This window comes from Choloepus didactylus, chromosome X (genome assembly GCF_015220235.1).
Source record: "Choloepus didactylus isolate mChoDid1 chromosome X, mChoDid1.pri, whole genome shotgun sequence".
NCBI lineage: Eukaryota > Metazoa > Chordata > Mammalia > Pilosa > Megalonychidae > Choloepus > Choloepus didactylus.
Window position 1 is genome coordinate 50,951,446 of NC_051334.1, and position 144,179 is coordinate 51,095,624.

At 39.6% G+C, this 144,179-nt stretch overlaps 2 pseudogenes; one reads left to right on the top strand and one right to left on the bottom strand.

Moving 5' to 3' along the window:
* Positions 1–27,530: 27,530 nt before the first annotated feature.
* Positions 27,531–39,020, bottom strand: LOC119522132 (annotated as a pseudogene).
* A 136-nt stretch (positions 39,021–39,156) lies between these two features.
* LOC119522133 lies at positions 39,157–104,909 on the top strand (annotated as a pseudogene).
* Positions 104,910–144,179: the final 39,270 nt, after the last annotated feature.

Below are 144,179 nucleotides of genomic sequence, written 5' to 3' on the forward strand. Positions count from 1 at the left end.
ATATTTTTCAAGGTTTTAGTCTGAGGTGTTGTAGTCTTTGTTTAACGTGTGACGTCTCTGAACTCTTTCAGAGTCTGTGTCCTACATTTGGGATCAAGGTATTTAGTGACTCAGTTCAGGATATGAGACCTTTGGCTTTTTGGACATTCTGTGTTCCAGTGTTTGAGGATTATAAATTCTTTGATGGTTTGTGTTCTGAGGTTTGAGTCAGAGATATTGGGGAGTATGTGATGAGGGGCTCAGGATATCTGAAATCTTTGAAACTCTGTGTACCAAGGTTTGTGTCTGAGATATTTAAAGGTCTATGCTCAGTCTGAGGGGACTCTGAAAATTTTGAGGACTTGTCATCAGGTTTGAATCTGAACTAACTGGGTTCTGAGTTTCAGGAGTTAGGACTTTGAACTCATTGAGGGTCTGTGTTATAAAGTTTTAGCTTGAGGTATTTGGGGTTCTATGCTCAGGTTGTGAGATTTCTTAATTATGTGAAGGTCCTTATTCCAAGGTTTGAGTCTGAGGTACTTGGAAGTCTTTGTGTGAGGTATGAGGTCATGAACAGTTTGAAGTCTGTGTCCCAAGGCTTGAATATGAGGCATTTGTCAATGTTCCTGGTAGGTGATATTTCTAATTTAAATGGGTCTGTGTCCCAAGGTTTGAATGTGAGATATTTGGGGTCTGTGTTGAGGGTATGAGATCTCTGAATACTTTGGGATGTATGTCTCTAGTTTTTGTCTGAAATATTTGGCAGTCTGTGCTTACAGTATGAATTCTTTGAAGTTTTAGAGTCTGCATCCAAGGTTTGAGTGTGAGGTATTGGGAGGTCTATATTTATGGCATGAAGTCTCTGAAATCTTTGAAAGTCAGGGTTCTAAGGTTTCAGTGTGAGGTTCTTTGGGTCTGTGTTTGGTGTGTAAGCACTCACAAGTCATTTAAAGTCTGTGTTTTACTGTTTGAATGTGAGCTATATGGGTTCTGTGTTCAGGGTGTGATGTGTCTGTACTCAATGAGGTTCTGTCACTCAAAGTTTAAGACCGAGATATATGTGGTCTGTGTAAACGTTGTGAGGTATTTCAATTCTTGCAGGGTTTCTGTCACAGGGTTTGATTCTGAGGTATTTGGAAGTTTGTGTTCTGGGAGTGAGGTCTAGCAACTCTTTCAGGGTCTGTATTGCCAAGTTGGAGTCTGAGGTATTGGGGTTTTGTGTTCAAAGTGTGAGATCTCTGATTCTTTAAAGGATATTAGAACTGAGTCTGAGGCATTTGGGAGTCTGTGTTTAGAATGTGCAATCTTTAAAGTCTTTGAGGGCCTGTGTTCCAAGGTTCATGTTAGAAGTACTTTGAGTCTTTGTTCAGGGTTTGTGCAATAAAACATCTTCTAGGGTCTGTGTTTTAATGTTGAAATGTGATGTATTTGGATTCTCTATTCAGAGCATGAGTTCTCTGATATTGTTGAAGATCTGTGACCCAAAGTTTGCTTGTATTTGAGGATCTGTGCTCATGTTTGGAGATCCTCAACTCTTTTTAGGGGCTGTTTTCCAAGATTTGAGTCTATGATATTTGGGAACTTATATTCAGGGTGTGAGTTTCTGCCTTCTCTGAGGGCTTGCGTTCCAAGATTTGAAAGGGAGGCATTTGGGATCTGTGGTCAGGGTATGAGGTCTTTGATCTCTTTGAGGCTGTTTGTCACAAGGTTTGAGTCTGATGTAATGAGGTTGAGTTCAGGGTTTGAGGTTGCTAAACACTGAGGATCCACAGATTTCAATTCTTCCAATGTTTACGTCTGAGGTAACAAGGACAGTGTGTGTTCAATGCAGTAGATGTCTGAACTTGTTGAGCATCAAATTTTCAGAGTTTTAGTTTGAAATGTTGAGAGTCAGTATTCAGGATGTGAGGCTTCTGGTCTTTCGGAAGGACTATGTCCTATGTATGAGTCTCAGGTATTTGGTGTCTGAGTTCAGTTTGGGAGGTTCTTGATCATTTTCAAGTTCTGTGCTCCAAGGTTTGAGATCTGAGTTATTTGGCAGTTTGTATTTAGCATGTGAGATCTCTGATTGCATTGAGGGTATTTGTTCCAAAATTTGAATCTGAGGTAACAAGGAGGTCTGTGTTCAGAGAATTAGGTTTCTGAACTATTGAGAGTCTATTTTTCAAGAGTTTATTCTGAGTTGTTGAGGGTCAGTGTTCAAGGTGTGAGGTCTGACCTCATGAGGATCTTTGTCCCATGTTTGGGTCAGGAGTATTTCATGTGAGTTCAGGGTGGGAGTTCTGTGTTTAGGGTGTGAGGCCTCTGAAATCTCTGAGGGTCTCTGTTCCAAGTTTTGAGTCTCAGGTTCCTGGGATATGTGTTCAGGTTGTTCACATTCTCAAATTTTAGTTCCTGTGTTTTAATATTTGAATACAAGGTTTATGGATTGTATGTTCAGGGTGTGAGGTCTCTGAACTGATTGAGGTTTTGCAACCCAAAGTTTGAGTCTGAGTATTTTCAGCCTGAAAAACGTTGTAAGGCTTCTGAATTCGTTCAGGCGTTGTGTGACCAAGTTCGAGTCCTAGGTGTTTGGAAGTTTTTGTTCTGAGTGTGTACTCTTTGAGTATCTGCATTGCAAATTTGGAAACCACAGTTTTTGGTGGTCTGTGTTCATGGTGTCAGGTCTCTGACTCTTTAAAAATAATTCTTCTTAGGATTGAGGCTGACTTATTTAGGGATCTTTGTTTTTGGTGTGAGATCTTTGAATTATTTGAATTCAAGGAAGGGTTGTGCATTAGGATTTAAGGGTGATGTATTTGTGTGTATTTGTTTAGTGTGTGAAGCTTCTGAAATCTTTGAGAGTCTGGGTTCCAAGGTTTGAGTCTGAGGTACTTTGGGTCTCTATGTTCTGGGTGTGAGCACTTCTTTTCCATTCTGTGTTTTAATGTTTGAATTTGAGTTATTTGGGTTCTATGTTCAGGGGTGAGCTTATCTGAACTTGCTGAAGATCTGTGATCTCAAAATTGAGTCTGAGGTGTTATGGTGTCTGTGTTCATTGTGTGAGGACTTCTAATTGTTTGAAGGGTTGTGTCATAACGTATGAGTCTGAGGTGTTTGAAAGTTTGTGTACTGGATGTGAGGTCTATGAACTCTCTGAAGGTCTGGGTTCCAAATATTGGTTCTCAATATTTGGATGTCTGTGCTATGGTTGTGAGGTCACGAGGTCTTTCAGGATCTGTGTTTATGTGTTTGAATCTGAAATTCTTTGTGTCTATGATGAGAATGTGTGGTCTCTGAACTTTTTGAGGGTCTTAGTACCAGGATTTGAGTCTGTGGTTGTTGGGGATTTGTGTTCAGGGTGGGATGTCTCTAAATTCTTTGAGATCTTGTATTCCTAGAATTGAATCTGAGGTTCTTTGTGTCTGTGATCAAACAGTGTGCACTCACAAACCTTTTCTTTCTGTTTTTTAATGTTTGAATATGAGCTATATGGGGTCTGTGAGATCTCTGAACTTGTTAAGATTCTGTGACACAAATTTAAGTCTGAAATATTTTCAATCTGTTTTAAGATTGTGAGGTCTCTTAATTCTTTCAGGATTTGTGCCATAAATTTAAGTCTGGGGCTCTTGGAAGTTCTTGTTCAGGTTGTTAAGTCTCTGAAACCTTTGAGGGTCTGTTTTCCAAGGTCTGAGTCTGAGATATTTTGGGTCTGTGTTCAGGATTTGGACACTCACAAATCACTTAGGGACTCCATTTTAATGTTAAAGTGTGGTATTTGGGTTCAGTGATTAGGGTGCAAGGTCCCTGAACTTGTTGAAGATCTATGTCCCAAATTTTGATTCTTAAGTGTTTGGCGTTCTGTCTTCATGGTGTATCATTCTTGATATCTTTAAGGGATTGTGTAACAAGATTTGAATTAAGATGTTGGAAGTTAGTGTTCTAGGTGTGAGATCTTTTAACTCTTTAAAGGTCTTGGTTCCAAATATTGATTTTGAGGTAATTGGACGTCTGTGTACATGTTGTGAGATCATGGATTATTTGGCAGCCTGTGATCCAAGGTTGGAGTTTGAAGTGTTTTGTATCTGTGTCCAGAATATGAGGTCTGTGAACTCTTTGAGGGTCTGTGCTCCAAGATTTAAGTCTGTAGTATTGGGGGATTTGTGTTCAATGTGAAGTTTATTAATTCTTTGCAAGCCTTAATTCTGTGATTTGAATTAGAGATATTGAGTATGTCAGTGTGAACTTTTAGGGGTCAGTTTCCAAAAGTTCAGCATGTAAGATCTTTGAAATTTTAGAGGGCCTGTGTCACAAGGTTTGTGTGTGACATATTAAGGATTTGTTTTCATGTGTGAAATCTCTGAAATCTTTGAGGATCTGTATTCCAAATTTGAATATGAAGTGTTTGGGGTTTTGAATTCAAGGTGTGAAGTCTCTGATCTCAATAAGGTTCATTTTCCCAATGTTTGAGTCTGAAGTATTTCAGATGTGTTTGGAAATTCATGTTCTGGGTGTGAAATTTATGAACTCTCAAGGGTCTAGGTTCCAACTACTGAGTGTGAAGTGTTTATTTTTTTTTTTAAGTTGATATATAAATATTTTCATTGTTAGGTTTAAATGGTTGCAAATGATATAACTTTCAGCATTTTAATATATTGATATATTTTTTAATCTTCATTTTATTGAGATATATTCACATACCACGCAGTCATACAAAACAAATCGTACATTCAGTTGTTCACAGTACCATTACATAGTTGTACATTCATCACCTAAATCAATCCCTGACACCTTCATTAGCACACACCCAAAAATAACAAGAATAATAATTAAAGTGAAAAAGAGCAATTGAAGTAAAACAGAACACTGGGTACCTTTGTCTGTTTGTTTGTTTGTTTCCTTCCCCTATTTTTCTACTCATCCATCCATAAACTAGACAAAGTGGAGTGTGGTCCTTATGGCTTTCCCAATCCCATTGTCACCCCTCATAAGCTACATTTTTATACAATTGTCTTTGAGATTCATGGGTTCTGGGTTGTAGTTTGATAGTTTCAGGTATCCACCACCAACTACCCCAATTCTTTAGAACCTAAAAAGGGTTGTCTAAATTGTGCGTAAGAGTGCCCACTAGAGTGACCTCTCGGCTCCTTTTGGAATCTCTCTGCCACTGAAGCTTATTTCATTTCCTTTCACATCCCCCTTTTGGTCAAGAAGATGTTCTCCGTCCCACGATGCCAGGTCTACATTCCTCCCCGGGAGTCATATTCCACGTTGCCAGGGAGATTCACTCCCCTGGGTGTCTGATCCCACGTAGTGGGGAGGGCAGTGATTTCACCTTTCAAGTTGGCTTAGGTAGAGAGAGAGGGCCACATCTGAGAAACAAAGAGGCATTCGGGAGGAGGCTCTTAGGCACAATTATAGGGAGGCCTAGCCTCTCCTTTGCAGCAACCGTCTTCCCAAGGGTAAATCCTATGGTAGAGGGCTCAACCCATCAAACCACCAGTCCCCTATGTCTGTGGTCATGTTAGCAACCATCGAGGTGGGGTAGGCCAATACCCCTGCATTCTCCACAGGCTCCTCAAGGGGGCTCTACATATTTTTTTCCTTGTTTTTTTTTAATTTTTTTAACTTTTTTCCCTTTTTAAAATCAACTGTATGAAAAAAAAAATTAAAAAAAAAAACATACAATAAAAGAGCATTTCAAAGAGACCATAACAAGGGAGTAAGAAAAAGACAACTAACCTAAGATAACTGCTTTACTTCCAACATGTTCCTACTTTACCCCAAGAAAGTTACCTAATATAGCAACATTGAGTGTGAAGTGTTTAAAGGTCTGTGTTCAGGGTTTGAGGTCACAGAACTCTTTCAGGGTCTGTGTTTCACGGTTGGGGTCAGAGGGGTTTAGGGTCTGTGCTTAGGGTGTGAGGACTGTAAATTCATGTAGATCTCTGTCTCAAGCTTGGATTCTGATGTATTGGGGTATGAGTTCAGGTTTTGAGGTTTCTAAACACTGTGATGATCTGTGTTCCGAGATTTGAATCTGAGTTAATGGGGGTTTATGTTCAGTTTGTAATGTCTCTGAATTCACTGAAGGTCTACTTTTCAAATTTTGTGTCTGAATGTGTTTGTGGTAAATGTTCAAGGTTGGGGTCTCCAAACACTTTGAGGGTTTGTTTTCTAAGTTGAGTCAGAGGTATTTGGTGTCTGAGACAAGAGGTGAGGTTCATGATCTTTTTGAGTCTGAGGTATTTGTGACTCTGTGTTTAGAGTGTGAGTTCTCTGAACCCTTTGACATTCTGTGTCCAAAGTTGGAGTCAGGGGAATATGGGATCTTTGTTTTGGTGCGAAAGTTCTGAAATCTTTGAGTGTTTGTTTCCAATTTTTATTTTATTATTTATTAGATAAGTTGTAGGTTTGCAGAAAAACCGTGCATAAAATACAGTTCCCATATACTACCCCATTATTAACACCTTGCATTAGTGTGGTACATTTGTTACAATTCAAGAAAGAACTTTTTATAATTATACTAGTAACTGTAGTCCATCATTTACAATAGGGTTCACTGTTTGTGGTTTCTAAATTTTAATCTGAGTTATTTTGTGGTTTTGTTTTCAGGGTGTGAATTCCCCGAACTCATTGAGACTCAGTCTTCCAATATTTGAGTCTGAATCATTTCGGGGTCTGTGTTCAGGGCTTGAGGTCTGAAAACTTGAGTGTATTTTCCCCAAAGATTGAATCTGATGCATTTGGAGTCCCAATTTAGTATTTGAGGTTTCCAAATGCTTGGATGATGTGTTTCATCTTTGGGTCTGAGGTCACAGAAGGGTTATATTCAGAGCATCTGAACTTTTCTAGCTTTTAATATGAGGTGTTTGGGGTCAGTGTTCAAGGTGTGTGGTCTTTGAACTCTTTAAGGGTCTGTGTCTTAAGGTTTTTTTTTTTTCTGTATTTATGTAATTTTATTGAGATATATTTATATACCATACAATCATCCAAAGTGTACAATCAGTTGTTCACAGTATCATCATATAGTTGTATGTTCATCACCACAATCAATTTTTGAACATTTTCATTACTTCAAAAAATAAAAATAAGAATAAAAATAAAAGTAAAAAAGAACACCCAAAACATTCCAAAGCCGCCCCCCCCCATTATTCATTTACTTTTTGTCCCCATTTTCCTACCCATCTGTCCATATGCTGAATAAAGGACATTTGAGCCACAGGGTTTAAGGTTTTAATTGATGTATATGGGATCTGTGTTTCAGCTGTAAGATCCCTTAAATCTTTGAGGATTTTTGTTGAAAATTTTGAATTTGAGGTTTTGGGTTGTCTATGTTTAGAATGTGAGGCATGTGAGGCATTTTTCTCAGGACTGAAACTGAGATATATAAGGATCTGTGTTAGAATATGTGGTATATGAAATGTATGAGCATCTGTGTTCCAAGTTTTGAGTCAGTATAATTCATGGAATTGTGTTCAAGATGTGACTTTTTTCTGAATTCTCTGATGGCCTATATCCCAAGGTTTAAATTGCAGGAGTTTGAGTTCTGTGATCAGGGTGTGAGGTCTCTGATTTGTTTGAGGGTGTGTCTTCCAAGATTTGTGTTTGTGATATATGGGAATTTGTGTTCAAGATGTGATGTCTATGAATTCTAGAGGTCCTGTCTTCCAAGATTTGAATCAGAGGCATTTGAGGTCTGAATTCAGTGTGAAGTCTCTGATGTTTTTGAGGGTGTTTGTACCAAAGTGTAAGGCTGATGTATTGGCGCTGAGTTTAGGGTTTGATGTGTCTAAACATGTTGAGAATCTGTATTTCAACATTTGAGTCTGAGGTTACGAGGGGTGTCATTTTTCAATGCATTAGGTGTCTGAACTGATTGATAGTTTCTTTTTAAGGGTTTAGTCTGAGGTGTAAGGGGACAGTTTTTAAAGTATGAGGTCTCTGAATTCTTTGAGGGTCTCTGCCCTATATTTCAGTGTGATGTATTTGGTGCCTGAGTTCAGGGTTGGAGATCCTTGACTTTTCTGAGGTTCTATGTTCCCAGGTTTGAGGCTGAGGTATTGAGGTCTATGTTTTGAGCATTAGGTCTCTGAACTTTTAGAGAGTCTGCATCCCAGTGTTTGAGAAAGGGGTATTTCAAGATCTGTGTTTAAGGCGTGTGGTTTCTGAAAGTTTTGAGAGTCTGGGTTTGAATTTTTGGTCTGAGATTCTTTGGGTTTGTGATCAGGGTGTGAGCACTTCCAAATCTTTTAGGGTCTGTGTTTTAATGTTTGAATATCAAGTATATGGTTTCTGTGTTGTGAGATCTTTGAACTCATTGAGGTTCTGTGACCCAAAGTTTAAGACTGAGATATGAGTGGTCTGTGTAAAGTTGTGAGGTCTTGCAATTCTTGCAGGGATTGTGTCACAAGGTTTGAGTATGAGGGCTTTGGAAGTTCATGTTCTGGGAGTGAGAGCTAGTAACTCCTGCAAAGTTGGAGTCTGAAGTATTGGGTATTCTGTCTTTAGGATGTGAGGTCTTGAACTTGTTGAACTTTTGTGTTCCAAGATTTGAGTCTGGTATTTGGGAATTTGTGTTGAGGGTGTGGGTCTTTGAATTCTTTGAGGAATTATGTTCCAAGGTTTGATAGGGTATCATTTTGGATCTGTCTTCAGGGTGTGAAGTCTCTGATCTCTTTGAGGCTGTTTGTCACAAGGTTTGAGTCTGATGTATAAGGGTTGAGATCAGGGTTTGAGGTTGCTAAACACTGAGGATCTGTGTTCCATTTTGCGTCTGAGGTAACCAGGACAACGTGTGTCCATGCAGTTGGTGCTTAAACTCATTGAGTGTATATTTTTTAAGGTTTTAGTTTGAAGTGTTGGGAATCAGTGTTCAAAGTGTGAGGTTTTTCATCTTTCTGAGGGTTAATGCCCTGTGTTTGTGCCTGAGATATTTGGTGTCCAAGTTCAGGGTGGGAAATCCTTGATCTTTTTGAAGTTCTGTGTCCCAAGGCTTGAGATATGAATTATCAGCAATCTATATTTATTGTGTGAGATCTCTGATTGCATTGAGGGTGTATGTTTCAAGTTTTGAGTGAAGTTTTAAGGGGTTGGTGGTGGTCTATATTCAGTTTGTTAGGTTTTTGAAATGATTGAGGGTTAACTTCTTAAGGTTTTAATTTGAGGTGTTAGGGGTCAGTGTTCAAAGTATGAGGTCTCTGAGCTCTTTGAGGATCTATGTCCTATGTTTGGGTGTGAGGTATTTCAATTTCAAGTTCATGATGGTAGCCCCTTGGTCTTTTGGAGGTTCTTTGTTCCAAGACTTGAGGGCTGAAGTATGTGAGGTCTGTGAGTGAGAAGTCTCTGAACTTTCAGAGGGTCTATTTCAAAAGGTGTGAGAGTGAATTATTTGGGGTTCTGTGTTTAGGGTGTGAGGTCTCTGAAGTCTTTGAGGGTCTCTGTTCCAAGTTTTGAGTCTGAGGTTCCTTGGGTCTGCATTCAGATTGTTAGCATTCTCAAATTTTTAGTTCCTGTGTTCTAATACTTGATATAATTTATGGGTTGTGTGGTCAGGGTGTGAGATCTCTGAACTGATTGAGGTTTGGAGACCTAAAGTTTGAGTCTGTGGTATTTGCATTCTGTGTAAATTCATTCAGGGTGTGTATCACAAGATTTGCTTCCATTCTGAGATGTTTGGAAGTTCACATTTGGGGTGTGAGGTCTATGAATGATAGTATGAGTACCAGATATTGAGTCTGGTTCAGGGGGTCTGTGTTCAGGTTGTGAGTTCAGGGTACTCTTTTAGGGTCTGTGTTCCAAGGTTGGAGTCTTAGGTATTTGGGACTGAGTCTGTGTTTAGAAACTGAGGTCCCTGAAATCCCTGAGTGTCTCTGTCCTAAATATTGAGTCTGTAGTACTTGGAAATCCATGTACTGAGTGTGAGTTCTAAGAATTCTTTGAGGGTCTGTGTGGCTGCTTTGACTTGGAGATATTTGTGTGTCAGTGTCAAGCTGTGAGGTATCTGAAATTTTATAGTATCTGTTTCCCAAAGTTTATGTCTAAGATATTTGGAAATCTGTGTTCAGCATGTGAGGTCTCTGAAAGTTTAGAAGTTCCGAGTCCCGAGGTTTGAGTGTGACATAGAAGTTCCGAGTCCTGAGGTTTGAGTGTGACATATTAAGAGTCTGTGTTCAGGCTATGATGTCCCTGAAATCTTTGAATGTCTGTGTTCCATGTTTGAGTCTGAAGTGTTTCAGAGTCGCTGTTCAGGGTGCAATGTTTCTAAACTGGTTGGGTTGGTTGCAAAATTTGAATCTGACATATTTGGGTCTGTGTTCATGGGGTGAGGTCCCTGATTTCTTTGAAGGCTTGTGTTACAAGGTTTGAATCTGAGGTATTTGGAAATTTGTGTTGGGGTTATGAGATTTATGAACTCTTTAGGGTCCGAGTTCCAAATATTGACTCTGAGGTATTTGGAAGTTTGTATTCAGATGTTGATGGCCAGAACTCTTTGAGGGTCTGTGTTCCAAGGTTGGAGGTGGAAGTGTTGGCATCTGTGTTCAGGGTATGAGGTCATTGGACTCTCTGATGACTTTTTCCCCAAGTTTTTAGTCTGATGTATTGGGGTGTTTGTTCAGGGTTTGAGGGTTCTAAACATGTTGATGATGATCTATGTTACAAGGTTTAAGTCTGAGGTAATTGGGGTTTATGTTAAGTGTATTAGGTCTCTAAACTCATTAAGGGTCTACTTATCCAGGTTTTTGTCTGATGTGTTTGTGGTAAGTGTTCAAGGTTGGGGTCTCTAAACCCTTTGAGAGTTTGTTTTTTAAGTTGGGGTGAGATATTTGGTGACTGATCCACAATGTGAGGTCCTAGTTCTTTTTTTATGTTTTTTTAATCTTCATTTTATTGAGATATATTCACATACCACGCAGTCATACAAAACAAATCGTACTTTCGATTGTTTACAGTACCATTACATAGTTGTACATTCATCACCTAAATCAATCCCTGACACCTTCATTAGCACACACACAAAAATAACAAGAATAATAATTAGAATGAAAAAGAGCAATTGAAGTAAAAAAGAACACTGGGTACCTTTGTCTGTTTGTTTCCTTCCCCTATTTTTCTACTCATCCATCCATAAACTAGACAAAGTGGAGTATGGTCCTTATGGCTTTCCCAATCCCATTGTCACTCCTCATAAGCTACATTTTTATACAACTGTCTTCGAGATTCATGGGTTCTGGGTTGTAGTTTGATAGTTTCAGGTATCCACCACCAGCTACCCCAATTCTTTAGAACCTAAAAAGGGTTGTCTAAAGTGTGCGTAAGAGTGCCCACCAGAGTGACCTCTCGGCTCCTTTTGGAATCTCTCTGCCACTGAAGCTTATTTCATTTCCTTTCATATCCCCCTTTTGGTCAAGAAGATGTTCTCCGTCCCACGATGCCGGGTCTACATTCCTCCCCGGGAGTCATATTCCACGTTGCCAGGGAGATTCACTCCCCTGGGTGTCTGATCCCACGTAGTGGGGAGGGCAGTGATTTCACCTTTCAAGTTGGCTTAGCCAGAGAGAGAGGGCCACATCTGAGCAACAAAGAGGCATTCGGGAGGAGGCTCTTAGGCCTAGTTCTTTTTTAATCTGAGTCCCCAGGTTTGAATCTGAGGTATCTGGGAGTCTATGTTTAAATTGTGAGGTCTCTGAATTTTTGAGGTTCTGTGTTCCAAGGTTTGAGTCTGTGGAATGTATGTTCATTATGTGAAGTTTCTGAATTTTTGGAGGGCATCTGTCCCCAGGTTTGATTTGGTAGAATTTGAGGTTGCTAATTAGGGTGTGAGGTCTCTGGTCCTTTTTTTTTTTTTTTTTTTTTGTCTTGTTTATTTTATTTTTATTTTTATTTTTTTTTAATCTTCATTTTATTGAGATATATTCACATACCACGCAGTCATGCAAAACAAATCGTACTTTCGATTGTTTACAGTACCATTACATAGTGGTACATTCATCACCCAAATCAATCCCTGACACCTTAATTAGCACACACACAAAAATAACAAGAATAATAATTAGAGTGAAAAAGAGCAATTGAAGTAAAAAAGAACACTGGGTACCTTTGTCTGTTTGTTTCCTTCCCCTATTTTTCTACTCATCCATCCATAAACTAGACAAAGTGGAGTGTGGTCCTTATGGCTTTCCCAATCCCATTGTCACCCCTCATAAGCTACATTTTTATACAACTGTCTTCGAGATTCATGGGTTCTGGGTTGTAGTTTGATAGTTTCAGGTATCCACCACCAGCTACCCCAATTCTTTAGAACCTAAAAAGGGTTGTCTAAAGTGTGCGTAAGAGTGCCCACCAGAGTGACCTCTTGGCTCCTTTTGGAATCTCTCTGCCACTGAAGCTTATTTCATTTCCTTTCACATCCCCCTTTTGGTCAAGAAGATGTTCTCCGTCCCACGATGCCAGGTCTACATTCCTCCCCGGGAGTCATATTCCACGTTGCCAGGGAGATTCACTCCCCTGGGTGTCTGATCCCACGTAGGGGGGAGGGCAGTGATTTCACCTTTCAAGTTGGCTTAGCCAGAGAGAGAGGGCCACATCTGAGCAACAAAGAGGCATTCGGGAGGAGGCTCTTAGGCCTAGTTCTTTTTTAATCTGAGTCCCCAGGTTTGAATCTGAGGTATCTGGGAGTCTGTGTTTAAATTGTGAGGTCTCTGAATTTTTGAGGTTCTGTGTTCCAAGGTTTGAGTCTGTGGAATGTATGTTCATTATGTGAAGTTTCTGAATTTTTGGAGGGCATCTGTCCCTAGGTTTGATTTGGTAGAATTTGAGGTTGCTAATTAGGGTGTGAGGTCTCTGGTCCTTTTAAGGATATTGGTCCTAAAATTTGTATCTGATGTGTTGGGTTTTTGATCAGGGTTAGAGGTTTCTAATTACCTTTAGAATCTATGTTTCAATGTTTAAGTGTCAGATAAGGTTCTCTGTTCACTGAGCCAGGTGTCTGAGTTAATTGAAATTCTGTGTTCCAAGGTCTGAGTCTGAGGTATTCAGGGTATAAGAGCACTTCTCAAATCTTCTAAGTTTCTGTTTTAATGTTTGAATATGAGGTATATGGGTTCTATGTCCAGAATGTGAAGTCTCTGAACTAATTGACTCTGTGATCCACAGTTTGTTTTTCTTTTTAAAATGCATTTCTAAATTAAATTTTATTGGGATATATTCACACACCATATAATCCATCCAAAGTATACAATCAATGACTCACAGCATCATCATATAGTTGTGTATTCATCGCCGCAATCAATTTTAGGACATTTTCATTATTCCCTCAAAAAATGAAAACATAATAATAAAAATAAAAAAGAACGCCCCAGACACCCTATACCCCTTATCCCCTCCCATTATTTATTTATGTTTTGTCTTTATTTTGTTACTCATTTGCCCATACACTGGATAAAATGACCCATAGTTTTGAGTCTGAGAGATTGGCAGTCTGGGTAAAGATTGTGATGTCTCTGAATTCTTTCAGGGTATGTGTTACAAGGTTTGTGTCTGAGGTATTTGGAAGTTCGTGTTCTTGGAATAAGGTCTAGGAACTCTTTGAGGGTCTATATTGCAAGTTCAGAGACTCTACTTTTGGGTGGTTTGAGTTCAGGGTGTGAGGTCTCTTACTCTTTAAATATAATTCTTGAGAACCTAAGATGGCGGCTAGGAGAGACAGGGCAAAAAAACACCTCCATGAAAAATACTAGATAGAGGCCAGAAAGTGACCCAGAACACCAGTTCCAGTGATGTACCAGCTGGACAAGGTCTGCTAAATCCACAGGGATTGTGCACTTGGTGAAACCAGGAGTCTGCGTTCTGAAACGAGTGAGTGAGCCTGCTGAATGTCCGGCAGCCATGCTTCGGTGTGGGGTTGGCGTTTGGAGGCGGACTAGTTCTTTTTTAAAAAAAACCCAAAAGCGGCTGCAGATACGGCATCAAGAACCATACAGTGAAGCATGGCAGGAAAGGGCTGTGCGAACGTCTCGATATCTGGCGTGGAAGATAGCCTTTCATGCACCCACTGCTAGCTGTCTTGGAGCGAGGAGGGCAGAGGTGAGCCAAAAGGGAGAAAAAAACCATGCCCCTTGTAGCCATCTTCCCAGTGGGCTGGAAACGCTCCTGCCCAGCGCTGGCACCACTGCCCAGAGCCACACCAAGGGACCCAGTGTGATGGGAAGTGTTTCCAGCAACACCGCACACATGCCACAATATTGGGTGTGGACAATAGCCTTTCATGCACTGACAGCTAATTGTCCCGGAGCTGGGAAGGCGGTGCTGTGAGAAAAGGGCGAAATTAACACACTCCATTCAGCCATCTTTACAGCAGGCTGGGAACGCCCCTGCACGGCCTGGCGGCCCACAACTTCCCTTGAGGGATGGTGCACACTTGTGACGTAGCACAGCCTTCCCTCAGCAGAGACCCTAGAAGGGCATGGCTGGGAAGAGGAACCCACCTGGAAATCCCAGGGACCCTATGCCAATACCAAGGACTTGTGGGTCAGTGACAGAGACAATCTGTGGTGAGAACAGCCTTAAATCTCCAGAAACATCTGGGAGGTTTGATTATTAAAGCTGCCCTGCCTCCCTAACCACTCAGACACACTCCCCACATTCAGGGCAGACAGCACCAACAACATACCCAAACTTGGTGAACCAATTGGACCCCACAACAACCAGACCCTCACACACCACAAAGACAAAGTTGGGGAGAACTGACTTGAGGGGAATAGGTGACTCGCGGACGCCATCTGCTGGTTAGTTAGAGAAAGTGTACACCACCAAGCTGTAGATCTGACAAATTAGAGACTGGTTTCTGAATAATCCTTCATATCCTAAAAAAAAAACCCTATCAAGTAGAGCAAATGCCAAGAGGCCAAAAACAACAGAAAATTTTAAAGCATATGAAAAAACCAGACAATATGGATAACCCAAAACCCAAACACCCAAATCAAAAGATCAGAGGAGATACAGTACTTGGAGCAATTAATCAAAGAACTAAAGACACACAATGATAGCATGGCGCAGGATATAAAGGATATGAAGAAGAGCATGGCACAGGATATAAAGGACATGAAGAAGACCCTAGAAGAGCATAAAGAAGAAATTGCAAGAGTAAATAAAAAAAATAGATGATCTTACGGAAATAAAAGAAACTGTTGACCAAATTAAAAAGATTCTGGATACTCATAATACAAGACTAGAGGAAGCTGAACAATGACTCAGCAACCTCGAGAACCACAGAACGGAAAATGAAAGAACAAAAGAAAGAATGGGGAAAAAATTGAAAAAATCGAAATGGATCTCAGGGATATGATAGATAAAATAAAATGTCCAAATATAAGACTCATTGGTGTCCCAGAAGGGGAAGAGAAGGGTAAAGGTCTAGGAAGAGTATTCAAAGAAATTGTTGGGGAATATTTCCCAAACCTTCTACACAATATAAATACACAAAGCATAAAGGCCCAGCAAACTCCAAATAGAATAAATCCAAATAAACCCACTCCAAGACATATTCTGATCAGACTGTCAAATACTGAAGAGAAGGAGCAAGTTCTGAAAGCAGCGAGAGAAAAGCAATTCACCACATACAAAGGAAACAACATAAGACTAAGTAGTGACTACTCAGTGGCCACCATGGAGGCGAGAAGGCAGTGGCATGACATATTTAAAATTCTGAGAGAGAAAAATTTCCAACCAAGAATACTTTATCCAGCAAAGCTCTCCTTCAAATTTGAGGGAGCGCTTAAATTTTTCACAGACAAACAAATGCTGAGAGATTTTGCTAATAAAAGACCTGCCCTACTTCAGATACTAAAGGAGCCCTACTGACAGAGAAACAAAGAAAGGAGAGAGAGATATAGAGAAATTTAACAGACATATATAGAACATTACATTCCAAATCACCAGGATACACATTCTTCTCTAGTGATAACAGAACTTTCTCCAGAATAGACCATAGGCTGGGACATAAAACAAGCCTCAATAAATTTCAAAAAATTGAATTTATTCAAAGCACGTTCTCTGACCACAATGGAATACAAATAGAAGTCAGTAACCAGCAGAGACTTAGAAAATTCACAAACACCTGGAGGTTAAAAATGAGGGGGAGATGCAAACATTCCCAGATAATCAAAGCTGAGGGACTTCATCACCAGTAGATCAGTCCTATAAGAAATGCTAAAGGGAATTGTGCAGGCTGAAAGGAAGTGACACTAAACAATTGTATGACAAAATGAAGATTTCCAGTAAAGATCACATGGTAAATATAAATACCAATACTAGTATATTTTTGATTTGTAACTCCACTATTTACTTCCTACATATGTTCTTAGAGATGAAAAGTAGAGTATGGGTTACGAGAAGTGGGGGAAGGGGCAATGGGGAGTTAATAAGAAATGAGTGTAGGGTTTCTGTTTGGGGTGAAGGGAAACTTCTAGTAATGGATGGTGGGAAGGTGATGGCATTGCAACATTGAGAATGTGATTAATCCCACTAAATGGAATGCTTGGGAGGGGTTGGAATGGGAAGATTTATGCTGTATATATGTTTCCACAATTGAAAAAAAAGACAGTCTAAATAGATGACAATTAAATGCCATAGATGATCCTGGATGAGATCTAAGAATAGAGGAGAAAAGGCTTAAAAGGACATAATTGGGACATAAGAAAAAAATGAAACACAGAATGTAAGCTTTATATCAATGTTAAATTTCTTGAATTTCTTAACTACACTTAATGTGATTACATAAATGAATATTCTTGTTCATAGGAAATGTATACGTGAATTGTATTATTTGTTCAAGGATGTGTGCACCTTGCTCTCATATGTTCATAAGACAGAGCAATAGATGACCGATGATAGTCAGGGAGGGAAAGAAAGAAACGGTAAAGTGAAAAAATATTAAAGTTGGTAGATCGGGGTATCGGTGGAGGGGGGTTGGGGTATGCTGGAGTTCTGTGTACGGGGTTTGTATTATTTTTGCAACTGTTATTGTAAGTTTGAATTTATTTCAAAATAAAAATTTAAAAAAATGTAATTCTTCTTAGGATTGAGTCTGGGGTTTTTCGATGTCTCTTTGAGTGTCTGTGTCTTAGGATTTGAATATTTATATTCATAGGTCTGTGTTAGGGTGTGAAGCCTCTGAGACCTTTGAGGGTCTGTGTTCCAAGGTTTGAGTCAGAGGTATTTTGGGTCTGTTTTCAGGTCTCTGAACATGTTAAAAATCTGTGACCCCAAGTTTGAGTTTGAAGTATTTGGGAGTCCATGTTCATGGTCTGAGATCCTGGATTTATTTGAATGTTAGTGACACAAGATTTGTGTCTAAGGTGTTTGGAAGTTGTGTCCTGGGTGTCAGATCAATGAACTCTTTGAGGGTCTGAGTTCCAAATATTGAGTTTGAGTATCTGGAGGACTGTGTGCAGGTCATGAGGTCACGGAAGTTTTTCAGGATATGTATTCCAAGGCTGGACACTGAGGTGTTTGGTCTGTATTCACACTGTGCAGTGTCTGAATTCTTTGAAGGTTTGTGTTCCAAGATTTGAGTCTGTGGCATATGGGGATTTTGTGTTCAAGGTGTGAAGTCTCTGAATTCTTTGAGTCTGTGTTCCAAGATTTGATTCTGAGGCATTGGGGTTCTCTGGTCAGGGTGAGAGATCTCTGATCTCTTTAAGGGTGTTTGTCCGAAGCTGAGAGTCTTATGTATTCAGGCTGAGTTCAGGGTTTGACGTTTCTAAGCACTTGAGGATCTGTGTTCCAGTGCTGGAGCTTGAGGTAAAGAGGTTTGTCTGTATTCTGTGTTAGGTGTCTGAATTCTGGAGGGTCTATTATTCAGAGGTTTTGGGGGTCAGTGTTCAAGGTGTGAAGACTCTGAATTCTTTGAGGGATGGTGTCCTATGTTTGGGTCTGAGGTATTTGGTATCTGAGTTCAGTATATGAGCCCTTGATCTTTTTGAAGCTCTTTGTTCCAAGATTTGAAACTGAGGTATGTGAGAGTAAGTCTGTGTTTAGAGTGTGAAGTCTTTGGAATGTTTGAGGATCTCTGTTCCACGTTTTGAGCGTGTGTAATTAGAGATTTGTGTTCTGGGAGTGAAGTCTCTGAATTCTTTGCATGTCTGTGTTACAAGGTTTGAGTCAGAGGTATTGTGTGTCAGTGTTCAACCTGTGAGGTGTCTGAAACATTGGGGAGTCTATTTGCCAAGGTTTAAGCCTGATCTTTGGGAGTTGCTGTTCAGTATGTGAGATCTCTGAACTTATAGATGGTCTGAGTTCAAATGTTTAAGTGTGAGGTATTTATTAATGGTCTGTGTTCAGATGTGAGGTCTCTGAACTCTTTCAAGCTGTTTTCCCAATGTTGTAGTCTGATGTATTGGAGTTGAGTTCAGGGTTTGAAGTTACTAACACAGTGAGGATCTGTGTTCTAAGATTTGCTCTGGGGTATTTCAGGGTCTGTGTTCACAATGTGAGATGTCTGAACTCTTTCATGTCTGTGTTCCGATATTGGAGTCTGTAGTATTTGGGGATATGTGTCCTGGGTGTGAAGTTTGAGTATAGAGAGGGCTTCTGTTCAAGGGTGTGAATTATAGGCATACATGGAGGTCTGTGATGAGGGAGTTAGAGTTGGATAACTTCTTAAATGTCTTTGCTCCAAAGTTTAAATCTTAAATATTTTGGAGTCTGTGTTCAGAGTGTGAAGTCTCTGAACACATAAAGGTCTGTATTGCAATATTTGACTTTGGAGTAATTAGATGTCTGTGCTCAGGGTATAAGGTCGCCAAACACTTTGAAGGTGTCTCTTCCAAAGTTTGAGCTTGATGTATTTAAAGTCACATTTCAGGGTTTGAGGTTGCTAAACTCATGGATGATTTGTGATTAATAGTTTGAATCTGAGTAACAAGTGGTCTGTGTTTAGTGCATTAGGTGTCTGAACTCATTGAGGGTCTACTTTTCAAGGTTTCGTTCTGAGATGTTTGTGTCCGTGTTCAGTGTGTGAGTTCTCTGAACTCTTTTAGGGTTCATGCCTTAGGTTTGGGTCTGAGATATTGGGTCTTTGAGTTCAGGGGTGGAGGTTCTTGATCATTTTGAGACTCTATGTGTCAATATTTGAATGTGAGGCATTTAGGAGATTGTATTAGAGTGTGATGTCTTGAACTCTTTGTGTTCTATTGTGAGGTCTAAGAATTTTTTGAAGGACTGTGTTCCACATTGTGAGTCTGAGGTATTTAGATAACTGTGTTCAATGTGTAGGTTCTCTGAACTCTTTGATGATGTTTGTCCCACACTTTGCATCTGGCATATATTGTGTATGTGTTCAAAGTTGTGGATTCTAAATCATTAGTGGTCTTTGTTCCAAGGTTAGGCTCTAAGGTATCTCTGAGTCTGTGTTCAGAGTGTTAAGTCTCTGAATTCATTGAGGGTCTAATTTTCAGTGCTTTCATCTAAGATGTTGGGGTTTGGTGTTCTGTGTGAGGAGTCAATTAATTTTTTAATTTGTTTATAAGGGCATTCCCTGCCTAAATACCTTTTTTTCATTAGAGAAGTTGTGGGTTTACAGAAAAATCATGCATAAAATACAGGGTTCCCATATACCACCCTATTATTAACACCCTGCATTAGTGTGGTATATTTGTTACAACTCATAAAAGTACATTTTTATAATTGTATTATTAACTATAGTCCATTGCTTACCTTAAGGTTCACTGTTTGTATTGCGTAGTCTCATGGATTTTTATAAAAATTTTAATCTAATAACATCTATACAACCTAAAATTTCCCCCTTTTAGCCACATTCAAATATATAATTCAGTGCTGTTAATCATGATCACAATGTTGTGCTACTATTACCACCATCAGCTCAAACAGAACACCTGCACTTTCTGCATTAACCCCCCATCCCTGGTAATATGTACTCTGCTTTCTGTCTCTATGAAAGTGGAATCTGGTTATTTCATGTAAGTGGAATCATACAATATCTGTCCCTTTTTATCTGATCTATTTCACTCAATGTGATATCTTCAAGTTTCATCCATGTTGTTGCATGTATTAGAACTTCATTCCTTTTTACAGCGGAATAATATTCCATTGTGTGTATATACCACATTTTGTTTATCCATTCATCTGTTGATGGACATCAATTAACATAATTGATGTTAATTATGTTGCTTCCATCTTTTGGCAATTGGGAATAATGCCACTATGAACATCGGTGCGCAGATATCTGAGTCCCTGCTTTCAATTCTTTTGGGTATATACCTAGAAGTTGGTAATTCTATACTTGACATTCTGAGGAACTGCCAAACTGTCTTCCACAGCTGCTGCACCATTGTACAGTCCCACCAACAATGAATGAGTGTTCCTATTTCTCCATATCCTCTCCAACACTTGTAATTTTCTTGTAGGTATGAAATGGTATTTCATCATGGTTTTGATTTGCATTTTCCTGATGGCTAATGATGTTGAGCATCTTTTCATTTGCTTTCTGGCCATTTGTATATCTTCTTTGGAGAGATGTCCATTCAAGTCCTTTGCCCATTTTTAAATTGGGTTGTTTGTTGGATTTCTTTATATATGCTGGATATTAATCCTTTATTGGAGATGTAGTTTCAAAATATTTTCTTCCATTGTGTAGGTTGTCTTTTTACTTTCATGACAAAATCTTTTGAGGTACAAATTTTTTTATTTTGATGAGGTCCCTTTTATCTATTTTTCTCTTTTGTTGCTTGTGCTTTGAGTGTAAATTCTAAGAAATCACTGCCTAACACAAGGTCCAGAAGATGCTTGCCTATGTTTTCTTCTAGGATTTTGTTAGTTCTAGCTCTTATATTTAGGCCTTTGATCCGTTTTGAATTGATTTTTGTATATGGTGTTAGGTGAGGGTCCATGTTCATTATTTTGCATATGGAAATCCAGTTTTCTGTGCACCATTTGTTGAAAAGACTATTCTTTCACAATTGAGTGGCCTTTGCCTCTTTGCCAAAAATCAGTTGTCCATAAATGTGAGGGTAGATTTCTGAACTCTCAGTTCTATTTCATTGGTCTATTTGTCTGTCTTGTGCGAGTACCATGCTGTTTTTTTCCCTGCAGTTTTATTGAGATATATTCACATACCATAGAATCATCCAAATTGTACAATCAGTTGTTCACAGTATCATCATATAATTGTGCATTCATCATCACAATCAATTTTTGAACATTTTCATTATTCCAAAAAAAATAATAAAAATGAAAGTAAAAAAGAACACCAAAAACATCCCATCCCTCCAATCCCCTCCTATTATTCATTTACTTTTTGTCCCCATTTTCCTACTCATCTGTCCATACACTGGATAAAGGGAGTGTAAGCCACAAGGTTTTTACATTCACACGATCACACCATATTGCCGAGGGCTGGCCTAACCCTCAGCAACGGTCAGGGTCCTGATAGGGGAGCTGGAGTCGGCGAAAAAATGAGACAGACACCTTGTTGTGTCTGGGTACGAAGATGGAATCTCCGACCAAGCAGAGCATCAGAGCTTTATTTTTATAATTTTCTGTAACATACGCACTAGCATTTAGGCAAGCAATACTAGAATAGTTTGGCTAAATTTCAGACATCATTTATTCTTACACAGTGATCAATGGGCTAGCAGGGACAGATTCCTTGAAGCGTAGCAAGACACAGTGTTTGGGCACAGGCATAACAGTTCCTATTATTTAGTACCAAGCAACCTATAACTATTTTTTGTGTTCATGTTTTAGAGTCTGTTAATCATTACCTTTTTATTTCTTCTAGCTAACTCTTTCAAAGCTTGGGAGGGGGGATTTTGAGCAGAAAGGGTGACCTATTGTTTTCTAAGAAAGGAGCAGGCATTTTCACTACTCTGAAGCTAATGCAGGGTAAGCTGCTGGCTCATTAAAGTAGCTAGGTGTGGGAACATGTCACCATCACAGAGCCCAAAAGACACCAAATGAGAAAAAGAAGCAGTATGAATATAAGAAACATATAAGAAACAGCATAAGAAACAAATTCCTTTTAGGCAGGAGTCATAGGCGCCACTCGACGCTCCACCTTGCGGAACGGTCACCACGACATGTACTGAAGGCCCAGGGACCGTGACACTAGGCCGACTGCCAGGTGCTGAGTTGGCTGCCCACACCATATAAGCTATTTAGTTATACAATTGTCTTCGAGAATCAAGGATACTGGATTGCAGTTCAACAGTTTCAGGTATTTCCTTCTAGCTATTCTGATACCCTAAAAACTAAAAAGGGATAGCTATATAATGCATAAGAATAACCCCCAGAATGACCTCTCTATTCCATTTGAAATCTCTCAGCCATTAACATTTTATTTTGTTTCATTTCTCTTCACCCTTTTTGATTAAGAAAGCTTTCTCAATACCACAATGCTGGGTCTAGACTCATCCCCGGGAGTCATGTCACGGGTTGCCAGGGGGATTTACACCCCTGGGAGTCATGTACCAAGTAGTGGGAAGGGCAATGAGTTTACCTGCTGAGTTGGCTTAGAGAGAGAGGCCACATCTGAGCAAAAAACAGTTTCTTTGGGAGTGACTTTTAGGCATAATTATAAGTAGACTTAGTCTCTTCTTTTAGTAACAAGCTTCATAAGGGCAAGCCTCAAGATCGAGGGCTTGGCCTACTAAATTGGCAGTCCCCAATGCTTGTGAAAATATAAGGAATTCCCCAGGTGGGTAAGTTAATATTTCCACATTTTCCTCCAGTCCTCAAGGGGCATTTCAAATACATTTTTATTCTCTGCCCAAATTACTCTGTGATATATCAGGGCTTCGCACTAACCTGTTCCAACAAACCAGATCTCATTCCCTATTCAAGGTTCCATATAATTATGGTGAAGATGTGCTATTTTTAATACTCTGGCTTTGCAGTAAGTTTTAAGATTGGTAACTATGAGTCCTCCAACTTCCTTCTTCATTTTCAAGATGGCTTTGGCCATTTGGGGCCCCTTGCCCTTCCAAATAAATTTGATAATTATTGTCTTTTCCATTTCTGCAAAGAAGGCTGCTGAATTTTTATTGGGATTACATGGAATCTGTAAATCACTTTGGGTAGAATTGACATCTTAACAATATTTAATCTCCCAATCCATGAACATGTAATGTCCTTCCATTTACTTAGGTCTTGTTTAATTTCTTTTATCAATGTTTTGTAGTTTTCTGTGTACAAGTCCTTTACATCCTTGGTTAGATTTATTCCTAGATATTTGATTCTTTTAGTTGCTATCATAAATGGATTTTTTTCTTGATTTCTTCTTCAGATTGTTCATTGCTAGTGTATGTAAACACTACTGATTTGGGGGGTTGATTCTGTATCCTGCTACCTTGTTGAATTCTTTTATTAGCTTTGTTGTGGATTTTTCAGGATTTTCTGATTACAGGATCATATCATCTGCAAATAGGGAAATTTTACTTCTTCTTTTACATTGTGGATGCCTTTTATTTCTTTTCCTTGCCTAATTGCTTTAGCTAAAACTTCAGTAGAATGTTGAATGATAGAGGTGACAGTGGGTAACCTTGTCTTGTACCTGATCTTAGAGGGAAAGCTTTCAGTCTTTCATCATTAAGTGTGATGTTAGCTGCCTGTTTTTTATACATGCCCTTTATCATGTTGAGGGAGTTTCCTTCTATTTGTAGTTTTCTAAGTGCTTTTACAATAAGGTGTGCTGGATTTTGCTAAATGCATTTTCTGCATCAATTGAAATATCATGTGGTTTTCCCCCTTCATTCTGTTAATGTGGTGTATTACATTAATTGATTTTCTTATATGGGACCACATTTGCACACCTGGGATAAATCCCAGTTGATCATAGTGTATAATTTTTTAATGTGTTATTGGATTTGGTTTGCTAGTATTTTGTTGATGAGTTTTGTATCTATATTCATAGTAAATACTGGTCTGTAATTTTCTTTTCTTGTGGTATCTTTATCTGGCTTTGGTAGGATGATGTTGGCTTCATAGAGTGAATTAAGTGTGTTCTCTCTTCTGCAATTTTTTTGAAAGAGTTTGAGCAGGATTGGTGTTAATTCTTCTTGGAATGTTTTGTAAAATTTGCCTGTGAGGCCATCTCATCCTGGGCTTTTTTTTTTTTAGAGATGTTGTATGTTTACAGAAAAGTCATGCATAAAATACACAGCTCCCATATGCCACCCTATTATTAATACCTTGCGTTAGTGTAGTACATTTGTTAGAATTCATGAAAGAACATTTTAATAATTGTACTATTAACTATTTTCCATCATTTACAATAGGGTTCACTCTTTGTGTTGCACAGTCCTGTGGTTTTTTTTTTATTCTAGTAACATATACACAACCTAAAATTTCCCCTTTTAACCAAATCCAAATATATAATTCAGTGCTGTTAATTATGTTCACAATAATTGTACTACCATCACCACCATTCATTACCAAAACTTTACAGTCAATCCAAATAAAAATGTTAGGACATTTTTGATTACTGATCCAATCTCTTTACTATTTATTGGTTTGTTGAGACCTATTTCTTCTTGAGTCAGTGTAGGTAGTTTGTGTGTTTCTAGGAATTTGTCCATTTCATTTAGATTGTCTAATTTGTTGGTGATATTATGGTCCTTTTTATTTCTGTGGAGTTGATAGTAATGTCCCCCTTTTCTGATTTTAGTTACTTGTATCCCCTCTCCCTCTCTCCCTCTCTCCCTCTCTTCCTCCCTCTCTCTCTCAATCTCTCTCTCTCTCTGTCAGTCTAGCTAAAGGTTTGTCAATTTCATTGATCTTCTAAAGAATGAACTTTTGGTTTTATTGATTCTATTGTTTTTTTGTTTATTCTCAATTTCATTTATCTCTACTCTTATTTTCTTCCTTCTGTTTGCTTTGGGTTTAGTTTGTATTTTTCTAGTTCCTCTGGTTTTGAGATTAGGTCTCTGATTTGACATCTTTCTTCTTCTTTTTCTTTATTAGAGAAGTTGTGGGTTTATAGAACAATCATGCATGAAGTACAGGATTCCCATATACCCCTCTATTATTAAAACCTTGCATTGGTGTGGAACATTTGTTACTGCTGATGAAAGCACATTTTCATAATTGTACTACTAACTGTAGTCCATGGTTTAACTTGGGGTTTACTGTTTAGGTAGTGTACTTCCATGGATTAAAAAAAAATGTATTCTGTTACCATATATGCAGTCTAGCATTTCCCCTTTTAATCACATTCAGATATATATTTCAGTGATGGTATTTACATTCGTAATGTTGTGTTACCATCACCACCATCACTACCAAATCAATTCCATCATTCCAAATAAGAACACTGTATATTTTTTGCCTTAAATTCCTATTCTCTATCTCCATCCCATCCTCTGGTAACCTAGATTCTGACTCTATGAGTTTGTTTATTCTAATTATTTCAAATCAGTGAGATCATACAGTATTTGTCCTTTTGTGTCTGGCTTATTTCATTCAACCTGATGTTTTCAAGGTTCATCCATACTGTTGCATGTATCAGGACTTCGTTCCTTTTTATGGCTGAATAATATTCCATTGCCTGTATATACCACATTTTTTCTCAACAATATTTTATTATAAAAAGTAACATTTTTATTGTAGGTAAACAATGAACAAGTACAAATCAAAAAGAAAATAAATTCCCCATAATCTTACAGTCAACATTTTGGGTATCTTCTTCTAGACTTTTTTCAATGTAGATATAAATAGATTAAAAGATTAGTACTTTTCCTTACTATACTCTAGATTATTAAAAAAGAAACAAGAAAGAAAAGTACTGCATGAAAAAAACTGCCCATTGACTAGGATACCAATTTAGAATGGGAAGAGTACAGAACATAGAGAAATTTGACTAAATAATGGCTTCTTAAATTGTTTTTCTTCCATTGTAAACCCTTCTCCATTTTTTTGAGGAAACTTATGATATATGGTAAAACAATATTTGAGAGGGAAGACCACACTATCCTGGGGAAATATAAGCAGTTCTTATTCATTATATAATGAAGGGGGAAAAACTAATATGAATTGCCCTTCCAAATACAATAATTGTTTCTACTGAGTCAAGTTGGAAAAATCCACCAAAGTAAAATTATTACCATCAATTAATTTCTGATACTTATATAATGGCTACAGATAACCAAAAACTGAGTACCCAGTCAAAACAACAACCAAACAATACCCAGTCATGCTGAATATTGTTGATTGTTAATTAACTTGGAATTAAAAAAGGTAGGGCAGATTTGGGTAGGAGCAGTATTAAAAATAATTTAAAGGCTCTCTGAAAAATGCTGGAAGTGTTGTAACACTGTCCCAAAAGCCAAAGAGATCACTTTTGGACTCATTTGAAGTTCAAATTCAGGTTGATCAACTTCTCTTTCACTCTACCAACTGAATCTTCCATATTAACAACATATTAACTAATGCTTTCTGGAAGAAATATTAGGAAATATAATAGTGAAATATTAAATCATCTTATATCTCGCTGTAAGAAAAAAAAAGGAATAGTGATAACAATAGACCTGAAGGATAAGAAGTTAATTGTTATTAAGCAAAAATTGAATTAATTTCTGAAAAATAAGTTATTTGTGCTAATTCAATTCTTATAATAGAAACAAATATTTGAATACTTTATCTTGAAAAAGAGATGCAAATGAAATCTGAAGGTAATGTGTTCCAAGGTATGTTTTTCTCTACTAGAAACAAAAGGAAAATTCCAGGGATACTCGGAATCTTGACACCCCAATCTGTATTTATCTCACCCAACTTCTGCCCTTGTGATGTGATCACATTAGCTAAAGAAGGTTATCAAAAGATTTTAGATTGTTTTCATTATCTTAGCAAATTATTGTACTATGTTGTTTTGAATAGAGGCCAAGGCATATTGTGATCTTTTAAAAGATCTTATTTTCTCTATAATGCCAATTCTCTATTTTGCCCATCAACATAGTGAAACATATTATGACTGCAGTTGGTTTTCTTATCTGTAAAATGAGGACTTCATTGACCTAACTGGGTTCTTATAAAGATTATAAATAATGTATTTTAAAAACCTGATACAGTACATGGCACATAGAATATGCTCAATAAATGTAAATTATTAGCTAATTGTCAAGGATAAGTAAGAATGTGTTCTCAATATTAATTCACAATGACTACCCATTTTCTTTTAGTAATAATAAGATATCCTTTTCCTCAGTAGAAACAATTATTGTATTCAGAAGGGCAATTCATAATAGTTTTTCCCCCTTCATTATATAATGAATAAGAACTGCTTATTTTTCCCCAGGATAAAATTGTTGTTTCAGATAAAGCTCTTTCAAAGGAAGCTATCTCATTTATAGGAAATGAGTTATTCTTTAATCATAGTTAGCCATTGTTTGGCCTAGAAGAAGATGTCATAGATACACAATGGGAAAATACTTTCAGATGTAGATGTCTTTTAACATTTTCTAGCATATGTTTTTGCTAAAATTCTAAGGAAAATGCTAATTATTCATGAAAAATAAAAAGCTGACAGTACATATATGTACAATACATTTAATAAGTATCCTTCAATTTTTCAGGTAAGTCCAGATTTCTGAATGGAAATAAACATCTTTTTCTGGATACCAACCTGTTTGTGGGTTGATCAGAATACTGTCAGGTGGTATGCCTGCAGCTTCCAAGGGAAGCAAAAGGAAGCTATTTATAGGAGATGCCACTTGCCCATTTAGGCCACTGTCAAAGGAAAGAGAACTATGAGTGCTGACATTTGGATAGATGACAGGTGTGTCATAAGAAGACTGGCTGAGAGCTACACCTGGAAGAGGCTGCTGGATGTGAGAAAGAGAGCCTGTAGATGACGCCACACTACCAGAAGACTCAGAATCCAGGGGAGGAGTAATGAGAAATGAATTTTTTACACCTCATATAAAAATGCAGGTTTTAAAGATATAACAATAAAATTCACATTGTACAACATGCAGTTGCCACATAAAAGCATTGGCTACTTTTTATTAACTTGAAATTTTGCTTCCCCTCCCCATCATGAACAAATATAACACAGCAAACTGGTCACGTAAGCTGTCAAAGTCATAGCCAAAGCATGCAACTTTTTTTTTTTTTTTTTTTTTAATCATCATTTTATTGAGATATATTCACATACCACGCAGTCATACAAAACAAATTGTACTTTCGATTGTTTACAGTACCATTACATAGTTGTACATTCATCACCTAAATCAATCCCTGACACCTTCATTAGCACACACACAAAAATAACAAGAATAATAATTAGAGTGAAAAACAGCAATTGAAGTAAAAAAGAACACTGGGAACCTTTGTCTGTTTGTTTGCTTCCCCTACTTTTCTACACATCCATCCATAAACTAGACAAAGTGGAGTTTGGTCCTTATGGCATTCCCAATCCCACTGTCACCCCTCATAAGCTACATTTTTATACAACTGTCTTCGAGATTCATGGGTTCTGGGTTGTAGTTTAATAGTTTCAGGTATCCACCACCAGCTACCCCAATTCTTTAGAACTTAAAAAAGGTTGTCTAAAGTGTGCGTAAGAGTGCCCACCAGAGTGATCTCTCGGCTCGTTTTGGAATCTCTCTGCCACTGAAGCTTATTTCATTTCCTTTCACATCCCCCTTTTGGTCAAGAAGATGTTCTCCATCCCACGATGCCGGGTCTACATTCCTCCCCGGGAGTCATATTCCACGTTGCCAGGGAGATTCACTTCCCTGGGTGTCTGATCCCACGTAGGGGGGAGGGCAGTGATTTCACCTTTCAAGTTGGCTTAGCCAGAGAGAGAGGGCCACATCTGAGCAACAAAGAGGCATTCAGGAGGAGACTCTTAGGCACAAATACAGGGAGGCCTAGCCTCTCCTTTGCAGCAACCGTCTTCCCAAGGGTAAAACTTATGGTAGAGGGCTCAACCCATCAAACCACCAGTCCCCTATGTCTGTGGTCATGTTAGCAACCATGAAGGTGGGGTAGGCAAATACCCCTGCATTCTCCACAGGCTCCTCAAGGGGGCACTACATCTTTTTTTTTTTTTTTCCTTGTTTGTCTTTTTTCTTTTCTTTTCTTTTTTTTTAACTTTCCCTTCTTTTTTAAATCAACTGTATGAAAAAAAAAGTTAAAAAGAAAACAAACATACAATAAAAGAACATTTCAAAGAGACCATAACAAGGGAGTAAGAAAAAGACAACTAACCTAAGATAACTGCTTAACTTCCAACATGTTCCTACTTTACCCCAAGAAAGTTACATAATATAGCAACATTTCAGTGAACTTGTTCCTACTACATCCATCAGAAATTAACAGACCATAGTCATTTCTGGGCATCCCCAGAACGTTAAATAGCTTATCTGTTCTTCTTGGATTATTGTTCCCCCTTCCTTAATTGCTCTCTACTGCTAGTTCCCCTACATTCTACATTATAAACCATTTGTTTTTACATTTTTCAAAGTTCACATTAGTGGTAGCATATAATATTTCTCTTTTTGTGCCTGGCTTATTTCGCTCAGCATTATGTCTTCAAGGTTCATCCATGTTGTCATATGTTTCACCAGATCGTTCCTTCTTACTGCCGCGTAGTATTCCATCGTGTGTATATACCACATTTTATTTATCCACTCATCTGTTGAAGGACATTTGGGTTGTTTCCATCTCTTGGCAATTGTGAATAATGCTGCTATGAACATTGGCGTGCAGATATCTGTTCGTGTCACTGCTTTCCGATCTTCCGGGTATATACCGAGAAGTGCAATCGCTGGATCGAATGGTAGCTCTATATCTAGTTTTCTAAGGAACTGCCAGACTGACTTCCAGAGTGGCTGAACCATTATACAGTCCCACCAACAATGAATAAGAGTTCCAATTTCTCCACATCCCCTCCAGCATTTGTAGTTTCCTGTTTGTTTAATGGCAGCCATTCTAACCGGTGTTAGATGGTATCTCATTGTGGTCTTAATTTGCATCTCTCTAATAGCTAGTGAAGCTGAACATTTTTTCATGTGTTTCTTGGCCATTTGTATTTCCTCTTCAGAGAACTGTCTTTTCATATCTTTTGCCCATTTTATAATTGGGCTGTCTGTACTATTGTCATAGAGTTGTAGGATTTCTTTGTATATGCAAGATATCAGTCTTTTGTCAGATACATGGTTTCCAAAAATTTTTTCCCATTGAGTTGGCTGCCTCTTTACCTTTTTGAGAAATTCCTTTGAGGTGCAGAAACTTCTAAGCTTGAGGAGTTCCCATTTATCTATTTTCTCTTTTGTTGCTTGTGCTTTGGGTGTAAAGTCTAGGAAGTGGCCTCCTAATACAAGGTCTTGAAGATGTTTTCCTACATTATCTTCTAGGAGTTTTATGGTACTTTCTTTTATATTGAGATCTTTGGTCCATTTTGAGTTAATTTTTGTGTAGGGGGTGAGGTAGGGGTCCTCTTTCATTCTTTTGGATATGGATATCCAACTCTCCCAGCCCCATTTGTTGAAAAGACCATTATGGCTCAGTTCGGTGACTTTGGGGGCCTTATCAAAGATCAGTCGGCCATAGATCTGAGGGTCTATCTCTGAATTCTCAATTCGATTCCATTGATCTATATGTCTATCTTTGTGCCAGTACCATGCTGTTTTGGCAACTGTGGCTTTATAATAAGCTTCAAAGTCAGGGAGTGTAAGTCCTCCCACTTCGTTTTTCTTTTTTAGAGTGTCTTTAGCAATTCGAGGCATCTTCCCTTTCCAAATAAATTTGATAACTAGCTTTTCCAAGTCTGCAAAGTAGGTTGTTGGAATTTTGATTGGGATTGCATTGAATCTGTAGATGAGTTTGGGTAGAATTGACATCTTAATGACATTTAGCCTTCCTATCCATGAACATGGAATATTTTTCCATCTTTTAAGGTCCCCTTCTATTTCTTTTAGTAGAGTTATGTAGTTTTCTTTGTATAGGTCTTTTACATCTTTGGTTAAGTTTATTCCTAGGTACTTGATTTTTTTAGTTGCTATTGAAAATGGTATCTTTTTCTTGAGTGTCTCTTCAGTTTGTTCATTTCTAGCATATAGAAACATTACTGACTTATGTGCATTAATCTTGTATCCTGCTACTTTGCTAAATTTGTTTATTAGCTCTAGTAGGTGTATCGTCGATTTCTCAGGGTTTTCTAGATATAAGATCATATCATCTGCAAACAATGACAGTTTTACTTCTTCTTTTCCAATTTGGATGCCTTTTATTTCTTTGTCTTGCCGGATTGCCCTGGCTAGCACTTCCAGCACAATGTTGAATAACAGTGGTGACAGCGGGCATCCTTGTCTTGTTCCTGATCTTAGAGGGAAGGCTTTCAGTCTCTCACCATTGAGTACTATGCTGGCTGTGGGTTTTTCATAAATGCTCTTTATCATGTTGAGGAAGTTTCCTTCAATTCCTACCTTTTGAAGTGTTTTTATCAAAAAGGGATGTTGGATTTTGTCAAATGCTTTTTCAGCATCTATTGAGATGATCAATTGATTTTTCCCTTTCGAGTTTTTAATGTGTTGTAATACATTGATTGTTTTTCTTATGTTGAACCATCCTTGCATGCCTGGAATGAACCCCACTTGGTCATGGTGTATGATTTTTTTAATGTGTCTTTGGATTCGATTTGCAAGTATTTTGTTGAGGATTTTTGCATCTATATTCATTAGGGAGATTGGCCGGTAGTTTTCCTTTTTTGTAGCATCTTTGCCTGGTTTTGGTGTTAGATTGATGTTAGCTTCATAAAATGAGTTAGGTAGTGTTCCATTTTTTTCAATGTTTTGAAAGAGTTTGAGTAAGATTGGTGTCAGTTCTTTCTGGAAAGTTTGGTAGAATTCCCCTGTGAAGCCATCTGGCCCTGGGCATTTATTTGTGGGAAGATTTTTGATGACTGATTGGATCTCTTTGCTTGTGATGGGTTGGTTGAGGTCTTCTATTTCTTCTCTGGTCAGTCTAGGTTGTTCATATGTTTCCAGGAAATTGTCCATTTCTTCTACATTATCCAGTTTGTTGCCATACAGTTGTTCATAATATCCTGTTATAATTTTTTTAATTTCTTCAGGATCTGCAGTTATGTTACCTTTTTCATTCATTATTTTGTTTATATGGGTCTTCTCTCTTTTTGATTTTGTCAGTCTAGCTAGGGGCTTGTCAATCTTGTTGATCTTCTCAAAGAACCAACTTTTGGTGATATTTATCCTCTCTATTGTTTTTTTGTTCTCTATGTCATTTATTTCTGCTTTAATCCTTGTTATTTCTTTTCTTGTACTTGGTTTAGGACTGGTTTGCTGTTCATTTTCTAGCTTCTTCAGTTGATCCATTAGTTCTTTGATTTTGGCTCTTTCTTCCTTTTTAATATATGCGTGTAGTGCTATAAATTTCCCCCTTAGCACTGCTTTTGCTGCATCCCATAGGTTTTGGTATGTTGTGTTCTCATTTTCATTCGTCTCTATATATTTAGCAATTTCTCTTGCTATTTCTTCTTTAACCCACTGATTGTTTAGGAGTGTGTTGTTTAACCTCCAGGTATTTGTGAATTTTCTAAGTCTCTGATGGTTATTGACTTCTAATTGTATTCCATTGTGGTCAGAGAATGTGCTTTGAATAATTTCAATCTTTTTAAATTTATTGAGGCTTGTTTTATGTCCCAGCATATGATCTATTCTGGAGAATGTTCCGTGAGCACTAGAAAAGTATGTGTATCCTGGTGATTTGGGATGTAATGTCCTGTAGATGTCTGTTAAATCTAATTCATTTATCAGATTGTTTAGGTTTTCAATTTCCTTATTGGTCTTCTGTCTGGTTGATCTATCTATAGGAGAGAGTGATGTGTTGAAGTCTCCCACAATTATTGTGGAAACATCAATTGCTTCCTTTAGTTTTGCCAATGTTTCTCTCATGTATTTTGTGGCACCTTGATTGGGTGCATAGACATTTACGATTGTTATTTCTTCTTGCTGAATTGCCCCTTTTATTAGTATGTAGTGGCCTTCTTTGTCTCTCAAAACATCCCTGCATTTGAAGTCTATTTTATCTGAGATTAATATTGCTACACCTGCTTTCTTTTGGCTGTAGCTTGCATGAAATATTTTTTTCCATCCTTTCACTTTCAGTTTCTTTGTGTCCCTGTGTCTAAGATGAGTCTCTTGTATGCAACATATTGATGGTTCATTTTTTTTGATCCATTCTGCGAATCTATATCTTTTAATTGGGGAGTTTAATCCATTTACATTCAACGTTAAAACCGTGAAGGCATTTCTTGAATCGGCCATCTTATCCTTTGGATTATGTTTGCCATATTTTTCCCTCTCTCTATTAATATCCTTTATTGTACCCATACCGAATCTCTTTAGTACTGAACCTTTCTCCAGGTCTCTCTGTCCTGTCTTTGTTTCTCTGTCTGTAGGGCTCCCTTTAGTATCTCCAGTAGGGCAGGTCTCTTGTTAGCAAATTCTCTCAGCATTTCTTTGTCTGTGAAAAATTTAAGCTCTCCCTCAAATTTGAAGGAGAGCTTTGCTGGATAAAGTATTCTTGGCTGGAAATTCCTCTCACTCAGAATTTTAAATATATCGTGCCACTGCCTTCTTGCCTCCATGGTGGCTGCTGAGTAGTCACTACTTAGTCTTATGCTGTTTCCTTTGTATGTGGTGAATTGCTTTTCTCTTGCTGCTTTCAGAACTTGCTCCTTCTCTTCTATGTTTGACAGTGTGATCAGTATATGTCTCGGAGTGGGTTTTTTTGGATTTATTCTATTTGGAGTTCGCTGAGCATTTATGATTTGTGTATTTATGTTGTTTAGAAGATTTGGGAAGTTTTCCCCAACAATTTCTTTGAATACTCTTCCTAGACCTTTACCCTTTTCTTCCCCTTCTGGGACACCAATGAGTCTTATATTCGGACGTTTCATATTATCTATCATATCCCTGAGGTCCATTTCGAGTTTTTCAATTTTTTTCCCCATTCTTTCTTTTATGCTTTCATTTTCCATTCTGTCATCTTCCAGGTCACTGATTCGTTGTTCAACTTCCTCTAGTCTTGTACTATGAGTGTCCAGAATCTTTTTAATTTGGTCAACAGTTTCTTTAATTTCCATAAGATCATCCATTTTTTTATTTAGTCTTGCAATGTCTTCTTTATGCTCTTCTAGGGTCTTCTTGATTTCCTTCATATCCCGTACTAGGGTCTCATTGTTCATCTTTAGTTCTTTGAGTAGCTGCTCTAGGTGGTATGTCTCTTCTGGTCTTTTGATTTGGGTGCTTGGGCTTGGGTTATCCATATCGTCTGGTTTTTTCATATGCTTTATAATTTTCTGTTGTTTTTGGCCTCGTGGCATTTGCTGAACTTGATAGGGTTCTTTTAGGGTTTGTAGACCAGTTGAAGTCCTTATCTCTAATTTATCAGATCTACAGCTTCGTGGAGTACACTTTCTCTAACTAACCAGCAGGTGGCGTCCACGAGCCACCTGTTCTCCACAAGCCAGATCTCCCCTGCTTAGCCTTTTTGGTGAGTGGGGGGAGTGAGTCTTGTGGGGCCCAATTGGTGTACCAAGCTTGCGTGTGTAGTTGGTGTTGCCTGCCCTGTATGTGGGGCGTGTTTCTGGGCAGTCGGGGAGGGGGGGGTGGCCCTAACAATCAAATCTCCCTGATGATCCTAGAGTTTTAAAGCTGCTGCAATAGTCTAATCCTTCAGTTCAGTCCTGCCACAGTTTGTCTCTGCCACTGACCCACAAGTCTTTGGTATTGGCGTATGGCTCCTGAGACTTGCAAGTGGGCCCCTCTTCCAGGCTGTGCACCCCGGGTCCTCTGTTGAGGGATGACTGTGCTATGTCACAGGTGAGTGCCGTCCCCCCAGGGCAGTTCTGGGCTGCTGGGCTGTGTAGGGAGGCTCCCAGTCTGCTCAAATGATGGCTGAATGGGGCTTTGTTAATTCACACTGCTCCACCTTCCCAGCTCTGGGACCTTCAGCTGAGGTTGCAGGGAAGGCTAATGTCCACGCCCAGTTTTGTGGTGTGTGCCTGTTATTTGAAGCACTTCCGTCACACTGGGTTGTCTGGGGCAGCTCTGGGCTATGGGGCTGGCGATGGGCAGGAGTGTTTCCTGTCCACCAGGATGGTGGCTGTGAGCGGACACCCCCCTTTTCTTGGGAAGTTGTGTTGTTTAGTGAATTTTCTCAGCCACTGGAATATTGCCTTTTGTCTCAGAGCTCTCTTAGTTCTGCTCTTGACTTGACGTGCCCAAATTTCAATTCTTTGAAGCTTTCTGTATTGAGCTTCTTAGAGTAATTGTTTTAGAAAAAGCAAAAAGGATTTAAAAAAAAAAAAAAAAAAAAAAAAACGGCCCTCCTCAGAGATCTAATGGGTTATTGAAATGCTAATAGACAAAGCAACCAGGGCCATTAAGGAAAGATGCACAGGGGAGAGAGATCAGCTTTGCTTCGGGATTTGCATATGCGCCTCGAGGCCTGATCTCCGCCCTTCCCCTTTCTGTGTTCACCAGAACTCCAAAAATCCTCTGCTTTTATTTTGGAGTTTTTCGTGTTGTTTTTTTTCTATGTCTGTCTCCTCTCTGCTGGGCTGGCTGCTCTCAGAGTCTCTGGTGTCTGGTCTCAGTCTATCTATGGTTGGAGTTTGAATTAGTAGAATGAGTTTCCGATAAGAGCAGCCACTGCAATTCTCCCTTCTCCTTCCCGGAGCTGACAGCCCCTCCTCCCCCGGGACTGAGCCTGGCAGGGAGGGGCGCGGGTCCCCTGGCCGCAAAAACTTACAGATTTCGCTGATCTCAGCAGTTCCACGTTTTCATGAGTGTTGTATGAAGTATGCCCAAAGACAGATTGCTCTGTGGTGTCCAGTCTACGCAGTTCCTGGCTTTTTACCTACTTTCCTGGAGGAGTAACTAAAACATACAGCTCACCAGTCTGCCATCTTGCCCCGCCTACCTAAGTGTTCCAAAGCATGCAACTTAAGCAAGTTTATAATAATATCAGCCACAGACAGCCACCAAAAAAAGCACATTACCCACATTCCCAAAAGGACAAATTTATGTACATTTTACCTTTTAGATTAACACCTAGGAATATACTGATTACAATTTTCCCACAGGAAAAAGAATTTAGCATATCTAAATGCCCTAAACCTCTTATATCAGAAACCCCTTATCTATAAGAACACGGAAAGATTAAGAGTAGTATAGGAAAAAAATAGAAATGATAAATTCTCTGTTAAGAGAAACAATTGACAAGTTTCATTGCAGAATTTCATTTCTGCATCTTATACTGTGAAGTCAACTTTCAATTTTTTAATCATGTCAGGGGACAGAGATAACATGAAAAATATTCTATGTACTTACATTAGCATCAGCTTAAAACTGCTTCTCACTGCACTTAATAAACTAATTTTTATTTAGTTTTTAACTGCTTTCATGGCTGCCATTTTTTTTTTGCGACACAGAGACTGAAAATGCCACTGATTTTCAGCATAATGACTAAAGGTGGATAATGAGACAATCAAAGTGAAGAAAATATTTAGAGAATGCATATGGTTACTTAGCTTCTGAATAACAGAGTTGACTCTGGAATGGAGAATTAATCTTTAATGAATGAAATAAACAAATGTGATACACTATATAAATTGCCTTCTAAGGAATAACTTTTATTTTAAGTTGTGCCACAATGAATATTAACAAGAACGATATCAATTTATCCCAGGCATTAAAAAAAGTTATTTTTTCCTATACATAGGAAATATTTCTTTTCATCTCTAAAGATAATATAGATTATAAATAAGCAGTAAATGTTCTTAAAATGTTTAAATTCAGCAATATGTCTAATGACTTTCTCATGATACATGAGTAATTTTCTTCTTGTTATGGTAACCAAGTGGCCATTTTTTATATATATGCAGATTTCTTATAGTCAGAAAATTTTACCTATCATTAACAATATCCTATCATACACACTACATTATCAATATCCACATTATAAGTAAAAAATGTGATAAGTGAATTCATAAGCCTTGACAATTTAAAGCATTAAAAAATACTGTCACCTTCAAATATACATCTTTAGCTTCAATTGTGCACAATACTATATGTCTAGACTAAACCAAATAGGCTAAGGAGAGAGAGCTATGTCTGCTGACTTTTGTGGTTATTTTGGATAAAAATAAAGATCTGCAAGGATCCTAAAAGAGTCTTGTGCATCTTCAGTATTGAAGCCAGTCAATGAAAGTAAAAAGAGAAAAAATGTTATGAGCCAATGTATTCTATAAACAAAGACTCTAGGAGAATGAACATACTACTGATATTTCCAGGCATTTATAATAATTATATCATATTATTTTTCTTTGATTTTTAAATTCCTCAAAAACTTCTCAGCAATTTTATTCATTTTTTTCAATGGCAAATGAAGGACTTCATCATGAAGAATGCAATCAATAATCAATAGTATTAGCTGGAAAATGCAATCAATGTTAAATACTCCTAGGTTAGAAACCATGCCTTCCAGCTATAACTAAGCAATTAAGAATTTCCTATCATCTTTGGGAATTCACATAAAAGATGACATTTCACTGAACTAACCTGATCACTGCATTTAAATCACATAAAATAAAAATTAAAAGTTTTATTAAAATTGTCATTTTAATTGATATTTGTAAATGTGTCTCTAGGATAGAGAATGAATCCTAATGGTCAATGTACATATTCCTTACTCCTTAAGTACTTTGGATCCTACACTGCTGTAGGAATTTTACATTTTAGGATAATTAGAAGCTATATGATAAACAAAGAGCTAAGACATGAACATCAGGAAACTAATGTTTTGATTGCACAATTTTAGGCAGAAATTTATACCTTTTTTGAAAGCCTGCCTATGCTTTTGTTGCTTCCAGAACTATCACGTCTTGTTAGGACTGAAATTCCACTGAAGCTGCTGGCTTTGGTTACAGCAGGCTTTAAGTTTCAGAGAGAGCTAGCTCAATCTGTGCTGCTCCAGGGTCGTGGTTCAGAGTACTTCAGCTCATTCTCAGTGCTGCTTTGATGGCTGTTTGCTGATCTCCCTGCAGCATCTTTATTAACTCTAAATATTTGATGTCTTTGCTGTGTACTGCTACCATCTTCATCTTGGATTCTTTTGTAAATATAATTCTCTTGGTAACACGGAATCTTGGGAAAATATTCGATCTCTAGCTCTCTGGTACGCCTATATATTTGCTTCTTCTGTAATCTTTCAATCATACTCTCATCTGGTTATCATCTTTGTCAAAACTAGAGTTATCTCTCTTGAGAATATATCATTTCTGAAAGTCTTCACCTTTATCATCCTTAATATGTTCGTTAAATTTCTGATCAGGTATTCTTGCATTGCTTGTTTTGTTTACTATGCCAGATTTCCCACCCTGATCTACACTGTGGTCTAATTCAAAGTAAGCAGCTACTCTGTGTAATAGCATCCTATGGTAAGATGTCATTGGGGGAATTTTTTACATGAAGACTCATTATTACCAACGAAATCTTATATTTTTTGTTCCAATTTCAGCAGCACCATTCTGTCTCTGGGATTTTTTTTAAATGTATTTACTAAAAATTCATGTAGCTCTATGACAGTTGAATCTGTGTATTCTTTACTGGAATCTCTTGATAACATTTTTCTGGGCAAGTTATCACTGGCTTTTTCTGCTTCATCTTTTAAGGGCTTCTCCTCTTTTTCAAAGGATTGTATTAACTGGATCTCAGTTTTCTCCTGCAAATCAATATTGTTGTCAATACAACATTCATTCTTCTCTGCCAAAATCTTCCCATAGTTTTCTGATCTGATAAGGTTTTAGCCCTGGTTGTATCTTTTACTTCTGCCTCCAAATCCTTCATTGTTTCAGTCTCATCATGTACAGTAACAGTATCAGACATCCTCATTAGCAAAGGTTATTTTAGAATTCTACAGGGAACTTGAAGCCTGATGTGTTCTATTGATTTGGGATTGTGGTGTCCCACAAAAATCAAATCAAATAGTCCAAGGTTCCTTTTCACATTTGTCAGCAAAGATGTCAATCTGGAATCTGGCAGAAGGTGTCTCATGTCCTTGTCATCGCCATTGATTCTGGACGGAAATGGACTGTCTTGGATCAAATATATCATACCTTTCAGTGGCCCACATTACTGAGGAGGAGGCAGTTGGAGCATGGCGTGGCAGGGCAACAGTGGGTTTGAGTGGGCACAAGTAAGACTCTTATGATAGGGAATTAACCCCATCACTAGCCTGGACACTGGGTCCAGCAGCAGCCTATGTACTGCATTTTATTTATCCATTCATTGGTTGATCAACACTTGGGTTGCTTCTATCTTTTAGTCATTGTGAATAATGCCATTTTGAACATCAGTGTGTCTTCTTAATGTTAGCATTTAGAGCTATGAATTTCCCTCTCTGCACTGCCTTTGCTGCATCCCATAAAATTTGATGTGTTGTGTTTATATTTCCGTTTGTCCCAATTAGGAAATTACCTACTTTCCCTTGTACTTTCCTTTTTCAGCCATTGGTTGTTTCAGAGTATGCTATTTCATCTCCACATATTTGTGAATTTTCCATTTCTCCCTGCTATTGATTTCCAGCTTCATCTGTTGTGATCAGAGAAGATACCTTGTATAATTTCAATATTTTTGAATTTATTGTGACTTATTTTCTGACCTAAGATGTGGTCTATCCTAGAGAATGATCCACATGCACTTGAGGAGTATGTGTATTCTGTTGCTGTTGGGTGAAGTGTTTTATATATGTCTGTTAGGCCTAGTTGGTTTAGAGTATCATTCAAGTCTTCTATTTCCTAACTGATCTTCTCTTTAGATGTTCTAACCATTGTTGAAAGGGATGTATTAAAGTCTCCCACTATTAATGTAGAACCATCTCTTTCTCTGTTCATATCTGCCAAATTTTCTTCATATATTTTGGGTCCCTGCTTTTAGGTTCAAATGTGTCTATGATTGTTACGTCTTCTTGTTGAATTGACTCCTTTATCAGTATATAATGACTATCTTTGTCCCTCATAGCAGTTTCTAACATGAAGTCTATTTTATCTGATATTAGTATAGCTACCCACAGTTCTCTTTTGGTTATACTTGAATAGTATATATATTTTTCCATCCTTTCATTTTCAACCCACTATGTCTTTAAATTTAAGGTTCATCTTTTGTAATCAACATATAGTTGTGTCATGCTTTTTTATGCATTATGCCAATCTCTGCCTTTTGACTGGAGAGTTTAACCCATTTATGTTCAGTGTAACTACTTATTATGCAGGACTTTCTTTTGTCATTTTTATTTAGTCTTTTTAAGTCTTATACCTTTTTCCCTTGATTATTCCATTAATGCCTACTTTGATATTTACTTATCTTTTGCATTGTATCATATTGAGTTCCTTCTCATTTCTTTCTGGATATATTTTTCATTTATATTCTTTGTGGTTACCATAGGGTTAATATTTAACATCTTTAATTTATAACAATCTGATTTGATCCCAACTTGACTTCAATAGCATACATATACACCGTTCCTATACCTCTCTGTTCCCCCTCCTTTTTTTTTACTTGTTACAAATTATATTTTTGTACACTGTATGTCCCAAACCATAGATACATCATTACTTTTTATGCATTTGCATTTTAGCACCTGTAAGAAGTAAGAAGTGGAGTTACATAGCAACAAATACAATATAGTAGTACTGGTATATATAAAATTACTCATATGGTTTACTTTACTGGAGGTCTTTATTTCTTTATGCCACTTTGAACCATCATCTAGTGTCTCCTTTTCTTTCAGTCTGAAGAATTCCCTTTAGCATTGCTTGTGGGGCAGGTCTAGTGGTGATGAACTACCTCAGCTTTTGTTTATCTGGGAATGTCTTAATCTCTCCCTCATTTTTTGAAGAAAATTTTGCTGGATATAAAATTCTTGGTTAATAGTTGTTTTCTCTCAGCACTTTAAATATTTCAACCCACTGCCTTCTTGCTTTCATTGTTTCTTATGAGAAATCAGCACTTAATCTATTGGTGCTCCCTTGCACTTAACATGTTAGTTTTCCCTTGCAGGTTTCAGAACTGTCTTTTGCATTTGACAGTCTGACTAATATGTGTAGGGGTGTATTTCTCTTCAAATTTATCCTGTTTGGTGTTCTCTAGGTTTCTTGGATGTTCATATTCATGTCTTTTGCTACATATGGAAGTTTTATGCCATTATTTCTTTAAATATTCCTTATGGCCATTTCTGTCATTCTTCTCCTTCTGGGACTCCAAATAGTGCATATATTGGTATGCTTGTAGTTTCCCTCAGGTTTCTTAGGCTATTTTTGCTTTTTATAATTCTATTTTCTCTCTGCTCCTTAGCCTGACTCATTTCACTTGTCTTTTCTTCAAGTTCACTGATTATTTCTTCTGCCAGCTCCAATCTGTTTTTGAAACCCTCCTGGGAATTTTTCATTTCATTTATTGTGGCCTTCATTCCTGTCATTCTGTTTGTTTCCTTTTAAAAATTTCCATCTCTTTATTGAGATTTGCATGTTGTTCATTCATTGTTTTCTTGATATCCTTTAATTCTTTCTATGTATTTTCCTTTATCTTCTTGAGCATACTGAAGATCATTTGGTAAAAAGTCTTTGTCCATTATGTCCACAGTCTGGTCTTCTCCGTATGTTTTCTGGATTTTTATCCTCTTCCTTTGGATGGGCCATCATTTCCCACTTCTTTGTTTGTTTGTAATCTTTTGTTACACACTGTGCATTTTAATATTTTATAATGTTAACTCTCGGATTTATTCCCTGAGATGTGTGTTTCTTAAGTTTGTATCTAGCTAATGATATGACAGAGATTTTCTTGAGTGTCAGGAACTAATACAAGCAAGCAAATCTAAGCAAAAAACAACTTTCACAGTCTTTGCAAATTGGCTTTTCATTAGCTGTTGCTCTCCTTCAGAGCCCAACCCTCTTATTAAGAAGGTCAGCCCAAAACAAATGCAAAGTGTAGGGCTCTCATGTTTTTTCTGGCCCTATGTCTTGTCCTGGGCTTGTGCTTGCTAGGGCTTTGGGAGTTCCCCTGTTTACAGGAATTTGCATGCCTTCTTTACACCCCAGGAAACAGACAGTCTCCCTCTCCTGGGTGTTCCACTGCCAGACTTAAAGCAGATAAGCCTTTGCCCCAGGCTGCCTCTCTCAATTATTTCTTATTCTGCTTTCCTGGTCTCAAGCTGCTTTTGCCTGGAGGATGAATTCTTGGAGGAGGGGTACACTGGAGAAGAATTTCCCAAGTCAGCTTGTCCCAGCTGGAACAAGGCCAGGAACCCACAAAGGGAGTGTTGAATGGCTCCAAATTGCCCTGGGTAGTGGATAAAGGAGAGGCCTTGAGGGCACCAGGAGCCTCTTCCATGGCTCCCCAAAGTTATGCTTTCTTGACTTGGTACCTGCCCAGCAAAAGCAGCCCTTCAACTGTCCTGTTCAGTTCTGAGGAAGCATATCATCTTTAAATCTCCTTCACCATCTTTGTTGGGGTGGATTGTAACAATGACTGCCCTCAGAACTGGGCCTCCAACAATCTGTAGTAGATAATCAAAAGCAGTGATCAGCAATTGGACTGTACATCCTGAGATCTTGGGGAATTAGGTATTTATGTCCCACCCTGGCATTAGCACACTGAATTGAGGGTTGGTTTTGAGTACTTCATTGCTGTCAGCTGTCAGACTGGATGATGGATGACAGTAACTACTGCACAGAGAGTGAAATTCAATTACTTACTGCAGTTCACCAGTCTCTTCCTCTTGCTCTTCCCTGGATGCTGCACAGTGTTCTACTGGACTTCAGAGTTTTTGGAATAGTTGATTCAGACAGTTCCTGCCTGTTTTATAGTTGCTCTGGTGGAGAGACTGATTCCTGGAACTTCCTACTCCACCATTTGCCCACAAGACTCAGAAGTCTATGAGTTTTTGATGATATGTGTGACAAATTTTGAGTTGATATATATTGGGGACCAATTTTCAGGGTGTGGGTACTTATGAAGATTTTAGGGCTTTTTAAAATAAGTATGAGGTTTTTGATTCTGTGTTCAGAGTGTGATCTCTGAACTTGTTGAGGTTTGGTGAGACTCAAATATTTTGGGTTTATCTTCAGGTTGAGAGGTCTTTGATTTCTTTCAGGGTTTGTGTCACAAGGTATGAATCTGAGGTGTTTGGAAATTCTTGTTGTGGATGTGAGGTCTCTCAATTCTTTGAGGGTCTATGTTCCAAGATTTCAATGTGTGGTGTGCCGGTTTGAATGTATTATGTCCCCCCAAACGTCATTATCTTTGATGTAATCTTGTGTGGGCAGACCTATCAGTGTTAATTAGATTGTAATTCTTTGAGTGTTTCCATGGAATGTGCCCCACCCAACTGTGGTGAGATCTTTCATTGGGTAATTTCCATGGAGGTGTTGGCCCGCCCATAGGGTGGGTCTGAATTAAATTACTGGTGCACTATATAAAATCAGACAGAAGGAGCGAGCTTGCTACAGCCAAGAGGGACACTTCAAAGAAAGCACAGGAGCTGCAGATGAGAGATATTTTGAAGACGGCCATTGAAAGCAGACTCTTGCTCCGGAGAAGCTAAGAGAGGACAAATGCCCCAAGAGCAACTGAGAGTGACATTTTTGAAGAACTGCAGCCTAGAGAGGAATGTCCTTGGAGAAAGCCATTTTGAAACCAGAAATTGGAGCAGACACCAGCCATGTGCCTTCCCACCTAACAGAGGTTTTCCGGACACCACTGGCTATCCTCCAGTGAAGGTACCCGATTGTTGATGCCTTACCTTGGACACTTTATGGCCTTAAGACTGTAACTGTGTAACCAAAATAAACCCCCTTTTATAAAAGCCAATCCATTTCTGGTGTTTTGTATCTTGGCAGCATTAGCAAACTAGAACATGTGGTATATGGAGATTTATGTTCAGGGTGTGAAGTGTTTGAATTTTTGAAGGCCTGTGTTCCAAGTTTTCCCCTTAGGTATTTGCAGTCTGTGATCAGGGAGCAAGAGGTGTCTGCACTAAGTATGTGTCTGTGCTCCAAGGTTTGAATTTTAAATGTTTTGGAGTCTGTGTTCAAGTGCTCTGAACAGTTTGATGGTGTTTGTCCCAAAGTTTGAGTCTGAGTTCAACTTTAAGTTCAAGATTATAAGTTTCTAAATACTTTGATGGTCTGTGTCCAAGGTTTGACTTTGAGGAATCTGATGTCTGCATACCATGTCTTAGGTCTCGGAACTCATTGAAAGTCTGTTTTTCAAGGATTTATTTTTAGGTGTTTGGGGTTCAGTGTTCAAGATGTGAAGTTTCTGAACTCTTTGATGGTCCATGTTTCAAAGTTGGTCTGAGTTATTTGTTGGACTGAATTCAGCGTGGGAAGTCTCTGTACCCTTTGAGGGCCTGTCTTCTAAGATTTGTGTCTGTGTTATTTGCAGGCAGGTTTATGTTCATGGCATAGGGTCTCTTAATTGTATGAGGGTCTGTGTTCCAAGTTTTGACCCTGTTGTGTTTGGAGTGCTACCATCTTGGTTTGAAGTCTTTAGAGTCTCTGAACATGTGTTCCAAAATTTGAATCTTTGGTATTTGGTGTTTTGAGTTCAGGGAATGAAGGGTGTGACCTCTTTGTAGTCCTCCATTCCTAGTGTTTGAGTCTGAGGCATTTGTCATGCATTCTCTGAACTACTTGTGTCTCAAGTATTGAATCTGAGGTATTTAGGAGTCTGAGTTCAGTATTGATGATTATAAACTCTGATGGTTTGTGTTCTGAGGTTTGAGTCATAGGTATTTGGGAGCATGTGATGAGGGGCTGAGGATATCTGAAATCTTTGAAAGTCTATGTACCAAGGTTTGTGTCTGAGATATTTAGAGGTCTATGTTCAGTCTGAGGGGACTATGAAAATTTTGAGGACTTGTCATATGGTTTTAATCTGAACTAACTGGGTTCTGAGTTCCAGGAATTAGGACTTTGAACTCACTGAGGGTCTGTGTTATAAAGTTTTAGCTTGGGGTATTTAGGGTTCTGTATTCAGGTTGTGAGGAGATTTCTTAATTATGTGAAGGTCTTTATTTAAGGTTTGAGTCTGAGATACTTGGAGGTCTTTGTGTAAGGTGTGAGGTCATGAACACTTTGAAGTCTGTGTCTCAAGGCATTTGTCTGTCAGTGTTCCAGGTGTGTGATGTTTCTAATTTTAATGGGTCTGTGGTCCAAGGTTTGAATGTGAGATATTTGGAGTCTGTGTTGAGGGTATGAGATCTCTGAATACTTTGGGATGTATGTCTCTAGTTTTTATCTGAAGTATTTTGGGTCTCACTTCAGATTATAAGGTTTCTTAACACTGATGGTCTGTTCCAAGGTTCGAGTCTGATGTATGTGGGTGTCTGTGTTCAGGGCATGACTTTTCTCATGTCTTTGAGGGTCTTTGATCTAATATTTGAGTCTGAGGTATTATGGAGTCTATGAGGTTCTGCATCCTCATTTTTTAGTCTGAGGTGTTTGAGGGTCTGGGATCAGGGTGGGAGGTCTCTGAACTCTTTGAGAGTCTGTGTTCTAAGATTTGAATCTGTGGAATTTAGTGTTTGTATTGAGGGTGTGAAGCCTCTGAATTGTTTGAGGGCCTGAGGGCCTGGTGTGGGATACTCTTAACTCATTAAGTTCTGTATCTCAAGTATCTACTCTAAATTTTATGGGTGAGGGTCTATGTTCAGGGTGTGAGGTCTCTGAACTTTTAAAGGTTCTGTTTCCTAATATTTGAATCTGTGGTATGTGGTGGTCTGTGTTTCTGGGATGATATCTCTGAACTCTTTGAGAGTGTGTATTTCAAGTTGTGAATCAGGTGTTTGGGCTTCTGTGTTCAGGGTGTGAGGTCTCTGAATTTTTACAGAATCCATGTTTCATGTTTGGGTCTGAGGCTTTGGGGTCTGAGTTCAGAATGTGAGATCCTTGAACTCTTTGAATATCTATGTCCAAGGTTGGAGTCTGAGGTATTTTGGGTCTGTATTCAGGATAGGTGTTTGTTGAAATTTTTGAAAGTGCATACTCTAAGGTTTGAGTCTGATTTATTTGGGAGGGGTGTTTGTGTTCAGGGTGCTTGGTCTCTGAACTTTTAGAGGTTCTGTGCCCCAAGTTTGTGTCTCTGATATTTGGTGTCTTAGGTCAGAGTTTGAGATCCTTGAACTGTTTGAGTGTCTATGCTGTTCATTTTGAATCTGTGGTTTTTGGAAAAAGTGTTCAGTGTTAGATCTGAAAACTTTGAGGGTCTGTGTTATGTGGTTTGAGATAGGGATTTTCGAGCTTCCAGTCAAGGCATGCAGTCTCTAATCTCTTTGACAGTCTGTCCCATTGTTTGAGTTCAGGTATTTCAGCATTTGTGTTCAAGATGTGAAATCTCTGAACACATTGGGAGTCTATGTCACAACATGTGAGTCTGTACTCAGGGTGTGAGTGTTCTATACAGTTGTAGGTCTTTGTTCAAGGTGTGAGGTCTCTGAAATTTTAGATAGTCTATTCCAAGTTTTGATCTGAGGTGTTTGGGGTCTGCTTTTGAGGAGTAAGTTCTCTCATCTCTTTGAGGCTCTCTCCCAGGGTTTGAATCTGAGGTATTTGGGTTTTCTGTTTCAGATGTAATATTTCTGAACTCTCTGAGGGTCTGTATTCTAAGGGTTGAGGGTGAGGTTATTGAAGGTTTGTGTGCAGGAAGTGAGGTCTATTTCCAAACTTTGAGTATTTTCATGAGGTGATATCTCTGATGTCTTTGAGAATCATTAACAGTAACTGTAATAATTGACAGGTTTATATTTAGGACTATGAGATTATTTGTAGAGAAGGAGTTATTCTGTTTAGCCCCTATGGTTTTGTCTTCATTTGCTTCTTACTTTGTTCTCTTCCCCCTTTCACCTTATTTTGGATTATTTGAATATTTTTGGTGTTCCATTTAATTTATCTGTTGGCTTTTTGGTTATTTCTCTTTTCTTGCTTTTTTATTCTTACTACTGCTATTACAATATAACATCTAACCTTTCCCAGTGCCTAATTTGAATTTATATTGCATCACTTGATGTTCTAACTTTGGGTTTAATTTGTTTTTACTTTTCTAGTTTTCTAAGGTGGAAGCTTAAATTTTTGATATGAGACCTTTATTCTTTTCTAACACATGTATTTAGTGGAATAAATTTCCCTCCAAGTATGCCTGTAGTAGCATCTCACAAGTTTTGATATACAATATTTTCATTTTCATCAGTTCAAACTTTCTAATTTCCCTTTTGATTCATAGGTTCCATGCAAATATGTTATTTAGTTTCCATATATTTGAGAATTTTCCAAGATCTTTATGTTGTTGATTTGTAAATTAATTCCATAGTTGTCAGAAAATCTACTTTGTATAACTTGAATCCTTTTAAAATTTATTGAAACCTATTAAAAGACTCAGAATATCTTGCTACATGTTTCATAGGCACTTGAGAAGAATGTGTATTCTGCTGCTGTGTAGAGTGGTCTATAATGGTCAATTAAGTCCAATTGGTTGATGGTGTTGTTCAAATCTTCTATATATATGCTTACTGAGTTTCTGTCTACCTGTTCTATCAATAATTGAGAGGGGGTATTGAAATCTATGACTACAACTGGGGATGCATCTATTTATGTTTGTAGTCTATTAGTTTGGGGGAGGATGATTCCAGTCCCTGTAGTAAGCTGTAGGAATCTTGGGCAAAAGCAGAAGTTCCACACGTGTGTAGCTCACTGGTTAAACTGAGATTTGTGTGGGTACGTATTTATAATTAGGGGATCCTTTTCGAATATCTCCCTTCCATGATTCCCCTACACACTTTCGGGCCCTTCTTTTACCCTCAGCCGTGGTGTAAGGACCAGATGCTATGGGGACAGAGGAAAATAGTGGGATTCCTGCAAGACAGTCCAGTAAAGCAGGACTTGCCTCAACCTTTCGTCAATAAGAACATGAAGTGTGACTGGACATAACTTGGGGTTAGGACTAATCTCAGGAGTCCAGAGTCCTAGACTTGAGTGAGGAAGGGGAGCAAACGTGTCAGACACATTAGCAGCTTGTGCCAGTCATAGAGATGGGAATAATGAGGTCCAGAGGCAAGGGCCCCAAGATCCAGGGAGGTAGTTGGTTGGAAAAGAAACCTCACCCTGCGCTGCCCTCCCCCCCCCACCCCCATTTGGGGATGCTGCAGAGCAGGAGGTGTGGCAAGGACTGAAGAAGGCCCATGGCACAGCTGTGGAGGACACTGTGGGAAGAGGGCCTCAGGTCAGGCCCAGGTGGAGTGACCCCTCCAGAGGAGCAGATATCAGCATGGCCCACACACCCACCCACCCCCAGGATCCAAGCTGTGTCATCATCATTAGGATGTTGCTTTTTCCCATGGGCACAGAGTCCAGTGGTCCTGGGGATTGGCCCGGATCTCCTAAATCCCTCAAGGGTGGGAGACCTCAGCTTGGAGACTGAGAAAAGTCTCAGAGAATAACCAGTTTGTGGCACTCCAGACTTGGGACCACAATATATGGGTGAGGAAGGAGTCACAGCCTGGAGAACAGATATGGACACCCACATGATCCTCTCTGACTAGCATGTTCCCAAAGCCTCGCCTTCCTCTCAGGGGTCACATCTTCCCACAAAACCAGCTCCACAGGGCACCACCACTTTACATGAGTTCCTACCAGCTCCACTGAAAATTATAATGTTTCCCCACTCACAGTCACATCTCTGTGTGGGACAGGTCCAGGCCCAGGGGTCTGCACTTTCACAGACCAGGAAAACTGTCCATTGAAATGTGGGTAGCCTCTGCTTTACTGGGATATCCCTGCTGACCTCATCTTCCAAAGGAACCCACATGAGTCCCTCCTCCCTCTGAGCTCCCAGAAGACTTTCCCTCTGGCCTCGACACATCTGGCATTCAGCCAAGTGCAGAGAGCTCCACTCAGTTTCCTGGCATGTTCCTACCAATTTCCACATCCCCTAGGATGGTATCTTTTATTCCCACTTTGCATGACCCCTTTTCCACGTAAGTCCCCTGGGCTCAGGGATCCCCTCTCAGACCAGAACTCAGTGGTAATAATAGTATGATAGTGATAGTTCTGCTTGTCACAGCACATGACAAGAGACAACCTGTTTGTTCATCCATGGGGGATGGAGAGCAAATTATGTTTTTTTACATCCTCACATCATGGGGTGCAGTGGGCAGAAGTTACCATGTGAATTGCTAGGCGATTGTCTCCAAGGCGCATTGCACAGTAAAAATATCAAAGGATGTGTCTCTACTTGGTTTCAAAGCTGGAGTGGGAGTGGGGGATAATGTGTGCACACATGCTGGTGCAGAGACCTCCTCAGGAGGAATTCACAAGAAGCTGGTCACCACGACCACAGGGCAGGGGAAGGAAGCAAATTTCCACTGTACTCTTTTTGGTGCATTGGTCTTTTGTACAGTGTGTGCATGAGTTTATTACCTATTCAAATTATTATTTTCTAAAATTCTAAAAATGGTAGTTGAAGCATAAACATCAACCTGATGAAGCAAAAGAACCCCAGGTCAGGCCCCCAAAATATTAAAACCCTCACATAAATTCTTAGCTTAACCTGTTCATACACCAAAATGAGCCTAGAACTGTTCATGATTCCACTGGTCACCTCCATGCCCACCCTGACTGGGTACAGGAATGCTCAAAGGAGGGATTGTGCCATCCAAGTTCTATTCACAGATGGATGGATGGATGGATGGATGGATGGATGGATGGATACATGGATATATGGTTGTAGGGGAGGGCAGGGCAGGGTGGGGAAGAACATCCACGTGCAGGACAGACACAGGTGTCTTTTAGGACAAGGGAGAGATTTTGTCCACACTAATGAAACCTTGTCCCACGGAGCAGTGGTTGCTGGTCTCTTCAGGAGTGAGATAGGGTTGAGGGAAATATGATTAAGGGGCCCCATTTGTTGAGAACCAGTGAGTTCCCCAACTCTATGCCAGGGACTTGACAAAGCCCAGTCTTAATCCTCAAAACATTCACTTAGAGGGGAGTGTGGAGTTCCCCGTGTAAACCTGAGGACAGTTAGGCTCTGAGAGGTTAAGGCAACTGACAGATATCACACAGCAGTAAGGCAGTGATAGTCATGAAGCTATTGTCCATCAGGAGCTAATGATAAAGAGCTCCATATGATAGATTCAGGCCCCAAACAGTTCACAGACCTCATAGAGATAAAGACCCTGAAGCAGCTTAAAAACCTCACACCATGGAAGAGACCCCTAGAGAGTTCAGAGGCCTCACACTATGAATACAGATCAATAAATGGGACAGAAGACACACACCATAGCCTGGACACAGACCCCTAAGTAGCTCCCAGACTTCACACACAGAACAGAGGCTCCCAGACAATAAAGAGTCTTCACACCCTGGACATCGACCCTCAGAGCACTTACTAACATCACACTCTGGGTCACATACATTAAAATAGCTCAAAGACTTCACATCTGGGATAAACAGCCCCTTAGAGTTGAGGCATATAGATCCTTATATATCCACAAATCTCACAGCTTGGGGAGTAGATTTTCAAAGACATCAATGACCTCTGAGCCTAGGCAAAGACCCCTAAGCAGTTCAGAGACTTCAAATCCTAGACACAGAGCCCAAAAAACCTCAGAAATCCAATGCCCTAGACCACTTTCTCCCAACAGTCCAGACAGTTCACACTCTGGACACAGACTCTGAATAGCTCAGAGAACTCATACACTATATGCAGAACACCAAAGAACTCAGTGACCTCACAGCCTTGGAACACACCTCCAAAAAGCTCACAAACCTCCCCCACTGAACAGACTCACCAATACTTCAGATACTGCACATACTAGGACACATGCCCCAATCAGACACAGGACACATAGCTTGGAGTCCTCAAACCCTTTACACAGACACCACCCCGTCCAAGAGCTCAGGGAGTCCACACCCACAACACAGATCCCCCAAGGTCACTCACACCCCAGAAATCAGACCACCAGGCAGTGAATAGATCTCACATCCTAGTCACAGAACTCTAGACAACACAAAAAGCTCACATTGAGTGAGAGTCCCCTGAGGAGCTCAGGGACCTCACTGCAGTCAGTCCATAGATTCAAACAACTACAACCTAGACACAGGTGCTGAAACAACTGACACATCTCACTTCCTAAACACATATTACCAAATGGTTCAGCATTCTTACACCTTGAGACAATGATCTCATGGGATTATGAGCCCTCACACCAAGAACACAGACCTCGAAATCCTCAGAGAACTCAAAACTTGGGACACAGGCACACAGAGAGTTCAGACATCACATCCTGAATACAGACCTCAAACGCTGAAAGACTTCACATACAGGGAAAGAAACAAACAGTTCAGAGGCTTCACATCCTATACAAATACCCAAAGGCAGAATTACAGACCTCAGAGCCTTAACGCAGTTCTCCATACAGGCGAAAGGCAATGGGAAACAGACCCACAATTAGCCTAGAAATGTCACACCTTGGATGACTTTGAAAAAGTGCTCAGACAATTCATACTGTGGTAACAGATCCCCAGAACAGCTCACAGACCTCACCCTTTGAGACACAGACCTGAGAAGAAATCATGGACCTTACATTTCATAGCATGGGAAACAGATCCCAGAAATGTTCAAGGACTTCACATGTTAAACATAGACCCAAAATCAACTCAGAATTCATACCCTGTTGATTTCAAAAAGGAGCTCTGATCACAACCCCTGGAACCAGACCCACAAAGTAGGACAAGCCTCAAGCCCTGTGTTCCAGTTTGTATATATTATGTCCCCCAGAAAAAGCCATTTTCTTTGATGCAGTCTTGTGGGGGCAGATGTATTTAGTGTGGAGTAGGTTGGAACCTTCTGATTGAGTGTTTCCATGGAGATGTGACTCAATCAACTGTGGGCAAGACCTTTGATTGGATAATTTCCATGGAGGTCTTGCCCCACCCATTCAGGGTGCGTCTTTATTGGATCACTGGACTACTTTACAAAGAGCCACAGAGGACCAGATGCAGAACAGCTGTGAGTGACATTTTGGAGAGCAGCTGTAGTTCAAAGAGGACAAAACACCCCAAGAGCAACACTTTGGAGAACACCATTTTGAAACGCATCCTGGGAGCAAGGAGATGCCATCCACAGGCCTTCCCAGCTAACAGAGGTTTTCCAGATCCCAATGGCCTTTCTCCAATGAAGGCACCCTTTGTTGATGCTTTATCTTGGACACTGGAACAGCCTGACTTAGGGAGCCCCAAAGAGCTCAGAAACTTCATACCCTAGACTCTAAGAGTTCAAAGTCTTCATACTCTCCACAAAGAAAAAAAAAAGAGCTCAGAAATGTTTCAGGTTAAAAACAAATTCTCAAATATCTCAGAGACCTCAAACCAAATGCAGACCTACAAGGAGATCACAGACCATACACTCTCAATGCAGATCCTGAAAGAGTTCGGCATTTACATCCTAGGGCAAGGACCACCTTAGAGATCAGAGACATCACATCTTCAACACATACCCCCAAATAATCAGACTCAAAACTTGGAACACAAGCCTCAAAGACTTCAAAGTTATCACATTGTGAACACAGACTCTGAAAAAGTTCAGAGACTGGTTGCACACTCATCCAAAATACCTGAGATTCAAAGCTTGGGAAACAGACCTTCAAAGTCTGCAGAGACTGCAAACCCTAAACATGGCATTTTAGTCAGGGTTTTCTAGGGAAACAGAACCCACAGGAGATACCCATAAATATTATGTGATTTTATAAAAGTGTCTCATGCAACTCTGGGGAGGCACGAGTCCACATTCCATAGGGCAGGCACAAGCTGGCAACTCCGATGAAGGTTTATATATATATATTTTTATTGAGATTGTTCACATACAATACAACTATCCAAAGATCCAAAGTGTACAATCAATTGCCCATGATACCATCATACAGCTGAGCATCCATCACCTCAATTAATTTTTTTCAATTTTTAGAACATTTTCATTACTGCAGAAAAGAAATAAAGACAAACAAGGAGACTCAAATCCTCCCATACCCCTAACCACCCACTTCCCTCCATTATTGATTCATAGTTTTGGTATAGTACATTTGTTACTGTTGATGAAAGAACATTAAAATACTATTAAAATACTACTAACTGTAGTATATAGTTTCCAATAGGTATATTTTTTTCCTATATGCCTCTCTATTATTAACTTCTAGTTATAGTGTTATACATTTGTTCTAGTTCATGAGAGAGATTTCTAATATTTATATAGTTAATCATGGACATTGTCCACCACAAGATTCACTTTTATACATTCCCATCTTTTAACCTCCAACTTTCCTTCTGGTGACATACATGACTCTGAGCTTACCCTTTTCACCACCTTCACACACCTTTCAGCACTGTTAGTTATTCCCACAACATGCTACCATCACCCCTGTCCATTTCCAAACATTTAAGTTCACCCTAGTTGAACATTCTGCTCATAATAAGACAACACTCCCCCTTTAGACTCATTCTATATCCTGGTAACTTATATTTCATGTCTGAGTTTACATATTATAATTAGTTCATATCAGTGAGATCCTGCCTTATTTCACTCGATATAGTGCCCTCAAGGTTTCTTCATCAACCCCTTTCTTTTAAGACAGTTTTGTTCACACACCATACATTCTGTCCTAAGCAAACAATCGTTGGTTCCCTGAATAGTCACATATTTATGTATTCAGCACCATCACCACTATCTATATAAGGACATCTCCATTTCTTCCCAAAAGAGGAGGAAGAGTCAAAGAAGAAAGAGAGGCAAAAGAAAAAGAAAAAAGAGAGAAATAAAACAACAACAAAACATGACGGCTAGAAAGCAACAAAAGGAAAGATAGCATTAACCTAAAGTAGGATAAAGAGTCAGACAACATCACCAATGCCAGGAGTCCCATATCTTTCCCCCATTCCACTCCCCATATGCATTTAGCTTTGGTAGATTGCCTTTGCTGTATTAAAGGAAGCATAATACAATATTTCTGTTAATTATAGTCTCTAGTTTGCATTGATTGTATTTTCCCCTTAATCCCACCCTATTTTTAACACCTTGCAATGTTGACATTCATTTGTTCTACCTCATGTAAAAACATATTTGAACTTTTATTACAATCGTTGAGCACCCTAGGTTTCCCTGAGTTACACAGTCCCAGTCTTCATCCTTTGTCTTTTGTTTTGGTGTCCCACATGGTCCCAACCTTCCTCTTTCAACCACACTCACAGTCATCTTTGTTCAGTGTACTTACATTGCTGTGTGACTGTCTCCCAAAATTGTTTTCCAAACCTCTCACTCCTGTCTTTTCCTTTCCGCTTGCAGTGCTTCCTTTAGTGTTTCCTGTAGAGCAGGTATCTTGTTCACAAACTGTCATTGTCTGTTTGTCTGAGGATATTTTAAGCTCTCCCTCATATTTGAAAGACTGTTTTGCTGGATATAGGATTCTTGGTTGGTGGTTTTTCTCTTTCAGTATCTTAAATATATCACCCCACTTCCTTCTTGCCTCCATGGTTTCTATTGAGAGATCCGTACATAGTATTATCAAGCTTCCTTTGTATGTGTTGGATCGCTTTTCTCTTGCTGCTTTCAGGATTCTCTCTTTATCTTTGACATTTGATAATCTGATTATTAAGTGTCTTGGCATGGGCCTATTCAGATTTATTCTGTTTGGGGTATGCTGTACCTCTTGGATCCGTAATTTTATGTCTTTCATAAGAGATGGGAAATTTTCATTGATTATTTCCTCTATCATTGCTTCTGCCCCTTTTCCCTTCTCTTCTCCTTCAGGGACACCAATGACACATATATTCCAGATTTTTGTTTTTTCCTTTAGTTCCCGGAGACATTGCTCATATTTTCCATTCTTTTCTCTATCTGTTCTTTGTGTGTAGGCTTTCAGGTGCCTTGTTCTCCAGTTTCTGAGTGTTTTCTTCTGCCTCTTGAGATCTGCTGTTGTATGTTTCCATTGTGTCTTTCATCTCTTGTGTTGTGCCTTTCATTTCCATAGATTCTACCAGTTGGTTTCTTGAACGTTCAATTTCTACTTTATGTATGCACAGTGTTTTCATTATATGGTCCATCTCTTTTGCCATATCCTCCCTAAACTTTTTGAAATGACTTAGTATTTGTTGTTTAAGTGCCTGTATCTCAGTTGAAGTGTAAGTTTGTTCCTTTGACTGGGCCATAACTTTGTTTTTCTTAGTGTAGGTTGTAGTTTTCTGTTGTCTAGTCATGGTTTCCTCAAATACCCCAATCAGGATTTCCCAGACCAAAATGGGCTCCAGACCCAAAAGAAGGAAATATTCAGCATCAGGTTTCACTGAGGGTGTGTCTTATAAAATTGGTACACCGTGTGAGGCCTCAGGTCACTGTGCTTTTCTGCCCAGCAGGTGGTGCCTGTCAGCCTGTAACTCCAGACTTGTGTAAGGAGGTATGGCCTGTGGCTGTTTTCCCCCAGACTCTCGGGTCTGGTTCTGAATGGAAGGCTGGTAGTAGAGCTGGGCCCCACCCCTTTCCTCTTAGGGAAGATAGACCCCCTAGAGAAGGGTCATTAGCATTTCAATGGTCTCTCTCTGCCTGTGCTATCCCCACCCTTGTCTGGGTCAGAGATCTGGGAACTGAAAATGGTTGAGGCTTTCTCCACTGAACCAAAACAGGAACAGAAAGCCCCCTTCAGGGCCAGTCTGGCTCTCTGAGGTCAGTCTTCACCCAAAGGCTCTGTCTGCTTGTTGGGGATTCCTATGGAGCAGTCCACACTTGTTAATTAAAACCCCAGTTGGAGCTCAGTTGCGCTATATTCACTCACTCGGAGAGAGCTGCTCTCTGGCTCCATGAGGCTTTGCAGTTCGGGCCGTGGGGGGAGGGGGCTCCTGGCTTGTACCCACAGTTTTTACTTACAGATTTCATGCTGCGATCTCAGGCATTCCTCCCAGTTCAGGTTGGTGTATGATGAATGGACGGTCACGTTTGTCCCCCCACAGTTATTCCGGATTATTTACTAGCTATTCCTGGTTGCTTATTAGTTATTCCAGGGGGACTAACTAGATTCCACTCCTCTCTATGCCGCCATCTTAGATCTCCCAGTCCCGATGAAGGTTTTTGATGAATTCCCCACGAGAAGCTGGAAGGCTGAATTAGAGATGAAAATTCTCTCTTCTGACTGCTGAAGTCATCACTTCTAATTTTAATGCCTTCAACTGATTGGAAGAAACATCTCTTGTTGCTGAAAAAACCCTCCTTAGTTGTCTGTACATGGAATCAGCCATAAATGCAATCAACGTACTGATAATTTAAGTCCACAAAATGTCCTTGCAGTAACAGGCTTGCTTGACCACACAACTGGGCACCATTACATGGCCAAGATGACACATGAACCCAACCATCACACCCAGATTCTCAAATACTTCAAACTCAAACCTTAGAATGAATACCTGAATGAGGTCAGAGATCTCACATGCTCAAAACTGAACCTGGGCACTTCATCCCCAAAACGTGGAAAACAGAACACCAAAAATTCAGAGCCCTCAAACCCTGAACATGGACAACAAAATATGTCAAACTCAAACTTAGGAACACAGATCCTCAAAGAGTACAGAGACTTCACACCCTAAGTACAAACACTCCAATCTTGGAACACAGATCCTCAAAGTGTTGTGACACCTCACACCCTGAAAACAGAACCCAAACAAATTAGACTCCAACTTTGGGACAAAGGCCCCCTAAAAATTCATGTACTTCCCACCCTAGGCACAGGCCCCACAAATGCACATTAAAAAGTTGATACAAAGACCATGGATCCCAAAACCTCAGACTCAAACATTGGGACACAGAACCTCTAAGATAGTTCAGAGACATCACAGCCTGAACAATGACACACGAATTGACACACAAAATCTTGCTAACACCATCAAAGTTCAGGGACATCACATATGAATATGGACCCCAAATAAGTCAGAGTCAAACCTTAAAACACAGACCCTCAAAGAGTTTAGACAACTCACTCCATGAATGCAGGCACAGAAGTACCTCATATTCAAGCATGAAACACAGGCCCTTAAAGAGTTCAAAGACCTCAATTCCTGAACACCGACCCTCAAATATATCTCATTCAAAGCTTGGGAAAAACAGAAAGCCATCCATGTAACCTGTCCTAATCAGAGCCCCCTCCTTCCTTCCTCACTAACTAACCCCCACCCCAAATATATAAAAATAAAGAATACTGGGGAACAAACCAGCAAAGTGTCCTAGACCTCACACCCTGAACACAACTTGCAAATATCTCCGACTCAAATATTAAGACTCGGACCTTGCAAAATTTCAAAACTCTCAAGTTCTGAACACAGACCCCAAAAGACTCAACTCAAATTTTGGAACAGACCCTTAAAGTTTTAAGAGATGTCACAACTGAACACAGACACCCCTGCCTTTACCTCAATCTCAGACACTGGGACACATATCCTCAGAGAATTCAGAAACCTTACCACCTGATTACGGTCCACAAACACCACTGACTCAATTTGGGACAGAGAGCTTCTAAAATATCACAGACTTCACACCCTGAACTGAGACCCGAAATAATTCACATTTGTTCTACATTCAAATTTTGGGACAAAGATCTTCTAAAATTTCAGAAACCTCCAATCCTGCATACTGATGCTCAGATACCTAAGATTCAAACCTTGGGGACCCAGGCATCAATGAGTTAAAACTCAATACACCCTGATATGGACCCCAAATACCTCAGACTCAAACTTTGGGTCACAGACCTCAGTGAGTTCAAACACAGCACACCCTGAACATGGATCCTGAAATATTTCAGACTCAAAAATTGGAACAAAGATCCTCAGAAACACACCTTGAGACTCCAAGCGTCAAAAAGTTCAGTCATCTGAACAGACCGCCAAATAACTAAGAATCAAACCTCGGGACACACCCTCACAAAGTTCAGAAAATTCACACCCCGAACACAGAATCCCAAATAAGTCACTCAAACTTTGCGTGTAGGCTTTCAGGTGTTTTGTTCTCCAGTTCCTGAGTGTTTTCTTCTGCCTCTTGACATCTGCTGTTGTATGTTTCCATTGTGTCTTTCATCTCTTGTGTTGTGTCTTTCATTTCCATAGATTCTACTAGTTGTTTTTTTGAACTTTTGATTTCTGCCGTATACATGCCCAGTGCTTCCTTTACAGCCTCTATCTCTTTTGCAATATCTTCTCTAAACTTTTTTAATTGATTTAGCATTAGTTGTTTAAATTCCTGTATCTCAGTTGAAGTGCACGTTTGTTCCTTTGACTGGGCCATAACTTTGTTTTTCTTAGTGTAGGTTGTAATTTTCTGTTGTCTAGGCATGGTTTCCTTGGTTATCCAAATCAGGTTTTCCCAGACCAGAACAGGCTCAGGTCCCAGAGGGAAGAAATATTCAGTATCTGGTTTCCCTGAGGGTGTGTCTTAGAAAATTGCTCCACCCTTTGATGCCTCAGGTCACTGTGCTTTTCTGCCCAGCAGGTGGCGCCTGTTAGCCTATAATTCTTGACTGGTGTGAGGAGGTATGGCCGTGTTCCCCCAGGCTCTGGGGTCTGGTTCTGAATGGAAAGGGCCCCACCCCTTTCCTCCTAGAGAAGACAGACCCCTCAGGTGGAGGTCATTAGCATTTCAATGGTCTCGCTCTCTGCTTGTGGTGTCTCCACCCTTCCCAGAGTCACAGCCCTGGAAACTGAAAATGACTGGGGCTTTCTCCACTGAGCCAAAAAAGAAACAGATAGTCCCCTTCAGACCCAGTCCAAGGCGACCCTCCGGCTCTCCAAGGTCAGTCGTCACCCAAAGCCTCTGTCTGTTTTTTGGGGCTGCGTACCTGTAGTGAGCAGTTCACACTCGCTACTTAAAACCCCAGTTGGAGCTCAGCTGAGCTGTATTCGCTTGCTGGGAGAGAGCTTCTCTCTGGCACCACGAGGCTTTGCAGCTCGGGCTATGGGGGAGGGGGTCTCACGACTTGGATCCGCAGGTTTTACTTACAGATTTTATGCTGTGTTCTCGGGCATTCCTCCCAATTCAGGTTGGTGTATGATGAGTGGATGGTCTGGTTTGTCCCCCCGCAGTTATTCTGGATTATTTACTAGTTGTTTCTGGTTTTTTGTAGTTGTTCCAGGGGGACTACTTAGCTTCCACTCCTCTCTATGCCGCCATCTTGCCTGAGTCCCACTCAAACTTTGAGGCAGACCCTCAAAGAGTTGAGAGACGTCAAACAGATTCCCCTTTACCTCACTCTTGTACTTGGGATAGAGACCCTCAGAGAATTCAGAGACTTAATACCCTGAACAAAGACCTTTAATTATTTCAATTCCACATTATGACACTGACACACAAAGAGTTCAGAGACTTCATGCCATGCACATACACCCCCCCAAATACCTCAGATTAAAATCCTGGAACACAGACCCACAGTGAATTTACAGACCTCACACTCTGACACAAACTTGTGACAGTCTAAAATTCAGAGAAATTACACCTGGAAGAGTAACCCGCAAATACTTCAGGCTCAAATCTTGGAAAGAGACTTTCAATGATTTCAGAGACCCCAAAACCTGAACCTTGAAGCCCACATACCATAGACTCAATCTTTGGATCCCAAGCCTTCTAAAATTCAAAAGCTTGAATACTAAACACATGCGTGCACACACACACAGACGTGTGAAAAAAAGAAAAGAAAACCACTAAAACCTTGAGGAAAAGACACTAAAAAGCCCAAGACCTCACACACTGAACTCTGGCCCCTGAATATCTAAGACTGAATTGTTGGGACACAGACCCTCAAAACCACATGCTTTGAACACATTTCCCCAAATACCTCAGACTCAAACATCAAAACATGGCCCCCACCAAAAATTGAATACACACTCACAATTACCTCACATTCATACTTTCCAACACAGACCCTCAAAGAATTCAAGACCTGATATCCTAAAGAAAGATGCACAGATACTTCATACCCCAACTTTGGGACATGCTCAAAGAGTTGAGAGACCGCAGGTCCTGGACCCAGACTCTCAGTTACCTCAGTATCATACCATGGGACACAGAACCTCAGGAAATTCAGAAACCTTACACCCTTGAAACAGGCTCCTAAATATCTCCAAGTCAAACATTGTCACAGAGCCCTACAGATAGTCCAGAGACATTAGCTGAATACAGATGACAAAATACTTAAGACTCAAACTTTAGAACAAACACTCAGTGAATTCAGAGGCCTCTCACCTTGTATACAGACACCCAAGTACCTCAGACATAAACCTTGGAACACTGGCTCTCCAAGATTAGATTTCAGAGACTATAAACAAAGACCACAAAAATCTCACTTGATCATTAGGAAACAGTGAAAAATCAGAAATTTTAAACTGAACACTGACCCCAGAGATCTCACATTTAAACCTCAGGACACAGACCTCACTGAGTTCAAACATGGCGCAACGTAAGAAAGGACACCCCCAAAATTCAGACTCAAATCTTGGAAAAAGACCCTCAAACATTTCAGGGAACACAGATTCTCCAAAATATCAATCTCAAACCTTGGGATCAGGACCCAAACAGCTCAGACAACTCACTCCTTGGACACAGATCTTCAAACTGCTAAGAGTTCTCATGATCTGGATAGAGATGTGCACGCATCTCAGAGACCATCTTTCATGAACATAGACCTTCAAATAGCTCAGAGGACTGATTGTGTCAAACAGAGGTAATCAAAGTATTCAGGAAATCAGTCTTGATATCCCTCAGAGACTTGACAGCCTGAAAATAGATACACCAACAACTAAGGGACTTGAACAAAGACACACCTTGGGCAGAGACCTAAACATATCTCAGAGACCATACACCAAGAATACAAATTCCCAAATAGCCAGACACCTAACACCCTGGGAAAGAGCCAACCAGTTCAGGGCCCTCATAAAACAGATTTCAAACAGCTAATAGATCTCACACGTTGGCACAGACCCCTCGGCAGCTCAGAGAACTTGCACGATTGGTATCTGAGTTCACAGACCACAAATCCTAGACAGAGGAATCACAAGGAGTCCAGAGACCTCAAATCCGGCACAGAGAATGCCCCAAATAGTTGGGAGACCTCAGACCCAGGATACAGACCCGCAAATTGCCAGAGACCTTGTAAAGTCAGCACAGATCTCAGATCTTCAAATAGCCCAGACACCTCACACACTGTGACACCAACTCCTGAGGAGCTCTGTATACCTTGGCATACAGATCCCCAAACAGCTGAGACATCGTACCCATGGACAGCAATACTTGAGTAATTCAGAGATCTCACCCACTGGGACACAAACCCTCAAATAGTTCAGAAACCTCATACCTGGAAAAGATCCCCCCCCCCAAAGCTTAGAGACTTCTTATTGTGGGCAGAGACTGTCACAGAACTCAAAGCCCTCACACCCTGGACGCAGACATCTTATCAGATCATAGACAGCACACCCCAGCGCATAGGCCCCCAAAGAGCCCAGATAATTGGCACCCTGGACACAGAACCAGAAAAAGCTCAGACTGCACACCCTGGGACACAAATCTCCCAGCACACCAGAGAACTCATACCCTGGACAAAGGTCCTCTGAACAGCACCAACACCTCATGACATAGAGAACCAAACAGCTCAGAGACCTCACCAACCAGGACACAGACCCCAGAGTTCAGGGACCTCATGCACTAGAGCACAGCCCCACAGCAACTTAGAGACCTCAAACTCAGGGCGGAGACCCTCAAGCAGCTCAGGGATCTCACCCATCAGGACACAGACCCCAAAGTGTACAGAGATCTCATGCCCTGAAACATAGACCCCATAACAACTTAGAGACCCCAAACTCTGAGCAGACATCCTTATGTAACTCAGGGACCTTATGTCCTGGAGAGAACGGGGAAGCACCCAGGGATCTCACATGCAAGATTCCTCCCCACGCCTTAAACAGTACTCAGCATGCAGTTGCCCTCATTAGGTGTTTGTTGAATGAATAAACCCTCTGATGCAGCAATTCCACTTCTGAGAATGTGTCCTCAAGAAACACTCTTGTGTACAGAGCTGTGTGCATAAAAACAAGAGGGGCCAACTCTTCTATTAATTTTTAATATTGCAATTCTTGTTATTTTTTTGTGGTTTGCTAGAGCTGCCATTATGCCAAATACCAGAAATGGATTGGCTTTTATAAAGGGGATTTATTAGGTTACAAATTTACAGTTCTAAGGCTGTGAGAATGTGCAAATGAAGACATCAACAAGAGGATCCCTTCACTGAAGGAAGGCCGATGGCGTCCGAAACACCTCTGTCAGCTGGGAAGGTACGTGGCTAGTGTCTGCTGTTCCTTCGCTCTCGGCTTGCATTTCAAAATGGTGTTCTACAAAATGTCTCTGGGTCTCTCTTAGCTTCTCTGGGGCAAACTCTGGGCTTCATCTCTTAGCTTAGCATCTCCAAACGTCCTTCTGACCACATCTCCAAGCATTTCTAAGTGTCAGTAAGCCTCTGTGGTCTGTGTCAGTTCTTAGTTTCTCCCTTAAACACTCCTATGAACTACTCAAACCCACCCTGAATGGATGGGGCCACACCTTCATGGAAATAACCCAATCAAAAGTATCACCCACAGTTGGGTGTTCCATATCTCCATGGAAACACTCAACGAAAGTTTCCACCCTAATCAAAAGTCTAATAAATCTGCCCCCACTAGATTTCATTTAAGAACATGGTTTTTTGTGGCGGACATAATATATCCAAACCAGCACATGATTATTATGCCTTGATGTGTCTTGCTCCCCTGTGGGATGGGGAACTTGCTTCCTTTGAGGTTAGGCCCTGTGTGTCTACTGCTGTGTCCCCAGAGTGAGGCCAGGGGCAGTCACTACAAAGCCAGGGCAGGGGAGGTGGAAAACACTCTCCCTCCTTCCCAGGCCACCACTTCTCTCAGAAAAGCCCGTTTCTGTGGCTCCTACATGACAGTGGCCTGGGACGATGAGCTGGTGGCCCTGACCCCTCTGACAGCCCAGAGACAGGGGGAGACTGAGCAGGTGTAGGTCTCCTGGGAGGAGGATGTGTCAGTCCCCAGAGGTTCTCGGGGGGCAGGCCAGAGGGGGCCTGGGGAGCAATCACCTGCACATTATACACTCTTACTATACACCCATGGCAGGGGAATCATGGAGAGTTGTTAATAATGGTGATCGCTAACATCAGCTAATGTGTATTGAGACTGTATTAAGTGTCAGACACTGATCCAAACACTTTACGTTAGCTCCATGAATCCATCAAACAACGCTGTGAGGGTGGGTCTGTTAATACCCCCATTTCACAGATGAGGATAGTGAGGTATAGAGCGGTTCACTCAATTGTCCAGGCCCCACAACTGGCAGGATTCACACACTGTTTTTTGGGCCTAGGTGTGGTGTCCTGCCCTTGAACGGCCTCTATTCTGCCCCTGGGAATAGTGCCAGAGGTTCCATAAATGGTGCCTGTGTGCCCGTGCTTTACAGACGTCCTCATGAGTAATAGTATTTGCTTGGTAGAAACAGCTGTTTAACCTCTTCAGGGATAGAACCCAGAGAGTTTCCTCAACCTCCTCCTCCCTGAACCCCACCCACCACCACCACCTGAGAAGAACATCCAAACCCTTAGCCAGGCACTCAAGTCCTGACTCAAGACTGGCCTGGTTTTCTGGCATTCCCATCACTCTTCTCCTACATCCACTCACTATCTCAGTTTGCTAGGGCTGCTGTATCGAAGTATCACAAGTCGGGTGGCTTAAAACAATGGAAGTTTGTTGTCTCACAGTTCTGGAGGCCAGATGTCCAAATCAAGGCAGGCCATGCTCTCTCTGAAGTCTCCAGGGAGGAATCTGTTCCAGGAATGTCTCTTGGCTTCTTGTGGCCCCAGGTGATCTTCGGCTTGTGGGTGCAGCTGCCTCCATCCTCACACGGCCGTCTTCTCTCTCTGCCTCTGTCTGTGCCTGACTCTCCCCTTCTTAGAAGGACACCAGGCACATTGGAGTAGGGCCCATCCTAATCCACCTTGGCTTCATCTGAACTAATAACATCTTCAAAGACCTCATTTCCAAACAAGATCACATTGACGGGACTGGGAGTTCAAACATGTCTTTCATCGGCAGCGGGGTGTGTGTGTGTGTGTGTGTGCGCGCACACACAATTCAATCCTTAAAACTTGCTCGTTCATTAAACCAATATTTGTTGAGGGCTGCTATACACCAACCACTGTGGCATTCAGCACTAAACAAAACAAAGCTCTTGTTTCCTCGTGGCTTATATTCTGGAATGAATTGGCAACCTTTTTCTGTAAAGGGTCAGATAGCAGATAGTGTAAGCTTTGTGGCCATATGGTCACATTCGCATAGACAGCCATAGATAGTATGCAAAGGGATGAGTGTGGTTGTGTTCCAATAAAGCTTATTTACAAAAACAGGTAGCATGCCAGTTTTGGCCCATAGGCCACTGTTTCCGAGTTCTGTTCTACACACAGGCATGAAACCAATACATAACAAATAATGCCACATGTTGACAAATGCTATGGAGAGAAATTAAATAGGGGGAATGAAGACTGACTCTCATGCACAGCTATTTTCCAAAGGAGGTTTCAGAGAAGCCCTTGCCGTGAAAGCGATATGGAGCCGAGACTGAAGGAGGCACGGGAGTTAACTATGGGAATACCTGGTGAAGAGTGTCCCAGATACTCTACAAGATTGGCATTAACCCTATTTTATTGTTTATAAGTCATAGCATACAAGTCATTTACCCTCTGTCACGCAACTGTGACTTGGGTCTCTAAGCTTTGAAATCATGTCTGCTAGGTTCAAAAGCCCCCAGTTCCTAGGTTTTTGTTGGTGTCAGTTAGGCTTGAGGGGAGATGGATCCCAACATCTGAGGACAAGATGTACAGGTCCTTTCCACCCTCTGAGAGATTTTCAGGTTCTGAGGTTTCTGAAATCCTTGAATATCTATGTTCCAAGTTTGAATATGAAGCATTTTGGGTTCTGTTTTAGGAAGTAAATTCTCTGAACTTATTTAGGGCCTGTCTTCCATGGTTCGAGTCTGAAGTATTTCAGTGAGTTCAATGTGTAAAGTCTCTGAACTCTCCAAGTATGTGACCCAAGGTTTGAGTCTGATATATTTGGGGTCTGACTTCAGGGTTTGTAGTTCATAAAACCTATGATGTTCTTTGTTCTTAAGTTGGACTGTAAGGTTTTTGGGGTTCTTTGTTGAGTTTGTTATGTTTCTGAACTCATTGGTTGTCTGGTTTTCAAGGATTTTGTTTAAAGTGTTTGGGGTCAGGGTTCAGTCTGTGAACTCTTTGAGGATGTTTGTTCCAAGGTTTAATCTGATATAATGCAGTGTGATTTCAATGCTTGAGGTTTCTAAGCACTTCGATGATCTGAGTTCCATGGTTTGACTTTGAAGTAATGGGGGGTGGGCCTGGGGCAGTGTTTGTTAGTGCATAGGAGTATGAACTCATTTAGGACCTATTTTCAGGGTTTCATTCTTAGCTGTTTGGGGTTCAGTATTTCAGGGTGTGAGGTCTCTGAGATCTGTGATGATGTTCTGTTCCAAAGTTGGAGTCTCAGGTATTTGTGGTCTGTGTTCAGAGTGTGAGGTCTCTGAACACTTTGCAGTCTGCTCCCAAGTTTGAATCTGAGATATTTGACTATCAGTATTAAAATAGTGTAGCATCTGAAATTTTATGGGGTCCATTTCCCAAGGTTTGAGTGTCAGGTACATGGGAGTCTGTGTTCATGGTGTGAAGTTTCTGAAATTTTAGAAGTTCCATGGTTCAATGTTTGAGAGCTTGAGGTATTTGCAAACTGGGTTCAGGGTGTGAGGTCTCTGAAATCTTTGAGAATTGTTCCATGGTTTGAGTCTGTGGTTTTGGTGGTCAGTGTTCAATGTCTGAACTTTTATAGGGTCTGTTTCCTAAATTTGAGTCTGAGGTATTTGGGGTCTGAGTTCAGGGTTTGTGGTCTCTTTATTCATTGAGTGTCCGTGTTCCAAAATTTGAATCTGTGGTAATTGGGATTCTGTGTTCAGAATATGAAATCCCTGAACTCTTTGACAATTTGTGTTTCAATATTTGAGTTTAAAGTATTTGGGGTTGTTGACTTCTCTGAACTTTTTGATTGCGTGTGTCCCAAAGATGGGATCTGAGGTATTTGGAGCTTGAGGGTTTGAGTATTCTAAAGTCTTTGGTGATCTGTATTCCAAAGTTTGAGTCTGAGTTCAAGTGTGAGTTTTCTGAAGTATTTCACAGTCTATTTTCCAAAGTGTGTCTGAAGTACTTCGTGTCTATGTTCAGGGCCTGAGGTCTTAAATGCTTTGAGGCTGTCCTAAGGTTTCAATATGAGGAATTTGGATGTCAGTGTTCTGGATGGAATATTCCTGAACTTTTAGAGAGTCTGTGTCCTAGATTTTGAGTATGAAGTATTTGGGGTCTGTGTTCAATCTGAACACTTTGAAGTTGTTTATATCATTGTTTGAGTCTAAGGTATGTGGGGTCTTAGTTCAGGGTGCAAGGTTTCTAAATGCTTTGATGATCTGTGTTCCAAGAATTGTTTGATATATTTGGGTGTCTGTGTTCAGGGTGTGCCCTCTCTTAACTCTTAGGATCTTTGATCCATTGTGGAGTCTGAGGTAATATGAGAACTGTGAGGGTCTTTATCCCAAGTTTTTAGTCTAAGGTGTTTGGGGATCTGTGTTCATGCTATGAGAGGTATCTAAACTTATTAAGGGTCTGTGTTCCAGGTTTAGACTGTACATTTATTTGGAGTCTGAGGTCACTGTGTGATCTGAAATTTTAAAGGGTCTATGCCCCAAGATTTGAATGTGTGGTAGATGGTGTTCTATGTTTCCAGGGATGAGGTCTCTGAAGTATTTGAGAGTGTGTATCCCAACTTTTGAGTCTGAGTTGTTTGAAAGTCTGAGCTAGTGGTGTGTAATCTTTACACTTATATAGGCTCTGTATCCCAAGGTTTGAGTGTGTGATATTTGTGGTCTGTATTCTTTCAGGATGTGAGGTCTCTGAACTCATTGAGGGCCCATGTCCCTAGGTTTGAGTCTGAGGTATTTTGAGTCTGTGTTCAGGGTAAGTGTTCTGTGAAGTCTTTGAGAATGTGTGTTCCAAGGTTTGCGTCTGATTTATTTGGGATGTCTTTTCTCAGGGTGTGAGGTCTCTGTACTTTTAGAGGGTCTGTGTCCCAAATCTGGTTCTGAGATATTTGGTGTTTAAAGTCAGAGGATTAGATCCTTGAATTCTTTGTGTGTCTGTGCTACAAATTTGAATTGGAGTTATATGGATAGGATGTTGAGTCACTGATGTCTGTTTTAAGGGTCTGTGTTCTAAGGTTTGTGTCTGGTATTTCAGAGTCTGTGTTCAGGGTGTCAGGCCCCTAAACTCTTTGATGCTCTGTCCCATTGTCTGAGTTCAGGTATTGAGGGTTTGTGTTCATGATGTGAAATCTCTGAACATTTGGGGGTCAGTGTCACAAGGTTTGAATCTGAGATATTTGTGCCTTCATGTTAGTGTGTGAGTTTTCTGAATATACAGTTCAAAGTGAAAGGTCTCTGAAATTTTAGATGGCTGTGCCAGTTTGAATGTATTATGTCCCCCAAAATGCCATTATCTTTGATGCAGTCTTGTGTGGGCAGATGTATTAGTGTTGATTATATTGTAATTCTTTGAGTGTTTCCATGGAGCTGTGACCCACTCAACTGTAGGTTATAACTCTGATTAGATAATTTCCATGGAGGTGTGGCTCTGCCCATTCTGCGTGAGCCTTGATTAGTTTACTAAAGCACTATATAAGCTCAGACAGAAGGAGAGAGCTTGCCACAGTCAAGAGGGACACTGAGGAATGCACAGGGGCTGAGAGAGGAGCTGCAGCTTACAGAGCAACATTTTGGAGTTGGCCTTTGAAAGCAGACTTTTGCTCCGGAGAGGCTAGGAGAGGACAGATGCCCCAAGAGCAACTAAGAGTGACATTTTTGAGGAGCTGCAGCCTAGAGAGGAACGTACTGGAAGAAAGCCATTTTGAAACCAAAACTCCGAAGCAGACACCAGCCATGTGCCTTCCCAGCCAACAGAGGTTTTCTGGACGCCATTGGCCATCCTTCAGTGAAGGTACACCTTTACCTTGGATACTTTATGGCCTTAAGACTGTAATTTTGTAACCAAATAAACCCCCTTTATAAAAGCCAATCCATTTCTGGTGTTTTGCTTAACGGCAGCATTAGCAAACCGGAACGATGGCCTATGTCCTAAGTTTGGGTCTGAGATATTTAAGGTATGCTTTTGGGGAGCAAGGTCCCTGAACCCTTTGTGGCTCTCTCCCACAGTTTGAATCTTTGGGGTTTCTGTTACTTTCCGGAACTATATGAGGTTCTGTATCCCAAGGTTTGAGTACGAGTTAACTGGGGTTGTATATTTCAGGGTGTGAAGTCTCTGAAATGTTTGAGAGTCTGCGTCCCAAAGTTTGAGTGTGAAGTATCAAGGGTTCTGCTTTCAGGGCATGGCATCTCTGAATGCTTTGAGGCTTTCTCCCAGTGTTTGAATCTTAGGTAACTGAGCATCTATGTTAAGATCATTAGGTTTCTGAACTCTATGAGTGTCTCTGTTCCGAAGTTTGACTCTGAGATATGTAGGGGACTGTATTCAGGGTATGAAGTCTCTGAATTCTTTGAGGATGTATGTCCCAAGGTTTGAGTATTAATTAAATGGGGGTCTTAGTTCATGGCATGTGTTTAGTAAATTCTTTGAGGGTCTGTCCCAAGGTTTGAGTCTGAGGTATTTTGGGGTCCATATTCAGGGTTAGAAGTCTATGAACTCTTTAAGGGTCTGTGCACCAAGTTTTGAGGCTTAAGTATTTGGTGAAATCTTTTCAGAGTGTGAGGTCTCTGAAATCCTTGAGGGTGTGTGTCCCAATGTTTGATTAAGTCTTTGAAGCCTTGTTCCAGGTGTGAGGTCTGTGAACGTTTTGATGGAATGTCCCATGGTTTTGTTCTGAGGTGTTTAGAGTCTGTGTTCATGGTTTGAGATATCTGAATTCTCTTGAGGGAGTCCACAATTTGGGTCTGAGGTGTTTAGAAATCTGTATACCTGTGTGATGTTTATGAATTCTTTATGGATCTGTATTTTAAAGTTTTAGTCTGAAGTATTTCAGCATCTTTGTTCAGCATGTAAAGTCTCTGAACTCTGAGGGTATTTGTTCCCAAGATCAAGTGTGACATATATGGTATCTGAGTTCAGGATTTTTGGTTTCTTAATGCTTTGTTGATCTTTGCTCTAAGGTTAGACTCTGAGGTACCCTGGGTTTTATGTTCAGGGTGTTAAGTCTCTGAACTCATTGAAGTTTGAGTCTGAGGTATTTGAGGGCTGATGTTCAGGTTGTGAGGTCTTTGAAATATTTGAGGGTATGTGTCCCAGGTTTTAATCTGAGGTATTTTGGGTCTTCTTTAGGGTGTGAAGTTTCAGATTGCTTTCATGGTATGTGTTCCAAGGTTTATTTCTGAGGCATTTTGATGTCAATGTTCAGGGTGTGACATTTTTGAGCCTTGTGGGGGTCTGTGTCCCAAAGTTTGACTCTGAGACATTTAGGTGTCTTTGTTCAGAGTGTGAGGTCTCTGAATTCTTTGAGGGTTTGTCTCATGTCCCACAGTTTTAGTAGTAGACACCTGGAGCATTTGGTATCTGAACTAATTGAGAGTCTGTTCAAAGGTTGAATCTGAGGTGTCTGATGGTCTGCTTTTCAGGGTATGAAGTCTCTGAACTCTTCGGGTTTCTGTGTTCTAAGGTTTCAGTCTGAGGTAACTGGGGAGGAAGGTCTGTGTGCAGGATGTGAGGTTTTTACAAACTCATTTAGAGTATGTTTCAATATTTGACTATGAAGTATTTAGGGACCATGTTCAGGGTGAAGTCTCTGAACTTTTTTTTAGAGGGTCTGTGTTTCAGTATTTGAGTCTGAGGTGTTTGCATGATCTATGTTCAGGGTGGTAGGTCCCTGTCAATCTTTGAAGGCCTGTTTTCCAAAATTTCAATTTCAGGTATTTGTGGTCCTTGCTCAGGGTGTGTGCACTCTGAATCTCTGATAGTGTATGTCCCAAAGTTTGATTTTGTTGTGTTGGGTGTGAGTTCAGTGTCTGGGGTCTCAAAACACTTTCATGATCTGTGTTCCAAGATTTGAGTGTGAGGTATTTTGTGAATGCATAGTCAGGATATAAGGTCTCTTTAGGGGTCTGTGTTCAGGGTGTGTGGTCTCTGTACTTTTATAGGGTCTGTGTCCCAAGATTGTATCTGAGGTACTTGGGGTCTTAGTTCAGAGTGTGAGATCCTGAACTCTTTCAGTGTATCTGTTCCTATTTTGAATGTGAGGTATTTGGGGGTCTGTATTTATGGTGTGAGGTCTCTGAGCTCTTCAAGGATATGTTTCATAAAGTTCGAGCCTGAGGTATCTGGGGTCTTGTTAAGGGTGTGAAGTTGTTAAACCCTTTCATAGTCTGTTCCAAGGTTTGAATCTGAGATATTTAGGGTTGGTTTTCAGTGTGAGGTTGAGGTCTCTGCACTCTGTCATGTTTTGTGTCTTAGAATTTGACTCTGGGATAATTAAGCATTCTGTTCTGGGTATGAGGCCTATGAATTCCTTGAGGGTCTATGTGCTAACATTTGAGTCCTAGGTACTGGGTGTCTGTGTTCTTGGTGTGAGGTCTCCAAATTCTTTGAGTGTCTGTCCCAAAGTTTGAGTGTGATGTATTTGGGGGGTGTGATTTCAGGGTGTGATGTCTCTGAATTCTTTTAGGGTTTGAATTGAGGTGTTTGGGTGTCCATATTTAGAAGGTGAGATCTCTGAACTCTTTGAGGGTCTGTGTCTAGTAAAGGTCTCTAAAATGGAAATTTATCTAAAAACGACCAAATCCTCGCCTGAAGGCTGTTCCATCTGTTTCAGATACATTTCTCTGCTGAATTATTAAAAGCACCTACTGAAGATGGGTGAACATACCAGGAGCAGCAAAGAAGGACTCTTAAAGTCCTGATCACTACCCTAAGGTGCAGTAATGGTGCACGCCACAGTGCAGTTTGATCTATGTGTCTGCCTGCTCTGAGAACTGAAGCTACCACTTAATACTGGAGCCGCTGGCACCTTGGGGATATTAGTCCATAGGGGGGGGTCCCAGACAATCAAGAAACCATTCTGAACTCTGCTGCCTAACAGACAGTGTGCTATTGATTCCTGGGGAGGGAGGGGATAGCCAAAATGAAACCAGGAGCAAAATCACATTCATTCCTTAGCCTAATTTTACCTGAAAACGTCCAAATGAATAGCCCAGACTGGTTCTGATACCCCAAGTGCCTGGCATTCAGGAGGTTCTCAATACATATGTCATAAAAAATGAATCTGATGGGCAGCAGGATATAGGAAAAGAGCTCATTTGGCCAGTAAGGAGCTCTGGGCTCACATTCTAGCTCTACTGATTACATCTTTTGTGGCCTTGTATAAGTTAATTTATGCCTCTGACCCTCAATGGCTTCTTCACCTGTCATCATCATACCCATCATACAGAATGAGAAAGAGGGGAGGTAACATACACACACAAATGAAGGCCCTAAGGTCATGGCCTGGGTCAGAGCAGATCGGCACTGAAGGTCGCTGTTATGAGTGAAATACTACCTCCAAGGCTGCTAAGCACAGCTGTGCCCTTGGAGGTTTTGAGTGAGCGTCTCTGCATATCCGAGGGCTGGAAAACCTCTAGTGATATTTATGTCCTGGAGCACCACACCAAACTCAGCCATATAATTAGCTCTCTCTTCCAAGACCAGTTATTTCTGCAGTAACTACTTTGGCCAGGACGCTACACATATATTGTTTCTAAGTCTCACAATAATTATGCAAGGTAGAGATTATGAGGTCCAATTAGAAATTGGGAAAGTGAGCTTGGAGAGGCTAATAAGTAACTTGCTCCAAGTTACACAGCCCCTAAAGGCCAGTAAGAGGTGGAGGGGCTGCATCAAACTTCAGTATATCCATTGGGGCATCAGCCCCTGTGAACGGTAGATGCCATCTCAGAAGGGACCACAAAACAGGGTGAAGAGTAAGTTTGTACCTTTCAGCCAATGTGCAGAGTCCCATCCTCGGAGCTACCCAAGACTTGATAAGCCAAGACCAGTGACAAACAATGCAGTGGCAAGAGATTGGAGCATATGATTTATCCTGGAGAAAGTTCCATGTGTGTTTCATAAAATGTATATTCTGCTCTTTTGGGGTGGTGTGTTCTAGAGATAGCATTTAGATCTAGTTGCTATTGTTTAAGTCTTTTATAGCCTTCCTGATTTTCTGTCTAATTGTTCTTATCCATTATTGAGATTGTCATGTTGAAGTTTCCTATTATTGTTCAATCATCTATTTCTTTCATTGTTTCCTTCATGTATTTTGGGGCCTGTTGTTAGGTGTATATATTTTTATTGTACTTTTTATATCTTCCTAATGAATTGGCCATTTTATCATTATAAAATACCTCTCTTTCTCTCTAGTGACTTTTTTTTTGTTTTAAAGTTTATTTTGTCTTGTATTAGTATACCTACTCCAGCTCTCTTGTGATCACTACTTGTGTGGCAAATTTTACTTTCAGCATATTTGTATCTTTCAATCTCAAAGATGTCTCCTGTAGATAGCATATCGTTTAATATTGTTTTTTTTTAATCTAGTCTGACATTCTCTGCCTTTTTATTGGATTGTTTACTCCAGTTACGTTTATGTTAATATTGATATATTTAGATTTACATGTGCCATTTTACTATTTGTTTTTATATACCATGTCTTTTGTGTTTCTTTGTTCTTCCTTTTCTGCTTTCTTTTGCATTAAGTAGGTATTTTCTAATGTACTGTTTTAATTTCTTTATTCATTTTTAACTACACATTTTTGAGTTATTTTATTAGTGATTGTTATAAGGGATTATGATATACACTTTAATTTATCAGAATTGACTTCAGATTTATACTAACTTGATTCCTGTGAGATATAAAAAATTGTTCCATTATAGCACCACTCCCTCCCATCTCCTTTGTGCTATTGTTGTTATATATCTTATGTATATATATATATTTTATGAACTCAATAATATAGTTATAATTGTTGCTTTATATAATCCTATGTCTTTGAAGAAACTGAGAGAAGAAAGGAGAAAAAATATGTTTAAAAAGTTTTTATAATAATTTTCCTATTTACCGTTTCCAGTGTCTTCATTTAATCCTGTGGATTCAAGTTACCATCTGATATCATTTCCCTTGCTCCACTATAGAATCCTTCTGAATCCTCTCTGTTGTCATTGTTAAATATATATTTCTATATGCTATAGGTCAAATATTACATTTATAGCTATTGTTTTTATTATATTGATTTTTAAATCAATTAAGAAAAGAAAGGAGAAGAGATATGTGATTATACTATCTTTTTTGATTACTGCATACTTAGCTTTACTGGTGCTCTTTTTTGTTCCCATGTGGCTTTGAATTATTCTTCATTGTCACTTCCTTCCAGTCTGAAGAACTTCCTTTAGGATTCTTGTAAAGCAGTTCTGTTAGCAATGCAGTCTCTTGGTCTTTGTTTATCTGGGAATGTCTTTATTTCAACTTCATCTTTGAAAGATAGTTTTGCTGGATATAGAGTTTTTGGTTGCCTTTTGAATATGTTATCCCTCTGCCTCTGGTCTCCATTATTTCTGATGAAAAGTCAGCTGCTCATCTTACTGGGGTTCCTAAATACATGGTGAGACATTTTTCTTTTGCTATTTTTGCTATGGTATGTCTAGTTGTAGATTTCTTTATGTTTATCCTACTTGGAGTTCATTGAGCTTTTTGGATGTGTGGGTTAATGGTTTGCATCATATTTGGGGAATTTTCAGCAATTATTTCTTCAAATAATTTTTCTGCCCATTTCTTTCTCTCCTCTCCTTCTGGTACCCCCATTATGTATATGTTGATGCACTTAATGGTGTCTCACAGGTCTCTGAGACAGTTCATTTTTTTTTCATTTTTTTCCTTTTTGTTCTTTAGAATGTATAATCTTGAATGATCTATCTTCAAGTTTACTAATTCTTTTTTCTGCCAGCTCAAATCTACTGTTGAGTGCCTCTAGTGATTTTTTTGTTTTGATTATTATACTTCTCAACTTCAGAATTTCCATTTGGTTCTTTTTTCTACTTTATTATTATTTTTTAACAATTTCTATCTCTTTATTGGTGCTCTCTATTTGATGAGTCATTGTCATCATACTCTCCTTTAATTACTTAAATATGGTTTCCTTTAATAATTTGAACATGTTTATAAAAGCAGCTTTGAGGTCTTTGTCTGCTAAGTCCCACATGTGGACCCCTTTAAAGGCATTTTCTCTCACCTGCATTTTTTTCCTGTAAAAGAATCACACTGTCCTGCTTTTTTTGCATGTCTCATTTTTTTTATTGTTGAAAACTAAACATTTTAGATAATATATTATAGCTGCTCTGGATTCTAATTAGCTCCATACTCCTACCAGGGTTCCTTGATAGTGCTGTTTTTTGTTAGTTTATTTGTTTAATGTCATGCCTGGACTAATTCTGTGAAGTATATTTCCCTTGCAGTGTGCAGTCTCTGGTATCACTGCTTAATATTTTTTCTCCTTGCTTTTATTTTTAAGCCTAGCTTCCTAGATGTTGCTCCTTAATCAGCATAGCTTAGTATTCAATCAGTGATTATTTAGAAGTTGTGCTTATGCTCCTTTAACCAGTAAGGGTTCAGGCCTTTGCTGATGGATCTGTGTGTTGTCAGACCCAAGAAAAAAGAGTCTAACATATAGAAGAAATGTCTGATCCAGGGGCCCTGCTGCTTATCTCATAGATACCAGGTGCACCATAAACTAAGGGTTGAAGGCTGTTTTAGAAATCCCAGTCATAGTGGCGCCTAGTGTAAGTTGGGGAATATGTTCAATTCTGTTGCATGCTCAGCCACTCCTGAACTCTCAAGTGTGCATACCCATCACTCCTTAGTGGGTGCAGCCTAATACATATTCACAGCCTTCCTGACCCCCCAGGGATAAAAGTATGCTCTTAACAGGATCCTTTATAGCTGTCTCTTTTCCTGGATCTCTCTGTTAAACTTCTGGTTTATTTTCTGTTTTTCTTCTTGTTTACTAGTTTCATGGAATTATTAGCCTTCTCTCAACTGCCTGACTCTAAGGTCTCTATTGTTTTTGACCATACCCTAAGGCATGCGTTTCTCCACACTTTGTTCCAAATAAAGTCACTCCCTCATCAGAGCTGTGGAGCTGCCAGTCCTATAGATTTTCATTTCTCCTTGGGCAGAGCCTCTGTGCTACTGCAGTGGAGATATGGCTGAGGCAGGGATGGCAGCCTGCTTCTCCCAGAGTGACACCTCTACCCTACAAGGGGGAGCTGGAGGGGTTTGTAGTCGCTGTCTTCTCTGCTTGTCTCTCCCTGCCTGGAATCTCCACCCTATATGGGATCTGGGGATGGGCTGGGGTTACTATTGGGGTCCCAGTATTCTTGGTCTGCCTTGCTTGGGGTAGAGTGTCTACCCTGTGAGTGGGTAGAGTGGGATGGAGGAAGAGAGCTCCAGTATTCTCTGCCATGCTTGCCAGGAATAGAAATTCTGCAATACAGAATTGTGAGTGTGTGGGAGGGGGGCGGAATGAGGGGTGCCTGTGACCTGCCTTTCCCAGGGTAAAACTGTAGCCCATACTGGGAGCTGGGGATAAAAGGAACCCTGATCTTTTTGGCCTCACCCTCCTGGAGTAAAGCTTCTGTAACATGGAGGTGGAGTGGGGATGGGAATAAGTTCTAGTTCAATTGCCACAAACTTCTGCTCTTCTTACCAAGACTTCTTAGATTTTCTTGAATAAATGCTTCTTGATTTGCTGTATGAACGTAGATTTCTAGAAACTTTGAATGGTTGTGTTTTGTAATTTTTACCAGTTAAGTGATTATTTTACTGAGAAGAGAGTCCACTGAGCTCCTTACACTGTCATTCCAGAAGTCCTGTCCCTGTCTCACTATTCTTGGTAAAAGTACCATGATCCTGGTGAATTAAAAAACAAAATACAGAAAATGTAACAATGCTTGTATTCAGAAAGACTTTTTCTTATAATTGCATCCATACCACAGCTGTGCTTGCTGACGCAGGTCTCTATCCCATTGGTGACTCATGCTCTCTTTTGTCCTTGGAGGCTCGAGAGTCTTTGCTTAAGGCCAGAGCAACCTAAGAAGAGTTTTTCTGACACTGCACACGTGTGCAGCCTTGTTTCTATAGCAACAGCCCTTCACTTGTCCATGGACAAAGCTTTCCTAAGCCACTCATCCGTCAAGGACAAAACACCCATGGCCACCTTAAAGCCCTTTATACCAGACAGAGCTAAATTTCCAAGTCTAGAAGACCTTGCTCATGCACTGATTGCCTAGGCCCAAAGCACAGGTCCCAGCCCCAACAAGAGTCTCAGTCACTTCCATAGTTTTTGGTTTCCCAATTCCACTGTTTTTAATTTTTATATAGTGTTCCCAGACAATGAACAAAAGCTGTTGAGATCCTGAAGCTGCTTTCCCCCAAATATAGCTCTTCCCCCAATTCAACTGTCCCATAACTTATTTTTTACTTAAACATTTTTTATTTTGTCAAATATAAAATATATACAGAAAAGTGATAACTTTCAAATTAAAGTTTAACAAGTAGTTATGGAGCAAATTTCAAAGTATGATATATGTTACAATTCCACAATTTCATTTATTTCCTTCTAGCTGTTCTAATACACTAGAGACTAAAAAAAAAAATCTATATAATGATTCAGTACTCATAATCCTCTGTTAAATCCTATCTTGTCTGTTGCTATTCCTCTGTCTCATTTGATCACTGTCTCAATCTTCAAGGGTGTCTAGGCAGTGACCAACCTAACTTGTTCACATTGAAAAGGGGTGTTGACACTATGGGGAAGGGGGTTGTTATTATCTGGTTGTTATTCTTAAAGAGGCTGTTGCCTCTGGGTTTTAGGGCTTGTCTGACATAGGAACACTCTGGCGGATTTAAATTTCTGAGAGATAAACTTAGTGAGTGAAACTTTTATAGAATCTCAGATAGGGACCTAGGTTTTTCAGGACTACTGTTGGTTAGGGCTTGGCATATTGTGGCCATTTGGGATATCTAGCTGGAGCTTGCATAAGAGTAACCTCCAGGATAGCCTCTCGACTGTATTTGAAATCTCATAGCCACTGTAACCTTATTTTGTTACCTTTCTTTTCCCCTCTTTGGTCAAGAAGGCATTTTGATCCCTTGATGCCAGGGCCAGGCTCATTCCGGGGAGTCGTGTCCCACATCACCGGGGAGATTCAGTCCACTAGGAGTCATGTCCCACGTAATGGGGAGGGTAATGAATTTATTTGCAGAGTTGAGCTTAGAGAGATAGAGGCCACATCTGGGCAACAAGAGGTTCTCTGGAGGTGACTCGTAGGCGTAATTATAGGAAGACTTAGCTTCCCATTTATAGCAGTAAGCTTCATAAGAGCAAGCCTCAAGATTGGGGGCTTGACTTATTAAGTAGGGGGTCCCTAATTTCACATAGCATATATTCTGTCCAAAATAAAAACTTGACATCTCGCATTATCCTCATGAAATTGTACCATCGTCATCACTCTCAATTTTAGACTATTTTCATAACCCGAAACACCCCATAACTCTTATCACTCCCAATTATTTATACCACTCTGTTGTTAACTCTTTGTACAAGTGTAAAATATTTGAAGTAGATCATGCAAGAACTTTTTTATATTTGTAGTGCTAATCTGTGAGATATACATGACTTTAAACAACCCCTTTCAATCATGTTCCCCTTCAATACAGCACTGATACTTATAATCCCATTAATGACCTATCGTCATCTCTACTCATTCCCATACTTTTTTTTTTTTAATTAAATTCAGTTTTATTGAAATACATTCACACACCATACAATCATCCATGATATACAATCCACTGTCCACAGTATGGTAACATAGTTATGCGTTCATCACCACAATCTATCTCTGAACATTTTCCTTACATCAGAAAGAACCAGAACAAGAATAAAAAATAAAAGTGAAAAAAAACACCCAAATCATCCCCCCATCCCACCCCATTTGTCCTTTAGTTTTTATCCCCATTCCTCCACTCATCCATACACTAGATAAAGGGGGTGTGATCCACAAGGTCTTCACAATCACACTGTCACCCCTTGTAATCTACATTATTCTATAATTGTCTTCAGGAGTCCAGACTGCTGGGTTGGAGTTTGGTAGTTTCAGGTATTTACTTCTAGCTATTCCAATACATTAAAACCTAAGAGGTGTTATCTATATAGTGCATAAGAATGTCCACCAGAGTGACCTCTCGACTCCATTTGGAATCTCTCAGCCACTGAAACTATTTCGTCTCATTTTGCATCCCCCTTTTGGTCAAGAAGATACTCTCAGTCCCACGATGCCGGGTCCACATTCATCCCCGGGAGTCATACTCTGCGTTGCCAGGGAGATTTACAAAAAACAGAAAATGACAAGTGCATTCCCATACTTTTAAGTTCAGCCTCGTTAACAAGTTTGTACATATTAGGTAATCACTCCCCTTCTCAAGCTTCTGTCTGTCTCTGGGTCCCCTATATTCTACATTATGCAACTCTGATTTTATATTATCTTTGGTGTTCAGAGTAGTGATATCATATAATATCTGTCCTATTGTGGCTGATTTATTTCACTCAGCATTATGTCTCCAAGGTTCATCCATGTTGTCACATGTTTCAGGACCTCATTCCTTCTTACTGCTGCATAGTATTCCATAATATGTATATATCATGCTTTGCTTATCCACTCCTCTGTTGAAGGACACTTAGTGACTAAGATGTATGAATATGGGTTCTCTCTAATCCTTAAATTTAAAATTGCAGGCAATCATTGCAGCTCCACTGCCCACTTTTGGGCTGTCTTATTTTGTGACATTGAGCAAATCACCACATTTACCTCTTTTGATCTCAACTTTCCCATATGTAAAATGGGGGATAGTACCCCTTTCTGTACTTATACTTCAACAAATCATATGTTTTAATGTGGATGCCCAGGAATAATATATGTTGACCCAAACGTTAAATGATCAGGACAAATGGAAGATCCTACTCTAGCCCCAGCACTGAAAAAAGTTATTTCCCACCTATACAGGAGAAACCTACATCTATTCCATGAGTTTGGTACATATTCACAGCCTTGGGCTAATCACAATCTTTTTCACTTTCCTTATTGGATTCCAATTATGTATTTGTTCAAGTCCACTGTTTTCCAAATAATGGCTTCTATATTATCTCACTTAACTCCCATGATTTAGGCAGGCCAAGTATCCTCATTTCCATTTCTTTCCCCAGCATTTTCATCCCATCAGCATCACTCTCCTCACGGAGCCTCACCTCACTACCTTTTCTAGGAAGTATGTCCAGATGACAGCCTGGGAGAGCATAGTCTACACAGAGAAGGGACGTGATAAACACTTGAATGAATGACTTTGTTACTCTTCAGTAGCATCACTCTCCCTAGCAATGAAAAATAAAGGTTTTGACTCTTTTTTGTTTTTCTGCTTTATCTAAGTTCAAAATGTAAAGTTTTAAAAACATGAGCATGAGCATATCTGACATTTGAGGAATGGACACTATAAAAATTCTTATGAGGTAATTATCTCATTATTTTATTATTATAAATATATAATTTATAATATAATAAATCTTTATATGTAATATATAATTATCTCATTATTAGTACATCAGCTTCAGTTTTTATTTTTCTATACAAAAGGGAAGAAATGAACAACTGCAGAGTTTTTATGTCCTTCGCTCCCAGGTTTCATTGCTTTCAGCTTCTGGTTCCAGTGGCTTCCTTGGTAAGCTTCTGTGGGTCCTCTCTTAGCTTCTCAAGGGCTTTTCTCTTTGAACTTCTCTTAATTTCATCTCTTATAAAGAACTCCAGTAAAAGGATTAAGACCCACCTTGGGGCAATTCCTCAATTGAAGTAACCTAATTCAAAAGTTCCCACCTACAATAGGTCTGTACCCACAGGAACGGATTAAAAGAACATGGACTTTTCTGGGGTACACAACAGCTTCAAAGTAGCATACTCCACCCTCTGGACCCCCAAAAGACATGTTCTTTCCATATGCAAAATACATTCATTCCATCACAATATCACAAAAGCTTAAATCATTTCAGTAACAGTATTAAGTACAGGGTTTCATCAAAATCAGTTACAGGTGTGGTCTGTCCTGGGGCAAAATTCCCCTCTGGCTGTGAACCTATGAAACTTAGAACAAGTTAATCTGATTCAAGTAAACAACGGAGGGACAGTAATAGGATAAATGTTCCCATTGCCATAGGAAGAAATTGGAAGGAAAACAGGGTCACCTGACTCAAACAGTTCTGAAAACCTGCAGAGCATACTTCATTAGATTTCAAGGTCTGAGAATCAGCTATAGAATGATGTTTTCTCTTCAGGGCATGATAGAGCAGCAGCCCCACTGTGATGGTTAGGTTTATGTGTCATCTTCGCCAGGTGCTGATGCCCAGGTGTCTGGTCAAGCAAGCACTGGCCTGTTACTGCAAGGACATTTTGTGGCTGGTTAATAAACCAGAAAGCTGTTTTATTAAATCATCAATTGATTGCATCTGTGGCTGATTACATCTATGATCAACTAAGGGAGTGTCTTCTGCAACAAGAGAACCCAATCAGTTGGATTTAATCTAATCAGTTGAAGACTTTTAAGGGAGAAGAGAGAACTTTCATTTCTTCTTCAGCCAGCCATGCTCTTCTGGGGAATTCATTGAAGACCTCCATTGGAGTTGCCAGCTTGTGGCCTGTCCTACAGAATTTGGACTCGTGCATCCTGACATGCAGAATTTAGACTCATGCATCTCCACAGTTGCATGAGACACTTTTATAAAATCTCATATTTACGGATCTCTCCTGTTGGTTCTGTTTCCCTGGAGAACCCTGACTAACACATCTGGTAAGTGAGAATTATTTTCTGTAGGAAAATGTAGAAAAAAAAATATTTTTAAAAACTCCAAGCGCATTTAGGTTTCCATCATTCTACCCAAGTAGAAATTCAAGGAGAAAACAGAATTCTATCTCCACAACCTTGTCCAAACTCATTTCCTGATAGATTCAGAAACATGATACATTTGTCTATTTGGTCTCCTAATTGCATGATAGAAAGATTTTTCTCTTCCTCAGAGTCTTTTAAGAGAAAAATTCCTGTAGATGTATATTTTGACTCCCCCAAATTTATATATTAACCCATATTTGGTTTTAATTGTTTTATGTAATAATGACTAGTATTATTTTCCTGGTATTATAGTAATAATTTTACATAATTATTCTTTTATAGAAATATTTACTAATATTTTTAAAACATCTCTTAGGGGCCATGCACTTTTCATACATAAATGCTTTTGACCTCCTGTAAGGTAGTGAGTAGACTAGAGAGCAGTGTGTTCAAGTAATCTATTGTAAACTATATATACTGTGGCTAATAAATGGCCGGACAGAAATTCAAAACAAGTTTGGCTGATTTCCAAGCCTAGATTCTTTGCACTACACTAAACTGCCTAAAATGTACAAGACTTACATTTTCAGGTTATATTCTCTCAAGCATTCTGTAAGCTCTCAGAGGGTAGAGACTATATTTAACTTCTGGCTTCTCCAAATCTGACCTTTGACTCCACATCTGATGAGCCAATCTGGTTGTTTCCTCCATCTCCTGAATATGTTTTGAATATGAATTTCTCTCCATCCTCAACTGCATTACCCTCCAGCTGGCCACCACCAACCATCCTTCATAGGGAGCAAGAAAAGACCACTCACTACATTTCTTTGTTTCCTGACTTGCCCTCCCATAGTAAACTTTCCACTTTGAAGCTAGGCTAGGGCCAGCTTTCTGAAATGCAAATCTGATCAGGTCATGCTGTTCCCTAAAACTCTTCAGTGGCTTTGCTTTGCCTCATAATGCCCTCTACACTCATAATACAGCTCTTGACTTTTGCACTGCTTTGTTTCCTCTGCCTGGAATGGCATTGTCCACCATCTTTATCAGGCTAACTCCTACCTGTTTTATGCGGTCCTGCTGGGTGCCACCTTCTCACCTTCCTTGATCACCAAAGGCTGAATTTGGGGCTCCTTCTCTATACTTCTATAACACCCTTTGCAACCCCTCATATAGTGCTCCTCATGCTGTATCACAAATATAGCTGTTGACTTGTCTTCACTCTGACAAGACTATAAGCTGCTCAAAGGCAATAACCAATCTCTGCATAAATGACTTCTAAGAAAGAAGTTCCCAATAACTGTATATTAAATGAAAGAATGTATGCTAAGAGTCCAGAATAAAAATAAAATTAAAAATGTTCACTAGCTAGATGAATGCATTTGTGAGACTCTGTAAGACCTGCTCCACCTTAATTGGGCTGAAACACAAAGGATTTTCTTCCTAGACATTAAAACTTCACTTCAGACAGCAAAGCAAAAGCCCTTACTCAGCTCCCCAGAAAAAGAGGATAGAGCATGTTATTTCTTTACAAGAAGGAGAAGAATTTTCCATGGTCACTAGGTTATTGTTTGTGTCCATGGGTGAGCAAAGAAAACTGTTTTTCTTAAACAATTCAGTCTTTCGAATTGTTCACCAATAACAATTGTGCTAATTCCCTGCAACAACAGATTAATTTTTGTCTAAGGTTGTGAATACAAAGCATTGAGTATTGGTATATAATGTACACTTTAATGATGTCACAGAATGAGGATGAGAAGGATAAATTAATTTGCTTTCCCTGCAAGAGCAGTTTTCCTGAACTAAAAATTTCTCCCTTATATTGTTATTCTTGTAGATTGAGTTGTGTCTCCCCAGAAAAGATATGTTCAAGTCCTAACCTGCAGTCCCATGAATGTGATTTTATTTGGAAATAAGATCTTTGAAGATGCCATTAGTTAAGATGAGGCCAAACTGGATTAGAGTGGGCCCTATTCCAATATGACGGGCATCTATATAAGAAGAGGAAATTTGGACACAGTCAAGACAAACAGAGAGAGAAGACAGCCATGTGGTGGAGGAATAGACTGAATTATGCCACAAGTCAAAGAACATCAAGGATTGCTGGCAGAATGCTGTTGACTTCAGAGAAAGCAAGGCTCTGTCACCACCTTGATTTTGGATTCCTAGGCTTCAAAACTGGGACAATAAATTTCAGTTGTTTTAAGCCTCCCAGTTTGTGATGATTTGTTATAGCAGCCCTAGGAAACTAAGACAGGTGTCTGCATTTCTTGGCATCTTCTTCTATTGGTTTTGTCTGGCTCCTCCTGTGCCTGGGGAAGGTGAACATGTATATTTAAAAACAGTCAGAGTATGTTTTGGGGACTGTGAGACAGTTGGTGGAGATGCACGGAGGACAAACAGTACTTCTAAAAGGAAAATAAAAAGACTATATATTTACCCTTGATTCCATAAGTGTTTGAGCATGCTCAATGACTTTAATATGTGCATTTAGGAAAAGGAAAGAAATGGAATCTTATATGGTCATTTAGATACTGATATTGCCAATCTTTGTGCATACAAAGCATTTTGTACTGGTAGAAGATGGCATGAGGCCAGCACATAGGTCCACAGGCATCCTTTAAAAGACATTGTATGTTAATTAATCCAACCCTCAAAGGTCTGCAATGTCCCATTCCCTGGCCCTGATATTGGAAACTCTGGGTTCTTAGAAATTAGCCAGGTGAGTAGAGTGGGAGGAAGAAGAGATGCAGCAACAAGGGAGGGAATGACTTTGAATACAGCAAAGACATGAGGAGGAGAACATTTTTTCCAAGAATTAGCAATGATAAAATAATTGAAACTCAAAATAAGCAAAATACTAGGAGACCAAACTTATTTAATAAAATTCATGGCCAAAGTGTTCTGAAGACTTTGTTAGTTCTTCAAGTAACAAAAATCAAGCCCATTGCATTTTTTTGCAAATTATATGGGAGAACATTACTCTTTTTCGATGCATTCTTGAAGGATAAAAATAAAAGCCACCACTTTTGTTGGTCTCTGTAGCCCTAATCTAGCTAAGGTAATAGTATGGCAAAGGCTATATATGAACCACAAGTAAAGCCATTTCCACCCCTTGATTCCTGGACCTGTGAATCCTGGCTATGGGAGAAACAGCACCATAGAGTGAATGCTGATTCTAAGAAATGGAGATTGTGTAGATGAAATAGAAATTATTAGATAGCAACCATCCCCTTCCTAGCTTGGGAGGGAAAAGAACACTTAAAATAGTACTCAGTATGAAAGAAAATCCCAGATTATGGCATGATTTCCACCAAAGGCTTAATTAAGAGTCTTTACTGGCAGGTATGAAAAGAAGAAATAAACATTAAAAAGCATTTTCCAAGTCTGCATTTGGGAAGAGTCTAATCCGTTAAATGAGTGAAATTTATTTAACGATGCAATGGATATCATCAACGGTTAGGCCAGTGCTTGCTTGAGCAGACAACTGGGCACCACCACCTGGCCAAGTTGACACATGAACCTAACCATAACAGTCCACCCCTTGTCAACTTGGCAGCTATACACATCACCTTAAACCATACTTAATCTCTAAATAGAACACAATAACAAACATATGTTTCACCTAGCAATACTCAGTTGTCCTGCATACAACCAGAGATGCACTAAATCTCTCCAGAATAGGGTGCAAGTCCTTGGGTAATATTCACTCTTAAACTTGATATCCTATAATTGAAATACTATAACATGAACAAGACAACTTATGTCATATGATAAGGGGATAAGATAGAGAAGAAAACAAAGATATTTGCTTTATGAACAAATACAAACATACTCATAACAAAACAAAGAGGAAATATTCATACCATCACAGTCCTCATTTCTGTATCTGGTCACGTGGTTGTAGTTCATATTTATGACTACCTTCTTCCACTACCTGTTCCATGTTTCCTTTTACCTCAGCAAGTGCTTCAGCTGGCCATGATTCTTTGCCTGGTGGGATGACCCAAACCTTCATTCCTGAAGTTTCTGGGTCATTGGTAGTCCTGCCTGGATTGGGTTCTGACAGTTTTCCATTGAATTTAATCACAGGGCATGGTAGGACTAAGAGATGCCCTAGGGGATCTCCTGTATTCTAGGGAAACTCTTCTTTACTTCCATTGTGTAGTTGCAGTCCTATTTCCCCTTGATAGGATCAATTACCCAGCCAACATGGTAATCCCCTTCCTTGCTTGTTGATTCAGAGGCATGAGAAGCCCAAAGTGGCCAGGTGGCAGTCTTAAGTTCCAGTTCAATGGAATCATTGTTGCGTCTCCTGGTAGGAGAACTACTCTTTTTGGAACTAAGACTTGTAGGCCAGCAGAGCTTAAGGTTGCAGGGACAGGAAGCAAAAATTTTCCTAGTGGATCACTAAGGGTGATAGTGAGTGGTGCCACTCCCATTTCCACTCCTTGATTCCTGGACCTGTGAATCCTGGCTATGGGAGAAACAGCACCATAGAGTGAATGCTGATTCAGAGCATACACAGCCTCCTGGAGAACACTGCCCCAGCCCTGCAAGGCATTGCCACCTAGTTGGCACCATAATTGGGTCTTCAAAAGGCCATTCCACAGTTCTATCAACCAGCTGCCTCTGGGTGATGGGGAATATGGTAAGACCAGAGAATGCCATGAGCATGTGCCCATTCCCTCACTTCATTTGCTGTGAAGTGGGTTCCTTGGTCAGAAGCAATGCTGTGTGGAATACCATGACAGTGGATAAGGCATTCTGTAAGTCCATGGATCGTAGTTTTGGCAGAAGCATTGTGTACAGGGAAGGCAATCCCATATCTGGAGTATGTGTCTATAACAGTTAGAACAAATCGCTGTCCCTTCCATGATTCAAGTCATCCAATGTAATCAGCCTGCCACCAGGTAGGCTTATCACTTCAGGGAATGGTGCCATATCGGAGACTCAGTGTGGGTCTCTGCTGCTGGCAGATTGGGCACTAGGCAGTGGCTGTGGCCAGGTCAGCCTTGGTGACTGGAAGTCCATGTTGTTGAGCCCATGCATAACCTCCATCCCTACCACCATGATCACTTTGTTCACGAGCCCATTGGGCAATGACAGGAGTTGCTGGGGAAAGAGGCTGATTGGCATCCACTGAATGGGTCATCTTAGCCACTTGAATATTAAAACTTTCCTCTGCTGAAGTCACCCTTTGGTGAAAATTCACATGGGACACAAATATCTTCATGCTTTTTGCCCACTCAGAAAGGTCTATCCATATACCTCTTCCCCAGACTTCCTTGTCACCAACTTTCCAATCATGTTCCTTCCAAGTCTTTAACCATCCAGCCAAACCATTAGCAACAGCCCTTAAGTCTGTATACAAATGCACCTCTGGCTTGTTCTCCTTCCAAGCAAAATGAACAACCAGGTACACTGTTCGAAGTTCTGCCCACTGGGAGGATTTTCCCTCGTCACTGTCCTTCAGGGACATCCCAGAAAGGGGCTGCAGTGCTGCAGCTATCCACTTTCAGGTGGTGCCTGTATATCGTGCAGAACCATCTGTAAACCAGGCACAAGTTTTCTTTTCCTCAGTCAACTGATTGTAAGGAACTCCCCATGATTCCACAGCTCTGGGCTGGGAAGGAGAAGGTAAGGTGGAAAGAGTGGAGGCCATGGGCATTTGGGCTACTTCCTCATGTAATTTACTTGTGCTTTCTGTACCCTCTCAAGCCCTATCTCATATATACCATTTCCATTTTATGATGGAGTGCTGCTGTGCATGCCCAACTTTATGGCCTGGTGGGTGGGACAACACCCAGCTCATGATAGGTAACTCAGGTCTCATGGTAACTTGGTGGCCCATGGTTAAGCATTCTGTCTCTATAAGGCCCAATAGCAGGCTAAAAGCTGTTTCTCAAAAGAAGAACAGTTATCTGCAGAAGATGGTAAGGCTATACTCCAAACTCCTAAGGGCCTGCATTGTGATTCTCCTATAGGAGCCTGTGAAAGGCCCCTAATAGCATCTCTATTTGCCACTGACACTTCCACCACCATTGCGTCAGCTGGATCATGTGGTCCAAGTGGCAGAGCAGCATGTACAGCACCTGGACCTGTTGCAGAGCCTCATCTTGTTCTGATCCCCATTTGAGGAATATGTTGTCTCCAAAATCCAAATGAGGAATATGTTGTCTCCAAAATCCAAAGATGCCAACTAGGCATTGTGCCTCTTTTTTGGTGATAGGAGGGGGCCAGATGCAACAGCTTATCCTTCACCTTAGAAGGGATATCTTGACATGTCCCACACTGCTGGACACCTAGAAATTTTACTGAGGTGGAAGGCCCCTGTATTTTTGTTGGATTTATCTCCCATCCTCTGATACACAAATCTAGAGTAGTTGCTACTTCTTGCTCACTAGGTCCAATCAACATGATATCATCAATATAATGGACCAGTGTGATGTCTTGTGGGAGGGAGAAATGATAAAGATCTCTGTGGATAATATTATGACATAGAGCTGGAGAGTTGATATACCCCTGAGTTAGGACAGGGAAGATATACTGCTGACCCTGCCAGCTGAATGCAAATTGTTTCTGGTGGCCCTTACTAACAGCTATTGAGGAAAAAAGCATTTTTCCAGATCAATAGCTGCATACCAGGTACCAGGGGATGTGTTGATTTGCTCAAGCAATGATACCACATCTGGAACAGCAGCTGCAATTGGAGTCACCACCTGGTTAAGCTTATTATAATCCATTGTCATCCTCCAAGACCCATCTGTTTTCTGCACAGGCCAAATAGGAGAGTTGAATGGGGATGAGCTGGGAATCACCACCCCTGAATCCTTCAGGTCCTTAAGAGTGGCATTAATCTCTGCAATCCCTCCAGGAATCCAGTATTGCTTCTGGTTTACTATTTTGCTAGGCAGTGGCAGTTCTAGTGGCTTCCACTTGGCCTTTCCCACCATAATAGCCCTCACTCCATGAGTCAGGGAACCAATGTGAGGATTCTGCCAGTTGCTGAGTATGTCTATTCCAATTATGCATTCTGGAACTGGGGAAATAACAAAAGAATGGGTCCAGGGACCCACTGGACCCACTGGGAGATGGACCTGAGCTAAAACTCCATTGATCACCTGATCTCTATAACCCCCAACTCTGACTGGTGGACCAGAGTGATGTTTTGGATCTCCTGGAATTAATGTCACTTCTGAACCAGTGTCTAATAATCCATGAAATATCTGATCATTTCCTTTTCCCCAACACACAGTTACCTGGGTAAAAGGCCTTAGGTCCCCCTGGGGAAGGCTGGGAGGAAGATTAAGAGTATAAATTTTTGGCAGTGTAACAGGGTCCTTCCCCAAGGGTACCTGGCCTTCCCCTCATTCAAGGGCTCTGGATCTGTAAACTGTCTCAAGTCTGGGAATTGATTAAGGGGCCTGTTCTAGTTTGCTAATGCTGCCGGAATGCAAAACACCAGAGATGGATTGGCTTTTATAAAAGGGGGTTTATTTGGTTACACAGTTACAGTCTTAAGGCCATAAAGTGTCCAAGGTAACACATCAGCAATCGGGTACTTTCACTGGAGGATGGCCAATGGTGTCCGGGAAACCTCTGTTAGCTGGGAAGGCACGTGGCTGGCGTCTGCTCCAAAGTTCTGGTTTCAAAATGGCTTTCTCCCAGGACATTCCTCTCTAGGCTGCAGTTCCTCAAAAATGTCACTCTTTGTTGCACTTGGGATATTTGTCCTCTCTCAGCTTCTCCAGAGCAAGAGTCTGCTTTCAACGGCCGTCTTCAAACTGTCTCTCATCTGCAGCTCCTTTGCCTTCTTCAAAGTGTCCCTCTTGGTCGTCGCTCCACTTCAAAATGTCACTCACAGCTGCACTGAGTTCCTTCTGTTATGTCAGCTCATTTATATGGCTCCACTGATCAACTTAGACCCACCCTGAATGGGCGGAGCAACACCTCTATGGAAATTATCCAACCAGAGTCATCACCCACAGCTGGGTGGGGCACATTCCAAAGAAACACTCAAAGAACTACAATCTAATCAACACTGATAACATCTGCCCACACAAGATTACATCAAAGATAATGGTGTTTGGGGGACACAATATATTCAAACTGGCACAGGGCCATGACTTTCTTTTTTTGTAATTCAAGGGAGACTTTTGTTCACTTGACCTAGAATTCTTCTGCCTATACAGATCAAACAAGAATTTAGGAGACTGCCCATCTATTTTACTACTAGGTACTCCATGATCTACTAGCCAGTGCCATGTGTCTCTGCAAGTCAGATTATTTTGACTACTGCTTTGAACCTGATTCCATTATGGTAGCCATGCCCACCTTGTCTTTGATAATTAAATGCTGCCATGTGGCTTCTGCTGACTCGGGATCCAGTTATCCCCATTGTGTTTAAGGATTCCAGCTCTGTGACAGCAGTTCCCATGGTAATGTCTGACCTACAGAGAAGGGCAACTACAGAGCTCTTCAAGGATGATGGAGCTAGTTTCAAAAAATTATTCCTCATGGTCCTGGTTAAAGGTGTGTCCTCTGTACATTCCAGGGGTGTGTGAGCAGGTCTTCCATGATGAATCGACTCTAACATTCCAATCTCTCCTCTACATCATACCATGGCAGTTCTGGCATTTCATCCTCAGGTAACCCCAGTCTATCAACCACAACAGGATTCACCGTGTTATACAACCCCATGTTCTATGTTCTTTCATTCTAGTAACACATACGACCCAATACTTCCCCATTTCAACCACATTCAGTTACATGATTCAACACTGTTAATTACCCTCAGTAATGTGCTACCACACCACCATCCATTCATAAGCATTTACAATCAAACTAAATAGAAATTATGTACAAATTAAGACTAAATAGATTGTTGTAGACTCTGGCCATACCATGCTGTTTTGACCACTGTAGCTTTATAATATGCTTTAAAGACAGGACGTTCGAATCCTCCAACTTCATTCTTCATTCTTTTTCAAGATGTTTTTGGCTATTTTGGGCCCCTTGCCCTTCCAAATAAACTTGATAATTGACTTTTTCATTTCTGCAGAGAAGGGCGTTGGAATTTTTGGGGGATTGCATCAAATCTGTAAATCAATTTTGATAGAATTGACATCAATGATATTTAGTCTTCCAATCCATGAACATAGAATGTCCTTCCATTTGTTTAGGTCTTTGATTTCTTTTAGCAATGTTTTGTGGTTTTCTGTGTATAGGTCCTTTACATCCTTGGTTAAATTTATTCTTAGATTTAATTCTTTTAGTTTCTATTGTAAATGGATTTTTTTCTTGATTTCCTCCTCTGCTTGCTCATTGCTAGTGTATAGAATTATGACTGATTTTTGCATGTTGATCTTGTACCCTGCCACTTTGATGAATTCATTTATTAACTCTAGTAGCTTTGTTGTAGATTTTTCAGGACTTTCTATATATAGGATCATGCCATCTGCAAATAGTGAATGTTTTACTTCTTTCCAATTTTGATGACTTTTATTTTTTTTTCTTGCCTAATTGCTCTGGCTAGAACTTCCAGTACAATGTTGAATAACATTGGTGACAGTGGGCATCCTTTTCTTCTTCTAGATCTTAGAGGAAACACTTTCAGTCAGTCCTTCACCATTGAGTGTGATGTTAACTTTGTTTGGTTTTTTCATATATTCCCTTTATCATGTTGAGGAAGTTTCCTACTAGTCATATTTTTCTAAGTGTGTTTATCAATAAAGGAAACTAAATTTTGTCAATTGCCTTTCTCTGCATCAATTGACATGATCACGTGGTTTTTCTCCCTTTGTTTTGTTAATGTGTTGTATTATATCAAATGACTTTTTTATGTTGAACCACCCTTGCATACCTGGGATTAAACCCACTTAGTCATGGTGTATAGTTCTTTTTTTTTTTTCATTTTTTATTGTGAAATATAACATATGTTCAGAAAAGTGATAACTTTCAAAGTATGATTTAACACATAGTTAGCAAATTTCAAAGAATGTTATGGGTTGCAATTCCACATTTCAGTTATTTCCTTATTATGCAGTATAGCATATAAATGTGATAACATACAAAGTATGGTTTAACAAGTAGCTATAGAAAAAATTTAAATGCATGTTGTATGTTACATTCCTACCATGTCAGTTATTTCCTAGCTATCTAGCATCCTAGAAACTAAAAAAAATTATATAAAGATTCAGTATTCATAATCTTTGTCGAATTCTATCTTTTTAGTTGCTACCCCTTTCTATTGTTTGATCACTTTCTCAATCTTCAGGGATATCTGGGCAGTGACCACCATAACTTGTTCATATTGAAAAGGGGCATTGACATTATGGGGAAGGGGGATGCATCTTGTTTATGTTCTTGGAGGAGCTGTTGCCTCAGCGTTTTGGAACTTATCTGTCATAGGAACACTCTGGGGGATTTAAGTTTCTGAAAAGTAAACTTAGTGAGTGAGACTTTTATAGTCTTAGATAGGAACCTAGGTATTCTTTAGTATTTTTGGGACTACTGTTGATTAGGGCATTTGGAAGATCTAGCTGGACTTGCATAAGAGTAACCTCCAGGATAGTCTCAACTCTATTTGGAATCTCTTAGCCAATGAAACCTTATTTTCTTGCCTTTCTTTTCCCACTTTTGATCAAAAATCATTCTCAGTTGCTTGATGCCAGGGCAAGACTCATCCTATCCCACATTGCCAGGGAGATTCACTCCTCTGGGAGCCATGTCCCATGTAGGGGGGAGGGTAATGAATTTAATTGCAGAATTGGGCTTAGAGAGAGAAAGGCCACATCTGAGCAACAAAAGAGATTCCTTTGAGGTGACTCCTAGGTTTAATTATAGGTAGGCTTAGCCTCCCCTTTACAGTCATAAGTTTCACTTGAGCAAGCCTCAAGATAAAGGGCTTGACTTATTAATTAGGGGGTTCCTAATTTCACATAATGTATATTCTTTCCAAGGTAAACAATCAATATCTCACATTATCTTCACTTAGTTGTACAATCATCATCACTCTTAAGTTTAAACAATTATCATAACCCAAAACACCTCAAAGTTCTTATCAGCCCCTGGTTATTTATCTCTAGTATTACTGTGGTACTGGTAAGGTATTCCTATTAAATATAGTCCATAATATGCAATATGTATTTCTTCCTGTATACCATTCTGTTATTAACTCTTTGTATTAGTGTCATACCTTAGAAGTAGAACATGCAAGCAATTATTTATATTTATAGTGCTAATATGTGGAATACATACCTTTAAACAACCCCTTTCAATCATGTTTGCCTTCAGTGTGGCACTGATACTTATAATCCCATTAACAAACTATCATCACCTCTGTTCATTACTATACCTTTAAATTCACCCTCATTAACATGTCTGTACATATTAGATAATCATTCCCCCTTCACTAGCTTCTGACTATCTCTAGTTCCTCTATATTCTAAATCATAAGACACTTATTTTACGTTGTTCAGGGAGATCATAGTAGTGATAACATACAATATTTCTCCTTTTGTGTCTGACTTATTTCACTTGGCATTATGTCTTCAAGGTTTATCCATGTTGTCATATATTTCAGGACCTCGTTCCTTCTTACTGCTACATAGTATTTCATCATCTTTATATACCAAATTTTGTTTATCCACCTGTCTGTTGAAGGACACTTGGGTTGTTTCCATCTCTTGGAATTGTGAACAATGCCTCTATGAACATTGATGTGCAAATGTCTGTTTTTGTCACTGTCTTCAGATCTTCTGTGTATATACCAAGAAGTGGAATTGCTGGATCATAGGGTAGCTTGATATCTGGTTTTCTGAGGAACTGCCAAACTTTCTTTCACAGCAGCTGTACCATTATACATTCCCACCAGCAATGAATAAGAGTTCCAGTTTCTCCACATCTTCTCCAGCATTTGTAGTTTCCTGTTTGTTTAATGGCAGCCTTTCTTATTGGTGTGAGATGAAATCTTATTTTTTTAATAATTCAATTTTATTAAGATATATTCACATACCATACAGTCATACAAAGTGTACAATCAATTGTTAACAGTACCACCATATATTTGTGTGTCCATCACCAAAATTAATTTTTGAACATTTTTATTACCACCCACACAAAAGTAATAAGAATAAAAATTAAAGTGAAGAAGAACAATTAAAGTAAAAAAGATCACTGGATTCTTCCCCCCATCCTGTTTTTCTACTCATCCATCCATACATTGGACAAAGGGGAGTGTGATCCACATGGCTTTCCCAATCACATTGTCACCCCCCATAAACTACATTTTTATACAATCGTCTTCAAGATTCATGGGTTCTGGGTTGTAGTTTGATAGTTTCAGGTATTTACTGCTAGCTATTCCAATTCATTAGTACCTAGAAAGGGTTATCTATATTATGCATAAGAGTGCCCATCAGAGTGACCTCTCAGCTCCTTTTGTAATCTCTCAGCCACTGAAACTTATTTCATTTCCTTTCACATCCCTCTTTTGGTCAAGAAGATGTTCTCCATCCCACAATGCCAGGTCCAGATTCCTCTCCTGGAGTCATATTCCACGTTGCCAGGGGTATTTACACCCCTGGGTGTCAGATCCCGTGTAGAGGGGAGGGCAGTGATTTCATCTGCCAAGTTGGCTTAGCTAGAAAGAGAGGGCCACATCTGAGCAATAAAGAGGCATTCAGGAGACACTTAGGCACAATTATAAGCAGGCCTAGCCTCTCCTTTGCAGTAACAGTCTTTCCAAGGGGGCAAGTCCCATGACTGAGGGCTCAGCCCATCAAACCACCAGTCCCCACTGTCTGTGAGCACATCAGCAACCATCGAGATGGGGAAGCCCAACACCCCATGCATTCTCCCCCAGCAGTGTTCACATTAGTGGTAGCATATAATATGTCTCTTTCTGTGACTGGCTTATTTCACTCAGCATTATGTCTTGAAGGTTCATCCAAGTTGTCATATGTTTCATGACATCATTCCTTCTTACTGCTGCATGCTATTCCACTCTGTGTCTATACCACATTTTATTTATCCATTCATCTGTTGAAGGACATTTGGGTTGTTTCCATCTCTTGGCAATTGTGAATAATGCTGCTATGAACATTGGCTTGCAGATGTCTGTTCATGGCACTCCTTTCAGATCTTCCGGGTATATACCGAGAAGAGCAGTTGCTGGATTGAAGGATAACTCTATATCTAGTTTTCTAAGGAACTGCCAAACTGTCTTCCAGAGTGGATGAACCATTATATAGTCCCACCAACAATGAATAAATGTTCCAATTTCTCCACATCCTCTCCAGCATTTGTAGTTTCCTGTTTGTTTAATGGCAGCCATTCTAATTGGTGTGAGATGGTATCTTGTTGTGGTCTTAATTTGCATCTCTCTAATAGCTAGTGAAGCTGAACACTTTTTCATGTGTTTTTTGGCCTTTTGTATTTCCCCTTCAGAGAACTGTCTCTTCATATCTTTTGCCCATTTTATAATTTCTCATTGTGGTTTTGATTTGCATTTCCCAAATAGCTAGGGAAGATGAACATTTTTTCATGTGTTTTTAAGCCATTTTTTATTTCCTCTTTGGAAAAAAATGTCTTTTCATATCTTTTGCCCATTTTATAATTGGGCTCTTTGTGCTATCATTGTTGAGTTGTAGGATTTCTTTACATATGCAGGATATCAGTCTCTTATTAGATATATGGTTTCCAAAAATTTTCTCCCATTGCATTGGCTGCCTCTTCACCTCTTTGACAAATTCCTTTGAGGTACAGAGTATTTTGTTGTTGAGGAGTTGTCATATATTTTTTCTTTCATTGCTTGTACCTTGGGTGTAAGGTCTAAGAAGCTACCTCCTGATACTAGGTCTTGAAGATATTTCCCTATATTATCTCCTAGGAGTTTTATGGTACTGTCTCTTATATTGAGGTCTTTGATCCACTTTGAGTTAAATTTTGTATAGGACATGATGTAGGGGTCCTCTTTCATTCTTTTGGTTATGTATAACCAGTTCTCCCATCCCCAGATGTTGAAGACTGTTCTGTCCCAGCTCAGTGCACTTGGGGACCTTATCAAAAGTTAGTTGACCATATATCTGGGGGTCTATTTGCAAGCTCTCAATTTGATTCAGTTGATCAGTATGTCTATCTTTGTGCCAGTACCATGCTGTTTTGGCTACTGTGGCTTATAGTAGGCTTTAAAGTCAGGAACTCTAAGTGCTCCCACTTTGCTCTTCTTTTTTAGAATGTTTTTAGGAATTTGAGACCCCTTTCCATTCAAAATAAATTTGATAACTAGCTTTTCCAAGTCTGCAAATAGGTTGTTGGAATTTTGATTGAAATTGCATTGAATCTGTAGATCAGTTTGGGTAGGATTGACATCTTAACGATATTTAGCCTTCATATCCATGAACACAGAATGTCTTTCCACCTATTTAGGTCCCCTTTGATTTTTAGTAAAGTTATGCATTTTTCTGTGTAGAGGTCTGTTATATTCTTAGTTAAGTTTATTCTGAAGTACTTGCTTTTTTTAGTTGCTATTGTGAATGGAATTTTTTTTGAGTGTCTCTTCAGTTAGGTCATTTCTAGTGTATAGGAACATTACTGACTTTTGCACATTAATCTTTTATCCTGCCACTTTGCTGAATTTGTTTATCAGCTCAAGTAGCTGTTTTTTAATCTGCAGATTTTATTGAGATATATTTACTTACCATATATTCCATCAAAAGTATACAGTCTCTCACAGTATCATCACTTACTTGTGCAATCATCATCACACTCAGTTTTAGACAATCTTCATTGCTCCAAAGAGAAAAGTATCAGAAATACACACACTAAAAAGTAAAACCCCAAACACCCCATATCCCTTATCCCTCTCATTATTGATCTCTATTATTGGTGTGGTACACCTTTTACTGTTGATGAAAGAATATTAAGGTATTACTGTTAAAGATAGTCCATAGCTTGCAATAGGCAATTTCCCCCCATATACCTCTCTATTATTAACTTTTTGTACAAGTGTAGTACATTTGTAGAAGTTCATGCAAAAACGTACTTATATTTGTAGTATTAATCGGTAACATACATGACTTTAAATAACCCCTTTCAATCAAATTCACCTACAGTACAGGACTATTATTTATAATCTCAATAATGAACTACCATCACCTCTATCCATTCCTAAACGTTTAAGTTCAACCTTGTTAACAATTCTGTACTATTAGGTAACCACTCCCCCTTCTCTAGTTTCTGTCTATCTCTAGGTATGCTATAGTCTACATTTTAAATCTATGAGTTTACATATTTTAGTTAGTTCATATTAGTGAAATCATACAATATCTGTCCTGTTGTGTCTGGCTTATTTCACTCAGCAATATATCTTAAAGGTTCATCCATGTTGTCACGTGCTTCAGGATCTCATTCCTTCTTACTGCTGCATAATATTCCATTGTATGTGTATGCCACATTTGTTTATCCACTCATCTGCTGATTGACACTTGGATTGTTTCCATCTTTTGTCAAGTGTGAATAATGCTGCTATGAACATTGGTGTGCGAATGTCTGTTCATGTCCCTATTTTCAGATCTTCTGGGTATATAACGAGTAGCAGGATTGCTGAGACATAGGGCAACTCAATATTTAGTTTTCTGAGGGACTGCCAACCTAAGAGACTTGCTTTGACCCAATATGCGGTCTATCCTGGAGATTGATCTATGTGCACTTGAGAATAATGCATGTCCTGCAATTTTGGAGTGCAATTTTCTGTATATTTGTTAGGTCTAGTTCATTTGTCATATTATTAAAGTTCTCTGTTTGCTTATTGACCTTCTGTCTAGATATACTATCTATCAATGAAAGTGGTGTATTGAAATCTCCAACTATTATTGTAGAGACGTCTATTTCTCTCTTCAGTTTTGGCAGTATTTGTCTCATGTATTTTGGAGCACCATGTTTAGGTGCATAATATTTATGATTCTTATTTCTTCTTGGTGGATTGCCCCTTTTATTAATATACCATGTGCTTCTTTATCTCGTAACAACTTTTGACTTACAGTCTATTTTGTCTGATATTAGTATAGCCACCTCAGCTCTTTTTTGGTTACTATTTGCTTGGAATATTTGCTTGGAATATCTTTTTTCAACCTTTCACTTTCAACTTATTTGTGTTTTTTTGGGTATAAGGTGAGCCTTTTGTAAACAACATATAGTTCGATCATGCTTTTTAAATCCACTCTTCCAACCCGTGTCTTTTGATTGTGGAGTTTAATCCATTAACATTTGATGTATTACTGTAAAGGCAGTTCTTAATTCATACATTTTTTCTTTTGGTTTTTAAAGGTCATATATTTTTGCCTTTTTTCCTATTTTGCAACCCCCTTTTCAGTGTAGTTGATCTTTTGTGATGTATCTGACTAATCCCTTTCTCATTTATGTTTCTGTATATATTTTAAATACTTTCTTTGTGCTTACCATGGAGTTTATATGACACAACCTACATCTATAACCTACTAATTTGAAAAGATACCAACTTAGCTTCAATAGCTTGCACACTCTCTGCTTCGGTATCCCTTTGTTTACCCTCTTTATGTTGTTTTTGTCCCACTTTACCACTTCATGTTTTGCACATCTGTTATCAGGAAATATGCCTTTTTCTTGTTCAATTGTATTCTGATTCTTATAAGAATAAAAGAGTAGAGTTGAATATTGAGGATACAGTACTATTGGGTTTTGCATTTACCCTTTTAGTTTCCCTTACTGAAGATCTTCATTTCTTCACACTACTCCAAGCCACTCTCTTCTGTCTTTTCCTTTCAACCTGCAGAACTCCCTTTAGTAATTCTTTTAGGGCAGTCTTTTATTGGTGAACTCTCTCAGTTTCTGTTTATCTGTGAATATTTTAACCTCTCCCCATCTTTGAAGGACAGTTTTGCTGTCAGTTTTTCTCTTTCAATACCTTAAATATATCAGACCACTGCCTTCTCACCTCCATGGTTTCTGATATGAAATCAAAATTTAGTCTCATTGAGGATCCCTTATATGTGACAAATTGCTTCTATGCCACTTTCAGAACTCTCTATCTTTGGCATTTGGCGTTTTGATTAGTGTGTGTCTCAGAGTAGGTCTATTAGGACTTATTCTGTTTGGAGTATGTTGCCCTTCATGAACATGTATATTCATGAATTTCATAAGAGTTGGGAAATTTCCAGCCATTATTTCCTCAAATACTCTTTCTGCCCCTTTTCCTTTCTCTTCTTCTTCTGGGGCACCCATGATGTGTACATTTGCATGCTTCATGCTGTCATTTAAGTACCTGAGACCCCTCTCAATTTTTTTCCATTCTTTTCTCTTTCTGTTCTTCTGTCTGTAAGATTTCAATTGTTCTATCTTCTAGTTCACTGATTCTTTCTTCTTTCCTGTTCACATGTGCTGTTGTATGCCTCTAGTGTATTTTTAATCTCTTCTATTGTGCCTTTCATCCCCATAATTTTGATTATGTTTCTTTTTATACTTTCAAATTCTTCTTTATGCTCATATATTGTCTTTGTAATATCCTTTATCTCTTTAGCCATATTTTACTTCATTTCCTTGAATTGATTTGGAAGATTTTTTTGAATGTCTTTAATTACTTGTCTCAAGTTCTGTGTCTCCTCTGAAGTTTTAATTTGTACCCTTGACTGGAGCATATCTTTCTACTTTTTAATATGGTTTGTAATTTTTTTTCTCTGATTTCTAGGCATCTGATTATCTTGATGTATTGTCTCTGAAGGTCTGTTTCCTCCTCTTGTTTAGGGTTTTATTGTTGATTTGCTTTGTGTTAAGGTTCTTTTTGACACTTGCTTCAACTTATTCTAGACCTTTAGAATAGCCCATGTCTAACTGATCAGATTTTCTCAGCTCTTCTTCATCTGATTCTTGCCCTGGGGATGTCATGCAATTTTCAAGCTTTCACTTTTTGTGCAATTGTTTCACCTCCAGGAGAAAGCTTCCTTTCCTCTGTTCCTTCTGTGGGAATCCTGATCTCTTCCATTTGTTTTTGTGTGGAATTTTCTCCCCAACTCCTATGATTTAAATTCTTTTCCTCACTCAGTGCCCCCTTTTCCTTACACTTTTCAGTTCTGGGACCCATCCTATCTTACAGCAGTTCAGTTTAACCCCCCTCTTTTTTTCTGTGAGTCTTCTCTGCCTCCAGTTTCTTCCTCATCTGGTTATCCCACCCCAGGGAGCCAGGTGGGGTCAATCAAGAAAGTTAGGTCTCTTCATAAAAGTCTGTTTTGTGATTAGGTATTGCAGTCAACTGAAACTGGATTGAGTGAGGGCACAACAATTCTTGCCATCAGTTCTATCCTGGTCTCTCCCCCCCACCCCACCGGGGGCCCTTTTGTATGCAATTCTCCTCACCATCTTCTGTTATGCCCTGGGTCTCTGTGAACTTAGATCCCTGTGCCTGGATATGTGTGGAGTTCTTACTCAGTGCTGTGAGTCAGTCTATGGTCTCTGTCCATGGTGGGAGGGACCTGGGCCATGCTGCCTCTGTGCAACTCCTAAGTTGCACAGGTCTGCATTGGGGGAGGAGAATGGGAAGCAATTGGCACTCCAGGATGAAATTTTTCTACCTGAAGTGTTTCTTTTTCTTCAATTCAGCATTAGTGGAGTCCTTCTCCAGTCTCTCCCATCCTCCAGAGTTCTAAGCAAGTGGGGTTTGTCCTTTTGTTTGCTAAATCTCTAGGGAGGCTTTTTCAGGGGATGTCTTATGTCACCAGGTTGATGATGTCACTACCCTGCCCTTAGAGTTTTAACCATGGCCATGAAATATATAATAATATGGTGTGTGCATGCATGCATGTGTGTGTGTGTTTGTGTGTGTGTGTGTGTGTGTGTGTGTGTGTACTGGAAGATACAGTGTTTGTGTATTTTTCTCATGTATTTATTGAGGCAAGATGTTGTATAGAGCTGAAATTTGTCAGCCATACAAGTAATGTATCTGTTCAAATACATTTTGGAGAACACTCACAAAAATGAATAAGAGAATGGGATGAGATTAAAATAACTTAATGTGTGTAGCTCAGGGAAGCTGCTGTAAGGAGATATATTAGTTTTCCAGGGCTGCTGTAATAAATTACCACAAATTTGGTGGCTTAAAACAACAGAAATGTATTCTCTCACAGTTCTGAAGGCTAGAGGTCTGAAATCAAGGTATTGGCAGAGCCATGCTCCCTCTAAAAGGCTCTAGGGAAAAATCCCTCCTTGCCTCTTCCTGGCTTGTGTTGCCTCCTGACAATCCTTGGCATTCTATGGCTTGTAGCTGCATCACTCCAATCTCTGTCTGTCTTCATGTGACCACCTTCTCCATATGTTTCTGTGTATCCTCTCTTCTTCTTATAAGGACACCAGTAATTGCATTTAGGACCTATGCTAATCCAGTGTAACTTCATTACATCTGCAGAGACCCTATATCCAAATAAGGTCACATTCTGAGTTTCCAGATGGACATGAATTTTGGGGGACACTATTCAATCCATTACCTGAGAGATGGGAATATGTCTCTGCTTTGGGGCTGTAAATCCCCAAAGAGGAATTTACTAAAGAGGGCACTACAAGGATGGAAATGGTCAGAAAGGAGTTATTGGAGTGGAAGATATAGGCAGTGGAATGAACTTTGCAGGGAAATGGTGGGGACTGTGACCCCATTCCTGGGAAAATAAAAGCTCATTGAGCTGGCCGATTTCCCCAATATGATCCTTATGGCCCTCTAGAGACCTAAGGGAGAGAAGGGCGACTAAAGCTCTAGGAAGGAAGGAAGGAAGAAATTGAAGCAAGTGGGATTGTGGGGTTGCAGCTACAACAATCCGCTAGGGGAAGAATGGGGGACTGAGAGGTAGAGCTTTCTCTCTATTATGCAAGCAGTTACTGGCAATTTGTCCTGGCCAGGAAGCTTCTGATATCATGGCTATTGAGTAATTTATCATCGAAGTTTAATGTGAAACCAGGTGACTGTGTAATAGCCAATCTAGGAACAGAAGAAGAATTGTTATTTTTTTCTGTCTGAAGAAATTTTTTTCTGTCCATTGATTTAAAGGCCAAATTCTATTCACCATATCACTGAGAATTATAAAATCTCTATGAAATATTCATCAAAGTTTTGAATTGAATGTGTGACAGAGAGGAATCCTGGGATAATTTAAATCCATAATTACAGAGGTAAAATTAGATATAAAAAATATTACAACAAACGTTAAGGACTGACAGTTTGGTGGGATGAGCCCTTAATCTTGGGGTGTGTACTTGAGAAGCTTGTCACTGCAAAGGAGAGGCTAAGCCTACTTATAATTGTGCCTAAGAGTCAACCCCAGAGAACCTCTTTTGTTGCTCAGATGTGGCCTCTCTCTCTAAGCCAACTCTGCAGGTAAATTCACTGCCTTCCCCCCTATGTGGGACCTGACTCCCAGGGGTATACATCTTCCTGGCAACGTGGGACATGACTCCCTGGGATGAGCCTGGAGCCAGCATGGCAGGATTGAGAAAATTGTGACCAAAAGGGGAAAGCAAAATGAAACAAAATAAAGTTTCAGTGGCTGAGAGATTTCAAAAGGAGTTGAGAAGTCATTCTGGAGGTTATTCTTATGCATTATATAGTTATCCCTTTTTAGTTTTTAGTGTATTGGAATAGCTAGAAGGAAATACCTGAAACTGTTGAACTGCAACCCAGTATCCTTGATTCCTGGTGACAATTGTATAACTATATAGCTTACATGGTGTGACTATGTGATTGTGAAAACCTTGTGACTTGCACTCCTTGTCCAGTGTATGGACAGATGAGTAGGAAAATGGAGATAAAAAATAAATGAAAAATGGAGCAGGATTGGGGGGATGGAATGTTTTGGGTGTTCTTTTTTACTTTTTTTTTGGAGTAAGGAAAATGTTCAAAAGTTGATTCTGGTGATGAATGCACAACTGTATGATGGTACTGTGAATAGTTGATTATACACTGTTGAGGATTGTAGGGTATGTGAATATATCTCAATAAAACTGTATGAAAAATTATTGCAACAAAGAAAAAAGATGGAAAGAGTTCATTCGATACATTATCCAGAACTTCTTTGGAAGCCACCACACCCAGTGCTGTGAACTCACAGGACAGCTACTGATTTTCATCTCCCTGGTAGCTGAATGGAAATCAGGCAGTGGCCAAAGGGAATGTAAAGAAATGTTCCTCTGTTACTATGATTGCATAGATATAATGGGCTTTTGAAAATAGCATATGAGTCAGTGTTTCCTGGAGCCTGGACTAGCATACCTTCTTTCTGGCATCTTAAAAGAAGCAGCCTCCAAACTTGGTAGAAGTCCTTAGTCTTCTTGCTTTGAAAAGTTAGAGGCCAATGACTACTCACACACCCTTCTCACCCTCATTATGACTTGCTTACCTGAACCTTGCCAAATTAGGCCAAAAGGAAAATAGAACCTTGACCGTCTAGTATTAGACAAATGCCAACCTCTACATTAAGGGCTATATAAATATTTGTGAATTTATCATTGGGACATGAAATTGATATATGTCTCCAAGTTGTACTCTTCTCTCAACAGTTTTTTAATTGAAATCAATTGATACGATTGGACAGAAGGAGTGAAAGAGAAATAACTTCATCACTTTGTGTTGTGTCATGATAGAACATTATCATGTCATGCTATGAATGTCTTGAATCTACATACAAGGTTTAACCTTGTTGGAACACAGCTGGTATGACTTTGGGAAGGACTTCCCTCACTGAGTCTCAGGGCCTCTGCAAATTGAGAGAATAAATTCATCTTTACTAAGGACCCTTTCAATCTTGGGATTCTATAATCACAAATAGGATGATATGGTCTTCCATTCTTAGGCTGACACTCTGGAGGGTGCATTCTGCTTTGTATCCATTTTTGTAATTGAGGAATTTGAAGCCAGGCAAGGTCAAGAGAGGCCCAGACAGGGTCCCAATACCATTGATCAGATCCACAAGGGAGCTGAGATGGAGGAGCATTGGGAGCACATCAAAGTGCAGCAGCTTATGGCCAAGAGCAGCGACTAATGTAGGGGTGGCCCTCCAGGCCCACCGATCAGCAGTGGCCTTCTGCTTGTGGATGATGGTGGCTGGAACACAGTCCCCATTAGCAAGAGCAGCTGCCTGATTGACACCTCACAACTCACCAAGATCATGAAGCCTGGCTCCATTGATTCTAACAATCAGCTCTTTGCACCTGAAGGGTGAATGAGCTGGGACAAGGGCAGTAGCAGAGGCTTATGGGCCAAGCCCTTGGGCGCAGCATCAGAAGCTGCTCATCCAGTTACCGATACCTTGAATCGCTTCTCAGCTCTTTAACAAGCAGTACTCACAGAGAGCGCAGATAACATGTGTCATACAAGGAGTAGCTTGAGCCAAGAACAAGGTGAGAAAGCTGGGGACTGGGGAGACCCCCTAGAGTGGAGTGAATGGGGAGGCAACAGTGGGGACCGGTTCAGTCATGCACAAACCTCTGCCACCAAATGGAGCTTCAGCCATGAAGTGGAGGAGTGGAGTAGAGAGTGGCCCACCTAGCCTGAGGGACTGCGCAAGGCAGGTAGTCTCACGGAGGATGGGGGCCATGGGCGGGCAGGATGCTGTGACGTGGGAAGCCACGTCCTGAGTATTAGACAAATGCCAGGCCCTGAGGCCTCACTATGAGGAGGGGCTGGAGAAGAAATTCAAGACCATCATGGAGGAATACTCCACCTCAATGACATGAAGGAAGCAGTGCAGTGTGTGCAGGAGCTGGCCTCACCCTCCCTCGATGCCATGTGTGCGACATGGCATTGAGCCCATGCTGGAACGCACCACCATTGCTCGTGAGCATATGTGGCAGCTGCTGTTCTAGCTGCCCTATACTGGACACCTCTCCACTGCTCAGTACTTCCAAGGACTCTATGAAATCCTAGAATTGGCCAAGGACATAGAAATCTACATCCCCCACGTGTGGCTTTACCTAGCAGAACTGGTAACACCCATTCTACAAGAAGGTGGGTGGTCCATGAGGGAGCTGTTCAGGGAGATTACAAAGCCTCCGAGACCCCTGGGCAAAGCTGTTTTCTGCTGCTGTAAATCCTGGGGCTCCTATACAAAAGCAAGGGTTCTAAAAAGGTGGGGATGCATGGCAAGAGGCTGGGCTCAGCTGGAAGGAATTTCTGCCTGAAAGCCAAGATGTTGTTGCATTGGAACAGAAGGTCGACTATACCCTGGGAGAAGAGTCAGAGGCCGCTGGCCAGAGGGCACTCCCCTCCGAGTAGCTGAGCAGGCTGCTGGAGAAGCTGCTTAAGGAGAGTAGCAGTAACCAGCGGGTGTCTGACTGGATAGAGGCCAACCTGAGTGAGCAGCAGGTAGCATCCAATACATTAGTTCGTGACCTCATGACAACTGTCTGTTATTCCGCAATTATCTTTGAGACACCCCCCTGAGTGAATGTTGCAGTGCTGAAAGCGCGAGCAAAACTGAAGAAATACCTATGTGATGAGCCAAAGGAGTTGCAGACGCCCTATGCCCTCCAGGCCCTTGTACTGACTTTAGAACAGCCTGCCAACCTGCTTCGGATGTTCTTTGATGCGCTATACAATAAGGATGTTGTGAAGGGGGGCACCTTCTACAGCTGGGAGGGTAGCAAGGATCCTGCTGAGCCTGGCACAGCCTTCTTCAAGTGGCTTCGTGAGGCTGAGGAGGAGGAATCCAACCATAACTGAGGGCGGGTGGGGCTGGAGACTTGGAGCCTGAGGGACACACGGAGGCCCAGCCAGCTGCCTGGACTGCATGGGGGCAGCAGCAGAGGTGGTGGCAGTGGGAGCCCGTACTGTGGTGTGTCGGAGCTAATAAAGTGGCTGAAGAGGCAGGATGGCTTGGGGATGCCTGGGCCCCCCTCCAGGATGCTGTCAGATGCCCTCACCTACCACTGGGCTATAGATACATATATAAAGTCTTGAAACTTGGTGTGTCTTGGGGTGGGGGAGACACCACTGCCTGCCCCTGGAGTCCTTTTTTATTTTCTGAGAATTGCTCTTGGGATGCTGTCCTTGCTGCTGAGGGCATATGCCCCAGTCCCCGTACCACCCCTGCTGCTGCCTGGGCAGGGGGAAGGGGTGGGACAGGGTCCCTGTAATTATTAAACATGAATTCAATTCAAAAAAAAAGAGAGGCCCAGAGCAATCAACGATGGAATCTGACCTCCAGTTCACAGCCTTGGTTCCTGGCTTCCAGCTGCATCAACCTACTGAAACTAAGTCTTTTAGGATGTGTGTTGGCATTGTGTCAGCTTTTTCAAAATGCCACTCTGAATGACAGCATTGACTGGGCAGAAATGTTACATTATTAAAATATTTTGCATAGATTTATATTCCTAGAGAGTAGAGATAATAGCATGCATATAAAGTATGTGTAGCATTGTTTTGTTTAGTGCCCGTCTATTACCAAAAGAGTAAAAAACATGGAAATAATCTTAAAAACCCAGGAGGAAATTTTGGGCAGAGAAATCTCTTAAAAGCATCCTCAAATTACTGGCTGGTAAAAATAAACATATATCTCTCTCCTTTCCCCTTTCTTTTTCTTTATCCCTCCTTTCTTGACTTTTATTTACTTTTCTCAATTATTTTCTCTTTTCTATCCTTTTTTCTTTTAATTTCCCATCCATCTGGTTTAAGGCAAATAGAGCCAGGTTTCTGAAATTTGAGGCCAAAAGCATCCTAATGGATACATAATATATTTCTCATGACAACCCATTATGTATGTACTATTATTAGCCTTAATTTAACAAATGAAAAAACTGAGGTACAAGGCTGTTGAAAAATTTGCCTAAAGACACACAAATGATAAATAGTGGAACCAGGATTTTGATCAAGATAGTCTGAATCCAGAAGCTACATTGTTAATCATTGTAATATAGCCTGATAAGTGTGAAGTCATATTTTAAACTAGGTCTGTTTGACTCAAACCCCATTGATCTTGACTATGCTACCTGTGATGAAAACGATGATGATCATGATAATGACAATAATAATAACTATTATAGCTTATATTTTTTGTGGTTTTACAGTGTGCCAGCACTGGTCTAAACATTTTTAAGAAGTTAAATCATTTAATCTTCACAAAAACCCTATGAAGCGGGTACTACTTTTATCTCCCATTTTAGAGATGAATAAACTGAGCATCAGAGAATTTATTTTAAATAATTTTATTAAGATATAATTCACACGCCATAAAATTCACTCTTTAAAGTGTACAATTTAGTGATTTTTAGTATATTTGCTATGTTATGTTACATTCACCATTATCTACTTCCAGAACATTTTGATTACCCACCCCAAAAGCCCTTATTCATTAGCAATCACTCCCCATTTGTTCCTCCTGCAAGCCTCTGGCAACCACTAACTTACTCTCTGTCTCTGTGGATTTGTCTGGACCTCTCATATAAATGGAATCATAGGATATGTGACCCTTTGTGTCTGGCTTCTTTCATTTGGAACAGAGAATTTAATAGCTACCATTTATTGGTTGCCATAACTACCATGTCCTAAGCACTGTTATCAGAAGCTTTGTGTGCATTATCTCTAATCCTCCCAATAGCCTTGTTGCAGAGTAGAACTATTATCTTCATTTTAGATGAGGGGACTGAGTCATAGAGATTTCCAGTAACCTGTGTAGAGCTCAACAGCTCATAAATGCCAGAGTTAAAATGCAAACCCAGGTCTGTGTCCAAATCCCACCCCCTTTGCACTCCATCCCTCTGCCTCAAGGTCACATGGATCTGGGTTATTAATGCGGAGGTCTTGAAGTCAGAGCAAAGGAGTCTACTTGGCCTGGTGGTTCTGGGAAGTATGGCCCTAAACTCCCCTGGAATTGGTGCCTGGTAATGGCATGGAGGTGGGGGGAGCCCCCTCCTGAGCCTATGATCCAGACCTAAGAAAATTTGTCTGCTGAGGTCCTGCTTGAACTCTTCTGTCTGGAACTCCCTTGAAGCCCCACCTGTGATCCTCAGTTTTACTCAAGTTGAATGAATGGGTAGAAGAGCTTGTATGGTGGAATTTCTGTATTTCTTCATCTACTTTGGGGTATACATAGAATCATAACAAAGCAACTCAAAATTTCTTCAGAGGGAAGAAAAACAGTTGATGGAATTTCTTCAAGCATTCCTCAAAGTCTGCATCTTGGGCACATTTTCTCTGGGGCTCTTTTGGGTGGGCACTAGCTCCCCTTTGTTGGATGGGCACCCAAGACTAACAGCACATATTTGTTTCCACAAGAAGAGGTTTCGAAGTTAGCCCAATGGTTTGGTGCACAGAGAGCCATTTTTGCTGTTGATTCACACTGAGTCTTTCTCCCAATCATAAAGCTTTTCAAAGTGTGGCCTGGCAGGATCTGAGGGAACGCACTTCAAAACAAAAAGGATATGTCTGATTGATAAAGCTGAGATTTGCACCATGCCATGGTGATAATTAGTCCTTGATGGCTTTAGATAATTTTATATAAAAGAGAAAAATCCTATCTCTAAGAGCAGACTCCTAGTATGTTAAAACTGGAAGAGATCCTCAGGACTGGCTATTCAGCCCTTCTGTTTAGAGACTAACAATTTTATCAAGTCCAAGAAAGGAGTGTAACACAGAGCAAGAGTGCTTGTGGCATCTGTGGATGCCAACGAGACAGCCCATAGGGTTCCTGGTGCCATGGCTGCTATACTGGCCAGAACATTGGCCTCAATTATCTTCCAGTGACATACAAACATATCATGATTCCTCCCTGAGGATAAAAGGTGCTTGTTGTCTCATACACTGGGTGATTCTCTTGGCCCTTGGGGATGCTGCATCATATTTTCTCCCAAAATGTGCCCTATGCAGGGTAAACCCTGGCTGCTACTGAGACTGATGATGATGTGATGATGTTGATGGTAACGACATAATCTTACAAAACTCAGAATGCTGTAGAAATGACCTATGTTCTAGCAATCTGCAAGGATGCCTTGTGGTATCAGATCTCCAAGCTGCCCCCCCTCCTCATAGCCACCAATCTTATGTGATCCTTCTCCCTCTGAAGGGACCACCAGGGCAGCCTAAAGTGGGGAGAGGAGACAGCAAAGGTCCACAGAGCAGGACCAAAATATCCAACACTTCAATTGGCTTTCTCCATGCACAGACAACCCCTAAAGATTTTTTAATTTATATCTTGTACAAAAGCAGATTCTTGTAATAATGATTGTGGATGATGAAGAATTAAATGTTGTTTCCATGCTTGGTATGAAAAGGCAGAGGTGGATGCTACTTTTCTAGAAATAGTGCCTTCCAAAGAAGTTTGCTTTCCTTCAATTATTTGGAAAATGCAGGTCCAAAAAGCTCATTTCTTCAGATTGCTGAACTGATTTGCTGTGACTGCAGTGAGAGGCCTTTAAAAGTCACTTTCATGTTCTCAGAGAAAGTGAGGATCTGAAAGGACAGAGGGTACCTGAGGGGAAACCATGGTTTCTTTGATGTAGGGGACAGTATGTCTTGGGTCCCCCTTTTAACTTTTTATTTTGAGATGATTATAGACTTAAAAAATTTTGCAAAAATAGTTCAGACATTTCCTGTATATTTTTTATCCAGCTTCTCTTTATGGTAACATCATAAATAATTGTAGAATATTTATCAAAATTAAAGAATTAACCTTGATACAATACCATTAGCCAAACTACAGAATCTATTCAGATTTCATCAATTTTTCCACTAATGTCCATTTTCTGTTCCAGGGTCCAATCTAGGATCACACATTGAATTTAGTTGTCATGTCACCTTAGTCTCCTCTAACCTGTGACAATGTCTCAGTCTTTTTTCATTCATGACCTTGACATCTTTGAATAGTACTGACCACATATTTTATAGAATGTCCCTCAATTTGGGTTTTTCTGATGTTGTCTCATGATTAGAATGAAATAGAAATTTCCCATGATTAGATTTAAATAGATTGAAAGTTAGAGGGCTCTTTTTGGGCTAAATTTAAGAGAGGGGAAAGTTACTTTGCTCTAGGCTCCTGCATCTTCCCTCAATGCCCTTCTGTCCCATTGGTCCCCATCTCCATTCCTCTCTACCTGGAAGGGCTATCTTACTTAGTTTCCTGGCTGCTAAGACAAATACCACAAAATGGATTGGCTTAAACAATGGGAATTTATTGACTCATAGTTTTGATGCTAGGAGAAAGCCAAAATCAAGGCATCATCAAGGTGATGTTTTCTCCCTGAAGACTATGGTGTTTTGAGGCTGGCTGCCAGCTATCCTTGGGCTCATGGCTTTTCCATCACATGGCAGTGCACATGGCAGCGTCTTCTCCTTTCTCTTCCAGGTTCCATTGACTTCCAGCTTCTTCCATGGCTTTCTTGCTCTATGTTTGAATTTTATTTTGCATATTAAGAACTTCAGTACTCTAGATTAAAGCCCAACCTGATTCAGTTAGACACACCTTACCTAAAAATAACAGCTTCAAAAGGTCTTATTTAGTATACCATGGATGATTGTATGGTATGTGAATATATTTCAATAAACCTGAATTTAAAAAAAAAAAGGTCTTATTTACAATGGGTTCACAGCCGCAGGAATGGATTAAGAAATTGTTTTCTTCTGAGGTGCATAATTCAACCCATCACAGGGGCCAAGCCTTAGTAAGCACTTGCCCTGTGCCCAACCCAATGGTAGGAATGGGACACTGCAGAATGAAAGTGACTTTTTTTCTGATTTTATAAATGTCCTCAAACTTTAGGAAGGGATTCCAATCTCCTATATCAAGACTCCAAGGAGGCAGCACAGCACTTCTTTTGAAAAGGTTTGAGAGGAGAGACAGTCCCTCGTGCAGCTGTAAATTAAATATTCATCATTTCATTGCTTCTTGTGTGACGTCCCATTGACAAAATATTAAACTTGCAATGTTTGTACTGAATTCTGGGAAAGCTTCCTGTGGTGATTTGAAGCTGAATGTAACCCAGAAAAACATGTTCTTAAATTTAATCCATTCCTGTTGGTGTTAACCTGTGGTAGGCAGGACCTCTTGATGAGGTTATTCAGTTAAGAAGGAGTGGCCCACCTCAAACAGGATAGGACTTAATCCTATTACTGGAGTCCTTTATAATTTGAATGAAATTCAGACACAGAGAAAAAAAGCCACAGAGGAAGCAGCCAGAAGGTGAAACTAATGGAACACGGAAGAGAAGGGAGAGGCCAGAAGAGGCTGTCATGTGCCTTGTCATGGGATGGAGACACAGGTTTTTGGGAAGAAAATATTGCCTTGATGATGCCTTGATTTGGATTTTCTTTAGCCTCAAAACCGCAAGCTAATAAGTTTCCATTGTTTAAGCCAACCTATTGTATGGTATTTGCTTGAGCAGCCTAGGAAACTAGAACACTTCTTGAGGTTACCTTTCCAAGTGGGTGATAATATATTTCACCTCAGTGATTCTACTGTTTCTTACTTTATATGGAGGAAGAAACAGTAATTTTTAGTTTTCTGGAGCTTCCAGAAAGTTGAGTATTATGAAATATGGAAGTATGATCCTTCCAATTTATGCCAGAGGCTAAGAGTTAGTATCTCTTTCTGATAGAAGCTGGGGTTTTTACTATAGTGCCACTGAGCATCAAATCTAGAAGATGTTGGTTCACAGTCCTGTCATTTTACAGGTGAGATCACTGAGGCCCGGGATGGAAAAACAAGTAATTAATTAATGAAATTTACATTGCTCACTTTCCAGGTGCTCAGTTCTGTACTGGTTAATATAAAGGTATATAGGTTTATAGGACATGGTCCTTATCCTTAAAAAATTTAAAGATCTAGCATGGGAGTGTTTACAATAAACAGTAAACAATGAACATGGCAGGATAGCATGTTATGGTATTGTTGCTAAGTATCATAAGAATTCATAGAAAAGCTTGAAAAGGCCTTAAAGAGGAATTGAAAACTGAGCTGGAACTTTAACAATAGAATTTTGAGAGATAAAAAGCTAGACTATGGAAGATCCTGAAAGTCAGGCAGAACAGGTTGAGAGACTTGGGACACGTGAGTGACATGAGGGACATAGTGTTTACAAAAGTTTAATCTGACTGTGTGTACAGTGGGGCCGGTTGTTCCTGGCTGGAGCGTTATTGCTAGGAAGATTTGGCATTTATTCTGGGCCTCCACAAGGCAGCACCAAAGCACGATGGTCCACTAGTGAGACTAGGAAGCAGGTAGGAAAGGAGAGTTATGCTATATGGAGCCAGTGGGAGGATCTTTTGGAGTAAAGTGTTATTGAAATTTTAATTTAAAAGTAGGAGGCGGGGCAAGATGGCAGAGTGGTGAGGTGTGGGTTTTAGTTACTCCTCCAGGGCAGTAGGTAGAAAGCCAGGAACTGCGTGGACCAGACACCACAGAGCAATTTGACTTTGGGCATACTTCATACAACACTCATGAACACGTGGGACTGCTGAGTTCAGCGAAATCTTTGATTTAAAAAAAAAGAGTTAATTAAAAAAGAAAACACAATGAAAAAAGTATGCAGAGCCCCCTTGAGGAGCTGGTGGAGCAATGCAGGGGTGTTGGGCTCCCCCACCTTGATGGTCACTGATGTGCTCACAGACATAGGGGACTGGTGGTTTGATGGGCTGAGCCCTCTACCACAGGACTTGCCCTTGGGAAGACGGTTGCTGCAGAGGAGAGGCTAGGCCTCCCTGTAACTGTGCCTAAGAACCTCCTCCTGAATGCCTCTTTGTTGCTCAGATGTGGCCCTCTCTCTCTAGCTAAGCCAACTTGAAAGGTGAAATCACTGCCCTCCCCCCTACGTGGGATCAGACACCCAGGGGAGTGAATCTCCCTGGCAACGTGGAATATGACTCCCGGGGAGGAATGTAGACCCGGCATCGTGGGACGGAGAACATCTTCTTGACCAAAAGGGGGATGTGAAAGGAAATGAAATAAGCTTCAGTGGCAGAGAGATTCCAAAAGGAGCCGAGAGGTCACTCTAGTGGGCACTCTTATGCACAATTTAGACAACCCTTTTTAGGTTCTAAAGAATTGGGGTAGTTGGTGGTGGATACCTGAGACTATCAAACTACAACCCAGAACCCATGAATCTTGAAGACGATTGTATAAAAATGTAGCTTATGAGGGGTGACAAGGGGATTGGGAAAGCCATATGGACCACACTCCCCTTTGTCTAGTTTATGGACGGATGAGTAGAAAAATGCAGGAAGGAAACAAACAAACAAACAAAGGCACCCAGTGTTCTTTTTTACTTTAATTGCCCTTTTTCACTTTATTATTCTTGTTATTTTTGTGTGTGTGGTAATGAAGGTGTCAGGGATTGATTTTGGGGATAAATGCACAACTATGTAATGGTACTGTGAACAATCCAATGTACAATTTGTTTTGTATGACTGCATGGTATGTGAGTATATCTCAATAAAATGAATAAAAAAAAAAAACTACCACGAATGCAAGTGGTAACCAAAAGAGAACTAGGATACCTATAGCAATATCAGATAAAAGAGACTTTAACTCAAAACTGTTACAAGAGAAAAAAGGGTCACTATATACTGATAAACGGGTCAATTCAACAAGAAGACATAACAATTAAAATGAAAGGATGGAAAAAATTATAACATGCAAGAAGGAACTACCACTAGTTGAGTTTCGGTGTGGTATCAAAGAAGAAAATCCACAATTTTCTGAAAAGGCTACTCAAATACTTTTCCCTTTTCCAACCACATGTCTGAGTGGAGCTGGATTTTCTTCATATAGTTCAGTCAAAACAACATATCCCAACAGACTGAATGCAGAAGCAGATATGCAGATCCAACAGTCTTCACTCAAGAGGATTTGCGGAAGTGTAAAACAATCCTACTCTTCTCACTAAAGTTTTTTTTCTTTTGGATATGGACATATTTTTCATAAAAATATGTTGTATATGTTTACATGTAATGGGCTTATTATTGTTATTTTTAGATGAATTAATAAAATATCTGGGTCCTCAAAAAATAAAAATAAAAATAAACAGAGTGATACAAGTGCTGGAGAAAATGTGTAGAGGGAGGGATATACCTAACAACTGTTGGTGGGGAAGTAGAATGGTGAAGCCCATCTGGAGAGCAGTGTGCTTGATCCACAGGAAGCAAAGTATGGGATTGCCATATGGTTCTGCAACCTTTTATTGGGTATACACTTGGAAGAACTGAGAGCAGGGACATGAATGGATATTTGCACAGTGGTGTTTATGGTGGCACTATTCTTGATCCTCGATGGATGGAGGTGGCCTAAGGGTGCATCATCTGATGAATGAAATGGCAAACTGTGGTGTATACATACAATGGAATATTGAGTGGCTACAAGAAGAAATGAAGTTGTGAGGTATGCAACTGGGTGAATGGACATTTAGGACAGTATGTTGAATGAAATAAACCAGAAATGAAAAGACAAAAAAAAAGTATATTAGTTAACATTTTTTTTAAATCTTCATTTTATTGAGATATATTCACATACCACGCAGTCATACAAAACAAATCGTACATTTGATTGTTCACAGTACCATTACATAGTTGTACATTCATCACCTAAATCAATCCCTGACACCTTCATTAGCACACACACAAAAATAACAAGAATAATAATTAAAGTGAAAAAGAGCAATTGAAGTAAAAAAGAACAGTGGGTACCTTTGCCTGTTTGTTTGTTTGTTTCCTTCCCCTATTTTTCTACTCATCCATCCATAAACTAGACAAAGGGGAGTGCGGTCTTTATGGCTTTCCCAATCCCATTTTCACCCCTCATAAGTTACATTTTTATACAACTGTCTTCGAGATTCATGGGTTCTGGGTTGTAGTTTGATAGTTTCAGGTATCCACCACCAGCTACCCCAATTCTTTAGAACCTAAAAAGGGTTGTCTAAATTGTGCGTAAGAGTGCCCACCAGAGTGACCTCTCGGCTCCTTTTGGAATCTCTCTGCCACTGAGGCTTATTTCATTTCCTTTCACATCCCCCTTTTGGTCAAGAAGATGTTCTCTGTCCCACGATGCCAGGTCTACATTCCTCCCCGGGAGTCATATTCCACGTTGCCAGGGAGATTCACTCCCCTGGGTGTCTGATCCCACGTAGGGGGGAGGGCAGTGATTTCACCTTTCAAGTTGGCTTAGCTAGAGAGAGAGGGCCACATCTGAGCAACAAAGAGGCATTCGGGAGGAGGCTCTTAGGCACAATTATAGGGAGACCTAGCCTCTCCTTTGCAGCAACCATCTTCCCAAGGGTAAAACCTATGGTAGAGGGCTCAACCCATCAAACCACCAGTCCCCTATGTCTGTGGTCATGTTAGCAACCATCGAGGTGGGGTAGGCCAATACCCCTGCATTCTCCACAGGCTCCTCAAGGGGGCACTACATATTTTTTTCCGTGTTTTTTTTTTTTTTTAACTTTTTTTTCTTTTTTAAATCAACTGTATGAAAAGAAAATTAAAAAAAAATAAAAACATACAGTAAAAGAACATTTCAAAGAGACCATAACAAGGGAGTAAGAAAAAGACAACTAACCTAAGATAACTGCTTTACTTCCAACCTGTTCTTACTTTACCCCAAGAAAGTTACCTAATATAGCAACATTTCTGTGAACTTGTTCCTACTATATCCATCAGAAATTAACAGACCATAGTCATTCCTGGGCATCCCCAGAACGTTAAATAGCTTATCTGTTCTTCTTGGATTATTGTTCCCCCTTCCTTAATTGCTCTCTATTGCTAGTTCCCCTACATTCTACATTATAAACCATTTGTTTTACATTTTTCAAAGTTCACATTAGTGGTAGCATATAATATTTCTCTTTTTGTGCTTGGCTTATTTTGCTCAGCATTATGTCTTCAAGGTTCATCCATGTTGTCATATGTTTCACGAGATCATTCCTTCTTACTGCCGCGTAGTATTCCATCGTGTGTATATACCACATTTTATTTATCCACTCATCTGTTGAAGGACATTTGGGTTGTTTCCATCTCTTGGCAATTGTGAATAATGCTGCCATGAACATTGGCATGCAGATATCTGTTCGTGTCACTGCTTTCCGATCTTCCGGGTATATACCGAGAAGTGTAATCGCTGGATCGAATGGTAACTCTATATCTAGTTTTCTAAGGAACTGCCAGACTGACTTCCAGAGTGGCTGAACCATTATACAGTCCCACCAACAATGAATAAGAGTTCCAATTTCTCCACATCCCCTCCAGCATTTGTAGTTTCCTGTTTGTTTCATGGCAGCCACTCTAATTGGTGTTAGATGGTATCTCATTGTGGTCTTAATTTGCATCTCTCTAATAGCTAGTGAAGCTGAACATTTTTTCATGTGTTTCTTGGCCATTTGTATTTCCTCTTCAGAGAACTGTCTTTTCATATCTTTTGCCCATTTTATAATTGGGCTGTCTGTACTATTGTCATTGAGTTGTAGGATTTCTTTATATATGCAAGATATCAGTCTTTTGTCAGATACATGGTTTCCAAAAATTTTTTCCCATTGAGTTGGCTGCCTCTTTACCTTTTTGAGAAATTCCTTTGAGGTGCAGAAACTTCTAAGCTTGAGGAGTTCCCATTTATCTATTTTCTCTTTTGTTGCTTGTGCTTTGGGTGTAAAGTCTAGGAAGTGGCCGCCTAATACAAGGTCTTGAAGATGTTTTCCTACATTATCTTCTAGGAGTTTTATGGTACTTTCTTTTATATTGAGATCTTTGGTCCATTTTGAGTTAATTTTTGTGTAGGGGGTGAGGTAGGGGTCCTCTTTCATTCTTTTGGATATGGATATCCAACTCTCCCAGCCCCATTTGTTGAAAAGACCATTATGACTCAGTTCAGTGACTTTGGGGGCCTTATCATAGATCAGTCGGCCATAGATCTGAGGGTCTATCTCTGAATTCTCAATTCAATTCCACTGATCTATATGTCTATCTTTGTGCCAGTACCATGCTGTTTTGGCAACTGTGGCTTTATAATAAGCTTCAAAGTCAGGGAGTGTAAGTCCTCCCACTTTGTTTTTCTTTTTTAGAGTGTCTTTAGCAATTCGAGGCATCTTCCCTTTCCAAATAAATTTGATAACTAGCTTTTCCAAGTCTGCAAAGTAGGTTGTTGGAATTTTGATTGGGATTGCATTGAATCTGTAGATGAGTTTGGGTAGAATTGACATCTTAATGACATTTAGCCTTCCTATCCATGGACATGGAATATTTTTCCATCTTTTAAGGTCCCCTTCTATTTCTTTTAGTAGAGTTATGTAGTTTTCTTTGTATAGGTGTTTCCCATCTTTGGTTAAGTTTATTCCTAGGTACTTGATTTTTTTAGTTGCTATTGAAAATGGTATCTTTTTCTTGAGTGTCTCTTCAGTTCATTCATTTCTAGCATATAGAAACATTACTGACTTATGTGCATTAATCTTGTATCCTGCTACTTTGCTAAATTTGTTTATTAGCTCTAGTAGCTGTATCGTTGATTTCGCAGGGTTTTCCAGATATAAGATCATATCATCTGCAAACAATGACAGTTTTACTTCTTCTTTTCCAATTTGGATGCCTTTTATTTCTTTGTCTTGCCGGATTGCCCTGGCTAGCACTTCCAGCACAATGTTGAATAACAGTGGTGACAGCGGGCATCCTTGTCTTGTTCCTGATCTTAGAGGGAAGACTTTCAGTCTCTCACCATTGAGTACTATGCTGGCTGTGGGTTTTTCATATATGCTCTTTATCATGTTGAGGAAGTTTCCTTCAATTCCTACCTTTTGAAGTGTTTTTATCAAAAACGGATGTTGGATCTTGTCAAATGCTTTTTCAGCATCTATTGAGATGATCATTTGATTTTTCCCTTTCGAATTGTTAATGTGTTGTAATACATTGATTGATTTTCTTATGTTGAACCATCCTTGCATGCCTGGAATGAACCCCACTTGGTCATGGTGTATGATTTTTTTAATGTGTCTTTGGATTCGATTTGCAAGTATTTTGTTGAGGATTTTTGCATCTATATTCATTAGGGAGATTGGCTGGTAGTTTTCGTTTTTTGTAGCATCTTTGCCTGGTTTTGGTATTAAATTGATGTTAGCTTCATAAAATGAGTTAGGTAGTGTTCCATTTTCTTCAATGTTTTGAAAGAGTTTAAGTAAGATTGGTATCATTTCTTTCTGGAAAGTTTGGTAGAATTCCCCTGTGAAGCCATCTGGCCCTGGGCATTTATTTGTGGGAAGATTTTTGATGACTGGTTGGATCTCTTTGCTTGTGATGGGTTGGTTGAGGTCTTCTATTTCTTCTCTGGTCAGTCTAGGTTGTTCATATGTTTCCAGGAAATTGTCCATTTCCTCTACATTATCCAGTTTGTTGCCATACAGTTGTTCATAGTATCCTCTTATAATTTTTTTAATTTCTTTAGGATCTGCAGTTATGTCACCTTTTTCATTCATTATTCTGTTTATATGGGTCTTCTCTCTTTTTGATTTTGTCAGTCTAGCTAGGGCTTGTCAATCTTGTTGATCTTCTCAAAGAACCAACTTTTGGTGATATTTATCCTCTCTATTGTTTTTTTATTCTCTATGTCATTTATTTCTGCTTTAATCCTTGTTATTTCTTTTCTTGTACTTGGTTTAGGATTGGTTTGCTGTTCATTTTCTAGCTTCTTCAGTTCATCCATTAGTTCTTTGATTTTGGCTCTTTCTTCCTTTTTAATATATGCGTTTAGTGCTATAAATTTCCCCCTCAGCACTGCTTTTGCTGCATCCCATAGGTTTTGGTATGTTGTGTTCTCATTTTCATTCGTCTCTATATATTTAGCAATTTCTCTTGCTATTTCTTCTTTAACCCACTGATTGTTTAGGAGTGTGTTGTTTAACCTCCAGGTATTTGTGAATTTTCTAAGTCTCTGATGGTTATTGACTTCTAATTGTATTCCATTGTGGTCAGAGAATGTGCTTTGAATAATTTCAATCTTTTTAAATTTATTGAGGCTTGTTTTATGTCCCAGCATATGATCTATTGTGGAGAAAGTTCCATGAGCACTAGAGAAGTATGTGTATCCTGGTGATTTGGGATGTAATGTTCTGAATATGTCTCTTAAATCTAATTCATTTATCAGATTGTTTAGGTTTTCAGTTTCCTTATTGGTCTTCTGTCTGGTTGATCTATCTATAGGAGAGAGTGATGTGTTGAAGTCTCCCACAATTATTGTGGAAACATCAATTGCTTCCTTTAGTTTTGCCAGTGTTTCTCTCATGTATTTTGTGGCACCTTGATTGGGTGCATAGACATTTATGATTGTTATTTCTTCTTGTTGAATTGCCCCTTTTATTAGTATGTAGTGGCCTTCTTTGTCTCTCAAAACATCCCTGCATTTAAAGTCTATTTTATCTGAGATTGATATTGCTACACCTGCTTTCTTTTTGGCTGTAGCTTGCATGAAATAATTTTTTCTATCCTTTCACTTTCAATTTCTTTGTGTCCCTGTGTCTAAGATGAGTCTCTTGTATGCAACATATTGATGGTTCATTTTTTTTGATCCATTCTGTGAATCTATATCTTTTAATTGGGGAGTTTAATCCATTTACATTCAATGTTATAACCGTGAAGGCATTTCTTGAATCAGCCATCTTATCCCTTGGTTTATGTTTGTCATATATATTTCCCCCCTCTCTATTAATATCCTTTATTGTACCCATACCAAATCTCTTTAGTACTGAACCTTTCTCCAAGTCTCTCTGTCCTTTCTTTGTTTCTCTGTCTGTAGGGCTCCCTTGAGTATCTCCAGTAGGGCAGGTCTCTTGTTAGCAAATTCTCTCAGCATTTGTTTGTCTGTGAAAAATTTAAGCTCTCCCTCAAATTTGAAGGAGAGCTTTGCTGGATAAAGTATTCTTGGTTGGAAATTTTTCTGACTCAGAATTTTAAATATATCACGCCACTGCCTTCTTGCCTCCATGGTTGCTGCTGAGTAGTCACTACTTAGTCTTATGCTGTTTCCTTTGTATGTGGTGAATTGCTTTTCTCTTGCTGCTTTCAGAACTTGCTCCTTCTCTTCTGTGTTTGACAGTGTGATCAGAATATGTCTCGGAGTGGGTTTATTTGGATTTATTCTATTTGCAGTTTGCTGAGCATTTATGATTTGTGTATTTATTTTGTTTAGCAGATTTGGGAAGTTTTCCCCAATAATTTCTTTGAATACTCTTCCTAGACCTTTACCCTTTTCTTCCCCTTCTGGAACACCAATGAGTCTTATATTCAGACGTTTTATATTATCTATCATATCCCTGAGGTCCGTTTCGATTTTTTCAATTTTTTTCCCCATTCTTTCTTTTATGCTTTCATTTTCCATTCTGTCATCTTCCAGGTCACTGATTCGTTGTTCAACTTCCTCTAGTCTTGTACTATGAGTGTCCAGAATCTTTTTAATTTGGTCAACAGTTTCTTTAATTTCCATAAGATCATCCATTTTTTTATTTAGTCTTGCAATGTCTTCTTTATGCTCTTCTAGGGTCTTCTTGATTTCCTTTGTCTCCCGTACTATGGTCTCATTGTTCATCTTTAGTTCTTTGAGTAGCTGCTCTAGGTGCTATGTCTCTTCTGATCTTTTGATTTGGGTGCTTGGGCTTGGGTTATCCATATCGTCTGGTTTTTTCATATGCTTTATAATTTTCTGTTGTTTTTGGCCTCTTGGCATTTGCTGAACTTGATAGGGTTCTTTTAGGATTTGTAGACCAATTGAAGTCCTTATCTCTAATTTATCAGATCTACAGCTTCGTGGAGTACACTTTCTCTAACTAACCAGCAGGTGGCGTCCACGAGCCACCTGTTCTCCACAAGCCAGTTCTCCCCTGCTTTGCCTTTGTGGTGAGTGGGGGTGTGAGTCTTGTGGGGTCCAATTGGTGTACCAAGCTTGCGTGTGTAGTTGGTGTTTCCCGCCCTGTATATGGGGCGTGTTTCTGGGCAGTCAGGGAGTGGGGGTGGCTCTAACAATCAAATCTCCCTGGTGATCCTGGAGTTTTAAAGCTGCTGCAATAGTCTAATCCTTCAGTTCAGTCCTGCCACAGTTTGTCTCTGCCACTGACCCACAAGTCCTTGGTATTGGTGTATGGCTCCTGAGACTTGCAAGTGGGTCCCTCTTCCAGGCCGTGCACCCCCTGGTCCTCTGTTGAGTGATAACTGTGCTATGTCACAGTTGAGTGCTGTCCCCCCAGGGCGGTTCTGGGCTGCTGGGCCGTGTAGGGTGGCTCCCAGTCTGCTGAAATGATGTCTGAATGGGGCTTTGTTAATTCCCACTGCTCCACCTTCCCAACTCTAGGACAATCAGCTGAGGTTGCAGGGAAGGCTAATGTCCACGCCCAGTTTTGTGGTGTGTGCCTGTTATTTGAAGCACTTCCGTCACACTGGGTTGTCTGGGGCAGCTCTGGGCTATGGGGCTGGCGATGGGCAGGAGTGTTTCCTGTCCACCAGGGTGATGGCTGTGAGCAGACACCCCCCTTTTCTTGGGAAGCTGTGGTGTTTAGTGAATTTTCTCAGCCACTGGATTATTGCCTTTTGTCTCAGAGCTCTCTTAGTTCTGCTCTTGTCTTGACCTTCCCGAATTGCAATTCTTTGAAGCTTTCTGTATTGGGCTTCTTAGAGTAATTGTTTTAGAAAAAGAAAAAAGGATTAAAAAAAAAAAAGGGCCCTCCTCACAGATCTAATGGGTTATTGAAATGCTAAGAGACAAAGCAACCAGGGCCATTAAGGAAAGGTCCACAGGGCAGAGAGATCAGCTTTTCTTCGGGATTTGCATATGAGCCTGAGGGCCTGAGCTCTGCCCTTCCCCTTTCTATGTTCACCAGAACTCCAAAAATCCTCCGCTTTTATTTTGGAGTTTTTTGTGCTGCTTTTTTCTATGCCTGTCTCCTCTCTGCTGGGCTGGCTGCTCTCAGATTCTCTGGTGTCTGGTCTCAGTCTATCTATGGTTGGTGTTTGGATCAGTAGAATGAGTTTCCGATAAGGGCTGCCACTGCAGTTCTCCCTTCTCCTTCCCGGAGCTGACAGCCCCTCCTCCCACGGGACTGAGCCTGGCAGGGAGGGGTGCGGGTCCCCTGGCCACAAAAACTTACAGATTTCGCTGATCTCAGCAGTTCCACGTTTTCATGAGTGTTGTATGAAGTATGCCCATAGTCAGATTGCTCTGTGGTGTCCGGTCCATACAGTTCCTGGCTTTCTACCTACTTTCCTGGAGGAGTAACTAAAACATACAGCTCACCAGTCCACCATCTTGCCCAGCCTCTTTAGTTAACATTTATCAAGTGCTTACTATGTGATAGCCATTGTTTTATATGCATTAGCTCATATAATCTCTCTTTTATAGAGGAGGAAATGGAGTCTTGGAAAATAAGTAACTTCTCCAAAGTCACAAGGCCAGCAAATAGCAAAATAAAGTTTCCCAAATAGACCTGTCTGATTTCGGAGCTATCTGCCCTGACACCCTACAAGTCTGCAATTTCTTCCATGTTAGAGCTGGGAGAACCTTTGAAGTCTAGTCCAAACTCTCCTTTTAATGAGGAGAAGGCAAAAACCCAAAGGTGGAGAGTGGTGCATCTAATCCCTGATCATTTTGCTCTTCTGAAAAATCTTGGTGCCTCTGACACCAGGTATCCATGTGCTAGGGATGGGGTGCCTGGTCCTGAACTTTGCTTTGTGACCTTGGGGAAACAAACCCTCGCTAAAAGAGCTCAGGCTTTAGACTCTGCTGATTGAAATCAGGTTTCCTGCTACATTCAGTAACACTACCCCCTCTAGTTATAACTGGAATTCTGATTCAGAAGGGGTCAAAACGGGGCTTTCCTGGCAGGAACCCAGGGCTGTATGTTCCATGCAACTGCAGCAGGGAAGTCAGTGGTGAGGATGGTGGGAATAGATGACATCCCATTGTCATATCTTTTTTTGTTTTTAGAAAGTAACTTAGCTTTTTATTTTGAGCTAATTTTATATACATTGCCATTATATTTTAGTAATGTCATTAAGAATTATCGCTTGGGAAGCAATCTTATTTAAAATGTTATATAGATGGGTGGGGTAAGATGGCGGAGTGGTGAGGAGTGGAATTTAGTCTCTCCTCTTGGACAGCTGGTAATTACCCAGGAACTGTATGAAACAGTGTTTTCAGGGCCTCCAGTGATGAGTCACACATTGTACACAAGTTTGGAACCAGTGAAAAAGCTGAGATCACAGAGAAATTTGTAAGTTCCCCTGACCAGGGTTCTGGCACCCCTCCCTGCCAAGACCCATGGACTGTTTTGCAGCTGGCTCCCTGAAAGGAAAAAAAAAAAAACAACAATCTGCTGGGAGCAATAAGGGAGACTCAACCCAGCCTCAACTGCAGAATTAATTAACAAATTAATTAACTTTTGGAGCTGGGGGTGCTAGAGAAGGGGGCTCCAAGATGGGGGAGGCATATAAAAGTGGGCACCCATTACCTGGCTCCAAAAAATGCTTTTTTTCCCTACATTTTGTCCCTTCTCCTTTTTCACTGACTCCTTATCTTTTTCAAAAACTTGAAAAAACAAATGGCAGAACTTATGAGAATGAAAGGCACAATAGAAGAGATGAAAAACACAATGAAGACATATAACAGCAGACTTAGAGAGGCAGAAGAAATGATCAGTGAACTAGAGGTCAGGACATCTAAAATCCTATACACAACAGAACAGATAGGGAAAAACGTGGAAAAAATATGAGCAGCGTCTCAGGGAACTGAATGACAAAATGAAGCACATAATTATACATGTTATAGGTGTCCCAGAAGGAGAAAATAAAGGAAAGGGGGCAGAAAGAATAAAAGAGGTAATAATCAATGAAAATCTCCCAACTCTTATGAAAGAAAATTACAGATTTGAGAAGTACCACATACCCCAAGCAGAATAGATCCCAATAGACCTACTCCAAGACACTTACTGATCAGATTGTCCAATGTCAAAGACAAAGAGAATTCTGAAAGCAGGAAGAGAAAAGTGATCCATCACATACAAGGGAAGCTCAATAAGACTATGTATGGATTTCTCTGCAGAAACCATGAAGGCGAGAAGACAGTGGTATGATATATTTAAGATACTGAAAGAGAAAAACTGCCAACCAAGAATTCTATATCTGGCAAAATTGTCCTTCAAAAATGAGAGAGAGATTAAAATATTTTCAGACAAACAGACACTGGGAGAATTTTTGAATAAGAGACCAGCACTACAAGAGATACTAAAGGGAGTGCTACAGGCTGATAGGAAAAGACAGGAGAGAGAGGTTTTGGAGATGAGTGTAGAAATGAAGATTATCAGGAAGGGTAAAAGGAGAGAGGGGAAAATATAAGATATGACATATAAAATCCAAAAGATGAAATGATAGCAGCTGTAAGACAGAACAAAGACATGGAAGATATAATAATGGGGATGTACCTTGCGGATATTATGTTGAGTGAAGTTAGCCAGAAACAAAAGGACAAATACTGTATGGTGTCACTAATATGAACTAACATTAATGAGAAAACATTGAGAGATAAAAGCTGATAACACAGGCTATCAGGATATAGAAAGAGGGTAGAAATTGGGCATTTGATGCTGAAGGACTGCAGAATGTTGAGCAGTATTGACTGTATAGATCCAGAAATAGCAGAATACTGTGTGATGGTAGCACAAAATTGTAAGTACACTGAGCAAAGATGCCTATGAGTAAAGCTGAAAGAGGTGGGCTAGGGACATGTGTGACACCTGAGATAAAGATAAACGGTAAAGACTGGGACTGTATAACTTGGCAAAAACTGGAGTGGCCAATGACTGTTACTAAAGGTACAAATATAAAAATATTCTCACATGTGGGAGAACAAATGAATGTCAATCATGCATAGTGTTGAAAAAGGGAGGTATTGGGGAAAAAACATAAAGCAAACTGGAGTCTATGGTCAACAGTAACTTTGTAATATGCTTCCATTAAATGTAACAAAGGCAGTATACCAAAGCTAAATGTGTGCGAGAGGGGGGTATAAGGGAGGGATATGGGATTCTTGGTAGTGGTGGTGTTGTCTCTCCTTACTATTATATTGTATTGTATGACATGTTAGTTTTCTTTTTATTATCTTTTTTATTATTTGCTAAAAAAACAACACTTTTTCATAGTAGTCAATATGTTCAAGTGCTGACTGTGGTGATAAATGTACAACTATATGATGATACCATGAACAACTGATTGTACACTGTGGATAATTGTATGTTATGTGAATATATCTTTATAAAATTGTAGGAAAAAATATAAATAGGGATAAAAGTTCTGGAGAAAACATGGAGAGAGGGATGTACCTATTTACTGTTGATGAGGAGGCAGAATGGTGTAGCCTTTCTGGAAGTCAGTGTGGTGGTTCCATAAGAAGCTAAGTATGTGGGTGCCATAAGGTCCTCCAACTTCAATACTGGGTATATACTTGGAAGATCTGAGAGCAGGGACGTGAATGAACATTTGCACACTGGTGTTTATGGAGGCAGTATTCATGATTTGCAATGGATGGAGGTGGCCTAAGTGTACATCAACTGATGAACAGAATGGTGAACTGTTGTGTGTACATGCAATGGAATATTGAGCAACTGCAAGAAGGAGTGAAGCTGTGAGACACACAACGAGGTGAATGGATCTTGAGTACAGCATTTTGAGTGAACTATGCCAGAAACAAAAAGACAAACATTATAATGCCTCACCAGTATGGACTAACTACAGTGTGTTAACTCTGAGAATTGAATCTTAGAGCACGGCTTATCAGGGGAACACATTCTAATGGTCCCTAGATTGTAAGCTCTTACAGCAGTCACATCTATTCCTGAGTTGTAATGGCTGTCTCCAAATTCTGAGATGCTGACCTCTTTCTGTATAACTTGGTCGGTCTCTGGAACTTTGGGTATCTGTGTGACACCTGAAACTCAGAGCTAAAGCTTGACAGCTATGAATGTCAGTATAACCACATATAGCAACTGTTAAAGAAAGCTAAAAAAGAGTCCAGACTTCAATTAGAGATATGAATGAAGGAGATCTGGTTAGGACTAAGGCAAATCAGGCCAAAGGGTAAAGAACAATATTGGCTGTGTTTTAAAACTTCAACTTCTGTGTGAAACCAAGGGAAGAGACGTTTTTTTGATGCAGGATATATGTTTTCTGCAGCACACTAAATAATTTAATTTTTATGGTCAGTTTATTCAAACACCATAATTACATGGAACTTTGAATAGGAAGTGAGATATGGTAGGTTTGTTCTGGTTAGTGTGAAATACTGATAAAAAGCAATTTGGGCAGAGAATAAAAATATATATGCAGGGCCCCCCTGAAGAGTGGGGAGGAAATGCAGAGGTGTTGGACTTCCTCACCTGGATTGTTGCTGATGTTCTCACAAACATTGAGGACTGGTGGTTTGGTATGCCAAGCCCTCTATCTTGGGGCTTGCCCTTATGAAGCTCATTACTGCAAAGGAGAGGCTAAACCTGCTTATAATTGTGCCTAAGAGTCTCCCCCTGAGTACCTCTTTGTTGCTCAGATGTGGCCCTCTCTCTCTAACTAGGCCAGCTTGGCAGGTGAACTTGCTGCCCTCCCCCCTACATGGGACATGACTCCCAGGGGTGTGAATCTCCCTGGCAACGCAGGATAGGACTCCCAGGGAGTGAATCTGGACCCAGCATTGTGAGATTGAGAACATTTTCTTGACCAAAAGGGGGAAGCAAAATGAAACAAAATAAAGTTTCAGTGGCTGAGAGATTCCAAAGGGAGTCAAGAGTGGGCATTCTTATGCACTATATAGATAACACTTTTTAGATTTTAATGCATTGGAATAGCTAGAAGTAAATACCTGAAACTATCAAATTGCAACCCAGTAGCCTTGACTCTTGAAGACAATTGTATAACAATGCAGCTTCCAAGGGGTGACAGTGTGATTGTGAAAGCCTTGTGGATCACACTCCCTTTATCCAGTGTATGGATGGATGAGTAGAAAAATGGGGACAAAAACTAAATGAAAAATTGGGTGGGATGGAAGGGATGATTTGGGTGTCTTTTTTACTTTTATTTCTTATTCTTATTCTTTCTGGTGTAAGGAAAATGTTCAAAAATAGATTGGGGTGATGAATGCACAACTATATGATGGTACTGTGAACAGTTGATTGTACACCGTGGATGATTGTATGGTATGTGAATATATCTCAATAAAACTGAATTTAATTAAAAAATGTTATATAGGCACCATCAACACAAAATAGGATCAATGAGAAGTAAATGAATGGAAAGACCTATCTACCTGGCTCATAAGCACAAAGGTAGAAATACTCCCATTGTCATATTTTGATTACTATGATTCTGAAGGCTTTTCTGTCTGGAGAAGTATTTCTTATAATATGGCCACTGTGTGTCCTGGGTCAAATTAGCTACCCTTTCTGAATGTCGAGAGTTTCATCTATGCAGTAAGAATAATTATCATATCTACCTTTTTAGGATTGTGGGTGTGAGAAAGAAATAGCTTTGGTTAAGTATACAAAGGAAGAACTCAATGAATGTTAATTCCCTGAAATACCTTAATAGGATGAGAAGCAGGTGGTAGAGTGGCACGATCACTCAATTTGGAATCAGACAACCTTGATGATGCATACAGGATCTAACTTGGGTATGGTCTTGGACAAAGCATATAGGTTCTCTGGCTGTGGTTTCTCAGCTGATCAATGAAGGAGTTCATTTAAAGTGGAGCAAATAGTAATCATTAATAAGGTACATGGCATGCAAAGTTGTGGGGAAGGGAAAGTAGATAAGAAAGGGAGGGGAGAAGGGAATTGTCCAAAAAGCCACTTTACATTTTTACATTTCAAATATTTGCTAAAAATCTCTGTTTTGATGGAGAACATAAGCCCAATAAAAATATAATTGTAAATTCTGGTAGCTTTAGAGAAACTTATTCATAACAGTAATGAAAATATTCACCATTTTTAAAATTGCTTACTATGACCTAAAACTGAGCTGGATACTTTACATGGAGTTTGCCCATTTTCTCTAACAATCCTGCAAGGTAAGAATTCTTGAACACAGTTTACAGGTGAAGAAACTGAGTCTCGGATATATTAAGTTAATATTATGGGTCCCCCAGATAGGAAGTATTGGAGATGGGATTCTAATTCAGGTTTCTTGGGTTTCAAAGGGCTTACTTTTTCCCTTCTGCCAAGGTGTTTCTCATTTTCATTGAATAAGTGCTGGCTTTTCAAGTTGGTCAGGTCAAGAGGCTACATTTATCTCCAGAAGCTGCTGCCAGACCATAAAATATTCCTGATATCCAATTTAGAGTTGGTTTTCAGAAATACACAAAGAAATCAGCTTGCTTCTTTTCAGTCCATCTGTTTAGGGCCCAAATGGTATTTCACCTTTGGACTCCCCCACCTTATTGATCAGGCAGGATTCTAAACATCATTTAAATGGTTCCTAAAACAGAAATACACATTCAAAAGATACACCTTTGCCACATTTTCAAATATTTAAAACAATTATGCTTTGGGATTTGAAGGCAATTCCAAAAAGCAGTATTCTAGAAATCTAAGAACTGGCAACACCATTAAAATCCTAAGATGATTGCTTTAAAAATGAGCAAAACTGTTTGGAAGTTGAAGTACTGACATGATGACGAAAAATAACAAGATATAATGCCTCTCAATCTCCCACTACAACCAAGGTATTCCATAATCTGTAAAATGGATGAGCTGTAAATTGATGGGGGGGGGGGGTGTTCCTCCAACATAAAGGGCAACAGGAGAGAGAGAGAGTTGTGGAATTTTCCCTAAGTATTCCACTACCTGATCCCTACACATAGACCAAAGTATTTTAACTTCAGATTCTTTAGTTTTTGCCCTATGAAATCTAATTAAGAACCCCCAGATGCTGCTCTGGTTGATATGAAATCGGGATGTAGGGAGATAGCGCCACTAGAGAGAATAAGAAAACCTCTCTAGCTGTGGGCCCAGGGTTACCTGAAGTTGACCCAAAATGCACTTGTAGAAAACAGTTAAAAGCCACTGTTGAGATAATTCATAGGTTTTCTTAGTGAATTTTTTTTCCTGAAGGGTTCCTTGTAAACAAGTTCCTACACTATTGGACTTCAGTTTCCTCACTTAAAAATGAGGATGCCAGACTAGACTAGATGGCTAATTTCTAAGGTCTCCTCAGATTCAAATAATCTGGAATTCCAGTGTTCTCTAATGACCAGGACCAGGAAATGAGGGTGATAAACCTTTGCTGACCTTCCCATACAGGGCTTCAATTTGTTCCTGGTGTGGGCTAAAGGGACATTCTCTGTGGCTCCCTTCCTTCCTGCAGCTTCTAAAAGTTAATGGTCAGCTGACTATTATGCATAGACTTTTTCAGCAAATCTCCTGTAATGTTTTATGGCCTTTGAATTGTTCAGCTGATGTGCATGTGTTTCTTGCCTTGGCTCATTTCACTCACTCACAAGGAAGATAGCAACTCTTGCCAAATCAACACAATGCAGATGAATATGCTGCAAATTATACAACACATTTAATGGGTATTTGTTATGTGCTTATGTTCAGAAAGCAGCAACTCCTCTTGGAGTTCTGCCTACACCATGTCCTCTAATTTGTTGTATGGCCTGGAGAAAGTTACATCGCCTGACACTAGTTTCTGCTTTTAAATATCCAGGTTGGGTTCTAAAATTCTCTTGATCTCTTCATTGTATTAAATACAGAAGTATATAGAAAGATGCCTCTTAGAAAGAAAAAATAACAGTAGGTATAGTCCTGCTCCTGAAGAGGGGTGGAGAATCAGATTGAAAGGCAAGTTGGGGATGCATTATGAAAGGCCTCAAAGGATAATTGAAGATGTTTGGACTTTATCTTATTGCCATGGGGAATCACTGAAGGTTTTAGACCAGTCAGGTTGTGCTGATGAAAGTTTTAGATGATATAAAAATAAATCCCCAGGAAGGTAGGTCTTCTTGGCAGACTCTAAGAGATTTGAACTGAGTTTCTTCTGTTTTCACAGATACATTTGTTTTGTTCTGTTTTGAATAATGTAACATTTAATACTACAACTTGCAAGTTGTTAGTTGAAAAAAATATGGAGAAGGACATCTTCTTACGTGTTTTGGGGGGATAATCTATATTTCTTATGTCTTCCCAGAGAAGAAGGAACCATTCAGTATAAGCCCATCAGCATTGCTATCCCTCAGAAAGTAGGGATATTTGAAGACAGAATGCTCCAAGCTCCTTTATGGTAATCAATTGAATTTGAGGGATAAAATAAAATGATCTGCTTAAAATTTATTTAATAAGAATCAGTTTTATTGACAACTTTAAAAACAAAGTCTGGTTCAACTCTTTTACAAACTAATCACCTACGCTTTCTATGCCTCCATTTTCTCATATGGAAGGTTGAGCTAATGATAATACCTTCCTCACAAGGTTACGAGGATTAAATTATGTAATTTTGTAAACTGGGAGTTTTTGTTATTCACCAAATGCGGATTCACAATTTGGAAAAAAAAACACACAAACAAATCCAAATTTTTAGGATTCTATGTCACACCTTATGCCAAAATAAATCCCAGAAGAATTAAACATGAATATATTTGTCCCAGTTTGCATTTTGCAAAACACCAGAAATGGATTGGCTTTTATAAAGGGGGTTTATTTGGTTACAAAGTTATAGTCTTAAGGCCATAAAGTGTCCAAGGTAAGGCATCAAAAATAGGGTACCTTCAATGGAGAAAGGCCATTGGAATCTGGAAAATGTCTGTTAGCTGGGAAGGCCTGTGGCTGACATCTGCTTGCTCCCAAGTTGCATTTCAAAATGGCATTCTCCAAAATGTCAGTGTCAGCTTTCAACAGCCATCTTCAAATGTCTGTCTGAGCTGCACTGAATTCCTTCTGTTGTCAGCTCTTTTATATGGCTCTAGTCATTTAATTAAGACCCACCCTGAATGGGTGGGGTAACACCTCTGTATTAATGGAAATTATCCAATCAAAGGTCTTGCCCACAGTTGATTGAGTCATATCTCCATAGAAACACTCAATCACTAGGTTCCAACTTAATCAATACTAACACATCTGCCCCCACAAGATTGCATCAAGGAACATGGCATTTTAGGGGACACCATACATCCAAACCAGCACAATATTTTTAAAGATATTTAATATACAAAGCATCTTTACTAATAGAGAAGAAAAGGGACAGAAAAATGGATTAAGAACATGAATAGACAATTCACTAGGTACAAATAGCTATTATTTGAAGTACATAGTGCTTTAACTTAGAAGTTCTGCAAAGAAAGACATTATATACTGATAAAAGGGTCTCCACTGAGACTATGTAACAATGATAAACATATATGCACCTAACAACAAAGCCCAAAATTATATGAATCATACATTGATAGAATTGAAGGGAAAAACAGTTTTACAATAATAGTTGGAGACTTAAATACACCACTTTCAATAATGGATGGTACATTTAGAGAGATGGGCAATCAGAAATTAGAGGACTTGAACAATACTATAAACCAATTTGACCTAGCAGACATATAAAGAAGACACCACCCAACAACAGCAGAATACACATTGTTTTCAAGTGTACATGGATAATTCTCTAAGATAGACCATATGTTGACTCACAAAACAAGTCTCAATAAATTTAAAATATTGAAAACACACAAAAAATCTTCTATAACCACAATGGAATGAAAATTCAATAACAGAAGGAAAACTAGAAAATTTACAAATTTGTGGAAGTTAAACAACACAGTTGGAAACAATCAATTAAACAACACAGTTGGAAACAATGGATCAAAGAAGGAATCACAAGGGATGTTAGAAAATTCTTAGAGATGAATGAAGATGAAACAATATAATAAAACTCATGGGATTCAGCAAACATAGTGCTCAGGAGAAATTCATGACTGTTTATGTCTACATTAGAAAAGAAGGATGATCTCAAATCAATAACCTTAAGGAATTAGAAACAGAAGAGCAAACTAAACCCAAAGTGAGCAAAAGGAAGGAAACAATAAAGATTAGCGTAGAGATATATGAAATAAAGAATAGAAAAACAGTAGAGAAAATCAACAGAACCAAAAGTTGGTTCTTTGACAAGATCAATATAATTGACAAACCTTTAGCAAGGCAGATAAAGAAAAAAAAGAGAGAAGATGTAGGATGTAAATTAGTAAAACCAAAAATGAATGTTGGGGCATAACTACCAGTATTACAGAAATAAAAAGGATTATAAGAGAATACTATGAACAATTGTATGACAACAAATAAGATAACTTAGATGAAATGAACAAATTCCTAGAAATGTAAAAATTACCTAAATTGATTCAAGAAGAAATATAAAATCTAAACAGACCTATGACAAGTAAAGAGATTGAATCAGTAATAAAAAACCTCCCAACAAAGAAAAGTCCAGATGGCTTCACTAGTGAATTTTAACAAGCATTCAAACAAAATTAACACCAAACCTTCTCAAACTCCTCCAAAAAGTTGAAGAGGGGGAAACACTTCCTAACTCATTCTATGAAGCTAGAATTACTCTGATACCAAAACCAAATATAGACATCACAAGGAAAGATAATTAGAGATCAATTTCCCTTATGAATATAGATGCAAAAATACTCAAAAAATTAGCATACAGAATCCATCAGAATATTAAGAGCATTATGCACCATGACCAAGTGAGATTAATCCAAGGAATGCAAAAGGTGTTTTAACACAAGAAAACCAATCAGTGTAATGCACCAAATTAATAGAATGAAGGGAACAAAACACATGTTCATCTCAATTGATGTAGAAAAGGCATTTGACAAAATCTTTTATCATGACAAAAACACTTAGGAAATTAGGAATAGAAGGAAACTTCCTCAACATGACAAAGGACATTTAGGAAAAACCCACAGTGAACTTCATACTCAATGGGGAAAGACTGAAAGCTTTCCCCCTTAGATGATGAGCAAGACCAAGGATATCTACTTTCACCAATTCCATTCAATATTTTTGCTGAAAGTTCTAGACAGAGCAACTAGGCAAAAAAAAAAAAAAAAAAAAAAAAAAAAAGAAATAAAAGGTATCCAAATTGGAAAGGAAGAAGTGAAACCACTTCTATTTGCAGATGACATGTTGCCAAATAAAGACAATCCAAAAGAATCCACAACAAAACTACTACAGCTATTAAATGAATTCAGCAAACTTGCAAGGTACAAGATTAGCATGAAAAAGTCAATTGTGTTTCAACTAATTTAGTTCTATGCCAGCAACGAAGACTCCAAACAGAAGATCAAGAAAACAATTCCATTTACAATAGCATCTAAAATAATAAAATATCTATGAATAAATTTAACCAAGGAGGTGAAATATTTGTACCCTGAAAGCTAAAATCACTGCCAAAAGAAATTTTAAAAGACAAATAAATGGAGAGATATCATGTGTTCATGGATTAGAAGACTTAATATTGTTAAGAAGCTACTGTGCCCCCGAAGCAATCTACTGATTCAGTGCAATCTCTGTCAAAATCCTAGCAGCCTTTTTTTTTTGTAGAAATGGAAAAGCCAACCCTCAAAATAGATGGAACACAATGGGCCCCAAATAGCCAAAAGAATCCTGAAAAAGAATGAAGTTGGAGGTCTCACACTTCCCAATTTCAGAAGTTACTACAAAACTAAAGCCCTCAAAACATATGGTACTGGCATAAGGATAGACATATAGACCTATGAGGTAGAATTGAGAGTCCAGAAATAAACCCACATATTTATGGCCAACTGATTGTCAACAAGTGTGCCAAGTATATTAAATGAGGAAAAGAATAGTCTCTTCAACAGCTAGTACTGGCCAGCTGGCTGTCCAGATACAAAAAAAAAAAAAAGAGGGTGAACCCCTACTTCATGCAAAATTAACTTAAAAATTGACTCAAAATGTATCAAGAACCTAATATAAGAGCTAAAAACAAAACTTTCAGAATAAAACATAGACAAAAACTTTCATGATCTTGGATTTGGTAATGGTTTATTAGATATGACACAAAAGCATGAACAACAGAAGAAAAAATGGATTATGTGGGGTTAATCTAAAGTAAACCCCTTTGTGAATTAAAGGGCACTATCAAGAAAGTGAAAAGACAACCTACAGAATAGGAGAAAATACTTGCAAATTATGTATCTGATAAGGATTTAATCTCCAGAATATATAAAGAACTCCTACAAGTCAACAACAAAAAGACCAACCATCCAATTTAAAAATGGGCAAAGGACATGAATAGACCCATTCCTCCAAAGAAGATATATAAATGACCAAAAAGTACATGAAAAGATTCTCAACGTCATTAGCCATTAGGAAAATGCAAATCAAAACCAAAATGTCTGACTCTTCCAGGGAAGAGGGCAGAGTAGGGAGCTCCAGGATTCACACCTCCTCCAAAACAGCTAGTGGACAGGCAGAAACTGTCTAAAACAACTGTTCTGGGGCACTAAAGGGCAAGGGAACACTTGACACCATCCAAGGAAGAGTGGGAGGAAGAGGGTGAGAAACTGTGGTAAAGAACTGTGAGTAGCTTGCTTCACAGCAGCTGCTGGCACCCCTCCTCACTCTCAAGGTGGGCTGCCTCAGGGTCCAGTCTCTGGCTGGTTGCTGCAGATGGAGAGGGATGTGGAAGTCCCCTTACCCAAGCACTGATCATGGATATTTATGCACTTAACCCAAAGTACATGAGGCAAATCTTGGCAAAACTGAACGGAGAAGAGAGACCAAGAAGATGGCAGCATAGAGAGAAGTGGAAGTTAGTTAGTCCTCCCTGGAACAACTAATAAACAACCAAGATCAACTAGTAAATAATCTGGAATAACTGCTGGGGGACAACCGTGGCTGCCCACACATTGTACACCAACCTGGATTGGGAGGAATGCCTGAGATAACAGCATAAAATCTGAAAATAAACTGCAGACACAAGCTGGGAACCCCCACCCCCCATGGCAGCCCAAATTGCAAAACCTCGCTGTGGTAAAAAGCAGCAATCTCTGAACAAGCGAATATACCTCAGTCCAGCTCCAACTGGGGTTTTAATTAACAAATGTGAACTGCTCAATACAGGCTACAGACCCTCAACAAGCAGACAGAGGCTTTTAGTGATGACTGACCTTGGAGAGCTGGAGGATGTCTCTGTCCCAGGAGGGGGAACCCAGAGGACCAGGTGCTATCTCTGGCTGGCAGGTGAATGGGGAGGGAGGCATGGAATAGCCCTGAAGGGGGGCTTTCTGTCCCTTTTTCTCTCTCTCAGCCTGGGCGGCCCAGTGGAGAAAGCTGCAGCCATTTTCAGTTCACAGCACTCTGACCCAGACAAGGGTGGAGATAGCAGAGTCAGAGAGACAAAGAACCTATTTAAATGTGGATGATAACTCCACAGGGGGTGTATCTTCCCTAAGAGGAAGGAGGTGGTGCTCAGCTCTACTACAGGCCTTCCAATCAGAACCAGACCCCAAGCCTGGGGGAAAACAGTCAAAACAGAAATTAAAGGGGCCTCACCTCCTTACACCAGTCGGGAGCTACAGACTGACAGCTGCCACCTGCTGGGAAGGGTTAGGAAAAGCACAGTGACTAGACACCTCACAGGGTGTGTCAATCTTCTAAGACACACCCTCAGGGAATATTGAATATCAATATTGAATATTCAATAATATTCAATATTGAATATTGAATATTATTGAATATTATTGTCAGTAATACCGAATATAACCCCCTTCTGAGACCTGAGCCCATTCTGGTCTGGGAAAACCTGATTGGGGTAAGCAAGGAAACCAGATGCCTAGACAACAGAAAACTACAACCTACATTAAGAAAAATGAAGTTATGGCCCAGTCAAAGGAACAAACTTACACTTCAACTGAGACACAGGAATTGAAACAACTAATACTAAATCAATTCAAAAAGTTTAGGGAAGATATGGCAAAAGAGATGAAGGGTATAATGAGAACACTGGGTGAACATAAGGTATAAATCAAAAGTTTGAAAAAACTGGCAGAATCTATGGAAATGAAAAGCACAATACAAGAGATGAAAGACACAATGGAAATATACAATAGCAGATCTCAAGAGGCAGAAGAAAACACTCAGGAACTTGAGAACAAGACACCTGAAATCCTACCCACAAAAGAACAGATAGGGAAAGAATGGGAAAATATGAGCAACATCTCAGGGAATTGAATGAGAACATGAAATGCATGAATGTGCATGTCATGGGTGTCACAGGAGGAGAAGAGAAGGGAAAAGGGGCAGAAGCAATAATAGAGGAAATAATCAATGAAAATTTCCCATCTCTTATGAAAGACATAATTACAGATTCAAGAAGTACAGCATACCCCAAACAGAATAGATCTGAATAGGCCTACACAAAGACATTTAATAATCAGATTATCAAACGTCAAAGATAAAGAGAGAATCCTGAAAGCCGCAAGAGAGAAGCGATCCATCACATACAAAGGAAGCTTGATAAGACTATGTGTGGATTTCTCAGTAGAAACCATGGAGGCAAGAAGGAAGTGGTGTGATATATTTAAGATACTGAAAGAGAAAAACCACCAACCAAGAATCCTATATCTGGCAAAACTGTCCTTCAAATATAAGGGAGAGTTTAAAATATTCTCTGACAAACAGACAATGAGAGTTTGTGACCAAGATACCTGCTCCACAGGAAATACTAAAGGGAGCACTAGAGACACATAGGAAAAGACAGGAGTGAGAGGTTTGGAACACAATTTTGGGTGATGGTAGCGCAGCAAGGTAAGTACAATGAACAAAGATGACTGTGAGTATGGTTGAAAGAGGAAGGTTACAAGCATGTGGGGTACCAGAAGGAAAGAGGAAAGATAAAGACTGGGACTGTATAACTCAGTGAAACCTAGAGTGCTCAACAATTGCGATAAAATGTACAAATATGTTTTTACATGCGGGAGAACAAATGAATGTCAACCTTGCCAAGTGTTAAAAACAGGGTGGTAAAGGAGAGTCTAAAGTTGTATGTAATGGTGCCTAAGAGTCTCCCCCTGAGTGCCTCTTTGTTGCTCAGATGTGGCCCTCTCTCTCCCTAACTGAGCCATCTCGACAGGTGAACTCGCTGCCCTCCCCACTACGTGGGACCCGACTCCCAGGGGTGTAAATCTCCCTGGCAACGCAGAGTATGACTCCCGGGGATGAATGTGGACCCGGCATCGTGGGACTGAGAGTATCTTCTTGACCAAAAGGGGGACGCAAAATGAGACGAAATAGTTTCAGTGGCTGAGAGATTCCAAATGGAGTCGAGAGGTCACTCTGGTGGACATTCTTATGCACTATATAGATAACACCTCTTAGGCTTTAATGTATTGGAATAGCTAGAAGTAAATACCTGAAACTACCAAACTCCAACCCAGCAGTCTGGACTCCTGAAGACAATTATATAATAATGTAGATTACAAGGGGTGACAGTGTGATTGTGAAGACCTTGTGGATCACACCCCCTTTATCTAGTGTATGGATGAGTGGAGGAATGGGGATAAAAACTAAAGGAGAAATGGGGTGGGATGGGGGGATGATTTGGGTGTTCTTTTTTCACTTTTATTTTTTATTCTTGTTCTGGTTCTTTCTGATGTAAGGAAAATGTTCAGAGATAGATTGTGGTGATGAACGCATAACTATGTTATCATACTGTGGACAGTGGATTGTATATCATGGATGATTGTATGGTGTGTGAATGTATTTCAATAAAACTGAATTTAATAAAAAAAACAGGGTGGTATTGGGGGAAAAATACAATCAATGCAAACTATAGACTATAGTTAACAGAAACACTGTATTATGCTTCCTTTAATGTAACAAAGGCAATATACCAAAGCTAAATGCATATAAGAGGTGGACATAAGGGAAGGGTATGGGACTCTTGGCATTGGTGAGGTTGTCCCACTCTTTATTCTACTTTAGTTGAATGCTATCTTTCCTTTTATTGCTTCCTAGCTGTCATGTTTGTTTTTTTATTTTTTTCCTCCTTCTTTTTTCTTTGTCTTTTGCCTCTCTACCTTCTTTGACTCTTTCTCCTGCTTTGTGGAAGAAATGAAGATGTCCTTATATAGATAGTGGTGAAGGTGGTGAATACATAAATACGTGACTATACAGGGAACCATCGATTGTTTACTTAGGATGGAATGTATGGTGTCTGAACAAAACCTTCTTAAAAAAATGAGTTGATGAAGAAACCTTGAGGGCACTATATTGAGTAAAATAAGTCAGAAACATGAGGACAAATATTGCAGGGTCTCACTGTTATGAACTATTATAATATGTAAACTCATAGACATGAAATATAAGTTACCAGGATATAGAACAAGGCTAAGGAATGGGGAGCAGTTGCTTATTATGAGCAGAATGTTCAACTAGGGTGAAGTTAAATGTTTGGAAATGGACAGAGGTGACAGTAGCACGTTTTAAGAATAACTAATAGTGCTGAATGGTGCATGAATGGGGTAGAAAGGGGAAGCTCAGAGTCACATATGTTACCAGAAGGAAAGTTGGAGGTTAAAAGATGGGAATGTATAAAACAGTGAATCTTGTGGTGGACAGTGTTTGTAATTAACAATACAAATATTAGAAATCTCTCTCATGAACTAGAACAAATGTATGACACTATAACTAGAAGTTAATAATAGAGAGGGATAGAGGAAAAAAATATATACCTACTGCAAATTATATACTACAGTTAGTAGTATTTTAACATTCTTTCATCAACAGTAACAAATGTACTGTACCAAAACTATGAATCAATAATGGAGTGGGGGTGGTGGTGGTTAGGGGTATGGTTGGATTTGAGTTTCCTTTTTTTGTCTTTATTTCTTTTTTGGAGTAATGAAAATGTTCTAACAATTCAAAAAAATTAATTGTGGTGATGGATGCACAGCTGTATGGTGGTACTGTGGATAACTGATTGTACACTATGGATCTCTGGAAATTTTATGGTATGTGAACAATCTCAATAAAAAAACTGAAGGGAGAAATAGACATCTCTACAATAGTAGTTGGAGACTTCAATACACCACTTTCATCAATAAATAGAACATCTAGACAGAGGATCAATAAGGGAACAGAGAATTTGAATTATATGATAAATGAACTAGACCTATCAGACATATACAGAACATTGAACCCCCAAACACCAGGATATACATTCTTCTCAAGTACTCATGGATCATTCCCCAGGATAGACCCCATACTGGGTCACAATACAGGACTCAATAAATTTTAAAAGATTGAAATTATACAAAGCACTTTCTCTTATCATAATAGAAAGAATCGAAATCAACAGATGGAGAACTGGAAAATTCACAAACATGAAGGTTAAACAGCACACTCTTAAGTAATCAGTGGGTCAAAAAGAAATTGCAAGAGAAATTAGTAAATATTTCAAGATGAATGAAAACAGGAGCACAACATATAAAGACTTAATGGGATGCAATGAAGGCAGTGCTGAGATAGAAACTTATAGCCCCTAAATTCTTATATTAAAAAAGAAGAAAGACCTAAAATCAAGACCTAACAGCATACCTGGAGGAACTAGAAAAAGAACAGCAAACTAAGCCCAAAACAAGCAGAAGGAAAGAAATAACAAATATTAGAGGAGAAATAAATGAAATTGAGAATAAAAAAAGCAATAGAGGGAATTAGCAAAACCAAAAGTTTTTTTTTTGAGAACAGTAAAATTGACAAACTCTTAGCTAGACTGACAAAGAAAAAAAGAGAGAAGATGCAAATAAATAAAATCATAAATGAGACAGGGGACATTACTACCAGCCAAATGGAAATAAAAAGGATAAGGGGATACTATGAACAACAGTATGCCAACAAATTAGACAACTTAGACGAAATGGACAAATTACTAGAAACACATGCACAAGCTACACTGATTCTATAAGAAATGGAGGACCCCAATAGACCAATTACAAGTAAAGGGATAGAATCAGTCATCAAAAACCTCCCAGCAAAGGAAAGTCCAGGACCAGATGGCTTCACACGTGAATTCTACCAATCATTCCAAGAAGAATTATTACCAAGCCTGATCAAGCTCTTCCAAAAAATTGAAGAGGAAGGAACACTATCTAACTCATTCTATGAGGCCAGCATCACCCTAATACCAAAACCAGATAAAAATACTACAGACTAATTTCTCTAATGAATGTAGATACAAAAATCCTCAACAAAATACTTTCAAGTTGAATTCAACAGCACATTAAAAGAACAATAGAACATGATCAAGTGGGTTTTATCCCAGGTATGCAAGGGTGGTTCAACATAAGAAATCAATTGTTATACACCACATTAACAAAACAAAGGGAAAAAAAACCACATGATCATCTCAATTTATGCAGAAAAGGCATTTGACAAAATCCAGCATCCTTTCTTGATAAAAACACTCCAAAGGATAGGAATAGAAGGAAACTTCCTCAATATGATATAAGGCATATATGAAAGCTCACAGCTATCATTGTATGCAATGGTCAAAGACTGAAAGCCTTCTCCCTAAGATCAGGAACAAGACAAGGATGCCCACTGTCACCACTGTTATTCAACACTGTGCTAGAAGTGCTAGCTAGAGCAAGGAAGGAAAAAAAAATAAAAGTCATCCAAATTGGAAAGGAAGAGGGAACACTTTCACTATTTGCAGATAACATAATCCTATATAAAGAGAGATCCTATATAAACAAAGGTACTAGAGCTAATAAATGAGTTCAACAAAGTGGCAGGATACAAGATCAATGCACAAAAATGAGTAATGTTTCTATCCACTAGTAATGAGCAATCTGAGGAGGAAATCAAGAAAAAAATTCCATTTATGACAGTAACAAGAAGAATCAAATATCTAGAAATAAATATAACTAAAGATGTAAAGGATAAAGGACTTGTATGCAGAAAACTACAAAGCATTTCTAAAGGAAAATATGAAAGGATGTTCCATGTTCATGGAATGGAAGACTAAATATCATTAAGATGTCAATTCTACCCAAACTGATTTCCAGATTCAACGCAATCCCAATCAAAATTCTAACATCCTTCTTTTCAGAAACAGAAAAGTCAATTATCAAATTTATTTGGAAGGGTAAGGGCCCCTGAATAGTAAAAACATCTTGAAAAAGATGAGTGAAGTCAGAGGACTCACACTTCCTGACTTTGAAGCATATTACAAAGCTGCAGTGGTCAAAACAGCATGGTACTAGCATAAAGATAGGCATATTGACAATGGAATTGAATTGAGAGTTCAGAAATAGACCCTCACATCTATGGCCTATTGATATTTGACAAGGCAGCCAAGTCCATTTATCTGGAACAGAATAGCCTCTTCAACAAATGGTGCTGGGAAAATTGGATATACTTATGCAAAAGAATGAAAGAGGACCCCTATCTCACACCATATACAAAAATTAACTCAAAATGTATCAAAGACCTAAATATAAGAACCAGGACCATAAAACTCTCTAGCTAAGCCACTTGGCAGGTGAAATCACTGCCCTTCCACCTATGTGGGATCTGACACCCAAGGGAGTGAATCTCCCTGGCAACGTGGAATATGACTCCCGGGGAGGAATCTAGACCTGGCATCGTGGGATGGAGAACATCTTCTTGACCAAAAGGGGGATGTGAAAGGAAATAAAATAAATTTCAGTGGCAGAGAGATTCCAAAAGGAGCCGAGAGGTCACTCTGGTGGGCACTCTTATGCACAATATAGACAACCCTTTTTAGGTTCTAATGAACTGGAATAGCTAGCAGTAAATACCTGAAACTATCAAACTACAACCCAGAACCCCTGAATCTTGAAGACGATTGTATAAAAATGTAGCTTATGAGGGGTGACAATGTGATTGGGAAAGCCATATGGACCACACTCCCCTTTGTCTTGTTTATGGATGGATGAGTAGAAAAATGGGGGAAGAAAAAAAAAGGCACCCAGTGTTCTTTTTTACTTTAATTGTTCTTTTTCACTTTAATTTTTATTCTTATTATTTTTGTGTGTGTTCTAATGAAAATGTCAAAAATTAATTTTGGTGATGAATGCACAACTATATAATGGTACTGTAAACAATTGAATGTACGCTGTGTTTTGTATGACTGCATGGTATGTGAATATAACTCAATAAAAATGAATTTAAAAAAAAGAGACTATGAAGCTTATTGGGAAACCAGCAAAAAAAAAAAAAAAAAAAAAAAGAAAATGTAGGGAAGCACCTTCAAGATCTTATGGTAGTTTCTTAGACTTTACCCCCAAACCACAAGTAACAAAAGAAAAAAATAGATAAATAGATAAATTGAGTAGTTCTGTACTTCAAAGGACTTTACCAGAAGGGTGAAAAGGCAGCTTACTCAAAGGGAGAAAATATTTGGAAACCACATATCTGATAAGAGTTTGATATCCAGAATATATAAAGAAATCCTACAACCCAACAATAAAAAAAAAAAAAAAAGCCAAACAACCCAGTTAAAAAATGGGCAAAAATCTTGAATGGACGTTTTTTCAAAAAGGAAATACAGATGGTTAAAAAAAACACATGAAAAGATCCTCAACATCACTGGCTATTGGGGAAATGCAAATCAAAGACCACCATGAGACATCATCTCACACCTACCAGAATGGCCACTATTAAACAAACAGGAAACTTCAAGTGTTGGAGAGGATGTGGAGAAATAGGAACACTCATGTGTTGCTGGTGAGAATGCAAAATGGTGCAGCCACTGTGGAAGAGAGTTTGGCAGTTCCTCAGGAAGCTTAGCATAGAATTGCTATATGATCTGGCAATCCCACTACTGGGTATCTACCCAGAGGAACTGAAAGCAGGGACTCGAACAGACATTTGCACACCAATATTCATAGTGGCATTGTTCACAACTGCCAAAAGATGGAAGCAACCCAAGTGTTCATCAACTGATGAATGGGAAAATAATTGTGGTGTATGTATACGATGTAATATTATTTAGCTGTAAGAAGGAATGAAGTCCTGATGCATGCAACAATATGGATGAATTTTGAGGATACTATTGACTTATTGACTAAAATAAGCCAGACACAAAAGGACAAATATTATGTCATCTCACTGATATGAACTAATTATAACAAGCAAACTCACAGAGTTAGAATCTAGAATATAGGGGATAGAATAGGGGTAGAGAATGGGGAGTTGATGCTTAATTTGTGCAAAATTTCTATTTAGGTTGATTTTAAATGTTTGGAACTTGATAGTGATGATGGTAGCACATTATTGTTAGTGTAATTAACAGCACTGAATTATGTTTGTGAATGTGGTTAAAAGGGGAAGTTTTGGGTCATGTATGTTACTAGAATGAAAATTAGAGCATAACACATGGGGCTATATAACACAATGAACCCTGTTGTGGATGATGGACTGGGGTTAATAGTATAAGAATGTTCTTTCATAAATTATAACAAATGTGTGATATTATTATAAGGTGTTAATAAAAGGGTGGCATATGGGAAAAATACATCTAATGTAAACTATGGACTATAAGAGTAATATTTTAATACTCTTTCACCACTAGTAACAAAGGTACCACACTAATACAGTGTCAACAATAAGAGGGTATATGGGAATGTTATATTTTTAAATGATTTTTCTGTAAACCTACAACTTCTCTAATTAAAAAAACAATAATTATAAAAAACTTTATGCTAAGTGAAAGAAACCAAACACAAAGTACTACATATTTATGATTCCATTTATATAAAATGTAAATATAAATAAATCTATAGTGGCAGAAATATATTAGTGGTTATGAAGGGCTGGGGAAGGAGAGAGTGATTGAGAGGTGACTGCTAAAGAGTATGGTATTTTTGTTTTTGGAGTAATGAAAATGTTCTAAAATTGATCATGGTGGTGAATGCACAACTCTGTGATTATACTAAAGTCCAGTGATTGTACATTTTGAATGGATTGTATGGTATGTGAATATATGTCAGTAAAACTGCTTTAAAAAACACAATGAGATACCACTTCACATCCACTAGGATGCCTACTATTAAAAAATGGAAAATAAATCTGTTGGCCAGGATGGGGAGAAATAGGAACCCTTGTACATTGCTGGTGATAAAGTAAAATAATTCAGCTTCTGTGGAAAACAGTTTGGCAGTTCCTCAGAAATTTAAACACAGAATTACCATATGACTGCTGCGGTACTTTGGAGCTGTTATGTACCCCAGAAAAGGCCATGTTGTTTTAACCATTCCTATGGCTGTAGACCTATTGTGGGTGGGACCTTTTGGTTAGGTTATTTCAATTGAGATGTGACCCACCCCATTCAAGGTAGGTCTTAATCCCCTTACTGGAGTCCTTTATAAGAGAATAAAGAACACACAGAAAAAGCCCAGAGAGCTCAGAATCCCCAGAGAAGCTAAGAGATGAATTTAAGAGAAGCCCCAGAGAAGCTGAGAGGAAGCCACTGAAGCCGGAAACTGGAAGCAATGAAACCTGGGAGAGAAGGATCAGCAGACGTCACCATGTGCCTTGCCAGGTGACCCAGATGCTGGCAGCCTGCTTCAGAGTCCAGATATCATCCTATTGATGCCTTGAGTTGGACAGTTTCATAGCCTAAGAACTAAATTGTAAGCTAATAAATCCCCATTGTAAAAGCCAACCCATTTCTGGTATATTGCAAATTGTCAGCTTTAGCAAACTGAAACATCCGCCATCCCACTTCTAGGTATATATTCTAAAGAACTGAAAACAGGAATTTGAACAGATATTTGTACACCAGTGTTCATAGCAGCATTCTTCACAATAGCCAAAAGGTGGAAACATCCCAAGTGTCCATCAACAGATGAATGGATATAATATAATGTGGTATAGCCATACCATGTCTTATTATTCAGCCATAAAAGTAATGACATTTTGATAAATGCTACAAGATTGATAAATCTTGAAGACATCATGTTTAGTGAAATAA